This window comes from Nicotiana tabacum, chromosome 18, assembly GCF_000715075.1.
Source record: "Nicotiana tabacum cultivar K326 chromosome 18, ASM71507v2, whole genome shotgun sequence".
Classification (NCBI taxonomy): Eukaryota; Viridiplantae; Streptophyta; class Magnoliopsida; order Solanales; family Solanaceae; genus Nicotiana; species Nicotiana tabacum.
Window position 1 is genome coordinate 120,358,634 of NC_134097.1, and position 144,179 is coordinate 120,502,812.

Sequence of the window (144,179 nt, forward strand, 5' to 3'; positions counted from 1 at the left end):
ATTGAATTTGGACTCTCATGCGTTGTCAAATTCATTTCCTTGATTCTTCTTGATCTTTGAGCTTTAAATGACTTAAATAGGTACGGGCCGCCGAACTATTTGAATAACTGCCCGTGCCTATTTTATCACCTTCTCTCGTATCTGTTGTTGCTCGTGCCTCTTGGCTAATTATAACTCTTTGACCATTTGACTAATCCACGTGTCATGACACGTCACGTTCAATATTCAAACTCAATTTTACCCAATACAATCTTGTCAAACTCAGCAAGATGTGGAACTCTGTAAAGAAGAAAGACAACATGGAAATAAAAAACAGAAGTGTAAATTAACCTAAATTCATTTGAAAAACGAAAACTAACATAACTCACTTACCTCTGTTGGAATAAAATAAGACAAGCAGCACATCATCCTAAGCAATTGGTATGAAATTAGACAGCTTTTGTTAAGCAACAGAATTTACCTTGTGAAAGAGCCACATGAATGCTTAATGAAGACCCAAAAAGATGCCAAATATTCATATGCAAACGAACTTTATTTGAAATCTTAAATATCACATACCTAGAAGCTAGTGCATTACTGGAATGATGAGAAAGCCACTGGCTTTTTAACTCAGCTCTTTTACGTTGCAGTTGCAATAAAAATAATTGTATTATCTCCGACGATCTCCAATGACATTTGTGCATATCTAATACGACGTTTCATAATTTTATCAGCGAGTTACTGCTCCTCAGTATACTGTGATCTATGTAATCCACTGTCTTTGCTTGTTGATATTCCAGTTCCAAGCAATTTTTTTTTTAATTTTGTTAAAGTAATTTTTACAAATTGATTTAATTCTAAGAAACTTTACATTAGCTAAATACACATCTTTATTTGTAGAAACTACTGGAGTTGGAGAATTTCTTCATTACATCTACCTGGTGTTGATCCTGGCAATGGAATAATAAATGTATAGACAAGTATAACCAAAATGAGTAATCCAATTAGTATATCGGAATTTTGAAGTTTTTGTGGACTCGCCTACTTCAAAGATAAAAAAGAAATCATTTCTATTTATGGCTGTAGAACCTATTAAATAAAAGTAAAAGTAACTTAAAGGCAGAATACATAACTGGGCCCTTAAACTTGGCTTTTTTTGTCGCCTGGACACCTAAATATAAAATTGTTCCTATTAGGCCCTTCAACTAAACCACATCTGTGTCAATTAGACACTTTGCAGGGACATGATTGAGTGCGTGAGGAAGGGCGCGTGAACATGAGAAAAAGGTTGTTGATTATTATTATATTATTATTATATTCTTATATATTATTCCAATTAAAGCTAACTTTTACCCTACATTCTATTACTCTTCTTCCTCCCATGAACTCGCCTACTTATGAGTAATCCAATTAGTATATCGGAATTTTGAAGTTTTTGTGGACTCGCCTACTTCAAAGATAAAAAAGAAATCATTTCTATTTATGGCTGTAGAACCTATTAAATAAAAGTAAAAGTAACTTAAAGGCAGAATACATAACTGGGCCCTTAAACTTGGCTTTTTTTGTCGCCTGGACACCTAAATATAAAATTGTTCCTATTAGGCCCTTCAACTAAACCACATCTGTGTCAATTAGACACTTTGCAGGGACATGATTGAGTGCGTGAGGAAGGGCGCGTGAACATGAGAAAAAGGTTGTTGATTATTATTATATTATTATTATATTCTTATATATTATTCCAATTAAAGCTAACTTTTACCCTACATTCTATTACTCTTCTTCCTCCCATGAACCCATCATTTTTCTTCTTAATTTTGTTTTTTAAAAGAAAGTTTAATGTACATGGATTTGACTATTCTCATTTGGCATGCTTGTTCTCTTTACACGGCACTTGTAAGCTACACCAACTTAGACGAGGAATAGAGAGAATAACGTGATATTTCAGTGAAATCGAAACAAGAAGAAATGAGATGAAGTTGAACGGAGGAAATTTTCAGTGAGCTTTTTAGGGCACTATACCAGAGCCGATGGTCAGGTTTTTCATTTTCTGAAAATGAGTTTCAATTTGTTTTGGGGGTTAATTCTATAAGTTGGAATATTTTAAGGTGTTAGAGGCAACTGTAATACATGCGTTTAATTTTTATAATAGTTTTTCTCATATGGTCTACAAAGTGTCTAATTGGCGCAAATGTGGTTTAGTTGAAGGGCCTGATAGGAACAACTCTATGTTTAAGTGTTGAAGTGACAAAAAAGGTCAAGTTTAAGGGTCAAGTTATGTATTCCGCCTAACGTAAATGATAGTAGATCAATATATGCATCAAAGCACACCGATATATACACATACGACATAATGCGCATATGTATGTTTAACCAAAAATCTGAGTCTTTGGTCAAAGCTTAGAAATATAGAGAAATTCGGGTTACTGATAATCTGGAGACGAAAATAATAAAAGACTTTTGAGAATAATAAAGTAATAAGTAATTTTGTATTTCGGTGTAATCACAATAATATTTCTTGTCCTTACAGATGTTGTGCCTTTGTCTTAATGAGGCAATTATGAGCAATAAATGACATTAAAAGAAACGTTACACAATCATTTCTATTTAATTCAGATTCTCTAACGTATTTGATATTTAATGTTGTATTTAGACTCTTTTACGTCATCAGATTCGTATCTTCAACTTCTTCCGATCTTCGGTCTTTAAATGACTCGAATAGGTACGAGACTCGTACCTATTTGAGTAACGGTCCACACCTATGTTGTTTTCTTCTCCTCATATCTGTTGTCTCCCGTGCCTCTTGGCTATTTATTGCGTTTTGACCTTTTGATCAGTTCATGTGTCATGACACGTCATCTTCAATATTTAGATTCAGTTTTTTTCCAATACAATGTAGTAGTAATGTCTTTGAGAAGGATGAAAAGATTATACTTTCCTAACCTTCCCCGGAAGCTAATGGAGGATTAGTAATTGTAAAGAGTTTGATGGTTAATTTGTGTTTGCTTTTTCTTCATTATTGGATGGTGGGAGTGAAAAAGGTTGACTTTTTTCATATGGTGTTGGTTTTTGTTTTTTTTGTTTAAATTTCTATATTTCTCGTAAGCTTGCTTCATGTAGGATTTTGGTTTTGTATTTGTTTGATGGTTAATATTTGTTGGGAATAAACCCCGTAAAAATAATATTCACGGTATTAGTGATAAACGCAGAATACTAAGTTATGGTTAAATCAGCAAGAATAGAAATGCAACAATAATGACACCAAGATTTTACGTGGAAACCCTTCTGAATAAGGGAAAAAACACGGCCAAGAAGAGCAACTGATATCACTATAGCGACGAATTTTACACTATGTAGTAACGAGTAAAAATACTCCTAAGACCACTACACCCTCAAAAGAAATAAACACTCTTTTGCTTTTTCCACCTCACTACAATATCTCTCGCACTCTATTTTTCTTCACAAACTATTTTCTTATAGTTTATGGAATACCTTGCTCTCTATCTTTCACTCTTTGTTGGTGTGTTGAAATGAGAGTTAAAGCTCTCCTTTTATAGCCAAAACCTCACTCTCTAAAGCCTATAATATTTGATAATTTGCACACCCTTTTCACAATTTTAATAAGGTTGGCTACCAAACCAAACCAAGTCAACAAAATTGGCTACCAAATCATACCTAGTCAACAAGGTTGGCTATCAAACCAAACCAAGTCAACAAAATTGGCTACCAAATCATTTGAATGAGATGGACACCATATCAATATTGTGTTTGTGTTTTGAAGTTAATGAAAAAATGGTACTTTGCATTTCTGAATTATGATTATCTGAAGTACTCATGGGTTTGCATTTTAGTATATCTATTTTGTGTTGGTTTCTTTTAAGTCAGTGGAAAAAAAGGTTCTTTTCATCTTGTTATTTCCTTTCTGACGTAGGATTGCATGTTAGTATATCTATTGATGGGTAATTCTGATTTATGAGAATTTGAAGTATTGTTTGGGCTTTATACAGCCAAGGACTGAACTATATGTTAGTGAATTTATACAGTATTCTTATTTGCCCTGTCGTAGTTTTTGATAGTTAGAGAACATGAATGAAGAAAGTCAAACTTTTTTCTTCATACTTTTTAGGTTCCAATATTTCTTGAATTATCCAGCTTAACATGTGTGTACCCAAGAATTTATAAGGGGAGCATTTTCTTAATTGTTTCTTATTCTTTTTTTAGATTTTTACGGGGTCTTGAATTACTATCTAAGAAGGGTGAATTATCCTGTCTTTAAGAAAGTCTTAAACTAGTTGGGATCGTCTATATGAATCGTCTACATTGGAATCGTCTGTACCCATTTTTATTAGTACTAAAATATATTGCTTCTTCAAGGAAAATAGAAATTCTCAATAATTAGTTATTTGAACATCAAGTCTCTAACCAGTATTAAAGAATTCTGAAAGAGAATATGAAGTATATTTTGTTTGACAAACTAAAATAAGGCTCGGTTGCATTTAGTTTGTGTATATGAGTTCTAAATATGAGTAGTAGCTACTGCTTCTTAGTTTCAAAAGTTTTTCATGTGTATAAAAAATTTATTGAAATTATTTGAGGGTAAAATTTAGTACATATTGTTTTGTGTTTTTGTAATATAGTGGTTGTACATTTCAGATCTTTGGCTCTATTCTGTATTCCATCTTGATATTTGTAGTCAATAGTTGCATTTTAGTTCTTAGGCAGAAAGCAAGATGTGAAGACAATAAACATTTCTGTTTTCTAAAAGGTGATGATCTTGTCTCAACACAAGAGAAATCTTAAGCTAAACTCAAACAACGGTAAAAAAAGACTTCAGTAAAGATGCAGAACTAAAACCAATGAAAGTTGTGTCCATATATAGATATATATAGGGTCAAATATTTGCAGATATCACTCTCTTATTAAAAAGAAACAAAGATGTACTTATATTTTTATACAAGATCTTGAGAATCACAAATTTTCCCTTGTTAGCATTGTTGCGGAAGCCAAATGTATATAATGTGAATAAGTCACAACTACTATACCAAAAATTATGACAGCCACCAAATAATAAATAAGACAATAAAGCAACAATAAAGGGAATACCAGAATTTACGAGGTTCGGCTAATTTTGTCTACTCCTCGAACACAACCAATATTTTATTCCACTCCAAAAATGCAAGTGAAATAATACTAAAGAGAGAAGATACAAATGCATTAAGAAGATAAGAAGGCAAATGAGAGGTGTGTTTAAATCCTAAACATTAAGCCTTCTTTTATAGGGAGAAAAATCCCCCCCAACTCTTCTCCCAACCGATGTGGGACTTTAGCATTTTGCCAAACTTCAACAAATCTCCACCTTGGCAAAATTCCACATCTTCAATTCTCTCTCAATAACAAATTTTGGTTGTGTCTTCATCTTCAATCTTCAGTGTTCAACAATGTTGATCAAATCCAAACAATGTTGAAACTTGATCGTAGTCACCACTTTTGTCAGCATATCAGCAGGATTCTCTGTAGTATGAATTTTCTTTATCGTGACTCCACCTTCTTCTATGATTTCTCGTACAAAATGATACCGAACATCAATGTGTTTCGTCCTTGCATGATAAACTTGGTTCTTCGCTAATTGAATAGCACTTTGACTATCACAAAAAATTGTGATACCTTTTTGTTCAACACCAAGCTCCTTTAGCAATCCTTGAAGCCAAATTGCCTCTTTCACAGCCTCTGTAATAGTCATGTACTCTGCCTCTGTTGTAGACAAAGCAACTGTTGACTGCAAAGTAGACTTCCAACTAACTGGTGCCTTTGCAAAAGTAAACACATAACCAGTAGTTGATCGTCGTTTGTCCAGATCACCCGCAAAATCTGAGTCACAATATCCAACTACAGACTGATTGTCTTCCTGCTCAAAAACTAACCTGACATCTACAGTATTATGAATATACCGTAGAATCCACTTCACAGCTTGCAAATGCTCCTTCCCTGGATTGTGCATATATCTGTTAATAACTCCAACAGCTTGTGAAATGTCAGGCCTTGTGCAAACCATTGCATACATCAAGCTACCAACAACATTTGCGTATGGTACCTTTGACATATACTCTCGTTCAGCTTCATCCATTGGCGACATATTAGTACTTAGCTTAAAATGGGGAGCAAGTGGAGTACTAACTGGCTTAGTCTTGTCATCTATGCCAAAACGTTGTAGTACTCTTTTCAAATATTCTTTCTGAGATAAACAGAGTTTCTTTGAACGTCTACCTCTTATTATCTCCATGCCAAGAATTTTCTTTGCCTCACCCAAATCCTTCATCTCGAACTCCTTCTTCAGTTGAATTTTCAACTTATCAATTTCTTCCGAATTCTTGGAAGCTATCAACATATAGGAGAAGATATACAGAGGAACCATCTTTAAGCTTGTGCAAATACACACAATGATCGTATTTGCTTCTCTTGTACCCTTGTCGCAACATAAACTCATCAAATCGCTTGTACCATTGTCTAGAAGATTGTTTCAATTCGTACAACGATTTTTCAAGTTTGCACACCATATTTTCTTTTCCAGCAACTTTGAATCCTTCTGGCTGAGTCATGTAGATTTCCTCCTCCAAGTTTCAATGTAAAAACGCAGTTTTTACATCCATCTGAACTAGTTCCAAATCCAATTGTGCTACCAAAGCCAACATAATTCTAATGGAGGAATGTTTTACAACTGAAGAAAACACTTCATTGTAATCAATTCCCTCCTTTTGAGCATATCCTTTGGCCACCAATCTTGCTTTGTAGCGAACATCTACTTGGTTAGGAAATCCTTCCTTCTTTGCAAATACCCATTTGCACCCAATTGCTTTCTTTCCCTTCGGGAGATTGGCCAATCTCCATGTATGATTCTGATGAAGGGACTGTATTTCATCATTCATGTCAATCCTCCACTTATTTTCTTCTGAACTTTGGACAGTGTCTTTATAAGTGATAGGAACATCATCAGCTACAATTGAGGTTGCACAAGCAACTGTCTCTATGAGACGAACAGGTTTCGTTATTGTTCTTTTTGGCCTGCTGGTTGCTATTGATTCAAGTTGTTGTTGAGGTTCCTGAGTTGGAATCTCCTCTACTAGCTCTCCTTCCAGAGGGTAATCTTCATTTGTTTCCTCCTCTGCTTCTTGTGTAGGAAAAATAAATTTTCCCTCAAACTCCACTTGCTTAGAAACACCTTCATTTTGTTTGGTATCTTCTGTTACCTTATTTACCATAGCAGATTCATCAAAGGTAACATCCCAGCTGAATATTACTTTCTTTGTCATAGGACACCATAAGAGATATCATTTGACTCCAGAAGTAATTCCCATAAAAATAGTCTTCTTTGCCCTTGGATCCAATTTTGACTATGTCACATGATAATATACAGTTGAGCCAAATACGTGCAAAGAGTCATAATCTACAGCAGGCTTTCCATACCATTTTTCAAATGGTGTCTTGCCATCAATAGCAGCAGATGGTAGACGATTAATGAGGTGGCATGCATATGTAATTGCCTCAGCCCAAAATTCTTTGCCCAAGCCAGCATTGGACAACATACACCGTACCTTCTCCAGCAAGGTCTGATTCATACATTCTGCCACTCCATTCTGTTGTGGTGTATGTCTGACAGTGAAGTGTCGGACGATGCCATCATTTTGACAGACCTTATTGAAATGATCATTTTTGTATTCACATCCATTACCTGTGCGAATACACTTGATCCTCTTGCCTGTTTGATTCTCCACCATCGTCTTCCATTTGAGAAAAATTCCCAACACATCATCTTTGCTCTTCATTGTATACACCCATACTCTTCGGGAAAAATCATCAACAAAGGTTACAAAATAGTGTTTCCCACCCAATGAAGGTGTTTTGGAAGGACCCCAAACATCAGAGTGTACATACTCCAAAATGCCTTTAGTATTATGGATCGCTGTACCAAATTTAACCCTTGTCTATTTCCCTTTAACGCAATGCTCACAAAACTCCAAGTTGCAAGCCTTTACTCCTTTTAACAATCCTTGATCTGATAGAGTTTTCAAGGATTTTCCTCCAGCATGTCCCAAGCGCATGTGCCATAGCTTGGTTGCTTCTGCTTCTTTGTCATCACTGGATGTCACTGTCGTTGTCCCAATAACTGTACTGCCACGATAGCGGTACATATTATTATTCTTCCGATTAGCCTTCATTACCACTAGTGCACCGGAGCATACTCTCATCACTCCATTTTCTGCAATGATTTTGACCCTTTTGATTCTAGGGCTCCCACAGAGATGAGATTCTTCTTCAAATCCGGTACAAATCGAACATCTGTTAATATTCTGATCATTCCATCATGGTTCCTTAATCGTATTGAACCAATGCCATATGAGGTAAGAGTGCTATTATCCGCTGTGTGGATGACTCCATATTCTCCTTCTTGAAATTCCACAAATCAGTCCCTGTTGGGATACATATGATAGCTACAAGCCGAGTCCATCAATCATATGTCTGATGATGTTGATGACTCTGTTGTAACTAATGAGAAGTTTGAATCATCACAATCAGCTACATTTGAATCCATAATGGCTTTTCCATTGTTATGTTTGGCCTTATTCTTCAACTTCGGACAGTCTTTCTTCCAGTGCCCTTTTTCTCGACAAAAGGCACATTCATCTTTGCTGGGTCTGGATCTTGACTTGGATCTTCCCTTCTTTGTCCTCGTTTGATTTTGAGGACCACCCCTCACAAACAGTGCTTCTCCTTCTCCCCCTTCTGTTTTTCTTGCTTTCTTTGTTCATAGCTGTACAAAGCCGAACAAACTTCTCTGAGAGAAACTTCGTCATTTCCATGAAGTAGAGTAGTTTCAAGGTGCTCGTACTCATCAGGAAGTGACGCCAACAACATCAAGGCCAAGTCACCATCATTATAAATTGTATCCATATTTTGCAAATCTGTGACCAACTTATTGAAACTGGTGATATGTTCATTCATCGTGGTATCAGGAACATAGGTGAAGTGAAACAGTCTCTTCTTCATGTACAATTTATTTTGACTGTTTTTCTTCAAAAATTTATCCTCCAGTGCTTTCCATAATTTACTTGCAGAAGTTTCCTTTGTGTATGGATATTTCTGCTCTCTAGCAAGGTAGGATCGAATGGTACCGCAAGCAACACGGTTGATAATTCTCCAATCTTCTTTTCCAATAACATCTGGTCTTTTTTCTTCAATGGCAAGATCTAGCCCTTGTTGAAAAAGGACATCTAGAACCTCGCCTTGCCACATCCCAAAATGTCCAGACCCGTCAAAAATTTCTACCGCAAATTTCGCATTTGACACAATTCTTGTCATAAGCGAAGATGTCAATGATGACGTATTGTTGACACTTGATGTAGATTCTTCTTGTTTATTGTCTCCCATATTTGACACAAATATTATTTAATAGCTGACGACACAAATCAAGATTATTTCCTTTCTGATGTAGAAGATCAGACTAAGCTGCAACCACAGAGCATACTCAGACAGAACCTTGACTCAGTTACCAAGATAAATCTTTTTTGATGTGGAAGATCAGACTATGCTGCAACCACATAGCATACTTAGACAGTACCTTGGCTCTGATACCAATTGTTGCGGAAGCCAAATGTATATAGTGTGAATAAGTCACAACTACTATACCAAAAATTATGACAGCCACCAAATAATAAATAAGACAATAAAGCAACAATAAAGGGAACACCAGAATTTACAAGGTTCGGCTAATTTTGCCTACTCCTCGGACACAACTAATATTTTATTCCACTCCAAAAATACAAGTGAAATAATACTAAAGAGAGAAGATACAAATGCCTTAAGAAGATAAGAAGGCAAATGAGAGGTGTATTTAAATCATAAACATTAAGCCTTCTTTTATAGGGGGGAAAATCTCCCCCAACTCTTCTCTCAACCGATGTGGGACTTTGGCATTTTGCCAAACTTCAACAAACATGACCAGTTATTAAAATAATGTATTCCTAAGGAGTTTATTATTTTCTTATTGTTTATTAATTATATTTGAAGTTCGTTGGAGCCCCTACATCAATTTTCAAATCTGTATAAACTATTTAAGATGCTAAAGTTGGAATCGAGCAGAAACTTGTATTTTTTTTCCAAATGAAGACTTAGGATATCACAAAAGATGCCTCTTTAATCTAGAAATTTAGTTTTTTATTTTGCAGATCTACCTTAACAAGCTTAAGAAATACTAGAAATACCTATATATCTTATTCCTCTTTTTCCTTTTTCTTTGGGAAAAAGGTATACAAGAATCATCTTTCACAAGTTACAACAATAGATCAATAAGAAGCAATAAAAGATTATCCTGTTTGTTAGAGTGATTTTCTGTTAATTGATAGAGGGCATTTTGGAATGCTATTTAGTCTAAATAGAGGTACATGTATTGTATTGTTGCATTCTGATTTTAGTTCACGCTTTAGTGTAACATGGATAAGGTAGTTAGTGTTAAGATTTTTTATGAAGCTAAATATTTGAAAATTAGTTCAGTTTTTTTTTAAAGTTTTGATCATCAAAAGTGTTCTGGAAATGTTTTTTTTTTTCCAATCAAACACCAAGGAAAAATGTGTTCGAGATGGTTGAGACTCTTCTTTAAAATTATGAATCATTCAGCACCTTAAAGTTTCGTAACTACTGCATATTAATTGATTTTCTAATATAATCACCAAATACTTGTGTATAATGTACTTATTTGGTGAAGTAATGTGATCCCAAATATGTTAGCATTACGTCTTGTATTTTTTGCTGAACAATCAGTCTCTCGTTTTTCTTCTGAACTGATTGGGAAGTGGAGAAAGTGACATATGTCTCTCTCGATTTTCTTCTACTGGTTCTGTGACTTTTTACACAATGATTGACAGCATTATTGAAACTGTTTGGTATTAGATTAGCTTTTTAAAATCTCAAAATGTTCAGAGAAGACTATCTCTGTAGAAACCTCTGCTATATAGAGTTGGAGACCAAGATTTCAAGAAGATTCTGACCTTTTGAATCATTTAAAAGCTATAGCAAAGGAAAAAGGAATCAACTAATTACTTGTACTACCTCTGTTTTAGCGAGAGCTATCACGTAACAGTTTGAAGTTTTGTTTGTATATGCAGAAAGGATGGTGCTAAAGGTAGGATAGAATGAATTAACTGATCTCTCTAATGGATTAGACTTTCATACGCAAACTGAAGTATACCTACCATATTGCTGTAGTCTGTGTCGTCTCGAGATGATCAATATAGAAAACTAAATGTACCATTTGGAATGATAGTACTGCTTTGGGACAAGTAGCTGATGAGTTCAGTTAAAGCTATTTGTGGCAATGCACCTATGCTTTATTTGTTAGAATCCATACTGTGGCATGTTGAGCCAAAAAAAATTTGCAAGGTTAAGGATGAGTAATTCAGAATAAGAGAGTTTATTTTATAAATAACTAATGTTTTAATTAACCAAAGTTTTGTTCAATATATATGCTAAATTTATACTACTGGTTCTTTTATTCTAATCCATATTTTGTAAGAAATTGGGAACCTTCCTCCATCTTTGCAAGTCTTTAAACTATTGAGTATGTTCTCAAAAATGATGAGCAGGTCAACATTATTTGTTTATGGGGGGGGGGGGAGGGTGTGAAGATACTGCAGAATGCTCCCACTATGGTATTTGAATCAAGATCATGTACTTGTTCAAATTGGCCTGGACAGTGCCTCCTAAACATGTGCTTCTCTGTAGAAATCCTTGTCTGGGCATGGCATTTTCTGGTTTAAGTTGCTCCATGAGTGGTGTTCTTTTTGGCAGAAAATCTATGTAGTTTAGATTAGGAATATGTATGGAACATTTAGGACAGGGCTGCTGAGTTTTTATGGCTATGCCATCAAGGAGGAATGTTTAGCTAACTAGAAACCAATGAGTTAAGTGAGACTTTTTCTGAAAAAATTAAGCTACTAGATACACTAAATTGGTAAGTTGAATTGATACTACTTTGTTTGAAGCGTCTAAATTTTCAATGCCTCCTAACTGAAATACCAACTTTGTTACATCTATCTGCAATTTGCAGGAAAAATATCTGTGATTTAGCCCATGGGATCAGTAAAAACAGAAGCAAATCTAGGGACTAGTTGGATTACTTGAATATATTTGAAATTTTAAGGTTTTATAAAAAGTTCATTAAGCGTGCCTCCTATGTGCACAAAGCTCCTGGATATATTAGCTAAATCCAAGTAATGCACGTCATAACTATATTCTGAATTGAGAGTAGAAATAGAAGATACAAAACACTACATATTGAATATTTGATTGAAAAAGGAGGGATGAGCCCTCATAAGCTCCATCTTTCATCCTTGAGTGAATATGACTGATATCAAAATTTTTGTCAACCTTTATTAGTCATATTTTTCAGATAGCACATATGATCGGAACATCCATTAGACACAGCTTTTGTTCCATTTTGAGATACAAATTATGATGGCAGAGAACAGTTGTTCCCATTTTCACAACACTTTCTATATTCCTAAAGAAACAAGCAACTAGCTATCAAAATAATTTTTCTTCAATTGCTTTTAGTGGTTCTGGCTGAATGCGACCATTTAGAAGTTTGGTTTATTTGATTTTGATTTTCTATTTACTTTGGCTTCTTCATCTGCTCCTTATAATGGTGTCAATGCTAACTTAACAAGCGCTTAAAAGGTAATGATTTTCTTAATCTTTTTTTTTTTTTTTGTAGGTGGAAAAAATGAAGAAAAGGAAGATGAAAGCAGTGAAGAATTAGACCTCACTTGAAAAGATTTTCAGATTTATACTGAAACTCTTGATTTAGTAGGAATCTTTTGGTATTAGACATTTTGAAATTTATGCCAACTATTGAATTGTAATATCTATGCACTTGAGCAAAAACACCTTTTGTTTTTATGGATATTAATTACTAGCTTTCTGGATGATTTGGATTATTAATGTTATGAATAATTTTATTTTGTGATTTATATAAATTGTAATGTATTGCTATTTATTATATACCTAAATATTAATTTACAATCAGGGCTAACAATTGTTTTAATAGCATACCGTTGCAATAGCTGTCGCAAACCGGCGCGATAGATTATGTATACTGTCACAATAGGTATTGTAAACCGTTGCAATGGTTATCACTACTCCATAAGAAGCTATAGCAATAGTAATAAAACCGTTACAATAGCGTTAAAAAACCGTTGTAATATGTTAAAAAATCGTTGCAATAGCTTATATAACCGTTGCATAATATCATATGGTAACAGTTTTGAACCGTTGCAGTTGATTGAAATACTCGTTGCTTCAGAAAGGGGAATAACCGTTGCCATATCTAAATGTGTAGCAATGGTTTTGGAAACCGTTGCTATAGAGCTACTGCCACGCGACCAAATGTGACGGAGCTAGTTTCGTTGCCATACATCAAGGGCAACAGTTTATATGTCTATGGCAACGGTTATACAAGCGTTGCCATAAGCCCATTTTCCAGTAGTGTTTGTGACTATTATTGGTTCCCTCTAAGCAATTTCTTTGAGCGTACAGAGAGGTGTGTTCTTTATATTTCCTTGATCTCATGAAGTTTAATCTCTATTTCATAAATTAATCTTTAAAAAGTAAAAAATTAGAGCTGTTCGTATTTTCATTTTAGTTTTATCAGGTTCTTGTTTTTTTGGAATAAATAAACTTGGAGTCCTACCCCATTATATATATGTTTTGATTATGTCCAGTCGTGTTGAGTCTCTGCCATAGTTGTTTGTGTGGGCCTTTACATACTGTGTATTTGCTCTATACGTAGGCTCAATCAATAGTAGAGACTTTGGATATATTACCATTTTGCATTTTACATACTGTGTGTTTGCATAACTGCACTCTGCACATCCTTACCCCTACTGCTGGTCTCTGTTTTTGGTCTCTTAAAGGAGATTCAACTGATTGAATAGCTGCATAATATAAAAGCTGAAAGTTGAAAGTTTAGGAGAACTTGGAGTTGGATCTGCAGTGTTTTAGCTTCTAGCTCTTTGTACCTTCATTTTTGGTGTAAGCTTGCATTTGGTCATCTTGTGGAGTGACCGCTGATATACATGTCGGTTAACCTTCAACAAAGTTCTCATGTCCTTGAGTTTCTAATCTTAGCATGACATGTGGACAAGTAAATTGTACATATATAAATTCAAGGCCCTTCTTTGATTCAAATATCGACCACCACCTCGAATATGCTCTGCTCATCTAGTGTAGAACTATAGTTCAGAATTAAAGTTTTCAAAGATGCTATTTGATTAAAAATATTGCTGCTCATGTGATTTTCTCAAAGCTTAAATATTAAGTTTTTGCATGATTTTTTGTCTAATGTTAGCTCGTGCACTTAAGCACTTTTATAGGTTCTTGTATTTCTTTTCTATCCTTTTTTAACTGTCGGGTACTGATTTTTTTTCATGGATTTTATTTTATACTTGTTTGATAGATGACAGAGCCAGAGGCAGAGAAGGGAAATGAGCTTTGTTTTAGTATGGCAGGGATATGGAAGTTGGAGCTCGTTTTAGTATTATTTTTTTGCCTTCTTGAGTTCATCCTTGAAGTAGTGGAAGACCTATCTATTTTGTTGATATGTTGCTTTGTTAGTGCTGCGGTTAATTCAGTTCTGTTGCTATAATTATCCGCTACTATTATTCAATTTAACCTTTTGGATTTATTTAGTTCTGTTGCTACAATTATTCAATTTGTTGCGGAAGCCAAATGTATATAGTGTGAATAAGTCATAACTACTATACCAAAAATTATGACAGCCACCAAATAATAAATAAGACAATAAAACAACAATAAAGGGAACACCAGAATTTACGAGGTTCGGCTAATTTTGCCTACTCCTCGGACACAACCAATATTTTATTTCACTCCAAAAATACAAGTGAAATAATACTAAAGAGAGAAGATACAAATGCCTTAAACAGATGAGAAGGCAAATGAGAGGTGTATTTAAATCCTAAACATTAAGCCTTCTTTTATAGGGGGAAAATCCCCCCAACTTTTGTTTTCCCACCGATGTGGGACAAACATTTTGCCAATTTCAACAAATCTCCACCTTGGCAAAATTCCACATCTTCAATTTTCTCTCAATAACAAATTTTGGTTGTATCTTCATCTTCAATCTTCAGTGTTCAACAATGTTGATCAAATCCAAACAATGTTGAAACTTGATCGCAGTCACCACCTTTGTCAGCATATCAGCAGGATTCTCCGTAGTATGAATTTTCTTCACTGTGACTCCACCTTCTTCTATGATTTCTCGTACGAAATGATACCGAACATCAATGTGCTTCGTCCTTGCATGATACACTTGGTTTTTCGCTAATTGAATAGCACTTTGACTATCACAAAAAATTGTGATACATTTTTGTTCAACACCAAGCTCCTTTAGCAATCCTTGAAGCCAAATTGCCTCTTTCACAGCCTCTGTAATAGTCATGTACTCTGCCTCTGTTGTAGACAAAGCAACTGTTGACTGCAAAGTAGACTTCCAACTAACTGGTGCCTTTGCAAAAGTAAACACATAACCAGTAGTTGATCGTCGTTTGTCCAGATCACCCGCAAAATCTGAGTCACAATATCCAACTACAGACTGATTGTCTTCCTGCTCAAAAACTAACCTGACATCTACAGTATTATGAATATACCGTAGAATCCACTTCACAGCTTGCCAATGCTCCTTCCCTGGATTGTGCATATATCTGCTAATAACTCCAACAGCTTGTGAAATGTCAGGCCTTGTGCAAACCATTGCATACATCAAGCTACCAACAACATTTGCGTATGGTACCTTTGACATATACTCTCGTTCAGCTTCATCCATTGGCGACATATTAGTACTTAGCTTAAAATGGGGAGCAAGTGGAGTACTAACTGGCTTAGTCTTGTCATCTATGCCAAAACGTTGTAGTACTCTTTTCAAATATTCTTTCTGAGATAAACAGAGTTTCTTTGAACGTCTACCTCTTATTATCTCCATGCCAAGAATTTTCTTTGCCTCACCCAAATCCTTCATCTCGAACTCCTTCTTCAGTTGAATTTTCAACTTATCAATTTCTTCCGAATTCTTGGAAGCTATCAACATATAGGAGAAGATATACAAAGGAACCATCTTTAAGCTTGTGCAAATACACACAATGATCGTATTTGCTTCTCTTGTACCCTTGTCGCAACATAAACTCATCAAATCGCTTGTACCATTGTCTAGAAGATTGTTTCAATTCGTACAACGATTTTTCAAGTTTGCACACCATATTTTCTTTTCCAGCAACTTTGAATCCTTCTGGCTGAGTCATGTAGATTTCCTCCTCCAAGTTTCAATGTAAAAACGCAGTTTTTACATCCATCTGAACTAGTTCCAAATCCAATTGTGCTACCAAAGCCAACATAATTCTAATGGAGGAATGTTTTACAACCGGAGAAAATACTTCATTGTAATCAATTCCCTCCTTTGGAGCATATCCTTTGGCCACCAATTTTGCTTTGTAGCGAATATCTACTTGGTTAGGAAATCCTTCCTTCTTTGCAAATACCCATTTGCACCCAATTGCTTTCTTTCCCTTCGGGAGATTGGCCAATCTCCATGTATGATTCTGATGAAGGGACTGTATTTCATCATTCATGGCAATCCTCCACTTATCTTCTTCTGAACTTTGGACTGCGTCTTTATAAGTGGTAGGAACATCATCAGCTACAATTGAGGTTGCACAAGCAACTGTCTCTATGAGACGAACAAGTTTCGTTATTGTTCTTTTTGGCCTGCTGGTTGCTATTGATTCAAGTTGTTGTTGAGGTTCCTGAGTTGGAATCTCCTCTACTGGCTCTCCTTCGAGAGGGTAATCTTCATTTGTTTCCTCCTCTGTTTCTTGTGTAGGAAAAATAAATTTTCCCTCAAACTCCACCTGCTTAGAAGCACCTTTATTTTGTTTGGTATCTTCTGTTACCTTATTTACCATAGCAGATTCATCAAAGGTAACATCCCTACTGAATATTGCTTTCTTTGTCATAGGACACCATAAGCGATATCCTTTGACTCCAGAAGTAATTCCCATAAAAATAGCCTTCTTTGCCCTTGGATCCAATTTTGACTCCGTCACATGATAATATGCACTTGAGCCAAACACGTGCAAAGAGTTATAATCTACAGCAGGTTTTCCATACCATTTTTCAAATGGTGTCTTGCCATCAATAGCAGCAGATGGTAGACGATTAATGAGGTGGCATGCATATGTAATTGCCTCAGCCCAAAATTCTTTGCCCAAGCCAGCATTGGACAACATACACCGTACCTTCTCCAGCAAGGTCCGGTTCATACGTTCTGCCACTCCATTCTGTTGTGGTGTATGTCTAATAGTGAAGTGTCGGACGATGCCATCATTTTCACAGACCTTATTGAAATGATCATTTTTGTATTCACCTCCATTGTCTGTGCGAATACACTTGATCCTCCTGCCTGTTTGATTTTCCACCATCGTCTTCCATTTGAGAAAAATTCCTAGCACTTCATCTTTGTTTTTCATTGTATACACCCACACTCTTCGAGAAAAATCATCAACAAAGGTTACAAAATAGTGCTTCCCACCCAATGAAGGTGTTTTGGAAGGACCCCAAACATCAGAGTGTACATAATCCAAAATACCTTTAGTATTATGGATCGCTGTACCAAATTTAACCCTTGTCTGTTTCCCTTTGACACAATGCTCACAAAACTCCAAGTTGCAAGCCTTGAATCCTTTTAACAATCCTTGATCTGATAGAGTTTTCAAGGATTTTCCTCCAGCATGTCCCAAGCGCATGTGTCATAGCTTGGTTGCTTCTGCCTCTTTGTCGTCACTGGATGTCACTGTCACTGTCCCAATAACTGTACTGCCATGATAGCGGTACATATTATTATTCTTCCGATTATCCTTTATTACCACTAGTGTACCGGAGCATACTCTCATCACTCCATTTTCTGCAATGATTTTGAACCCTTTTGATTCTAGGGCTCCCACAGAGATGAGATTCTTCTTCAAATCCGGTACATATCGAACATCTGTTAATGTTTTGATCATTCCATCATGGTTCCTTAATGTTTTGATCATTCCATCATGGTTCCTTAAGAGGGCTGTTATCCGCTGTGTGGACGACTCCATATTCTCCTTCTTGAAATTCCACTAACCAATCCCTGTTGGGACACATATGATAGCTACAAGCCGAGTCCATCAACCATATGTCTGATGATGTTGATGACTTTATTGTAACTAATGAGAAGTCTGAATCATCACAATCAGCTACATTTGAATCCATAATGGCCTTTCCATTGTTATGTTTGGCCTTATTCTTCAACTTCGGACAGTCTTTCTTCCAGTGCCCTTTTTCTCGACAAAAAGCACATTCATCTTTGCTGGGTCAGGATCTTGACTTGGATCTTCCCTTCTTTGTCCTCATTTGATTTTGAGGACGACCCCTCACAAATAGTGCTTCTCCTTCTCTGCCCTTCTGTTTTTCTCGCTTTCTTTGTTCATAGCTGTACAAAGCCGAACAAACTTCTCTGAGAGAAACTTCGTCATTTCCATGGAGTAGAGTAGTTTCAAGGTGCTCGTATTCATCAGGAAGTGATGCCAACAACATTAAGGCCAAGTCACCATCATCATAAGTTGTATCCATATTTTGCAAATCTGTGACCAACTTATTGAAACTGGTGATATGTTCATTCATCGTGGTACCAGGAACATAGGTGAAGTGAAACAGTCTCTTCTTCATGTACAATTTATTTTAACTGTTTTTCTTCAAAAATTTATCCTCCAGTGCTTTCCATAATTTACTTGCAGAAGTTTCCTTTGTGTATGGATATTTCTGCTCTCTAGCAAGGTAGGATCGAATGGTACCGCAAGCAACACGGTTGATAATTCTCCAATCTTCTTCTGATGTGGAAGATCAGACTATGCTGCAACCACAGAGCATACTTAGACAGTACCTTGGCTCTGATACCAATATAAATCTTTTCTGATGTGGAAGATCAGACTATGCTGCAACCAAATAATAAATAAGACAATAAAACAACAATAAAGGAAACACCAGAATTTACGAGGTTCGGCTAATTTTGCCTACTCCTCGGACACAACCAATATTTTATTTCACTCCAAAAATACAAGTGAAATAATACTAAAGAGAGAAGATACAAATGCCTTAAACAGATGAGAAGACAAATGAGAGGTGTATTTAAATCATAAACATTAAGCCTTCTTTTATAGGGGGAAAATCCTCCCAACTTTTGTTTTCCCACCAATGTGGGACAAACATTTTGCCAATTTCAACACAATTTAACCTTTTGGGTTTGTTTAGTTCTGTTGCTACAATTATCAAATATTCAGTTTAACCTTTTGATTTCATATTGATTGTTGATGTTGTATAGACTATAGAGTATGTATTTCCTTTTCGTTCTAGCTGGGTAAATGTTTATGGTTATAATACACCGATCAGTAAGAGATGAACTCATGGAATAAACATCTTAATATATAAGGCTTATCATTTGAACTGTAATCCGAAATATTTATCCTATCCAAATATCAAAATCCAATCCGAACTGAATTTAATCTGTTTCGGATTCGGATTACAATGTGCCAAATCCAAAATTTGAAATTATAATCCAAAATGTGTCAAATCCGATTCAATCCGATCCATGAACAAGCCTACCCCCGATGTCTACCTTGTGGGGAACTCCCTTGTGGGGAACTAAGCTGGAAAACGTAAATTAGAGAAGAGAAACTAGGTGGATCTAGCCTTTTTCTCAAAATACATGATCTTTTATTTTTTATTTTCATTCAAATTATTAGCATTATTATTTCAAGAGCTCTCTACTTGCCCATTCCTTTTTTATTTATTTATTAGAATCTCACGGAAAATACTCCAAAATTCTTTGGAGTATTAACCACCTACTGTCTGTCTAGACATAAATAATTTAGAGTATTTTGTATATAATATTATATTTCTTTCTTTGAGGTATTTTGCGTGAGATTATGACAAAAAAAAAACAATGTAGATAATCAAAGAGCTCTTGAAATTATAATGTTCTCAATTTGAATGAAAATCTTAAAAAGAAAAATAAAAGATATAAATATCATATAGTTTAGGGGAATGATTCACTTTTACTACTCCTGTGTGTGTAAGTTGATAGGATCGGGTCGGATCATTTATTGTAAAAATTGCACGGGGCGTTCTATTTGGTCGCACCCATTTAACCTATACCCATTTTTTTTTAAAGTTTTAACTTGTACCCACTTTTTAAACAACTTCAGCCCCATTTCTCCTCTTTCTCCTCCTCAAAGTTATATCCGCCCTCAATCTGACAGGCACTCCTTTCTGAAGTTGTTGATTGTGAAAATGTTCCAATAATTGACATGGACTGTGGAGATAGAAACCTTTTAGGGCATTTCATCCACTTAGATGTTTACAACCATCAGCCTTGACTATTGAAATTATGCACATAAGCACGAACCCAAAATCTCAAAAATCGAAATACAAAGATAATCCTTGGTTATTCACAGAAGCTAGAACATAAGAACTATACCTAGATGCCAGAAATCAATATCTTGGAAAATATACCAATAATTGTTGGCTTATTTTAGTTCTTCGGGTAAAGAATTGGAGTATAAAGGTTTTTTTTTTGAATGGTAGTATGACAGCCTATTGTCCATGCAAGTTTGATAAAAAAAGGTTATATGTTTATAACCATCAGCTTTCTGCACAACGTGTTTACAACATGTTTATACTTAGATTTCTTAGCAAGTTCCTCAACTTCAGCTCTTCGCCAGTTACAAACAAAAATTTCAGCTCTTTGTCAGTTACAAAACAAAAACTTTACTTCTAGAGCTGAAGTTCGCCAGTTACAAAATAAAAACTTCAGCTCTAGAGCTAAAGTTCACCAGTTACAATTTCGCCAGTTACAAACAAAAACTTCAGCTCTAGAGCTGAAGTTCGCCAGTTACAAAAATAAAAACTTTTCGCCAGTTACAAACAAAAACTCGCCAGTTACAAAATAAATACTTCAGCTCTAGAGCTGTAGTTCGCCAGTTACAAAAACAAAAACTTGCTACTTCAGTCTCGTCTACTAGAATGTTGAAGTTTTGCGTGATTGCATTTGCTACTTCAGCCCCGTATGCTGAAGTTATGCGAAAAAGTGGGTACGTTTGCAATTTTTTTTTGCAAAGCGGACACAAGTTAAAACGTGGCTCAAAAAGCGGGTATAGATGCAAATGCCCCTAATTTATAGTTTGATTGGGTTATTATTTGTTAAGCTGAAAATAAATAATAAAAAAGCGTGAAATAAGAAATACTATCGAAAAGTTGTATTTTTTTGTTATTATAATTTTTGTATGAGTTAGTGAAAGTTTTATGATTTTTGTGAGAAAACATAGTTATATGACTTTGATGAGAAAAAGTAATAGTTACATGACCATTTGTGAAATTTACTCTAATAATAATTCCTTCATTATTAATTAATACATAATAATTTTATAATTATTAATTATCACATAATAGCCCTATATTTTTAATATAAATTACTAGAAGCATGATTTTTAAGTCAAAATAGTTTTTATGTCATAAGTTAGGAATTCTAGCTTTTGACTTTTGGTTTATTTTTGTCATTTTAGCTTAAAACACAAGTGCTTAAAAATCATTTTGGCTTAAAAGCACTTAAAATAAGTCAATCCAACAACAACAACAACAACAACAACAACAACCCAGTAAAATCCCACTAGTGGGGCCTAGGGAGGGTAGTGTGTACGCAGACCTTACCCCTACCCCGAAGGAGTAAAGAGGCTGTTCCCGAAAGACCCTCGGCTCAAGAAGAGAAAAGGACAAAAGAAAACAACATTGAAAATCCAAATGGATACCAATTCCTATATTGCTAATCCTTGAGTTTCTTATTTTGCCAACCAAAAAATCCTTTATGTTGGCCTGTCTTATCCTTTTGCTAATTGTGTGAAAAATAAAAATAAAAATCCTTTACGTAGCGGTAGGTTGAAAAATGTGATTGCATGCTAATTCATGCATGAAAACACACACTTCTCCAATGGATAACAGAATTAACGAACTGATCATCAATATTATTCCGATAGCCAAAACTACCCATCGATCCGTTTTATCTTTCTATTTCCTCACCATTTCCAACAATTTCCCTCTTTTAATTTCTCCTCAATTTCTTCCAAATCCCTAAGATATCATTTTCATTTGCCAGCTTCGATATTTGAGACATCTGTTGTTCAATTCTTAAATTTTCAGACCGATTTTTGGTACGCTTTTTGTGCAATCGAGTGATTTAACATATGAGTAGTTCGGTTGATTTTGATTTTAGTGGAGTATTTATTTTTGGGACAAAAAAATTAGGGCTTCATGAAGGGTTCTGTTGAAATTTGCTTAAATCAGCAATGAAATGCTCAAACGGTATTGGAATTTTGGGAAAAGTTGAGATTTTGATTTGAGCTAGTAGTATTTGTTTTGGTATTTTTATTTTGGATGGGGAATAATTGTGTAGGACCCAAATTGGCTAACAATGGGTTCTTAAAATCTGTTACTGCAGCCGTGTGGAAACCTAATCAATCAGAAAATTTACCACTCCCAAATGAAGGGGAAAAAAGCAAAGAGAATTCAGTTGATTCATCAAATACAAATGATGCAAAAAGTTCTGATGATAACAAATCTTGTATTCAAAGTAATCCACCCCCACACCTTATGATAAATGGAGATACTACACAAATAAGTGTTAAAGAGGAGGTTAGGAATAACAACAAGAATACAGATGCTAATGATACTGTCAATAAGCAGGTGGAGGGCGTGAAACAGAACAAGCCTTGTCATGTTAAGAGAGTGTCGAGTCTGGGGCTTCAGATTGAATCTGTTTTAGGACGAAAAACGGGTAATTGAAGGAAATTTATAGTTTAGGGAGGAAGTTAGGACAAGGGCAATTTGGGACGACGTTTTTATGTGTAGAGAAGTCGAGTGGGAAGGAATTTGCATGTAAGTCTATTGCTAAAAGAAGGTTGAACACTGAGGAAGATGTGGAGGATGTAAGGAGGGAGATTCGGATAATGCATCACTTGGCAGGACAACCTAGTGTTGTTCAAATTGTGGGGGCATACGAGGATGCTGTTGCGGTTCATGTTGTAATGGAGCTTTGTGTAGGTGGAGAGCTTTTCGATAGGATTATACAGAGGGGGCATTATTCAGAGAAGAAAGCAGCTGAACTTGCAAGGGTGATAGTAGGTGTTGTAGAAGCATGCCATTCCTTGGGTGTTATGCATAGGGACCTCAAACCTGAAAACTTTCTTTTTGTCGATCAGCAAGAGGAGTCGCCGCTGAAGACGATTGACTTCGGGTTATCAGTATTCCTCAGGCCAGGTATTCTCTTGAAAACACAATTTCCTTAAAACTGGCATTAATATCGCCCCCCAAGTCAGTCAATTATCTGTAACTCACTGGACAGTCTATAATCTAATTAAATGCTTAAAGATACTCTGCAAGGCAAAAGTGTTTTCTTATTAAATTCTTGCTTTCAGTGAACTTTCTGCCGCCAGTACTGCTTATGCCTTGGCTCTTTCTCCAATGTATGAACCTATGATTGCTTTGTAATACCAGAAGGCGATTGAATTGTTACGCAAGAGTGGGTTACATTTATGTTTAAGGCTTTCTAATATTAAACTCTTATTACAACACCTGATAGGTGATCCATCCATGGTGTCCCTAATAGCTGCAGGAGTTGTTTTTGAAAGAATTTACAAATCAATCTTAGAAACCTCTATACTTTGTTCATTGAGGGAAAGTAACTCCCCCATGGATCTTGTGAAAAGGAAAAGAATTCTGAAAAGACTTTTATTGAAATTGGTTATTAACAACGTACAAGAGAGGTTTTTATTGGAGCTTTGAGTCACAATAAGTGTTGCCGAAAATCTTTCTTGCCAGAAAGCCACTTGTAATTGCACAGCAGAAAAAGTGATTCTCACTGCACACAGGAAAAAATCTATCCTCAATCAATGGAAAGAGAAATTGTGACTCGAATCTCCAGGATATAGTTCGAATTGGTGGCTGAAAAGTTTCACTGGAAAAGTTGTTTGATGATGCCAAGACGCTGGCTAAAGACACGATACCACCGAAAAGAGGCACGGTTCGGTTATCCAGAACAGTTAGTGTTGAGAGGATGACTAGATTGTGGGTGGAATGCTGGTCAAAATAGGAGTTGTGTCGCCAGAGTATTAGCGAAAATAGGCATGGTGTTGTTGGAATAATTGCTAGAAAGTGGTACGTGCTACAGGAAGGATTATCGGAAAAAGGTATAGTGGTGCAAGAAGGATTATCAGGAAGAGAAGTAGTACCACTAGAGCCGTCATCACAAAAAGATAATAATAGTATAACTATGACAAGAAAATAAAACCTTATGGCATAATTCTGGTCATTAGTAGGAAGGCAATCCGCAATATGAGTTTTGAGATGGAGGTGTAGTTGTTGTAGGCAGACACTACTTAAGTCTCTACAAAAATTGTAAAGACTCTAATACCATGCGACAAAAGAAAAGAAGAGAGCAAAAAACTCTTTTTGAAGCCTATCTCAGGAGTTTTGAGCTCCACAATATGAGGAAAATTCTCAAATTCTTGGGATTAGTAATTATTATGAGATACTCATTAGAAATATTCTAAAAAGAATCATTATACTTAAACAATATTGTTAATGATTTTCTAGACTTTCCACCATAACATAAACATTAAACATGTTCTATACACTGTTCTTAATGATTATTTTAAGTTTCAACTAGTCTAATCCTGATTTAATAGTAGCAAAGAGCATGAATGTACTTATAAAGACATCTTTGAAAGTAGTGAAAATGTCTAAAATGGAAAAAATGGTATTGCTCTTTGTTAGAATTTACTTGCTTGATTTTCGGTATGTTAGTATGGGATGTTCTATCTTGTTTCGTAACTTAAGAATCGTAGGGTGTCTGTTGACATTGCCTTTTCTTAGAGCAGAAGTCACACAATAATATGACCTGCTATTTTCATACCTATTTTCACATTAAGCTTATTAAGGCAGAGTGTTTACTGCTCATATAATAGGCGACTACTATTACTTTCATTTTAATCTTTATCTTTTTAGTTTTACTTTAGTTATTTCAGATAAAATGAAATTATAAGAATCAGTTGCTGTTCTTCTGGTTTCCTCTAGCTGTTTTATGAGCTGTATTCCTTCACCTAATCAAGAATACAAATATGGTGCACTCAGGTGAAACCTTTGGTGATGTCGTTGGAAGTCCTTACTATGTGGAGCCAGAAGTGTTGCGGAAGCATTATGGTCAAGAGTGTGATATTTGGAGTGCAGGAGTCATTATTTATATACTACTTAGTGGTGTTCCTCCATTTTGGGACGGTAAGTTTTTTTTGACCTTTCTCCTTTGCAATTTGATTTTATAATCCTTGAAGCAACATGAAGTCCATGTGGCTTATGAATTTTGATGTTTTGCACCAGAGACGGAGCAAGGAATATTTGAACAGGTTTTAAAAGGGGAACTCGACTTTGTATCAGAACCTTGGCCTACTATATCAGAATGTGCAAAAGATCTATGTAACAGCCCAGCCCGCTAGTGATATTGTCCGCTCTGGGCCTAGGCCCGCACAGCTCAGACTTTAGACAGAATCCCACATCAGCACAACACAAGGGAGATGCTGGGTATATAAGTTAACAAGCCTTAGATCCCAGTGACGCGTTTTAAAGCCGTGCGGGCCTAGGCCTAGAGGGGACAATATCACTAGTGGGTTGGGCTGTTACAGATGGTATCAGAGCCACTCTTGTGTCAGCCATGCCAATGGTAGGTAAGAGTTCAACTGAGTTTAGGCAAATCCCGGTTAGGCGGGGCAAACCTCAGTGCTGAGTCTAGGCAAATCCCATGCGGTGGGGCAAACCTCAGCGAGGACGCTGAGTCCATAAGAAGGGGTACATGTAATACCTCAGACTTTAGACAGAATCCCACATCGGCAAAACACAAGAAGGATGCTGGGTATATAAGTTAACAAGTCTTAAACCCTAGTGACGCGTTTTAAAGCCGTGCGGGCCTAGGCCCAGAGTGAATAATATTACTAGCGGGTGGGGCTGTTACAACCAAAATATATAGGAAGTAAATGGAAGAATTTGGAGAAAGTGGAAAAATACCTAGCTTGAAAAACTTTGATATCCCGAAATCTATAATCTTTAGAGGTGAATCCTCTTCCTCGTTGACAAAGAGAAAATTCTCAGGCTTAAGGTCCAAGTGCAACACTCCTAGAGAATGGCAGGCTTCTATTACACTAACTATTGTCCTTGCAAGCTCAGCCACTTTTCTCTCCGAGTAATGTCCCTGCTTAACAATTCTATCGAAGAGCTCACCCCCTGTACATAATTCCATCACAACATGAACTGCAACAGCATCCTCATACGCTGCTTTTATTGAAATGACGTTAGGATGTCCAGATAAGTGATGCAATATCTGAATTTCTCTCCTTACATCTTCCACATCTTCAGGTGTCAATAATTTCCTCTTCGCAATAGACTTACAAGCATACTTTTCCCCTGTTGCTTTTTCAACACAGAGGAATGTGGTCCCGAATTGTCCATGTCCAAGTTTCTCCCCCAAATCATAATGCTCCTTCAGAAGATCGGTTTTTGTTTTCAACACCGACTCAACCTGGAGTCCTGCACTAAGCATTCTCTTGACGTGATGTAGCTTCTTCGGTTTTGCCGGCTCTTTTGGTTTTGCCTTTTCATGGACTGTGTTGCCAAAATTTTCAGGTCCCGTTGCTTCTGCAGGTTTCGAATGATCTGATATCTTCTCAGGCTTAACTACCTGAGAGTCTGTCTTCTGTTCCTTCACTATAATAGCCTGCTTGGACCCTTTTGTATCTGATAGCTTACTCTCTTCTCTGTCTATCTTCACCAATTCTGGGGGTTTATTCTGAAAAGAATTAGGATGTTCGGGCTGTTTGTCAGTAGAAGGTTCTTCAATAGCCTTTTCTTTTTTCTTATTTGTGATCATATTCGGTGATCGAGACCGCCAAAAGAATAAGTTGAAGAACCCATCCTTTGAAAACTTTGCATGAACACAGTTATTTCCCATCTATCACTATGCTCCTCTCCACCAATATCTGTTACTACTATACACATCTGAATTCAAATATCAAGCCAAAATTTAACCCCTCAAAATGGATTGAAATTTGAAGCATTTGAAGCAGTAAACTATTCTGAAACCCTCTTCCGAAGTTGTTATTGTAAAAATCAGCATATTCTTCAAACTAATCTAAAGACAAAACCTTTGACCAGTAAATTTCCAACTCATACAAGTAAACTAATCAATGTACACCTCTAAACAATTTCTAAAAGAAAGAAAAAGAAAAAAGGACCCCGTTTAAATAGACATGACTCTCCAACAGTTTTACCGCTTCCCACATAATCAAAAATCAGCAGAGACAGTTAAGCAAAAAATCATATAAAAACAACAACTACTACGCCTCAATCAAAAACTAGTTAAACAAAAATTGGTACTCCTTCCATTTCAGTTTATGTGAACCTTTTCGGAGTACGATGGTCAAGCTGACTAATTTTCGGTATGAATTCGAACATAGAATAAAATGTACATATTTAGAAACTACATAAAAGTACACAATATTTAACGATTCAAAATATTTAAGAAGAATGAGCAAAATGTGGTAAAAGAAAACCTTGTTTGACTCCCCAAATAGTAATAGGCTCGCATGAATAGAAATCGAGTAAATGAAAAGCACCCAAGGCTGTCATCTAGTGGTCAAAGGAGAAACATAAGGTTCAAGTTCAAATCCCATTAGAGGCAAAATACACCTCTGCTTAGCCTTGGTAGACAGAGTTACCGGTACCTGTGCTGGTGGGACCTCTGCTGGAGTTCTCCAAAGAAGATATGTATAAGGTTTGTTTTTTCATTTTGCCTTTTTGGAGGATTTTCATAGTAGTCTTTGAACTCTGAATGGCTTTTTCTGAATCTGTAAGTAGAGTTTTTCAGGTTAATGTTTCATGAGGATCTTAAAATGATTAAACTGCATCTGCTGCATTTTGCTGAAAAGATTGAGGGGAATATTCCTTTTCCTAGTTCATTGGAAGCTTCTAAAGTTGCATTACCTTGTATTGCAGATATGTCTAGGTGCCAATCAAGAATGGATTGAAGATCCCACAAACAGAAGCGCATTATTTACTCGTGATAGAATTCGTATGACATTGACTGACCTGGCATCACGTGAGTTGTTTTTCGTGCATTTGACTTGATTTATGCACCCGGTATCTTAGAGAATCCTTGTTAACTGACCTATATTTACTGTATTTTGATCTTCTTATTTTTTTCCTGCAGCTATCTTCAGGTCCGAATTGCAAGCACTTATTTCTGCTTGTCGGAGAACAAGGTCGCATGTTGACAAAATGTGTTCCAACCTGTTGCATCAAGCTGTGACTATCATGCCTGTGAGTTTTAGAGTTTAGTTGGGAATGCATTATAACCAATATGCCATTGTCCCTCTATTGGTACTTGATAGCCTTCGGAGGTGTACTACCTGTTTGAGAAATGACATCTATCTGCATTTGCTCTCACTTCGTGCCCTTTTCCTGGGTATATTGGTTGTCAGTTTGCAGTTCAGCACCATTTTCCTTACATACACATTTCACAGTCTCCAAAACAGAATCACTAACATTTTATTCAACCTTATTTTCTTATTTTCAATGCAAAATGAATATTGTGGTTAGTGTGTCAAATGCTCTCTTGTAGGTAGTCAAGAGGGAAGCAGTAAAGAATTACAGTTTTCTACTTGGACTGGGGGAGGTTGGTAATTTCCTGTTTTCTTTCTTTGGACTTAGTTCGTCATATTGGCCAAGTAAAATGTTACTACTTTTTCCCTGGGGTTATTGAAAGCAAGTCCCAGAGCATTTTAGAAGTCATAGTTCTAGGCATGCTCCTTTCATTCTGTTATTAACTGTGTGCACTTCTTATTTTCAGAATGTGAATTATTAAAATCCATTAATTAAATAATAGACATTCAATGAAGTATTATGGAAAAGATTGATGGATCAATAGATAAACTAATCATTTAGAAGAGAAACTTGGAATGAAATCCTTCAATGGTTACTGGTACTGTAGGGAAAGGTATTTTGACTAGGACTTGTCTATAACCTGATGTTCCTCTCTCTTTCTCTCTCATTCTCTGCCTCTACTCCCCTAATTTTTATTTTCTGGAAAGCAGGAAGGGTATGCAGTGATTGCTTTAGGAATCCTCAGGCCTTCAGATTTAAAGGACATAGTTCTCTCCAAGTTTATTGCTTTGTTGTTGCAGGTATAGCCACTTTTAGCTTTTAATTTCTTTAATCATTTATTTTCAGACAAAATATTGTGTTGGAGAAAGATTTTCTCGCCCTGTATCTAATGATACATACCTACTTATGCCTCTTGTTTCTGGTATGATAGTTTGTTTCACAAAGGCAAAGACCTGTCAGAGGCAGTGCATCAAAATTATTGTTGAACTACATTCGGACTTCCCCATGCAAGGTGAATAAAATCCAATCTGACTCGGTTTTTGCGCACGCAAATGAGATATAACAATTGTGGACAAGAATTTCCTTTATCTTGAAGTTAGACTGATGATTTTCAATACCATATTGTTGAATATTATTACTTATGGCACCTTGCAGACTGCTGTTACTGCATCTGGTTGTTACCTTGCCCTGCTCCTGGCTCCAGAGGCACTAAAGTATTGGTTTGCCGCTCTACTGATGCTGATTTGACTCTAGAGTTCCTAAATCCGTACTTTACTGAATGAAAAAACTGCTCTATTTCAAATGAGGTAGAGCAAATGGTAGCAAATGGAAGGTCATACTCGGATCAGTTCCCTCAAAGTACACTAGCAATGCAATTTTTGGACCTAACATCTTCTGATTCCATTCTAGCTGAAGCCAAAAGGGAAGGCATTCTTAGTGAATCTACCTACAAGAGCATTATTTCTCTACAGAGAGAGGAAAGCAATAATTTCGTGTCTAAAACTAATATTGTGCTTGAAAATAAGGTGGAGCACAAAGTAGAATATACAGCTTCTGCTCCAAGCAAAGCACTCCGTCCTGAAAAAGTTGGTTACTTCATGAACAGATTTATAGTGAAGTGGAATCTGAGCAAGCAAAATGCTTGCACTTCATTTTCCATGAATAACTCCAATCAATTCCAAGATTTTGGAGAAGAAAGATGGAACTTTGCAATTCTTGTCTCGTTGGCCATGATCAGGTGGCCAGGGTCCGTTACATGGTTGATGCTAATTGGTTGTACCTTGCGACATTATCAAAGAGAGAGGATAGCAGCAGTGTTCATGAAGAAGAACTTTCCCTTTCAGTGGAGTCACAACAAGTAATGAGCAACATAAACTTGTGTTCTGCTTGTACAAAGAAATCAGCTGAAAGAGCTCTCCTCTTATTGAAGTCCATTCCAGTCGCAGCCAGAAGAGCTTTACCTGTCTTAGTCAATGTGGATGGGCTGTTGCTAAGCATACCAGTAAGTCGATGCCTGTTTTTATGTCTGCATTTGTGATACTAATCTGATAGTATTCTTCCTACAGCTAACAAGCCTTCCTGATAAGCTTTTCTTTATCATTTGTTCTGTTTAGCCTAAAGCTTGAGGCTTCAATTGCCATCATTATGTGAACCTGATACGAACCTGATAAACGAACAGGCTGGTTCAACCACAAACAAGTTACTCATTTGGTTTAGTTTATTACAGAGACTGGTGGAAAACAGTTTAGACCAAGATTTATGGTTGATCCAAAGGGAATAGATTAAAGTGGAGATATTCTTCTTTAAACCCTACAGAAATGTCTACGCTGTTCAGTTCTCGCAGCCTTGCCTCTCAGGCACTGATCCTCTGCTCTGTGCTTCTTCTACATACGACCCAACCATGTTCTATCGCTGTTTCATTTTGTTTTGTTTTGCTTTGTTTTATCCTTTAACTGCATCACGGAACAAGGAAAAAGAGCATGATAGCACAGAACTTTTTGATCCTTCTCCTCTTACGAGTCTGTGGCCCTTTGTCTTCCTTCCCTTTCCTTTTTCTGGATCTTTTCAAGATTGAGCGCACTTGATCAATTACCATGCTGTATTGTCAGACAAAGTCTCACCGAAATAGCGCCACATTCACTAATACAAATGTTTCAGATGAATGTGTGTATATGCATCGATATTTCACTAGTGGTTCACTAGACTGGTTAACATGCATTGCAACTGGTGCTGGAACGTGTGTGCTTACTACTGTTCTTGCTCATCAACCATATCTCTTGGATTACCTTGTATTGTGAATGTTATGCTTGCTACCGTTCTTGTGGTTCACTGCCAATCCAAAGTTAGGCTGTAGGTAACTAGTTGTGAGGGCATTAATAGTGTAAATTACAATCACAACCATCCCTGGAAAACTTGGTCTTCTTTTCCCACACTTTCCATGCTGTTTTTGAGATGTCAATTTCTTATTTCTCACGCAGTTTTTTATCTTCTCTACCAACTGATATTGAGGACTAATTATTTTCTTTTGCTTCAGAGTGTGGGTTTCCAGCACTGTCCTTGCTTGGTGGCATCAGCAACGTTTAAGCAAAAAATACCGCTGGGTGGAGGTTACAATTCATTCCTCTAGGAACAGCATCATTACAACATCCTTAATTCTTATCTCTCTAAAATCCTCCTCCTTCTCTCTAGGAAGAAGGTGAATAGTAATTCCATCACTATTCACCGGGCCATAACTCCGGCATCCGGCAAGGTAATATCACAAGATTGGTCTTAAAAGAACCCCCTTCTCTTAGAGAACAATCCCCAACTGGTTTCATCCTCAAATTCATAACCTATTTTTCTAGATCTTAAATTCTATTTCGCGATTTACTGTAGCAAGCAGAATTTTCCAGATTTTGTTGTTATTTTCAGTTCTTCACGTCAATGATATTGTGACGTTTTGAGTAGCCATGGATGCTGTCGTCTCTCCCCAGCCTTTGGCTGTGGGAGAGCCACCAATAAAACCCACATATGCTCAGCAAATCGCAACAAAAATAGACCCCATACCTCGCACAACTCCAAAACTCAAACCAGTCCAGTTCATCCATGGAGAGCCAACTGTAATGTTTTCCTTAGAAGAACGACAACAGTTTGCTGTGAAGGAAGGCTTGCATCAATCAGTAGTGATGAAAGTATCTCCAGGAGCACCAGAACTCAATGAGCAACGAGATTTACTGCCCAAACACTTAGGTGTTAAAGGTCGATGTATCATCGGTTTACTCGCACCAAGACAATTACTGCTAAGGTTTGATCGTTATGATGATTATGTAAGTGCTTTAGCTCGCTCTGTTAATTATCTGCTGTATAAGGGTGTTCAGCTTCAATATCGTGTATTTCCATGGACGATTGGTTATAACCCAAAGGAGGAAACAACAAAAGCAGTGGTTTGGATATCGTTGCCGAATCTGTCACCAGATTTGTTTGTGATGCCTTCATTGTTGTCTATAGCATCTGCTGTAGGAAAACCAATTGCCATTGATAAGGCAACACAAACTAAGTCCAGACCTAGCACTGCTAGGGTGAAGGTGATCTTAGACTTGCTTAACAAACATCCTAATCGCGTAAGGTTGCAAAGTGTGGATGCAATTTCTGGAAAAGTACTGGAGGTTTTTCAAGAAATCGTTTACGATAATTTACCACTGTATTGTAATTGTTGTAAGCATCAAGGCCATGATGAAACTACGTGTCGAAGACTTCAGAAAAAAAAATCGTGATGAGGATGCTCAGATTGATGAAGAGCAACCTCGTCAAGAACAAATTGGTGGTGCGAAATACAAGGGAGATTTGCGTCAGTTTTTGAATGAGAGGAGGGCCTTAAATGATGGTGATCGAACTGCTGGAGATCACATTAACCATACAGATGCTACAAAGGTGTTAAGAGCTCCTCAAAGGGCTCATGAACACGCTGAAAATTTGATCAAGACAGCACATGTAACAGCTGTATCTACAAGGCATATGGGGCGTAATCCTGTTTCTAGTGCAATTGTCCCAGTTGCTGAAGCCCTTGCTAGAGTTGCTCAGGACTTGAAGGCTGCAAAAAATACTGTGGTTGATCAAGCTTTACCTGGAACTTCTAAAGGTTCAGCGTTTGTACCTGGGATGATGAATGACAGTGCTTTAGCTGCAGCTGTTCGAACAATGTTTGCCAAGAATAATGCAGCAATAACATTGATAGGACAAGTTGACAAAGTTGAAAGACGATCAGCTACTGTAGGTTCACAATTGGAGGCTAATGTTGCATTGAATGCAACTGGTAATCGTCCTACTGCTGGGGTTATTAAAGCTACTGTTGCACATGTTAATCTAACTAAAAAAACAGCTCAGTTAATAGATACTGCAGTGCAAGATGAGGAGCAGGAACTTGAAGATGTTGATGTTGTGAGAAGTGCAGATGCTACAAGTTTGAAGGCAGGTGTTGGGCTCTTTAGTGAAGGGGTTATGACTTCTGTTGCTGGGGTTATTGACAATTCAAATACAACACATGCTTCAGCTCCTATCGTGCCACTAGATGAGGTGTTAAAATTGGACAAGGGGCTGCCTAAACAATCCAAACATGTTCACGCCTCCACTATCTCTACAAGAATGCACCTAGTCACTGCTGGTGCAATGCATGCCGATGTTGATCGAGGAAAAAATGTTTTGGCACATGGTCATCAAATTTCTGCGGGGCAAGATAAAATAGGTGTAGGGGCAGTAAGTACTACAAAGAGTAACAACTGGAAAGTGGTGAACAAATCACCTAGCAAGAAGCAAACTCCAATGCTTCAAAATCAGATTGTACCATCAAAGGCTATTGGAGTTTCGAACTCTTTCGATGCTTTGGTGAATGAGGGTGAGCATGTTAATGAGGAACAACATATGGGGTACGAGATACGACCAGATGCTGAAAAAACTAATTTTACAGGTAGTGAAAAGGAGCAGAAAAATGAAGCGGACAGTGTTCGCCTTGAGATCGCATCTGGTGGTAATCACAATGGTGAGACAAGTCAAATTCATGCTGCAGATACGCCAACGCTACATATTTCCAATTCGGAGCTTGATAAAATGGTAAACGATGTCGTGGCAGCTATGATGATGAACACAACCCCAAAAATTTGCCAACTACAATATTCAGGTAGTAGCAAACAACAACTTGCCAAGAACACAGGTGGTCGACTTATTGTGTCGAAGGACATTGTTCCTGTTGATGCGCAAAAGGCGATGGCAATTAAATCCAAGCTCTGGGATGACCAGCGTGAGTATGATGATGAAGAAGATTGTGGTGTTGATTTTGCTGGATACTCATCTGAAGAGGCAGATCATGAGGTTGATTAGGAGAGTGCAGGTGAAGAACTTGATTCAATAACACTACCTAAACCAGATGGTATACCAAACGCGAGCCATAAAAGCATGTTGAATCTCAACGCTCCAGCTTTCATTCCCAAGTACTCTCCAGTTGCTGCTCTAAAAGTCAAGGATGCAGTAGCTGGAAACATAGTTCAAAATGCAGCCACACCTAGTAACCAGATTGATCCAGCTGGTCGAAAGTATGGGCAGCAGCAGCTGAATGCAAACACCTCAGGAGCTATAGTCACACTTCCAACTGGTGGACAGCAGCAGCAGGATACAACGCCACCAGCTATCACTTTGCAGGATGGAAAGTTGCTTGATGCATTGCAGCAGCAGAATGAAAACAATGCAGGAGCAGCAGTAACTTCTTCAACTGCTGGACAAGCAACAGTTATCTATAAGGGCACCTGTTATCACGATGGAGGACAAAAAGCTACTTGATGCAATGGTAAGTTCTAAGCCCCTAAATTCTCTAAATACAAATCAAGTTGGTAGCACTGGGCGTGGGGATTGGACCAGCAACCAGGTGAAAGGCACAAAACAAAGTCAAAACAAGGCAACTATGGTTAACAGACAAGATGGAAATGGTTTGATGGCACAAGAATTTTTACAAGACATGCCAGATCCAGTATTTGTGGGTAGAGATATGTATGAGGAAGGAGAAGAAGATGCAGTTTTGAAAGAATGTCGCGCACATGCAGCAAGAAAAGATGATTTATCACCTATGCATAGCGGAAAAAATAGGAAATCTCATACAAGGAAAAATAGTTGGGACGACAAGGTTAGTGATTTTTTAAATGTTAGGCGACCTCCAATGAGAGTTGCCAAACAAAAGCAGGCTGCCCCAACTACATCAACGAGGTCCAACCGTTCAAAAAAGAAAGGATGATTTTTGAATACATTTTGAACACGGTTGAGGAAAACAACAAAGAATTACAAATTGAAGATTTTACAAGTTTGCAAAAGAAGGGACATGAACCAAATTGGTACTTCATTCTATTATACCACTTTATTAGTATTCTCATTTGTAATATCATCACAGAGTATGTTATAAACTCTGTGATGATCATTCAATATTTGGTACTCTCCAGTTCTTATTTTTTACATGCGTGCTAGTAGGTGAGGCCTTTTCTCTGCCTCAATAGGATTAGTAGGGTAAGGTTTAACCCGGTTTGAGTTGCCTTGGTACTATGCCTTTGGAAAAATATCCACACGGCTATGAGATTATATGCCCTCGTGAGACTTTGCCGGCAGCTACACCATGAATCCTCTACATGAGGCTGCCATCATAAGGCAATGTGAGGCGCAGAGGAGTGATTATATAGCCAAGGCATATGGGTAACAATATTGGTGCTATTGTCCCCCTTATTTGTACTGTTCCTAATTGTTGTATATTTCTTTTCTTTCATTAATAAAAAATTAGCCCTAGACGCTTGCCTAGCGGATTGCCAAAAAAAAAAATTAAATGATAAATATATATTTTGAATCATTATCTTGTTCGGGAGTCATGATTAGTGTAGCTGGTCCTCTGCAGTACCAGAGGGGAAACATCTCTACTAGAGAGAGGTAATCTGAATTGTGGACATTGTTCGATTAGGGTGCATGGTACATGTCTAATATGGATAGATTCTCTTGCATTGGTAGGATCTGAATATTGACATAAGATTTAGGGTTTAGGGCTTAGGGTTTAGTTTCAATAGAGCACATTATATCCAAGAAGCAGCTGACAATTATTTTCTTGTATAACCACTGCTCAACAGAAATATGAAAAGCTGCAGATCCTTTTAGGTGGCAATTGTGTCAACGAGAAAGCTACATTTGGATGTAAAGTGATTAACATCTTTGGAATTCTCCCTCTTTTTTTTTCTTTTGGGTAATTGTAAGAACAAATATGAAAAAATCAGGGTTCGGGTAAAGCTACCACTAGGCACCAATGGCAACGTGGATTATTTCAAAGTCCCTACGTTAGGTGTCGCTTGAAATCTATAGCATTGCAATAACGTAACTGCGAATAAACCAACTTTGAATTTTGTGCAAAGTCGAGCCTAATAAGACAATAGATTTCCATTCATAACTTCAAATCTTTGGATCATGAATCCTCTAATAAGCGGTAGACTGAAATAAAGATATGATTAAACTGTAGGCAGCAAATCACTTCTCATGTCTAATCAGACTGCGAAATACGTATCCTGAAACAAACTATAATGCTTTAAGTAGCTAATAAAAGTACTGCATATTCACAACTTACCATGCCCATAACACCGTTTACTTGTTCAAGACAGCCTCTAAAATGGAGATAAAAGCATATACCTCCATTGACAATCTAAACCCAATAAAGACTATAGCTGCAACGATACAATTAAAATCCTATCACATCCAGTATATTTTACGTGAGGGGGAATTTAAATGCAGGAACAACATGAGGCAATAAACTAGAGTTCTGTATTGCCTTTTCTATAATAGACAAAAGAATGGACACATAGACGAACCTAACTACATCATACTCTAGTATTTAAGCATCATCCATGTGGTTATCATTGTCATGGTCGCCTTCATAATATTCATCGTCACGCTGGATATGCTTATCTTGGGTGTGCTCTGTGAATACAAGGCAGGGTCAAGTGTTAGATCATTATAGTTCCGAATTTGAGCATGTAATGTGCTTAAAGTCACATTTCTACTTACGATCCACACGCTCGTCTGGATTTTGGTCATCTTCATCAAAATCAGGAATATAGAAGTCGGGTGGTACCTATAAAAAAAATATGAAAGTTTTCAGACTCATGCAAGTCACTATCTTTCCCCAGATGCCTTCAGGCATCCATTACAATCATGGTTAGATCCATTCCACGCGCTTTTGATGAGAGTTACAGCACATAGCAAATGCAGGTTGCTCTTTTTTTATGCATTGGAGAAGCATTCTCACAATGATTGTATGAATGATTGTAGAACCACAGTAGAAGCTGAAACTTCCCTTTTACATGATTGTGTATTTTCAAAGGAAGGATGATCAACATAAGTCGTCAAGAGGCAATCACTTTCAAGGGCGAAATGTATCTCAAATGCAATGCCACGGCAATTCGAACAAAAACCGACAATAAACAACCTTTTAACTATGCAAGGCAAATTAAAATTTCAAGTTGCTCAAGTCATATAAACACAAAATCTAGCATGCAACTATGTAAAACAAACACATGTAATTATGCGTTCTTGATTAGTTGGCAACCCAGAAATTATAAAAGATGCACTTGACTTACTTCTTTCATTTGTACATCAGGAGCATGCTGGATGCAACGAAGATCTTCCATTACTTGCATTTTTATGGTGCCAATGTATGATTTGCTATTCAAGTTCTCCTGTTCAATCAATGAAACAAGAAGTTGAGCAAGATTACGATGCTAATTTGTTATCCTTTTCTACTATTTTCTTTTTATGACTGAGAAGTCCATCCGGAGATGATGGGCCAACCACAGCCCTCAAAACTCGAGATGATGGGCCCGCCCCTCTACCCTTCTCCACTTAAATACTGGACTTAGTTTGCCTAAAAGACACAAGGCCCTGAACCTTTGCCAGTTGAGCTAACCCTAAGGGCTTATCCTTTTTACTACTTGAAAACGCTCAATGAGACATGGCACAACGGATCAAGCGATCTGGTCATCTTATGGTTAATACAACTATGGTGTGCCAAATGAATCTAACTGGAAAAAAGACTGCAAGCCTTGAGTAAGATGAGGACGTGTTGTGTAAGGGAAAAAACAACAAAAATATTTCAACTTACTATGTGCCCGCCAGGAAGCTTCAATGAATAATCAGGGCCAAAATATTTGATGTAATCATTATCTCTCTATCGTGAAGAAGTCTTGTAGCAAGGCGATGCATTATCACATGCCAATTCTGCTTCAGATCTTTGGTCAAGAGAATTTTCTTCTTTTGTGCATGCTATTTTGTTCTAAGGACATGCTGTAAAACTACTGCATCAAAATTGAAAGAGCAAATGTATCAGCTTGACTGTAGCAGAGTAAACAAGCTAAATACCAAAATCATGTGCTTTTTTATCAAGTCCCAACTTCCATGAAGTGCTGGTGTTAATTCAGTGCGTACATTTCACTTCCAATATGAAACTTTTTATCTGGTCCAGAGAGATAACTTTGTCAAGTTGGCAACTTTGACACAATGCTTCCTTTTCTTTAATGATCACAATTCCTTGACCATGGATTTTTATGGTAAAGGCGTTCTTAATGACACTTGTTTAGGTTGAACTTGAGCTCCCTAGCATTCTTGCTAGTTGTGAGGTCCTTATTTCACTTGAAATACTCTCCGAACAAGTTTTTCAATTTCAAATCCTTTATTTCAAGTTAAAGTTGGAAAAATGGACAGAATTGTAGAACATACATTGACTTGCAAATAATATTTCAATATCAGATAATACATGTGCAAGTGCCTACTTAACAATCCCTGTAATCTGCCATTGATAAACGTTACCGACTACTGTCGTGGAAAAAAAAACAGGTTCCTGGTTGCTATTGTGGAGATAACTGCTCCAGCAGGAACAGGGAAGTGAAAAATGGAAAAGAAAATCAGATACAATGTACTGGGATTATGATGAATTTACAGAGGGAAAGTTGATACAGGACAGCACCTTCATATGCCATGTTCCCACAAATTTTCCATCACCGGTATATCGTGCAGATATAGTAACTATACAAACGCTTTAAGTAACAACTACAACTATGTCTCAGTCCCAAGCTGAGTTGGGATCGGATATATATATATATATATATATATATATATATATATATATATATATGAATCTTCACTAACCATATCGTTACATTTAAGCACATCTCAGACCAATATTACACAAAAGCTTCAGTAACAAAAAGAAAATTTTCATATGATGAAAGACTGTTTGACTCCTTTTCGTGAACGTTTCCGCCTTGGGTTTGAATTCAGTATGCTTGAAAAGGCACTTAGAAGTTCTGTATCCTCCACCTTGATTAAAATTTTTGCAGCTTCTGGATTGGCAATAAGTTGCTTTGCTACTAGATATCCTGCAGTAGTCCAAGTCTGAAAGAGACGTGCCTGTTTCCCGAAGAACCCTCCTCGCCTTGTATCATAGTATTCAGGCGACTTGTCCCTCGCTAAGCGTCTCTCTGCAATCTTAATTGCCTTTTCAGCTATTTCTGGCCTCTTCATTTTTATGCATGCCACAGTCAACTGAAATGGTTTACATTTAAAATCATTACGCACAGACTAAATGAACAAGATATTATTCTAGCTTCAGTTAGATACTTCTGAATGCCTTAGTTCTTATATTACATCTAACACACGTATAACTCATCTATTGCACAAGGTGCCAAAAATACATTACAACAGTAATAAGGGAGTTTGAATTCTGAATCTTTCTACAATTCTCTTAATATTTGATGTTTATTCAATTTTGCCAATAATAGATAAACTACAATGACCAAATCATGAACATTTTACCTTCCAACCTACAGTTTGATTGCTTACAAGCATGAGATGGAATAAATCAGCACCTAGTGTTGTCCAGTGTCCTTTATTTCCCATGTATTAAGGTAAAGGCATCCTATAAGTCATAATAGTAGTAGATGCAGAACACATATGGAGACTCAGTTTCAATTTTAATATCTATGGATGTCTCTTCTTATGCATTTAAGGTAAAGGCATCTTTAAAGTTAAAATTGTAACGACCCGGCCGGTCGTTTTGAGAGTTAGAGCCCCGATCCCCTATTAACTGCTTCCCCCCCTATCTTTTTCCGCTATTGTGACTTGCCGGACGGGTTCGTTTTGAGTTTTGGAGTGTTTTGGGACACTTAGTTCCTAAATGGGAGCTTAGACCGTTGTCGGAACTGTGTGAAGACGGTTCCGGAATGGAATTCCGTCGGTTTCGTTAGCTCTGTTGGGTATTTTGGGCTTAGGAGCGTGTCCGGATTGTGTTTTGGAGGTTTGTAGCTCATTTAGGCTTGAAATAGCAACAACAACAACAACGACCCAGTATAATCCCACAAGTGGGGTCTGGGGAGGGTAATATGTACGCAGACCTTACCCCTACCCCGAAGGGTAGAGAGGCTGTTTCCAGGAGACCCTCGGCTCAAAAAAGCAACAGGAGCCGATATATTAGTACCATAAAAATGCATAATAAAATAACAGTAATATAAGAGATATGAAATACAGAATACAAAATACGAAATAGATGGCTGGTATAGTAAAACTAGCAGGTAAAGCCCTGCATCAATAGACGGCCAATGACGTTCTTAGTCTAACTCCTAACTGGCTAGTCTCACTCTATTGTGCTGTAGAAATATTCACAAGTTTCCCCTAACCTACAACCTTAATGCTCGACCTCCATAATTCCCTGTCAAGAGCCATGTCCTCAGTAATCCTAAGTCGCGCCATGTCCTGTCTGATCACCTCTCCCCAATACTTCTTAGGTCGCCCTCTACCTCTTCGCGTGCCCACTACAGCCAGTCGCTCACACCTCCTCACCGGTGCATCAGTGCTCCTCCTCTGAATGTGCCCGAACCATCTGAGTCTTACTTCCCGCATCTTGTCCTCCATGGGGGCCACGCCCACCTTCTCTCGAATATCTTCATTCCTAATCTTATCTATCCTTGTATGCCCGCCATCCACCTCAACATCCTCGTCTCTGCTACTTTCATCTTCTGGATGTGTGAGTTCTTTACCGGCCAACATTCAGTTCCATATAACATGGCAGGCCTAACCACTGCTCTATAAAACTTACCTTTTAGTAACGGTGGCACTTTCTTGTCACACAAGACTCCCGACGCTAACCTCCACTTCATCCACCCCACCCCTATACGGTGTGTGACATCTTCGTCAATCTCCCCGATCCCCTGAATAACCGATCCAAGGTACTTGAAACTACCCCTCTTGGGAATGACTTGAGAGTCAAGCCTCACTTCAACTCCCGCTTCCGTCGGCTCAACTCCAAATTTGCACTCAAGGTATTCCGTCTTCGTCCTGCTCAACTTGAAACCTTTAGACTCAAGAGCATGTCTCCAAATCTCTAGCCTCTCGTTGACGCCGCCTCGTGTCTCGTCAATTAGAATAATGTCAATCAGCAAATAGCATGCACCATGGCACCTCCCCTTGAATATGATGAGTCAGTGCATCCATCACCAGGGCAAATAGGAATGGGCTGAGCGCAGACCCTTGGTGCAACCCCGTAGTAACTGGAAAGTGTTCAGAGTCGCCTCCTACTGTCCTAACCCGAGTCTTAGCTCCAGCATACATGTCTTTAATCACTCGGTTTAGGACAGTAGTGGAATTTTTGGAGTTTTGGACCGGTAGTGGAATTTTTGATAACGGGGTCAGATTCCGATTCCGTAAGTTGGAGCAGGTCCGTAGTGTTGATTATGACTTGTGTGCAAAATTTGGGGTCAATCGGATGTGGATTGGTTGGTTTCGGCATCGGTTGTAGAATTTTGAAGTTTCAAGTTTTTAAAGTTTGGATTGGAGGATGATTCATGATTTTAGCGTTGTTTGATGTGATTTGAAGGCTCGACTAAGTTCTTATGGTGTTTTAGGATTGGTTAGTATGTTTAGTTGAGGTCCCGGGGGCCTCGGGTTTGTTTCGGATGCTCAACGGGTCATTTTTGGACTTAGAAGCATAGGAGATTTTTGCTGGTTTTTGTTGTAGAGATTTGTTCTTCGAGTTCGCGAAGAGAAGCCCGCGTTCGCGAAGAAGATTTTGGGCAGAAGAAGAAAATGCTCTTCGCGTTCGCGAAGGTTTGGACTTCAGTGTATCACTAACGCGTGAATGGCATCGCGTTCGCATAGAGAAAATGGAACAGCCGGGACCTCAGGAATTTTCTCTTCGCGTTCGCGAAGGTCCTAGCAGCTCAAACTACGCGTTCGCGAGAGGGAACTCGCGTTCGCGGAAGAGGAAAAAATTAAGTTGTGGACTTTTGTTCTACGAGAACGCGAGGTGGTGGTCGCGTTCGCGAAGAAGGGCGTACCTGGGCAGATTTAAAGTTCAAAAAAAAACAAGGGTTTGAACACAAAATTTGATTGAGAGCTCGGTAGAAGGCGAAATTTGGAGAGATTTTTGGAGGAAATTATTGGGTAATCATTCCTAACTCCTTTATGATTATATCTCATTAATCTATGCTTGATTTCATCATTTAATTTCGGATTTGGGGTGAAAAATTGGGAAAATTTGAGAAAAGTTCTTAGGCCGAATTTTGGGGTTTTGATCGAGATTTTGGTATCGGATTGGAGTGAAATTGGTATGGTTAGACTCGTGAGTGAATCGATGTTCATAATTTGTGTCTTTTACCCTATTCCGAGACGTGGGCCCGGGGAGGCTTCTTGGGCATTTTCTATTTTTTTGCCTTAGCTTTGATTTCATTAGCTAAATTAGTTTTTTGTAGTTATATTTATGTTATGTAATTAATTTGATTATATTTGGGCTGCTCGAAGTTGGATACTCGTGGCAAGAGCATGATTTCGGATTGATTTGAGCTTGGTTCGAGGTAAGTGGCTTGCCTAACCTTGCATGGGGGAACTTCCCTTAGGATTTTGGTACTGTTTGATATATGAGCGCCGTGTACGTGAGGTGACGAGTACGTACACGGGCTATTTATTGTAAAACTCCGTTTATCACTAAGTCTTGACCTGCTTTTCCTTGTTTGAACTACACTAGCATATGTAATTACCTTGTTTAGATTAGAAAAGCATGCCTACGTGTTTTAACTGTCTATTTGAACTTTGTGCAGCATGTTTAGTGAAATTACCTGTTTTACTTTGATGTGAACTCAGTCTAAACTGCAGATTTACTTGCTATAACTATTGTTTGTATTGGTTGAGCTGCATACTTACTCTGGGACTACGGAACGGTATTCTAGGAGATCCCCTGTACTGCATATTTACTTTAGGGCTACAAAACGTTATTTCGGGAGATCCCCCAGCAGCGCATATTTACTTTGGGACTACGGAATGATATTTCGGGAGATCCCCCTGCACATTTAAGTTTGGGACTACGGGACGGTATCCCGGGAGATCCCCAATTTCTATTACTGTGTTTTGACCTGTTTGTTTTCATTGAGTTCTATTCCTGTTAGATTTCCGTATCTATTTTATTGTAAAAATATTTCTTTCTGCCTTATTTCATTATAATTATACTAGTAGGTCCCTGGCCTGATCTCGTCATTACTCGACCGAGGTTAGGCTTGACACTTACTGGGTACCGTTGTGGTGTACTCATGCCCTTTCCTGCACATATTTTTCGTGTGCAGATCCAGGCTCATCGTACCAGCCTCATCACTAGTTGGAGTCGTCGCTGCTTATTGGAGACTTCAAGGTACATCTGCCCGCACACGCAGATCCTCGTAGTCCCACTGTATCCCCCTATGTTCATTTTTCCTTCTGTAGAAATGATGTATAGAACAATTAAGACTTCTTAGTAGCTTGTGACTTGCGGGATTCCGGGCTTTGGGAATTGTTTTCGTACATTTCAGAAGTGATTATTGTATATGTCGTGTGGCATTCAGTTGCTTATTAGATAATTGTTACGGTTAGTAGTTAATGTTCATGTTTTGTTCATTTCCGCAAAGTTTTAGGCTTACCTAGTCGTAGAGACTAGGTGCCGTTACGACGGTTCACGGAGGGAGAAAATGGGTCGTGACAAAAATAGTAAACAAATAAAACAGATACTTTTTCTTAACAACTGCATTATATCTCACACCAACTTTTAAGATTCAACTAATGCAGTACATCAAGCTTGTGAACATCACTCTCATGCACATATTGGTGAAACCCATAGTGGTCGATCTGAAACTTGGAATAAATTGATGAAACACACACTAAATAGGTGTTTGGATGTGAACGAGAAGTGCTGCTATTGCTCCTCTTTATAGTAGAGATCATCTCCAATATTTTAAAAGGTGAAGCTAAGACTCATCTCCAGACTCACCATAGCATGAACCATGCTCCAAATGCCACTAGGCAATCATGGGGCAAAAACTCTACTGAATATGCAGTACAGGGGGGGGGGAGGGGGGGGTGTTTCGCCATTTAAACGTTTTATGCATTGAGGCATCTGCCCCTTTTCCAGGATAAAGTTTCCATCTTAAATCTTTTCCTATTAACCATAACTTTTATACGTATGTATGTCATTAAATTCAGATATTTAACTTCAACTTTTTCTTTTTTTTTGAATTTTGTACAATATTTAATGTACGTTTAGAATAATCATATTTGTTCTTAATTACTTTTGATTTGATATTAAAAAAAAAATCGGAATCAAGCCCCGTGTCTTAGGACTAGCACTGCACCATGATACATAAGGTACTCCCCACGTAATCCTTTAAAACAATGATTACCTCTGCTATGACACTACAAACATCTGCATTTGGTCAATCACAACCATTTTTGAAGGGAACTTCTCAAGATTTAGTCCCCTTCTTGGTCTTCAAAACAGATAGGACAAGATGGCAGCTAAAGTGATGAAAGCATGAAATCAGATATGTGCATACTGAAGAATGGTAAACTTACCTGCCAGAGCAAAGTTGGCCAGGATCCTCCGTTATGGTAAGACCAAGGCCTGCACCAAGAAGGAAAAAATAAAAGTATACACATTAGAGAAAATAGAAAATAAGGCATTGCGTGTTTTTCGGATCACTGCCAGTAATAATGCGCCATTCCTGGCCCTCAAGAGCAGGATAACATATCTTCAGTGGCATATCAGCTACTAAGTCTTCCCATTTGGCTTCAATAAGATCTAAAATAGCATGTGCTGATATATGGTAGCAAGACTGCTTACAATGGACCATAAGTTCCCAAGTGCAAAGAACCGGAAGTCCATGTGAGCTGGCTGCAAGTTTCCAATAAGATAGCCCCCTTTACTAGGCATCCATTCCACCAGCCAAGGAGGAATTTGATCTGGATATATATTAAACTTATTGATTGCATCATATGAATATTCCTCTGTTTTGTATCTATAAATCTCGTTCAATTATTTCACATCGATCCAGTAGTATTCCCTGATATGAATTGACAATGCTAGCAGCCGATTGTTAAGTGCTCTAACAAGGTCTGTTGATGCCTCCTCTGGAGCAAGCATCTCTCGTGCACAAAGTAAGGCTGAATAATATAATGCCTGCAAACCATGAAACATCACGCATATAATTATGCAGAACCTTCTTGGAATAGAAGAATAGACACAAACACGTAGCCGGAAGAAGTGATGAAATTTGAAAATAGAGTTTGTAAGATGTACCCAGCATATGTACAACCAATAGTCATATCCGTAGTTGCATCAAGAAAAAAACTGTCACGGAATATTGACCATGTAATATAATTAGCTTAGAACCTGTAATGAGTATATAAACATGAATAATTTGACATTTCCTTACATCTCCTTCTGCCTTATTTGTCAATAAAGGTAATTGTGTCTGGATATTAATTCTGGTGATAAATTTCCACTTTTCACTGAGATCATTCAAATGATGGTGCTACTAATTGAGAATAAAGGGACCTCAATGGCTTATGTAATAATGGGAACATACACCTTTCCTTTTTGAAACTAAGAGTTCTCCAAAATTCAATCAACATGCAGTCAATTTGATACATTAGTTTCATAACTATTACCTACAGCCACAGGTTGTCGGGGTGACTATCACCCTCATGTCATAATAAAAAATTAGCTGCTAGGTCTTTGACATGATAAATCAGAGAGGTTAGTCAGGAGTCAGGACGAAGAGGTAAAATATCAATGACAATGTTTCCAGTCCCAAAAAGAAAGAGGAAAACAGATAAAACGAGATAGCAGCATACAGCTGATGGAGGAAGAAAGGAGGTGCATAGCACTTTAGAGTCCAATACATCAAATAGAACTGATGGCTTCTGTGTGAGCTAGAAGAAAATCATGATAGGAGATTCCTACATCTACTAATTTGAGCTCAAAAGAATGGCATCAGATAAGTATGGAAAGCAATTTCAGATGACAAAAGTAAGATTTACCCGGACAAAGAGAGGATAAGGAGAAGAAAACAGGCTTCCTCAACGAGATAAGAGAAGAAAGTAAAACTCAAGCATCCTTCCATGGGAAAGTATAAAGTTTTTCTTTTTGAGAAAAAAAAAGGATGAAGAAAGAACGCATCTGAGGTAAAAATTTCACAAATGACAAACTTGCTTGAAGACAGGAGAAAAAGAAAAGACCTGAATTTCTAGAGGGTGGCCATGGATTCCCAAGCGGCGATCTATCATGCAAGAACCATCAGTCACCAACAAAGTCGGAAACATATCAAAACCATCTGCAAGACATAACCTAAGGATCATCTTCATTCCAGTTTGGACATCAACTCTCTCCTGAAGAGAAAGATCTCCAGAGCATTTCCCATATGCTCGTAGCAGTATAATCCACCATAATCCTGGAGTAAACTAATAGAGTCAAAATCTTCATGTAACCCTAAATTTTCTATACAAAAGACATGCATCAAAAGTTACAAAAGATCACCTGAATCAACAGGCGCAACTCGACCAATTGCTGCCTCACCAAAGTCTGGATCCAATACATCTTCTGTTGCAGATTCGTCATTATCAAGTGGAACAGTACGCACTTTGAAGCTAGCAGGCATCAGCCCTTGACCTGGACTATAGCAATCCATTGTTTTCTCCCAACTCAACGAAGAGATGCTTAGGGCAAAAAAACTAATGAAAGCTAAACTTTTTCAACATCACCAAGTTAAGAAAAGTGAATCTCCTTAATGAGTCTCACACATGTCAAATTGCATTTTTCTTATACATCATACGGGACTTCTCACCTCTCACAGGAATCACCAAATTTCATTGCAGCTAATCATACAACATGCAATGCCAAATGAAGTTATAGATTATGCATGCTAAAGAAGTAAGTGGTGTATACGAGAACAAGAAAAATTGCAAAAACTCAGTAAGTAGGGAAAGCATAAGTAATGATTTCACAAAGTTAAGTTGGGCATAAAATGGCCAGCAGACCGGCAGATATTAAATATAATTGCTTAAATCGAATGAAATTTGCCTCTCTACCTTCTTGAAGGTAGGGGTAAGGTCTGCGTACATACTACCATCCCCAGACCCCACTTGTGGGATTACACTGTTGTGATTGTTGTTGTTGTTGTAATTCGAAATAAATTTTTGAATTAAGAATGACAATGTAGAGACACTATCTTTTATAGTAAGGGGACTAGTTTGGATCAAAACGAGCCAAAATTGTTTTAATGTAACAGGCAACACATAATGCTAATGAAAGGAGTCAAATTACATCCTGAATCATCAAAAACAAGTAAATATGACAAAAGCCACATGTTCCAATATGAAAGCAGGTAAAGCTGAACCTCAAAACAACACTTTACCTGCAACTGAAGCGTGTGAAGTATGAAATTCCTCATGATATCATATTCTCCTTTTAGTAGGAAAGCTATCCCAGATGGAATAAAATCACGTATAAAATACTTGATCGTAGTTTAGCATAGTTGCTTCACTTGGATCATTAGCAGCTATAGTTCCAACTGGATAGCCATAGTAATAAATCATGGCAGCTCGCAAGAAATGCCATGCTTCATCTTCAAAAGAGTCCGTGTTGGTCCTAGGCAAAGCACTATTAACCGTGGCAGCGGTTTTCAAACCTTTACTGAAAGTCTGAGCTCCATTTTCCTGCTTAATCATCTGTTCATCTTGAGCATGATTTGGAATTTTTGAACTGACTGTGTGATTTGACCTCCCATTTCCATCCTTAATGATTGTCTCATTGAATCTTTCAGGTTGTTGGCAATTGCAGATCAATGATTTAGAGCAACTATGAAGCTTTTCTCCGCGAAAAACACTATGTATGCCGCGAAAAGCATTTAACCTTGAGCAATATTTCCACTTACTTAAACCCTTGATCTGCTGATACCTCGTGTCCCCAATATTTCTACTTTTTAAACAATGCTCATAGCAAAGTAAAGAGCTCGACTTCGTCAAGATTGAACTTGTTCGGAATTGACATGAAAACTCCCCGGATAAAAAGTGTAGGGCTGCTTCTGAAGCCCCCATTTTTAGTAAGAATCTGAAATTTGTGATGCCTTCAGCTTTGCAACTATAGTAACAACTTCTGGATTTAATCAATGCATTTGCATAAAATAACATAGTTTAATTCAGAAAAAGGACAACTTTAACATGAACCAGTAAATTGCCTAAAATTGGTGACAGAGTTACCCGGTACCTATGTTGGTGAGAGGTAGCTAATAGTAGGCGATATAGTTGATGTTTACACCTTAATATGACCATACTTTGTTGTTGTTTTATAGATAAATTGCCAACAAAATGCTCTCTAAATAGTGTTCTTTTGTTTATCAGGGAATATTATATGAGAGGAAGCAACATGGAGTGTTTTGGGAGGCGATAATGTGAAGAAAAACACCCACTCGAGAAATACCCGAACACAAAGAAGCATAAATGGCCTGGGCAAGAAGGCCACCGCGACCGTGGTGACACCGCGGTGAACCGCGGCAGGTTACTAAAGTGAGGCAGAAAGGTCAGCTTTCACCGCGGTCGACCGCGGTGCACTGTTCACGCAGCTGGAAGCTTGAGGACCAAAGTGTAATTTCAGGGAAACTTTTGTAAAACCCTTATAAGCTTTAGAAACACGCCCAACTGAGGGGGGAAGCTAATTTTAGACTACTTTTGGAGGAAGAACAAGTGTGAGAAGATCAACCAAACATTAGAGTTTTTCTATCCCCTTTTAATTCTTGCAATTTTACATTATGAACAATTTAGTAGTTTTCTCTTATTTTGTTATGAGTAGCTAAACACTTATCTGGGGTTGATGGAACCAATTGTTGGTTGAAGTTTTGACTCAAGTTGTTATAATCGAGCCGGAAGTATGATATGATTGTTCAACTACGTTGTGTATGGTGATTAATTGAATGGGTCCTTGATTAGTCGTGTCTAATTACCTTATATTGCTTGAGAAAGAATATTAGGTTAGATAGCTGTTGAACAACACCACTTTTGGGTAATTGAAGAGATTCATTACTTGAACTTAAAAGTGGGTTTAGAGATAACAAAACTTTGGTGGGATAATTTAGAATTGCATAATTATTGTCAGCTAGAGTAGTTCGAGAGAATGCTCTAGTAACTTATCGTAGTTGATCGAGAGATAATTACGATAACCCATAACTCTTAATCTTCATAGAGTATTACGGCGAGATTATAGCGGAAGAGTCAAGATGTAAACTAGCAATTGGGGAAATCGCTGCCCTAGACCCTTTTTACCATTGAATTACCTTGGTTTAGCTTACTGTTGTTTTTAATAGTAGTTGAAGTAGTTAAACAAAAACCCAATCTTTATTGATCAAAAATCTTGCATCTAGAGATTGATTGAGTTGATAATAACATTGCCGAAGAGGGTAATAGATAGGTTAGTTCCCTGAGGATTCGATTCCGGACTTAAAACCCGGAACTTTGTCCTTTAAAAGGCATAGTTGGGCGTTATCAGTAGCCGATAGTCGGTGGAATAGTCGAGGTACACGCAAGCTGTCCGGACACCACTTAAAAAAGACATGAACCTATGTATTCAAATTGGCAAGTTCAAGAATTAAACAAGCTAAACAGACATAAACCAATTCTTGCAGTCACAGTTGTTGCTTTTTCTAAATAAAATCAGAGTGACAACTGCAAAGGGTCAATACCCCTAAACACAAAGACCCCTTTTAATGGACATTTCAGCAAAATAATGGATAAAAGTGGAACCGTCATATCAGTTTAAAGGCCAAGAAAACTTCATCAATAAGCATAAGAAAAGATCTCATTTTTCTCAAAGATCTAAACTTTAGGAAACTAAAGAGATATTATGGAACATGCTCAATGAAGTAATCAGATAAACGGTGTGATTTTTCAGAAGGGAAAGGTGGAGGAGAAAAGAAGAGAGCAGTAATACAAAGATATATATGTGGTGACAAGAAAAAGGGGTTGAATTTGCTTACCAAGTTTACAAGATTGGAATATGATTATAAAGATGTTTGCTTTATTGGTTAAAGGTAAAATATATCTTGGGGTTTTATGAATTTTCTGTGGAAATCTTGAGGCTTTGTTCTGCTTTTCAGTGAAACAAGTAGCTGGGGAGTTTATAGTTTACTATTTGTTTGTTTAACCGTGAAGCCCACGCCAAGCAAGAGGACACGTATAACCATTTATTACTTTCCATATACTACTTCTGTAGATAAAAATAGAAATTGGAAGTATGAATTAAGGAGATTTTTGCCAATTGGCAAATTCTTTTTATGGACCATACAATTGTTTCCATTATTTTCTTGACAAGCTATAATTTTTTTCGCTTACATGGTTTCATCAAGTTAGAAGGGAAACAAAAAAGGAGAATTATGAAAAGAAGAATACAATTCTTGTTATAACTTAAATTTTGATATGCAATTGGCCATTTTATTATGTCTTGGCAAGTGGTAGGGTTGCAATTGGTCATTTGAAGGAGGGAGGGGGAGGTGCTAGCTAGTAGGATCTGTTTATTTTATTATTTGTATCCTTCAATCCAATTTATACGATACTTCTTGCATTTAAGAACTTCATGAATTTTATATTTCATTAATAGTACAACTAATCAGTAGTTTCCCACAAGTGCGAAAATTTCATTAGTAGTATGAAACAAATTTAATAATTTCAAAGATTTTACCTAAATTTTGTTTAGTAAGACTAACCCTTTTTTATGCACTTATCTCTATTATTTTAATTATTCTTGTAAGAATTATTCTAACTTATTTATTATTAATATAAAAAGATTGTAATTTAACTAACTACCCTTAATAATGTAACAATTCTTGGTTAGTTTTTTTTTTGCCACAATTTCTATTAAATCTAACCATCAGATTTTGTTAAGTAGTATTTGACAGTGATCAAAAGTAATCACTTTTGGCAAAATTAAAGTACCAAAATTATTTAGTAGTATATTTCAGGGGCTATTTTAAACTATACTCAATAAGGACTATTTTTATCATTTTACTCCTTAATTCCATTTTTATCAAATGTGCCTCTCGGTCTCGGGCTCTCTAGTCTCAACCTCAAAGCATAGCTCATGCCAATGGCGCGAGGCTTCTTGGTTTCTCCACAGACCATAACCTCTTCACAATTACTCTTAACTTTCATTTCTGAAGCAAAATTCCTAAATTACCCTTCTTCATCTTCCACCACTCACTTCCGTTTCTTTCTTTCCACTCCCTCTTCTTCTCGCTTTCTGTGTAGTTGTTGCAGTCGCCACCAAGAAAATGTACCAATCGACATGTCAGCATATTCAGAGACATTTTCAAAGCGTATGGCTATGGCTGGTCTTAGACCCCATCATCGTATTGGTCAGTTTTCCCCCCTCCATTCCTTCCCTTTTTACTTTGTAGGTATAAAGAAAGAAGAGGCTAAAGTTGGAAAAGATTGCAGCTTTATACATTTTTCTTTTTAGTCTGTAATGTCATCTTTCTACATCTAGAAATAATTTAACTTTAAAATTTTCATTTTATCCTTAATCATATAGCCCGCAGGAGCGGCATGCTGAAGCTATAATTGAGAAAATAAATATGTATCCTCCCTAACAGCTTAAACTTTTAAATAAGATGGTAAAGATGTTCAACATGGAATTAGAGCAGGCTACAATCATGGGTTCAAGTCTTAGCACTATCCATTATCAAAAAGAATTTTCATGTGCATGGCTAATGAAAAAGAACCAGGGCCTCCTAATTAATTCAGTAAATGTTCGCTTTGACTAACTATTTAAGATTTTATATGAGACAGTGGCATAATTCAACAATGGTATAGTTTGTTGTTTCCTTATATGCTTGGACAATCCTCACCTCTTCATTTTCTTTACATGGTCCTGACTTATCCCTATTCTTGGTTTATTAAACGTTGGACCCTCATGTATGTTATCTAAGCTCCAAAATATCCAGCATTGGGTGTGCAGGAGTTTCACATTGATTGAGGGTATAGTTTGTTGTTTCCTTATATGCTTGGACAATCCTTACCGCATGAGCTAGCTTCTTTTTTTTTGATGAAGGAGAATTCATTAAAAGCATCCAGCGGATGCAGGCAAAAGATTACAATTAAGAGAGATGGTGTCTGCTCATATACACAAAAAAACTATTCTATCACTAAGGAGCAGACACAATCAAAAGATTGAACAGAACTAGTTACAGGTGCCTTATTTAGCCAACTAAACAAATTCAATAAGCATTTTGCTTTGACTACATGGATCGGAGTTGAGATCCCATCAAAACATCTACGGTTCCTTTCCTTCCAGATGCACCAAAAGATAGCAGCAGGTACCATTACCCAAATATTTTTGATGGATTTACCAACTCTCCATGAACACCAACATTCATATGCTTCCTTGATGTTGTTAGGCTTGACCCAGGCTAGTCCAAAAATAGAGAGGAACATGTTCCAAATATCACATGCTAAAGGACAATGCAAAAAGAGATGTCTAACACTTTCAGAATCCAAATTGCACATTAAGCACCTATTCACCTTGGTATACTCCTTCTGCTGAGGTTGTCTTGAGTGAGACATGCTTCATTTAAGGCAACCCAATTGAAACAAATCACTTTAGAAGGTAGTTTTGTTCTCCAAATTAGTTTCCATGGCCAATTGTTTATCAGATCATTGTTGGAGCATAGGTGTGCATATGCTTTCTTCACTGTAAATTTCCCGTCCCCCCATTCCAGTTTGTCCTTCAGCTGGGGTTTGACAGCAATCTGTGCTAGTTTGGCCAGCAATTCCATTAGGTCATTTATCTCCCAATCTTGTTAATGTCTCCTGAATTGAGGGTCCCAAGAGCTGTTCTGCCAACATTGTTCTACAGTGGATTCTTGATCTACTGCCAGTAGGTACAAATTTGGAAATTCATCTTTTAGTGCCATTGTCCCAACCACTTGTCTTTCCAAAACTTGATGAGTGTTCCACTTCCTAACTTGAGTTTTGAGTTAAGTTGGAACTCATCCCATAAACTGGATATGTGTTTCCATAGGCCTGTACCGCATGAGCTAGCTTTTGGAATTGAGTTAGGCCCAAAGTTCATTTTCTTAACACTCCTTGAAGAGGACTTTGAATACATGCCCCTCAACAATTTCCAACTAACTAAGAATAATCTATTATTTCTTGGATGGTCTTTATCATGACCATGTAGCTGAGTTTTCTTCTCAATCTTTTCTGTAGTTTTGGGAGTTTCTGGTGGCCCTGATAGCATGGCCCTCTGTGTGTTAACTGCTGCATGGAAAACCAATAGCCTTGGTATTGCTGCTCAAAAGAATGAGTTCATTGACGGGCTTTTGGCAGTGGTAGTTGATCATGGACTGCGTGCTGAGAGTAAAGATGAGGCCAACCTTGTTCATCATCGAGTCACTAGCATGGGTATATATTCCTTCAACTTCTTTTTCTTGTCTTGAATTTAATAGCATAGCTTAACACCTTTTAATAGAGATATAATATAGGCCTTGTATAGGGATCAAATGTGAGATTGCTTCCTGTGAATGGTCAGAAGGCAAGCCGAAGCAGGGTCACTTGCAAGAAGCAGCTCGCGAGAAGAGGTGATTTCCTCAGTTTCAATTTCTCTTCAGCTAAATGCTATTTCTGAGCCTTGTAATATCTCTGTGTGCTGGTCTTTTATTGACTATGTGTTATCTATATTCATCCTGATGTTAACAATTTTGTCATTATTGTGAGTAAATAATTTTGTCATTATTGTGAGTAAATAATTTTGTCATTATTGTGAGTAAGTAATTTGTCCCTTGTCATTTGTTCAGGTATGAAATTCTCCAAAGTGCTAGTATCCGGCATCAGATTGGTGTGTTGATGACTGCACACCATGCAGATGACCAGGTATTGTCGTTACAGCTTCTACTCTGGATTATTGCATGTTTATGTTTCTAAGTTAACACTTTATCAGATGCATTCTGTTTAAGTCAATACATCGAAAAAGAGTTACACTAATATTATTTGGATAATTTGATGTTGCCTCATCCAAATGTGAGTTGAACGTTATAGGCTTTAATACAATAGACTTGGCAATCGCTAATAGGAGTACTTTACAGGCGGAACTATTCATTCTCAGGTTATCTCGTAATAGTGGTGTGCTTGGACTTGCCGGAATGGCATTTGTTTCACAGCTGTTCTGTACATGTCCAGATTTAAGTGCTGAAGCAAGTGGCAATGGAATTTTATTGGTGAGACCTCTGCTGGAGTTCTTTAAAGAAGATATGTATAAGGTTGGTTTTTCCAGTTTGCCTTTTTGGAGGATTTTCATAGTAGTCTTTGAACTCTGAATGACTTGTTCTAAATCTGTAAGTAGAGTTTTTCAGGTTAATGTTTCATCAGGATCTTCCCCACTTGTGGGATTATGCTGGGCTCTTGTTGTTGTTGTTGTTGTTTTATCAGGATCTTAAAATGATTGAACTACATCTGCTGCATTTCGCTTAAAAGATTGAGGGGTTTATTCCTTTTGCTAGTTCATTGGAAGCTTCTAAAGTTGCATTACCTTGTATTGCAGATATGTCTTGGTGCCAATCAAGAATGGGTTGAAGATCCCACGAACAGAAGCACATTATTTACTCGTAATAGAATTCGTATGACATTGACTGACCTGTCATCACGTGGGTTGTTTTTCATGCATTTGACTTGATTTATGCACCCAGTGTCTTGGAGAATCCTTGTTAAGAGACCTATATTTACTGTATCTGATCCTTTTTCCCCTGCAGCTATCTTCAGATCTGAGTTGCAAGCACTTATTGCTGCTTGTCGGAGAACAAGGTTGCATGTAGACAGAATGTGTTCCAACCTGATGCATCAAGCTGTGACTATCATGCCTGTGAGTTTTAGAGTTTAGTTGGGAATGCATTATAACCAACGTGCCATTGTCCCTCTATTGATACTTGATAGCCTTCGGAACAGGTGTACTACCTTTTTGAGAAATGACATCTATCTGCATTTGCTATCACTTCGTGCCCTTTTTTTGGGGTATATTGGTTGTCAGTTGGCGGTTTAGCGCCATTTTCCTTGCACATTTCACAGTCCATTACCTGTCCAAAATAGAAGCACTAGCATTTTATTCAACCTTATTTTCTTGTCTATAACCTGATGGTCCCCTCTCTTTCTTTCTCATTCTCTGCCTCTACTCCCCTAATTTTTATTTTCTGGGAAGCAGGAAGGTTATGTGGTGATTGACTTAGGAATCCTCAGGCCTTCAGAATTAAAGGACATAGTTCTCTCGAAGTTTATTGCTTTGTTGTTGCAGGTACTGCTACCTTTATCTTTTTTTACTTTCTTTAATCAATTTTTCTCGGACAAGATATTTTGTTGTAGACAGTTTTTCTCACCTATATCTAATGATAGATACCTACTCATGCCTCTTGTTTCTGGTATCACAGTTTGTTTCACAAAGGCAAAGACCTGTCAGAGGCAGTGCATCAAAATTGTTGTTAGACTACATTCGGACTTCCCCATGCAAGGTGAATATAATCCAATCTAACTCCGTCTTTGCACACAAATGAGATATAACATTTGTGGGCAAGAAATTCCTTTGTTGCGAAGTTAAGACTGACAATTTTCAATAACACATTGTCAAATGTAATCACTTATGGCACCTTACAGACTGCTGTTACTGCATCTGGTTGTTATCTTTGTCCTGCTCCTGGCTCCAAAGGCACTAAAGTACTGGTTTGCTGCTCTACTGATGCTGATTTAGCTCTAGAGTTGCTAAATCCATACTTGACTGAAGGAAAAAACTGCTCTATTTCAAATGAGGTAGAGCAAATTGTAGCAAATGGGAGGTCATACTCAGATCAGTTCCCTCAAAGTACACTAGGAATGCAACTTTTGGACCTGACATCTTCTGATTCCATACTAGTTGAAGCCAAAAGGGAAGGGATTATTGGTCAATCTACCTACAAGAGCATTATTTCTCTACAGAGAGAGGAAAGCAATAATTTCGTGTCTAAAACTAACATTATGCTTGAAAACAAGGTGGAGCACAAAGTAGAATATGCAGCTTCTGCTCCAAGCAAAGTACTCCATCCTGAAAAATTTGGCTACTTCATGAACAGATTTATAGTGAAGTGGAATCTGAGAAAGCAAAATGCCTGCACTTCGTTTTCCATGAATAACTCCAATCAATTCCAAGATTTTGGAGAAGAAAGATGGAACTTTTGCAATTCTTGTCTCGTTGGCCATGATCAGGTGGCCAGGGTCCGTTGCATGGTTGATGCTGATTGGTTGTACCTTGCGACATTATCAAAGAGAGAGGATAGCAGCAGTGTTCATGAAGAAGAACTTTCCCTTTCAGTGGAGTCACGAGCAATGAGCAACATAAACTTGTGTTCTGATCGTACAAAGAAATCAGCTGAAAGAGCTCTCCTCTTGTTGAAGTCCATTCCAGTCGCAGCAAGAAGAGCTTTACCTGTCTTAGTCAATGTGGATGGGGTGTTGCTAAGCATACCAGTAAGTTGATGCCTGTTTTTACATCTGCGTTTGTGATACTAATCTGATAGTATTCTTCCTACAGCTAACAAGCCTTCCTGATAAGCTTTACTTTATCATTTATTCTGTTCAGCCTAAAGCTTGAGGCTTCAAACAACCACAAACAAGTTACTCATTTGATTTAGTTTCCTACAGAGACTGGTGAAAAACAGTTTAGACCAATATTTATGGTTGATCCAAGTGGAGTAGATTAAAGTGGAGATATTCTCTCTTTGAACCCTACTGAAATATCTAGGCTGTTCAGTTTTCGCAGCTTGCCTTGCCTCTTAGGCAATGATCCTCTACTTTGTGCTTCTTCTAATAACCACTTACGACCCAACCCATGTTCTATCGCGGTTTCATTTTGTTTATTTTTCTTAGTTTTTTCCCTTTGCTGGATCACTGAACAAGGACACAGATCATGATAATAGCGCAGAACTTTTTGGTTATATAATAACTAGCCACCACTGACCAGATCCTTCTCCTCTTACACTCTGTGGCCCTTTGTCTTCCCTCCCTTTCCTTTTTCTGGATCTTTTCAAGATTTGAGTGCACTCGATCAACCACCATGCTGTGTAGACAAAAGGTCACCCAAAATAGCCCCGCATTCGCTAATACAAATGTCTCGGGCGTGTGTATATATTGATAGTTAACTTCATGGTTGACTAGATTGGCTGACATGCAACTGGAGCTGGAACGTGTGTGCTTGATAACAGTAAATTTTTCCTTCTACATTTCCTGTCATTTTGCTCATCAACCATATCTCACAGATTACCTTATATCAGTGAATATTATGCTTACTACATAGCCAATCCGAAGTCAGGCTGTAGGTAACTAGTTGTGAGGGCATTAATAGTGTAAAATACAATCACAACCATCCCTGAAAAGCTTGGGTTATTTTTCCGCACCTTCCATGTTGTTTTGATGTCATTTCTTATTTCTCTCGCAGTTCTTCATCTTCTCTATCAACAGATAATAAGGAGTAATTATGTTCTTTTGCTTCTATTTTATCAGAGTGTGGGCTTCCAGCACTGTCCTTGCGTGGTGGCATCAGCAACGTTTAAGCCAAAAATACCGTTGGGTGGAGGTTACAATTCATTCCTCTAGTTGTTTTATAATGGAACCAATGCGATCTTGTTCGTCATGATTAGTGTAGCTGGTCCTCTGCAGTACCAGAGAGAAAACGTCTCTACTAGCGAGAGGTAATCTGAATTTTGGATATTGTTCGATTAGGATGCATGGTACATGTCTAAGATACACAGATTCTCTTGCATTGGTAGGATCTGAATATTGACATAGGACTTAGGGTTTAGGGCCTAGGATTTAGTCCCTATAGAGCACATTATATCCAAGAGGCAGCAGGCAACTATTTTCTTGTATAACAACCGCTTAACAGAAATATGAAAAGCTGCAGATCCTTTTAGGTGGCAATTGTGTCAATGACAGAGCTACATTTGGATGTAAAGTGATTAACATCTGTTGCAAATCTCGTTGCTGACATCTTATGTTATCTCTTTTTTCCTTTCTTTTCGGTAAATATTAAGAACAAATATAAAAAGTTGGGGTTCGGGTAAAGCTACCACTAGGCACCAATGACAACATAGATTATATCAAAGTCGCTATGTTGTGTGTCATATGAAATCTATAGCACTGCAATAACGTAACTGAGAATAAGCCGATTTTGAATCTTGTGCAAAGCCAAGCTTAATAAGACATTAGATTTCCATTCATAGCTTCAAATCTTTGGATCATGAATCCTCTAATAAGTGGTAGACTGAAATAAAGATATTATTAAACTGTAAGCAGCAAATCACTGGTGTATCATTTTTAATCAGATTGTGAAAACCATAATCCTTTAAGGAGCTAATAAAAGTACTGCATATTCACAACTTACCATGCCATAACACCGTTTACTTATTCAAGACAGCCTCTCAAACGGAGTTAAGAGCATATACCTCCATTGACAATCTAAACCCAACAAAGACTATAGCTGCAACGATACAATTAAAATCCTATCACATCCAGTATATTTTACGTGAGGGGGAACTTAAATGCAGAATCAACATGAGGCAATAAACTAAAGTTCTGTATTGCCTTTTCTATAATAGACAAAAGAATGGACACATAGGGGAAACTAACTACATCATACTCTAGTATTTAAGCATCATCCATGTGGTTATCATTGTCATGGTCGCCCTCATAATATTCATCGTCACGCTGGATATGCTTATCTTGGGTGTGCTCTGTGAATACAAGGCAGGGTAAAGTGTTAGATCACAATAGTTCCGAATTTGAGCATGTTATGTGCTTAAAGTCACATTTCTACTTACGATCCACACGCTCGTCTGGATTTTGCTCATCTTCATCAAAATCAGGAATATAGAAGTCGGGTGGTACCTACAAAAATATGAAGGTTTTCAGACTCCATGCAAGTCACTATTTTTTCCCCAGATTCCTTCAGGCATCCATCACAATCATGGTTAGATCTATTCCACGCGCTTTTGATGAGAGTTACAGCACATAGCAAATGCAGGTTGCTCTTTTTTTATGCATTGGAGAAGCATTCTCACAATGATTGTATGAATGATTGTAGAACCACAGTAGAAGCTGAAACTTCCCTTTTACATGATTGTGTATTTTCAAAGGAAGGATGATCAACATAAGTCGTCAAGAGGCAATCACTTTCAAGGGCAAAATGTATCTCAAGTGCAATGCCACGGCAATCCAAACAAAAACCGACAATAAACAACCCTTTAACTGTGCAAATTGCTCAAGTCATATAAACACAAAATATAGCATGCAACTACGTAAAAACAAACACATGTAATTATGCGTTCTTGATTAGTGGCAACCGAAATTATAAAAGATGCACTTGACTTACTTCTTGCATTTGTACACCAGGAGCATGCTGGATGCAACGAAGATTTTCCATAACTTGCATCTTTATGGTGCCAATGTATGATTTGCTATTCAAGTTCTCCTGTTCAATCAATGAAACAACAAGTTGAGCAAGATTACGATGCTAATTTGTTATCCTTTTTTACCATTTTCTTTTTATGACCGAGAAGTCCATCCGGAGATGATGGGCCAACCACATCTCCAACCACAGCCTTCAAAACTCGAGATGATGGGCCCGCCCCTCTACCCTTCTCCACTTAAATACTGGACTTAGTTTGCCTAAAAGACACAAGGCCCTGAACCTTTGCCAGTTGAGCTAACCCTAAGGGCTTATCCTTTTTACTACTTGAAAACGCTCAATGAGACATGGCACAACGGATCAAGCGATCTGGTCATCTTATGGTTAATACAACTATGGTGTGCCAATCTAACTGGAAAAAATACTGCAAACCTTGAGTAAGATGAGGACGTGTTGTTTAAGGAAAAAAACAACAAAATACTTCAACTTACTATGTGCCCGCCAGGAAGCTTCAATGAATAATCAGGGCCAAAATATTTGATGTAATCATTATCTGGAATTTCTGCAAGATGAAGTATACAATTAATTAGTCAAACAAGCCTCTCTATAATAAAGAATATAAAACATTCAGCTCATCCCCAATAACATCGTATAAGCTGATATTTTACCAATCTCATTCAAAGTTGAATTCAATGTTAAACATCACAAACCCAAAGCAAGGAGTCAAATTTCAGAAACTCCAGAGTCCACATAAACCTCGCGGGACTTTTCTTTTTTTTTTTTAAGATGGTACCATTTGTGTGTATTAATATATAATATATGTACTGAAACCATATTTACAAGTGAACAAAAGGAAAGAATTACTGATCTACGATCCTAGCAGTATTCTAAAACTTCTAGGATTGACATAGCATCTTCTGGGCACTTCTGTTTACACCAAAAATAAAAAAGAACACAATTCAATTTGATCTTCTACACTAAATTGCTACTGTCTTCAAAGATTGTCCATCATATACATGGAGGCACAGTCCTCCATCTATCTCTGTTTCCAGCTTCATCCCAACTGGTAAGCACTTCAGTAATTTTAGAGGGCATTGTCCATGAGATACCTCTGAAATTAATAAATATCTTCCATAGTTGATTTGTAATCCTAGAGTGTAAAAATAGATGGCTAACTGATCTCAACTGTTTCCCCACATAGAAAGCACCTAGAGCACAGTGGGATCCCTCTTTTTATGAATCCTGGGTCAGAACTGCCTCTTTTGCTAGTAACCAAGTGAAACAAGATACCTTGTAGGGTATCTTGACTTTCCAAATATGCTACCTTGGCCAATTAGTAATCTGTAGATTAGTGTGATTAAGAAACTTGTATGCAACATTCACCTTATAGATGCCTTTGATGTGGCCCTTCCACCAGAGTGAATCCATTCCATTCTGAAGGCCTTTGAAGACTTCTAGTTGCTAGTACAACTCAGTCAATCTAGTCAGTTCCCAATCATTCAGCATTCTTCTAAGTATCAGATCCCAACCTTGAGGAGCCCACATTTCAGCTATTGTCTTTTGTTGGTGTTGAGCTAAGCCATACATATAAGGAAGAGTTCCATCAAACTTCCAGATCCCAACCAGTTAGTTCCCAACCAGTTATCCTTCCAGAAGGAGGTTTTGGTACCATTTTCCTAAGTTGCTCGGACACGGCAATTTGGGCGCCGTACCCGTGTCGACATTACACTGATACGGGCAAGGGTGTGGGATTTGTGTCGGATCCGGTCAGACAAGATCGGGTGCGTTGACCAAAATTTTGGGGAAAATTTTGAGAATGATTTCCCCAAGTAAAGATTTGAAGAGATGGGAAATGAGGTACCATCAATTTCGCTGCTATATAGTAATTTATACCAATCCTTTTGTCTCCTTTGAAGCTTTTTGTCTTGGTCAATCTTCTTGTTCATGCTGCAGGTTTCTGAAATCAAGAGCTCAAGCATTTTTTTAGTGCAGAGAAGCTGAAGATGGGTGGTGGACTACTGGACTGAGGCTTATTGGGAAGGGCTCAAATGGGTCGTCTTGTACTAGGAAAAAATAGAGACATGGAAAAGGTTTTGTTGGGGAAGAAGATTCAGGGAAGGAAAGAAGAAGAGGCGACTGCAGAGAGAACGGATGAAGAAGACTTAGAGACTAATTAGGAATTGACCACTTTGTTAATGTCAATCTTTGCTAATATTCTGCCACGTTAGTTTATGAGATAAGCATTACATATACTATGTTCAAGAGTTTTAAGTTTTAAAAAAATAGAGTTTTAATTATGCCAAAAACAATTAGAGTTTTAATCAAAATAATAAACAATTATTTAATTGTAAACTAAACTTTCTTTTTTTATGCTTTAAAGGCACACATTTTTAATTTGAGTAAACTTCATAGATATTACAAATAAGTATATACTCTAAATAAACAAATTTGATTAATTAACCTAATTATACTACTTATAAATGTTTTTTCCTCATAGAAAAGAGGGAAAATATCTAAATTAATTATTAGCATATTAATTTTTGACAAATTATGATCGCGCGAAGCCCAGGCAAATTTATAAATTGTACATAATAAAATTGACCCTTTTGTTCTCCATTATATGCTATGTTGTGACACATATTTTAAGGCTAGTTATAAATCACATGATTTGACAATGAACTAAAATAATTTAGAAAAATGACAAAGAAGAATAATCGCGAATTTAGAAACTAAATCAAGAATTAGAGCATTTAAGAACACTTAATTTATATTAGTTAAAGTAAATTAGAATTATTTGTATTGTTATAGTATATTTGATTAGGACCACCAATTAATATTGAGCTATCGAAATACTTGAAATATAATTAATTATTAATGGTTAAGCTTATATAGCTTTCCAACAAATTAATCGACTAGAGTAGGAAACTCTTCTTGTTAGATTGTTTGATTCTAATTATTAGCATATTAATTTTTGACAAATTATGATCGCGTGAAGCCCAGGCAAATTTATAAATTGTACATAATAAAATTGACCCTTTTGTTCTCCATTATATGCTATGTTGTGACACATATTTTAAGGCTAGTTATAAATCACATGATTTGACAATGAACTAAAATAATTTAGAAAAATGACAAAGAAGAATAATCGCGAATTTAGAAACTAAATCAAGAATTAGAGCATTTAAGAACACTTAATTTATATTAGTTAAAGTAAATTAGAATTATTTGTATTGTTATAGTATATTTGATTAGGACCACCAATTAATATTGAGCTATCGAAATACTTGAAATATAATTAATTATTAATGGTTAAGCTTATATAGCTTTCCAACAAATTAATCGACTAGAGTAGGAAACTTTTCTTGTTAGATTGTTTGATTCTAATTATTAGCATATTAATTTTTGACAAATTATGATCGCGCGAAGCCCAGGCAAATTTATAAATTGTACATAATAAAATTGACCCTTTTGTTCTCCATTATATGCTATGTTGTGACACATATTTTAAGGCTAGTTATAAATCACATGATTTGACAATGAACTAAAATAATTTAGAAAAATGACAAAGAAGAATAATCGCGGATTTAGAAACTAAATCAAGAATTAGAGTTATCGAAATACTTGAAATCTAATTATATGTTTGATTGGAAATATCAATTGACTTTATCTGACTAATTTGACCGATAACAAGATATATACACTATTATATTAGGGATTTTTGTCAGATCATTTGATTCTACCTATGAATACAAGTGTTGAACTTTTGATATCCTTGAAATGTAACTATATATTTAATCGAAAATAACAGGTGACATTATCTGACTAATTTAACCGATAATAAGATATATCCACTATCATATTAGGGATCTCATCTTGTTAGATCATTTAATTCTTTCTATCAATACAAGTTCTAAACTATCGAAATACTTGCAATGTAATTATATATTTAACTAAAACTAACGATTGACTTTATTTGACTAGTTTACCCGATAATAAAATATAAACACTATCATATGTAATTAAAACAATGTATAAGGTTATATGATTTTGGGGTTTGAGGTTTTAGTTTAGGGGTTTGAGTTTTGAGGTTTAAGGTTTGGAGTTTGATTAATAATTATATTTCTATTAAAACTAAAAAATATTTTCAAATTAAAATGATAAAAGCAAGTGGGTAAAAATCTCATTTAATAGTATAAGTTTTGATATAACGAATTGCACAAAGTATAATCACATATTTCTTTAGGGCTACAACTTAACTTTATCTAGTTAACCATTAATAAGACATTACGATATATTTAGTTCTCAAACAAATCACATTAATCAATCAAACGTGTTAGACATTTATTTCGTATATATATATATACACGATGAAGATGCAGCACAATGGCAGACGGCAGTAGCGTTTGGAGGGAGTTTGTTTGGTGAGGAAAAGACTTTTGAAAGGAAATTAAGTAGCATTATGGCTATAATGTTGCTTTTGTACTTTTTAGGGAAATCCAACCGAGGGGATGAACTTCAAGTCAGAAGCATTTAATGCTAAATATGTTACCAGTTCATTTTAATTCTTATTTATAATAGACTAATAGATATGTTAGCTGTTAGTACCTATTTAAACATTATTGTATATGTTAGACTACTAAAGCATCTATTAGTCTATTATAAATAAGAATTAAAATGAACTGGTAACATATTTAGCATGAAATGCTTCTGACTAGAAGTTCATCCCATTGTTGGATTTCCCTCAAAAAGTACAAAAGCAGCATTATAGCCACAAGAAAACTTAATTTCCTTTCAAGAGTCTTTTCCTCACCAAACAAACTCCCTCCAAACGCTACTGCCGTCTGCCATTGTGTTGCATCTTCATCTTCTTCTTTACCATTTTCTTTACCTCTCAAAAATGTCTTCTTCTACCTCCTCAACAGCAAATCAAAAGGGGAAAGGTTTGTTAAAGCCAATAAAAAGTGTAGGCTCCGCCTTTAATGATAAAATACTTTAGAACCATGTCAAAGTTCTTTCACTTAAATGGTGGTGGAAATAGAATATGGTCATATAACTATTGTAACAAAAGAGTTCCGGGATCATATTCTAAAGTCAAAGCTCATTTGTTAAAAATCCATGGTCAAGGTGTTCAAATATGTAAAGCGATAAGTAGAGAAGTTTGTGAAGCTTTGAAGCAAAAACACGAAGAAGCTGAAAATAAAAAAGCATTTGTACAACTTGATGCGAGGAAAAAATCATATTACATATCTCTTCCTGAAGGGTCAGATTTATCGCATTTTAAAAAGAGAAAAGGTTCAAATGTTGGAGCTCTAGAGAAATCGTTTAACATTGAGAATAGAAACATTGCCGAGAAAATGGCAACTCGTACGTTCTACGCTTCAGGTTTATCTTTTAACTTTGCGAAGTCTCCTTATTTTAGAAAGTATTCAGAGTTTTTTGGCAAAGTCTTCTATGCCCGATTATGTTCCGCCAACGTACAATAGGTTAAGAACTACTCTTTTAGCTCAAGAAAAAGCTCATATTGATAGAAAATTGCAACCTATTAAGGATGCATGGAAAAGAAAAGGGTTGTCTATTTGTTCTGATGGATGGTCCAATATTAAGAGGCGACCATTGATAAACATAATGGCGGCTTCTAGTGGTGGTCCAATATTTTTAAAATCAATCAATTCAAGTGGCATTGTGAAGGGGGGCGAATATATAGCTAATTTGTTCATTAAATCAATTGAAGAGGTTGGTGCAAGTAATGTTGTTCAAGTTATCACCAATAATGCAAGTAATATGAAGCTTGCCGGTTCTACGATTGAGCAAACTTTGCCACATATATTTTGGACACCATGTGTTGTTCATTGTTTGAACCTTGCACTAAAAAGTATGTGCCAACCTTCCAGAAAATCAACTCAATTTATAAATTGCAAATGGATTTTAGATTTGATTGGTGAAGTTAGTAACTTGAAAATTTTTGTGTTGAATCATGATATGGCTCATGCTCTTTTTCAAAAGCATTTGGCATGGTATTTGTTGAAAGTTGCCGAAACGAGATTTGATTCTCATGTTGTAATGACTAGTCGTGTTCATCAAGCGAAAGCATCTTTGGAAAGAATGGTAGTGGATGATGATTGGAGAAATTATAAGGGAGATGAAGTGATTGAAGCTAAAACGCGTGAAATTAAATCCCTTGTAATGAATGACGAATGGTGGGATAAGATTGAGTACTTTTTAAAGTTTACAAAACCAATTGTGTCTATGCTTAGAAGTGCTGATCTTGATGCTTCAAAGTTGCATCTTGTTTATAATATGTGGGATACAATGATCGAAAAGGTGAAAGATCTTTGAACAAGAGGGAAAGGATCTTATTATCGGGCAATCGAACTTTTTTGATACAATTCAAGAAATTTTTGTTGCTAGGTGGAATAAGAGTAACACCCCTTTACATTGTATGGCACATTCTTTGGTACCAAAATACTACCATGAATCATGGCTTAAAGGGGAAGGCAATGGGGTTCGAAAGCTTGCTCCCAATGAGGATAGAGATATTTCCTTAAATAGAGTTAAATACTTTCAAAGATACTTTAAAGATTCAAATGATCTAAAACAAGCGTCTTTGGAGTATGGAGCATTTGCAAGTGGGAATGGTTTCTTGAGTGAGCCTCATGTGGTTGAGGCTATGATCTATGAGGAGCCTCTAACTTGGTGGGCTAACCATGGTGTAAAGGCTCCATTTTTGCAAAGATTGGCTTACAAATTGCTTTCACAACCGGCTTCTTCTTGTTACGAAAGGAATTAGAGCACCTATTCGTTGATATATAGCATCAAAAGAAACAAGTTAGAGGCTTCAAGAGCCTAAGATCTAGTTTTTGTGCACTACAATCTTCGCTTGCTCTCTCGTTAAAAAAAAACGAGATATACAAGTGGCTCAAGCAAGTATTGGGATGTGAGAATGTCTATAATCTATGTTTTCTTGAATTTATATTTCCTTTAGTATTTTTTTTAATTTTTAAATCATCTTTATTTAATTTTGCTTTAGGTGGAGATTGTTTTGATGTTGATGATGCCACCAATGATCTACTTGACTTATCAATAGATGAACCTCAACTAGGAGTCATCTTTGAAGAAAAGATTGAAGATGTGCAAGAACTTGATCTTGAATATATTGAGGAAGAATGCTAAATGTTATTGTTCAAATACTAAAACTTAATAGTTATCTTCTCCTACTTTTTATTAGTTTATATAGTTCAATGTTAGTGTAATTTTGTATGGGAAATGCTCGGATAGTGATTGCAATTGTAGTTTATTTTTGCCTTTTTAGTGTTCATGCTTATTTTGATTGACTTTAACTCTTCATAATTTGTGACTTGTGAGAGAAAAGCTAATTGTTAAATGATACTTACATCTTTTATCCTCTATGTTCATGTCAAGGTCAAGTTCTTTGACAAAAGCAGTAAAAGCCTAAAAGGTATATTTTATTTATCTTTATATATCTAACTCTTTTACTTATGTATTTATATGATATCTATTATGTTTTAATATACTTTATGTAACTTGTAGGAGAATCTGAGAATGGAAGAAAATCAAAAAATCGCGCCTACAACTTGAGAATAAAAAAGAAATCCACACTTTACAAGCTATAGGTAAGTATTCCACATAAATTCTCATAATTTAGAGATATTTTTATTTTTATTTTTGAATTATTTTTAGCCGAATCCCCGCCCCCGTGTCGGTTCTAGGATCCATATCCCCAAATCTTAATATTTACATCTCAAAGGATCCGACCTCTAGATCCGCACCCATTTCGGACACCCGCACTCGTGTCAGAACAACTTAGCCATTTTTCACTTTGATGTGGGATTGGCTCTTCATTGTAGGCCAAAGTGTTCTAATAGATCTCTATAAACTGACCCAACATGTTGTGCCGACTTCGTTTGATACCCAATTGTTTTCTTCTCCATATTTAGCTTTAATGACATTACTCCATAAAGTTTGAGGTTCTTGAGAGAATCTTCATAACCACTTCATCTTAAGGGCCTTGCTTTGATTCTTCAAATTTTTGATGCCTAACCCACCTTTATCTTTGCCAATAATGAGAGATTTCCATTTCACTAAATGAAACACCCTTTTTTCTTTGTTTCCTTGACAAAAAAAAAATCTTGTTTATCCAGTCTCTGAATGACACTTTCAGGTATAGGAAAAAGTGATATCATATACGTAGGACGTTAGTCAAGTGCTGAATTGATCAAAATCAGCCTTCCTCCCATACATAGATATTGTAATTCCATCTGGATAACTTATTCTCACATTTTTCAATGATTGTGTTCCATATCTCCTTGGACTTAGACTTGGCACCTAGAGGCATGCCAAGATAGATAGCAGGAAGGGATCATACCTCCCAATAACAGTGGCAGTTGCTCCATCTTAGGTACTACATTAATTGGAAAAAGGTGGCTCTTTTTCCAATTGATGTGCAATCCTGAGATACCTTCGAACAAAACCAAGATAATTCTAAAATATCTCAACTGCTCCTCTTTTGCATCACAAAAATTAAGGTGTCATCAGCATATTGAAGATGTGTAATCTCCAAGTTGTTGTTTCCAATTCTTGCTACCTCAAAGCCTTTAATCCATCCATTGATTTTTACAGTTTTGACCATATTGATCAAACCTTCCATGACTATTATGAAAAGAAAAGGAGATAAAGGGATCTCCTTGTCTTAAACCTCTGTGTGCAACACAGGGAAGAAGCCTTCAGGGGACCCATTAATGAGAATAGAGAATTTTACTGAAGAAATACAAAAACTCACTCAGTTGATCTATTTCTTCCCAAAACCCATTAGTTCCAACATTTTCAGCAAGAATCTCCAATTGACATGATCGTATGCCTTACATAATTCCTGGCTTTTCTTGTTTAGTTCTTGAATCTACTGCTTCATTAGCTATTAGAAGTTTAGAACAACATCCATTATTTGTCTTCCTTTGATAAAAACCATCTGTTGTGCATCCACCAGTTTATCTATCACCCTTTTGAGTCTCTCTGTTAGAACCTTTGAAAGCTGCTTATAAAAGCTGCCTATCAAACTTGTAGGCCTAAAATCCCTTAATTCCTTAGCTCCAGTCTTCTTAAGGCAATGTAACCTCGCGAGATTTTATCTAGTCATAATGTGACAACTTTGACCAAACAGTAACGTGAATGGTTGAAAGTAATAAAAGGTTTTATAATTCGCACACACAAGATCGATTCAGTGTTAGAAGACCAATCCACCCTTTCTTTCTGTTTTCGATGAACAATTGCCAAAGACAAAGCTACCAAGTGGCTGATGAATCCATCCGGAAGTGCTAAATGATTGGTGTCAAAGCAGTTTACTTAATATTCGTGTCCATGATAGTTAACCAGTTAAATTTTCTTAATAACTCAAAAAAAAGGAAAAAAAAAAGGATTTGTTACGTACTACGGAAAGGAAGAGTAAGCCTACAAAACAGTTCAGCACTTTGGGAAACTGGGTAAGTTAAACCAATAACTCAAATACATCAGGCAACAGATCTGTTCTTAGAACCATGTTCAATCAATTAATATATCAATCAACTACCCCTCACATCCAAAAAAAGTTGGGGTTGGCTATATGACTTGCATCTACAATTGGGATGGAATTCACGGTACGACAGATTTACCTTCACGGTCAGATAGTGCTATAGTGAACATCAGTCAACTATCTAGCTCAAACCTGGACTAAAAATTTCCTCTCTTCTGTCTGCTCGGTAAAGCGATTCCAATGCTCACAGCCAGTTAGAGCTATAAACATTCTGCTCCATTCAAGTCCAAATCATTCCAGTACTACTTTGCTTATAGATAATTGGTCTTTTAATTATGAGTTCTCAGTTTTCTAAAACCAGAGGTACTAAATCTCATACTTATTCCTATACCTGCATACAAGTCTCTAGCCTGGTTAGAAGAATTTTCGGATAATTGACATAATGCAAGTGGAACAATAATAACTAAAACTTAATGCCAAGGAGACCTGTAAACCAGTATTCCCTGTTGCATAAGCACAAAAAGGAGTAAAACATTTTTGCATTTTGCATCCTAACTAAGCTGTTGACAGTCACGAGAAATTACTGAAACAAGAATAAGAAGCAGTGTGAATGCATCACACAAAATAGAAGTCTGCTCAACATACCATTAGGAAGTTCTGTGTCTAAAAGAACTCCAGTTTCCAGTGCCCAACATCGGGCAACATTCTCTTTTGTGTATCCCCCACCTCCAGTTACCTGCAAAAGGTCCCGTGCAGTTAAACAGAGACCAGTAACATGTTATGAACCAGAAATGAAATTTTGATTTTAGAAACACCCACCAGCAATGGCAAATTAAATTTCTTCACAAACCTTACGCATTCAGCATGCCCTGTAAGAAGCATCCATTGACCAATATAGATTTAAAATCAACAGAGCAAATCCCACCAAGAGCTGAATAGTGAGATTGAACTACAATGCTGAAAAGTGTTTAAAATAAGATTTTCCAATTACAAGTAGAATAGCACCATCAATGGAGAGGTTGAAGCAGCCCAGACGGTCACCAGCTAGTGAATCTGCCCCACATTGCAGAACTATCGCACCAGGTGAATATGTTTCCACAACCTTTGCAATAATCTATCAAATGGCATGTTCCAAAAGCTTTAATAAATCAACAGAACACAGTAAAACTAATATTGCAGAAAACTTTCTTCACGACTTACTGTTTTGAAGAGTCGAGTGAAGATGCCATCATCTATTCCATCCTTGAGAGGCACATTTATGGAATAGAATCTTCCATCTCTTTCCCCTGTATCCTTCAGAATGAAACCACAATTAGCATAGCTAATGGTGTTCATAAGAGGGGTCTTCTCTGAATGCAAGGGGTAGAAGTTTCATCCTGAATGATGAATTTACATCATCAAGAGCAAACATAAACTTTAGACGCACATGTAATACAAAAATGATTCCATATTATCAAACTCTTCCCATTACTGAAAGGCAGCACATGTGCTTTCTCAAGAAAAAGTCATGTTAGTTATTGGTTTAAGAATTTGACATTTGCAGACAAACTCTGCTGGTCAAACCTAAGTAAAACAAATGTTCCATTTTTCTAATCTTCCCTTCTTTAGCACTTTATGATAGCACAAAGGGGTGGAACTTCACTCAAACAGCAGTACACAACAAGGCATAACCGAGCAACTTATAATAATGGGAAGTTTGGCATGAACGATGACATAAAAGCTACATAACTTCAGAATTTTTGAATGAACTGATAGTTTTATTAATGCGGAGGCAAAATAATCCTGCATACAAGGTGTACACAGAGCTACACACCTTGACAGGATTCAACCTTTTCTCTGCTTTCAAACCTTAGATTAGCTCTAAGCTTCTAATGATATCAACGATTGATTTTTCATTCCAAGAGGTCAACCATAATGTACACCACCTCCCCTTCCTCCTTTTTATTTGATCTAATTTCCTTATCAATTATTCTCATTTTCTTTACTCATTTCTCTAAATGGCTGAGTTTCCCAAAAATCGGAATAGCTACTTTGAAACTTTTTACCTTTAACACTCTAATGACAAGCTACCTAATGTTTTTTAGCAACTCTTCCTTCACCATAAAACATTTGACCTACTTTACTTCTCTTGCCCACCACAAATAATGTCACCTTTTTTTCTGGAAGGAAAACCCAAGCTATCAAACTAATACATGCTAACTACGATATTTCTTGAATTTGAAACGACATCCTTTTTAATAATGTAGTTGTCTGAACCAGTTTTCACACACCTCGACATCCACAGGGTACAAGATACCTCCAATCAGTACAACCATCAAGGCTAAGGCACACATAGATAATTCGTCTTGTCTCATCTTTAGTGTCCCCTTTTATTAGGATCCAAACCTGCATCCCCGAGGTTGTTACTCAAGTTCTTTTGACTGTGCTAGGCACACCTTTGAGATATAAATCCCCCTTTTTCTCTATAAGTATTGAGATATAAATCCGTTTAACTATTTCACTTTTTGACAGTTCAAAGATTCTTCTCCTAAGTTATCCTAAGTACTGATATCTAAACTAGGTAATCTCTTTGAAATGGAGGAAGTAATTTTTTTTATAAATAGTGGTGTTTGGATCATTTTTCTCTTGCCTCTACTTATCACAGGGCCTGCTTGCTCCCACCAAGACAAGTACTTGGAGTAACGGAAGTAACAAAATAGCACGAAAAAGTCAACAAAATTCAAATGAACCCGCATAATATTAGCTCACGTTCGACTGTCAAAGTTCAAAGAAAATCTAGACAACAAAAAGAAGAATAAACTGTGAAGATAAGAGTACCTTCATATCACCAGTTCCAGGAAAGAACTTATCTCCATACTTGTGGAAACTAACTGTCATAACCCTGCAAAGAGCCCTAACATTAGAAACTTAAAGATTCCCGCAGATGTGTAACATCTTAGATTGCAGTAAACTTTGCAAATATTTATCTCTAGTAGAAACACCTCATGAGAAAGAGTGCACTTTCTACACCAAAAAGATTATATAAGGCTGTCCTTTAATGAGCACCTACCAAAGCATTAATGCACTTACAAATATATGAATCTAGAAAGTTTAACACTAACATTTTGAGTAAAAATGTCAAAGCAAAAGAACATATTAGCAAGCAGAAATCATTTCAAACAAAAATGTTCAAACTGTGCATTAACAATCAAAAAGAAATGTTCAAACTGTGCATTAAGTGAACAAATCAAACAGTTGGAAACCACAATCTGTCAATACTCAAAGTATTCAACTGATGCCTAGGTGGAAAGCGCATATTCCCAGCTACTGAATAAACAAGCAATTCAACAATCAAGTGAAATATTGCAACGACAATCTTTCAATGCTAAAGTATTTAACTGGTGTCTAGGTGGAAGTTGCATACTCACAGCTACTGAGTAAATAAGCAATTTAATAATCAAGTGAAATGTGAAGTTGAAGTTCTAATTTATTTGTAGGTGTGACACAAGATAAGTAATATGAAGGTAAGTTTAAAATACTTCTGAGGCCCCATCTACGGTATAGTAATATAGTTAAGAAAAAAAAACTTCTCTACAGATTTCACTCCGGAGAAGTTCGTCGACATTTGGCTACTTGGAGTCACAGGTAGATTCATAGCTACTACTTTACAGTTTCATCTGGGTTTATCATTTATCCTCAAGTTTGACACTAGCTCCAAACGACAAAGAAAGCGACCGCAGAAGTTGAAAACAAAAATGTTTCGACAAAAACTACAGAAAGTAATGTCACCTGACAGTACTTATATAAAAAAGTAATCCCACCTGTCAGTGAAATAAAAGGCCTCTTCTACACCATCACCGTGATGCACATCAATATCAATATATAGCACCCTCGCATGATACTTCAGTAGCTCCAATATTCCCAGAACTAGGTCATTTATATAGCAAAATCCTGAAGCAGCACATTTCTTAGCATGATGCAATCCACCAGCCCAATTTATAGCAATGTCACAAAGCTGATTATTCAACCTGCGTGCAGCATCTGCCAGCAAATGTTTGTTAGAGAGTGAATATGAGACTTCAAGGGAAATACCACGCTATCAATGTCAAGTTTACCTATTGTTCCACCAGCATAAATTTGGCAAAACTCGAATAAGTTGTCAAATACAGGGCAATCTTCTCCAAGATTATCTGATAAGTAACAAACATTAGGAATAGTTCAACATCACATTACTCAAAATAAATTGGCTAAAATGACATATGCTAAAAAGCATAGTAGTTCTTAGAAAAGATAAAGAAATGTTTCTAGTTTGAAATCTGATCTTATAGTGAGTTGCTAGGGGAATCTTAATAGTCCAGTTGGTTTTGGCTATCTGCACTTTCACCTTATTAGTGAGAGTACGATTCCGCACCTTGTAACCCACTAATCCCCTACCCCCCCCCCCAATTTCCCCTTACCTTATGTATAATAATATTTAAAAAAAATAGTTAGCTGGTAATTGCACCTGTATTAAATGTAGAAAACAACTTTGTTAGAGAACCTAAGTTTTTTAATGTTCAAACCAGACAGGTCTAAGTGGAGTGACATGGACGCTGGATTGGGTTTTTGAGGCCTATTTGCTGTTGTTGTTGAGTTGGGTTTGTTTCATGGAAAATGACTAGTAATGTAGTACTACAGCAGCAAAACAAATAAGCATGCAGCTCAAAGATAATATTTTAACGGAGAAGAGATGAAATAAGTCAAAGTTCAAAACTTACATCTAGCCATTTCACTAGGGAACAAGTGCTGGGTATCAGGGGTAATTCGGTTCAAGAACTCAACATAATCAGCTGAATGAAACTGCGCTAGCTCCACTGGATATGCTTTATGAGGCCTCTACACATTGCCATCAAAAAAAAGGTAAACCAAAAAAGATATATACGAAAAACTTCAACAAACACAAAAGAAATGAAAAGTCAAAAGAGTTACGAACATAAACTTCCATCTTGTTGTGAAGACCATAAGCTAGAACCAGATGATGAGTCATACACAATCTGTGCGGCTTCATTGGATGATTCGGACCGAAGTACACGCTTCCGACATCGCCTGTAACAAAATTTCAGCTTACGTAAATGATCATCGACGCTTGCATATAAAATGAGCAAAGGACCTAGGGTTTGGGAAGAAGAGAAAACTGTACCGTCGTAGAAGTAGGAGATTTTGTCCTTGGACCGCATTTTGTAGAGGAATGATTTCTATGTAGAGAGGAGAGTGAGACTTACGGGAACTTTCAACTTTGCCGGCGGGAAAGGTCTGCCGGCTTGCCGTCGGCGATTGCTGTGAAATGAACAACGGGCGATTCGTGGGCGTTTTTATAAGAGCAGTTTTTAGCTTGACAAATAATTTTACTATTATATCCCTAAATAACCATTTTTAAATGTCCTAACCCACTCCATTTCCACCCTTTTCTTTCCAAGACTAGCTTTTCTTCGTAATGTTTTGGATGGGAAATCTCTCCGTTAGCTTATATTGTTGTGTAATAAAAGACCTTATATGCATTTAATTCTTTAACTATTAAAACAAATATTGTTGGCGGTGATTGTCCTTAATAAAATGACGAATTATTCTAACCTAGTGGAGAAAGGCTACATGTTAGTGTATTTTGCTTATTGTTCTTAAACCTTTAATCTTCTTTTTTTTTCTTCTTCTCGATGGAATTTTTTTTTTTTATTGTTTTTGCTTCTTCTTAATTTTTCTAGAAAAAAAAAAGAACACAAACTTGTTAAATCATCGTAATTATTGGGTTCTAACTTTAGGACCTCAAACTTATCGTAATTAAATGTCTATTTTTCATTAAGAAAGAAAAAAAATTTGATATATGTATTTCTTATTCAAATATTACTTGCACTATTTAAGTATGTATTTACCAAAAACCTACAAATTATTAAAAATGTATATTAGGTTATTATAAAATAATTTATATTTAACTTAAAACAATGTTATTGATAAATTTAGAACTAAAAAGTAAACTAAAACATAAAATAATTCTCATTTGAAATAACTTAAAATTGAAATTCTTGCAATAATCATCTCTCTATTAATGGGAATAGTCATAAGGGTATTTGAGTTAATTTAACATAAAAAGTTGATTATCCGTTCTTTTTTGCCAAACACATTAACTGTTTATTATCAGTTTCACCTCTTCTATCCAAACATGTAAATGTTTATTTATAAAATCAGTTTCAACACTTAAAAGTGATTTTCAGCACCTATTGCTTATCAGCTATTTTAAATCAGCTAAGTCAAACGAGCTCTATATTTCTTTAAATGCAAAACTAAAAGAGACTCCGCCTACTAGTTATATTGTTAATTCAGAATTAAGAGGTTTTTAGCTCATTATTACTTCAACGAATTAATTTTTTGTTTAATCAACAATTGACTAATCAAACACTACATGATTTTTTATTTTTATTTTTTCCATTTGCATAGTCATTAGTGAGTACTTGTACTTAGCAAGTGCGACCTCAATACTATTTTTGCTGCTGTACTATTAAAGAAAGGTAGAAACTCAAAAGTAATTTTTACATTCCTATGTCATATAAGGAAACTTTATTACCATCAATATTTAAGGTTTGATATAATTATATTTAGTATACCTAATTACCAATTCTATATTATAATGTGTTTTAACGGTACATTAATTGTACTGTATATCAATCCTAAATTAATGGTACCGTATATTCCTCTAAATCATCCCCACGATTTCCTCTTCAATCACTCACGATTTCCTCTTCTAAAACCAGCGAAAATCTGTAACCCCTCCACCATTGACAACCATTAAAAAGCTTTGATGCTTTGAATTCGAATTTGGGTTTTCAAACGACATTATTTGTGAGGATTGGATGTTATTGCAAAGAATTGAGAATTCTCTCTACGTCTCTCTCTATCTCTGAATCCCAAATTTCAGTAATATAAGATGAAAGGAAAATAGAGCAGCAATTCCACCATTGACAGCCATTAAAAAGCTTTGAAGCTTTGAATTCGAATTTGGGTTTTCAAAAATCATTATTTGTTTGGATTGGGTGTTGTTGCAAATAATTGGGAATATGGTTTGGAGTTTATATCTCAATTTTGAGGGTTTTGGTGAAGATTAGACTTGGTTTTGGCTGAATTTCAGATTGAAACTCGAAGAAAAAGACATGACATACATTATATTGCCAAAATTGTAGAAAAATTGTAGAAAAAATGTATTCTATTGTTTATTTATTTTTGAGCTTTGTGCTTTTGCCTTAAAAGTTTTGATGGGAGCTTGTTATTCCACTTCGTCTGTCTTGGAGCTAACTTGTGCAACGGAGAAGACTTTTTAAGTTATATATATTGTTATACCTTTAAATTCAAGAAAGTATGGTTTTATTGTATTTAAAGAGGCGTGAATTTGTAGAATAGGTTGAATGTGAGGAATGAGTCAAATAAGACTCACAATGGCTTATTTTCTACATTTATTCTACCATAAAACTACATATCATTTGAAAAATTAATATGAAAATACAGAATTTCAATATTTCTACAAATTATCTACAAAATTTCTACAAACTGTTCATAACAGAATTTATCTTTATTTTCATGCATGTTCGTCTGGAACACTAAAGTTACTTGATACCAACATCTCCCGTTATAGAGGAATACAACTTATCTACAATTTTCTACAACTTTCACATATTATTTCCACCAAGTTAAATACAACTACAATAACATGAAACTTACATACAAATTTTATATAAAATTTATACAATATGTCTTTTGTATATTTTGTATCTGATTTATACATAGTAAAAATAATTTTCATACAACTAATTATATATTATACAACTTATCTACAATTTTCGTACATTATTTCTACTAAGTTATATATAACTACAATATAATACCACTTAAATATAATTTTTATACAATGTTGTTCAACTTTCATACAATAGGTAAATGAATAAAAGAAAAATAAATAAACAACAGTCTATAATTTTTCTACAATTTCTGCAATATAATGTATGTCATGTCTTCTTCTTCTTCGAGTTTCAATCTAAAATTCAGTCAAAACCAAGTCTAATCTTCACCAAAACCCCTCAAAATTGAGATATAAACTCTAAACCATATTCCCAACTATTTGCAACAACACCCAACCCAAATAAATAATAATTTTTGAAAACCCAAATTCGAATTTAAAGCTTCAAAGCTTTTTAATAGTTGTCAATGGTAGAATTGCTGCTCCCTTTTCCTTTCGTCTTATATTATTGAAATTTGGGATTCAGAGATAGAGAGAGACGTAGAGAGAATTCTGGAAACAGAGTGTATCGCAAAAACAGAGTATGAAAAATTTGAAACGAAGCCGATGATAATTATGAATGTGCTTTAGTTGCGTTGTGGAAGATCTAGAAGAATATTTAACTCCCCAATTTTAGCGCGCCTAAATAAAGAATCCTACAGCTACAATGATTCTTTATTTAATGCATCGTCTGTATTTTGTAGAAATACTATTTGCATGAAGGGTAATATGCAAACTATGAACATATTTGGTAATATAGTTTCCTATATGGTATAGGAACGAAAATTATAGCTAGATTTACAAGTGCTCATTCAAAAATAGTCACCGTTTCAAAAGTAAGCCACCTTTTATGTAAAGATAAAACTGAACGAAAACACTGTTCAAAATTCGGAAAATTACTCCAGTATAATATACTGGAGTTCGAGTAAATTATACTGGAACTCCAATATATTATATTGGAGTTCCAGTATAATATACATGTCCAGCATAATATATTGGAGATTAGACTCCAATCTCCAATATATTATACTGGAACTTTCTGCGTGTTGGAGTTCCAGCATAATATGCTGGAAGTTCATACACAGGTGCACCAATCTCTAGTATATTATGCTGGAACTTTTCGTGTTGCAGCAAAATAGTGGCTATTTTTTAATAACTTTGCAAACGCTGGCTATTTTTGAATGGTCAGTCCGAAAATTGGCTAGCCGATGCTATTTTTACATAAAGTCGACCCAAACAAGCAATATTTTGAAATCCTCATTTTGTATTATTTCCTCACCACCTTTTCTTACTCTTTATGCTGCTATTTTTAAAAAAAAAAAACATTTCAGTAACAATAACAAAATATATTTGTGTAGTATTCAGAAATAACTACTTTTCAACCTCTAGAATTCAAAATAGTTATTGTCATGAAATTTCAAGAAATATTATTATATAATTTAAAATTCTAATGGCTATTTTTAAGAACTTGACCGAAAAGTCACGTTTTAGTGAAACGTTTGTATTCCCTTTTTAGGTGAAATCTAAGAAATGAGGTATTGCATGGAACCTTCCCTATGAGTTTGTATTTTTGTACGTTTGATGTTAGATAGGTAGGTCATCAATTCATATAACAATAACACAATTCGTTAAGAGGGAAATTCAGTATCATAGGCTTTGATGATAGGCTATAATAGTGTATTTTAATCGCTTATTACGCTCTAATTTACTGCACTTTAATTGAATTTGAGCTTTATTGCTAGCGTTTTGCACTAAATATGTGTTTTATGCTTTGTAGGAGTGATTCCGATCTATGTAGGCGTTACAGAATGAATTCAAGTGATTTGAAGCTTTGAAGTCTGAGTAAAAGCCCAAGGAATTAAGTCGGGATCGTGTTCGAGGATCAACGGATGATAGTTAAAAACGAAACGAAGAATCGAGCGGGCATACAGTGCATTGTCTAGTAAAATACACATAACTTTTTGCTCAGAACTCCATTTGAGCTCCACAATATACCCTTGGAAAGCTATTTGAAAGGGCTACAACTTTTATGTTTTGCATTTTCGCAAATTCTCACTACCGCGCCGCAGGGTGTAGCGCAGCAATGTAAAAGCCGGGCTGACAAGAAAATGCAAGGCTGCTGATAATCTCCACTAGCGCGCCGCAAGGTGCGGCGCGCCTGTACAAATTTTATAGATCCAGAGTCCTATTTCGCGCAAGAAAGGGTGTTTCGTCTAGGCCCGACCCTACTTGGTATAAATACATATCAAAACGATATTTTTGGAACTTTTGACACATCTTAGGCCTAGTGAGACCTGAGATTAGATCAAGGGAAAGCACAGAGCCACCGTGGAGGCAGAAATTCATCAGATTCCATATTTCTTCCATCAAACTTAGTAATCTTTACTTTGTCTTGATGATTTGTTGTTTTGCTACCATGTTTATGTGGAACTAAACTTCAAGTTCTAGGGTTGTGGTTGACATAATTATTAACGTTTATTAATTACATCTTCGTTATTTCGGATTATCATCTTGTGGTTGTTTTTCTAATTCTGTGCATAATTATTTAATTGTCTGGCCAGCAGTTGAGTTCTATTTACTATCTATGCTATGCTTAGGAAAGTCGTGTTTAGATTAGAGTAGAATTAGAGAGAGCTTGTTTCTGAACCCGTGGCTCGTGGGAAGATTTCGCGGTTAGGATAGGAATATACCTAACAGTCTTGCTTAATTAAATACCGTATTATATTCGTTCACAATAGACTCAATACCATAGGAATATATGGTTGATATATTGTGGGCATGCGAGTAGTATTGTGGGAACATGCTATTCATATAAAGGATCTGGTTAATTAGCAACCATAGATAATCTGGATTAACGAATGTAATTATTGAACTTAATAGGATTGATAAACCAACCACAACCCTGGAACTTTCATCTCCTCTAAAGTAAAATTTCGTCATACAAAATCGCATTCTTGATAATTTAGTTGTTACTTGCTTATTTTCCGCAATAGTAGATTAATAGAAAAATATTACTCTTAAATAATTGATTTTAGTTTGCTTAGTTAACGATCAATCTAAGTCTCTGTGAGTTCGACATCCGACTTTCGAGTCACTTTATTACTTGACAATCATGTATACTTGCGTGTGTGTTTGGTCCCAACATGCTTCTCGTGTAGTTTATCTATAACCTTGGATAATATTACCTTTAATTTCCACCATGCTCTTTTTGACTTGTCCGTTAGATTGGACTTGCAATCTTATATAATCTCTGATTTTATCAAGTAGAAAGTAAGCAACACGATTCAAAAATTACTTTTCTCCTCTTTGTAGGAACTATATCAGATCTTATTTCAAAATACTATCAATTTTTGCACGTAGACTTTGAAGAGGAAGAGGCCCTGATTTTTCTATAAGTTTATTTTGTTGTCTCAAGTTTTAGCTAGTGTTTGGACATAGATTTGATTGAAACTTGAAAAAGTGTTTTTGAAGTTGTGCTGAAAAATAATTTTGGAATTAAAGTTGTGTGGGGCCATGCATTTTATTTAAAGAAAGTTAAAACTTTTGCGAGGGAATAATATTTTTACCCAAAAACCTTCCCAAACCAACTTTTGGGAACTTGAAGAAAAATTCATTTTTTTTCAAAAACTGATCATATTCCACAAACAAACAATGTTCTCAATTTTTTTTTTTAACAAAAGGTAGCCAAAATCTAAGACCAACGGAACTTAGTACTGGAGGTCAGTTCAAATTGTCCTATGAGCTTGATCTTTGATGTTGGTTCCTTGTCTCTATGATTGAAGTGAAAATAGCTCAGAGCAACTGCAACTTTCAAATACTTAAACATGACCAATATTGCTAATAAATTTCTTCATCAACTGTTGACACTAATACATCATAGACCTATAATTATTTATAATTATTTGAGATGCATATCTTATAATATTAGGATTTGGAAATTGCACTTTCCTCATCGACTGTCATCTCAAGTTGAACATACTAGTGCAATGTTTCGACTGGTGGCAGTTAATTGATGAAAAAGAAGTCATTTCTTATAACAATAAAGAAAATTCCCCAAACAGAAAAATCAATGTGTTAAGCAAGTGATCGGATAGGCCATATGTCTGCAGGCTGTGTTTTCTGCATCTAACCAATTATTAGCTTCAGAACATAAGAAATTTCAAAGTGAAAAAACACAAAATGTTCCAAAAAATCTCTTTTATGCTTCAGCTTCCACAGGAATGGCACAGCAGCCACCATTTATTCCTTCTTGCCAATGCCATGGGACATATTGTAGATTCCCCTGCCCTGAAACGTCATCCAAAAACTAATTACAGTTGATTCTTGAAAACAAAGAGAAGACTCTACCATTTAACCTGACAGAAACTCACGATCATGAAGGATGCTGTAGCTGCTAAAGCAAGTGGAATGACAACTGAGGTAATCTTGTCTACTGGACCTTTCAGGTGTGTATACTTGTGAACACTCTGGAAATACTTTTGCTTCTCAAGAAGCTTTTCCCGGGGATAGAAGGGTGTTTCTGACATCCTGCGTCATTCAGTAATTTTAAATGTAAAATCGCATGACAAATAAAATACCATGGGTCTTTAATTAGGGTGGTTATAAGCATAGAAGACGTTTTTCAGCATGCGGCCTTTCTCTTTGTAACAGGCACAACTTGTCACTTCTTGTTCTTATTTTACCATTCAAAGACAATTGTTTGACCTTTCATCATGTTTTATGGCACATAAAGAGAGAGGGGAGTGAAAAAGATAGGTTTCCTCTAATGCAAGAAAGATATCAATCAGACAAATAGTTCTGAAAGAAAGTCAAGACTCAAGACTATGACAAATCAATCAGAAAGTAGAAAATGAACCATCCAATTGTTTAGAAAGTACTAGTAAAGGACCTTTCATTTTAAATGTGCTAATAGGCATATCAACCAAATAAATTTAAACAGTATAACTGAGAAGCAATGATAATCTGACTCTTCCTTATTCCCCCTTTTTCTTTTATGGGTAAAAGATCTTGTATACAAACATCAGAAAGGGGATGTTTGACGTGTACAACATGTCACATAAAGAGACCATGCAAAAGACAGAAGAGAAAAAAAAAGCATACACAGAAGAGAGGATATCCATGAGTTCATACAAAGATACACTGACTTGAGTGCAATATGCACATATATTTAGGCTCTATATACTTCCACAACTACGAGCTCAAGATTTTTACATCCTTTCATCAAATAGGTTCATGCACCCACAAAGCAAGCAAGATATAATAGCAAAAATGCATACATCCTACATTTTGAAACATGTCTCAAGATCCAGTATACCAACATTATTTACGAAGCTTGCTGATCACAATCAGTCCTACAATTAGTTTAAGCCGACTAAATATCTGACAGGAATAGACCAATCGAAAAGAAGTCTGACAGGCACGGAACTACAAGCATTGTGAGCACACTACCTGCCAAACTATCATCTCTAGTTGCAAGTCTCACACTACCATCATATTTGTATTAATTCAACAGAGAAGTTCAACTTATGACCATTTAAAGGAAAAATTTCTTGAGTAAATAACACCCAAAGCTATGTCTTCGGAATCTCTAATCACAAGCTAGCTTACACCTTCTCAAACAATGGACTCCAATTGACTCAGTCATTATTAACGAAAAGTATTGCAGCAATGACATCCCCCAACATGTATCGATTGCATGGAATAGTTGAACCAGAAAAACAAATCCAAAGGTCATGGGGAGCTGCTATCGACAGCCAAGCATATATCAGAATCATACTTAATAGCGGTGAGATTTGAACTCAGGACCTCTTATTTGATCTAATACCATGTTGAATTCTGGACATTTTATTAATAGCTTAAGTCGTTGGAAAAAAAATATTAAGTCATTAGAGCGAGCAAAACATTTTAATTCCTTGACTATATACATCTTCAACACAAAGCACTTGACTAACTGAAAAAGACATGTCCCATTTATTGGTCTAATTAATCAGTTAGGATTCCCTTGTTTGAGTAGCTCAGCTAGCCAATGTGACATTCCAATATGATCGATTCCCCCCAAAAAATAATCATGGAATCTTTTTTTCTCATCCTCGTTTTTTTGGGATATGCATTTTTCTTATCCTCATTGTTTAACAAAGAAATCAAGACAGTCCGCAGCATGCCAGCATATCACACCAATTATAACTAAACTCCCAATCTGAAAGTAGCAAACTCTGTAAGCATCAAAACTCAAATAGCTTCAAATCCCATCAGAGACGAAAAAACACTAGATGATTTATTTCCATCTGCCTAAGCTCTGGCAACCAGAGTTATCTGGTACTTGTATTGGTGGACGGTAGTAGGTACCGGTGGAATAGTGGAGGTGATAAAAAAAAATAAACATCAAATGGTCCGGACACTACCATTATCAAATAAATAAATAAACATAAAAATCGAAATAGAAAACCATAGATCAAAATCATACACATACATCAATCAAAACAGCTACACAGATAAATCAATTCAAATAGATCAAATCATGCACGCACATAAATCAAAACAGCTACACACAGATCTAGTCAATTAACCACAAATTCAAACATCGGAAAATAATATAGTTACTCATAAATCAAAGAACAATAAACGATCAAATGTATATCAGAAGAAAAATTAGTCAAATAGGTGAAAGGAGATTCAGAAACCCTAGGATATTACGACATGAACTTACTTGGGAAGCGAGAGCGAAAGCGATGAAAGGCAACGAGCAGGGAAGAGGGAAGGCGTACTTTGAAAAAATAACCAAAAGCGAGATCAATTTGTTGCGTCGAGGATTACGGTGAAAATGTTAGGGTACGCTGCGGTTACTTCCTATTTTACTGCCACTCATTTCGACTTTGTTTGACGGTAACTTTTTGTTGTGATTTATTTATCTCTTGGGATTGAGAAATAACTTCTTCTTTTTTTACAAGAATAAAAGGTCGAATATTTGCATTAAACCTTATCTACTTACCATGGTTAAATGATTTGATGAAGTGAGAAAACATATGAATTAACCATGATTAAGTGGAAGAAGTTTATGTGCACACACATATTATGCTTTTATTGTTTGGTATAAATACTCAAAGTGTTCTTTTACTGATAAAAATGAGTTGGGTCATTATATGTACTTTTAAATGTCATAAATGACCTCAATTAGTATAAATTACGTTTTTTCCTTTACTTTTTTCTTTTGATTATCATAAATACATAACAGAGGTGTAAGCCTCGAGGTGTAGGGCGTAAAGCCGCATGAATATTTAGTTTTAAATATTTTATAAATTAATAAAAATAAAGCATATGAATAATAAAAACAAAAATCATATTAAAATTGTAGAAGTTCAATCACTTATAAAATTAGTAGAAAAATGTATCTATCTATATTATATTATTATATTAAAAGCACTAAGGCCCTTAGCGAAATGTCATTCGCTTTTTTTACCTTTTAAAACTAAATTTTATATTGGACAAAATTGTAATTGTAATTTAATTATGATAAAATTTCACATAAGAACAACTGGGATCTCTACTTTTTACTTTTATAGCCCATATTTTAATTTACAACCAACTAGCCCCAAAATAATAGGCTAAGATTCAACATCCAACTCCAATAGGTTCTCAAACTTACTATTTAATTTTTAAAAAAGATTTCTCATGCTTTTAAGTTAATTTTCGAATTAGTAACTGTAACCCAAATATTAGTTCAACAAACCAAATCCATTTGGATGGTAAAAATTAAATTTTTAACAAGCTTAAATATATGGTGTTTACCGTGAAAATGGTAACGACCATTAAATTTGTAAAATGAGATTCTAAAAATACGTGATTTATTTTTATGCTAGTTATTTAGAGCAGTTGATGCTAAGAGTATGAAATTTAACGAAGTAATACGGCTAAAGCGGAGCAGTAATCAAACCGAGGGGCTTGCTGCCCTGGTTTCGGACCGGTCGATGGAGGACCTCGAGGTCGATATCTTGGCTCGATCTCGAGCTATCGAGGGTGGTTGAAAATGGGATAATAGTTAGGATATGATCGAACAAGGCTCTTTATGACCAATACCAAGCAAGAAACAAAGAACAAGTAAGAAACTAATAAATACTGCGAGTGGCCTCGAGCTAGCAAGAACGAGCAAGTTAGAGAGAATAAAGAGAGAGAGAGAGATATTATTGATCTTGTGGAGATAGTTGGAGCTCTGCTCTACAGGGTGTTTAACGACTTCCCTTTTATAAGAGGGGGAGCCCAAACTTAGTACAAGATACATTGTGTGATAAAGGAAATGGGATGAGACAACCAACTTGTTTTATGACGTATGCGTGGGCCGATGTTAAGCTGCTCAAATAGACTTAATCGACCCCGAATGCATTCTTTCGGGAGCTTCCTGCGTTTGTCGAGGTTTCGGCCGATGTTATCCTTGGCTGGATGTTGACAGATCTTGAGGGAAGTGACTGACTCGAGGCCCCGGGCCTCCGGGGTGACCTTCTCAAGCATTTTGTCAATGAGAAATCGGTCTTCTAATTTCACCATGCACAGATAGTCTTCGCGTTTCTTAGAGGGAAGCGATAAGAAATGATTTTGACACCCTACTTCTCGGGTTTCCGTAGTGACGTCGCGCTAATGGTGCAACCTCTTTTAAAAGTGTTGAGGCGTTTCACCCTTTTGCTTTTCCAGGATCATCCAAAATGTCGCGACTCCTCGTTTTTCGGGGTCGTATTATTGCTATTGATTCAGCTTTCATGAACGCATTGATTGCGCCTGCTGTTACGCTTTTCGAGGATGGTAATGGCGACGTCGGTTACTTTGCCCTTCCCCTACAAATAGGGCTTCTTGTGATCAGTTTTTCATTCAAACTTCTTTTGATAGCCATCCTTTCCTCCTTTCTTGCCATTTTTAGTTTTTGCTGTCTCGTTATGTTTGAGGCCAAGACCTCAGGATCTTATGTCATATATGTCATGGCGCAACTCTTGATCCTTCTTCAGTTGGACGAAGTTGTGCCGTTGTGATGTTGTTGTTGTTGTTATTGTTGCTGTTGTTGTTTTTGTTGGCTCGGGGTGATGAAGTAGGGGCGGATTTCCTCCGACCCGGGGAAATACTCGGATTATGCACCGCTGCTCAAGAGGGGGCTCAGATTATACACCGTTGCTCACCCCCTTCCTCGGCTTGGCGTGTTACACCCCTTTTGGATTCTAGGGGGTATGTCGACAGTCTCTACTGGCTGTTGCCCCCGGGCCGAGGCAACGTCTCAAGAAGTGGCTTTATAATGGCAGTACTGGCGGAGTTCGTACTAGCCAAAATTTTCAGTCAGCCACTTCTTGTCTTCTTCCGGCCTCTCCTTCGTCATTTTGCTTTTCTCCCTCGCCCTCCTCTTCTACACCTTTCCTTTTGAAGATGCCATTCCGGGAGGATTGGGGTGAGGTCTCCGAGGGGATTAGACTTGGAAGATATTGTCTTTGAGGTCATACACCCGGGGAGATACAAAGATATTTCCTTGATTTTTGCCTTTGATACTTGTTGTATTTCTTTATGTTTGTGGTAGCTCTGAATGCACGATCCTGTTTTGTCGTCTGTAATACTAACCTCGGATGCGAGTATTTCTTTCGGCCTCCGGTAGATGGAAACGGCTTCACGCGGGGCCTTTCGTGGTTCCTCGGGCTGAACCCGAATAAGGCCAATAACCTTTGTCCGCCAGAACCTGGACTTCGTGTGGAAGCGTGGATAATATTTTTGGGCCTCATAATATCCCTCGAGAAGAAATTTTCTCGGGGACTCGCGGACAGGGGACACCGGTGATTTCTTGAAGGCAGCCTTTGGACGGAGGCTCACTCATGCTCGGACCATCTTGGACAGCACCCGGAGCCTGTTTTGTACGAGCGTTGTTCAAAAACGCGTATTCCTTCACAGACTGGTTTTCGTTGGCCACCTTCGAAGTTGCGTGCCAGTCTTGTGATGGTGAAGGCGTTGTTGGCCCTCTGGAGCGCCGTCTTACTATGACGGAGGTCTTCGGGGTTGAGTATTGCCTCGAGGCCGGAGGTGGTGCTATTAGTTGGCGTCTTCGGTCAGTTTTGAATCGTTGCAGTTCTTACAATGTATGTCATAAGGATTTTTCCACCCTCTTAGGGGTTACTCTGTCTTATGTAGTTGCCATTTTGTATCTGCTATTCGCAGAACATGTTTGTGGATGAGGCCGCACTTTTTATGCTTGCAAAAAGGAAAGAAACTTGAAGCTTTATCTTCGTTGTATCTTTTTTTGCATTGCTTTCGACCAGGCGGGCTGGTTTTGGTGGCCGACGGGAGCCTGGTGGATCCGGAGCTCACTTAGATAGGCACGGAGGCTTTTAAGTGCAATTTTTATGCGAGTAGGCGTCAGGGCCTTTGTGCTTTGCCCAACTGTTTAGGCCTAGTCTCCGAGTTGGGCCCTGATCCGAGCTTACCTGACCTCCGATCTCTCACGCCTGCATGGGCGGACGGCGATTGTCCTTATTCCTCACCCTTGGGCATTTGTGTTTCAACTATCTCGGGTCTAGTCTCCGAGTCGCGTTGTGACTCGAGCTTTAATTGACCCTCAAGTTTTTTCATGCTTGTATGGGCAGGTGACGATGGCCCTTGTGCTTCAGGTTCAAGCGACCTTTTAAGTGCGTGGCTCGGAGGCTTGTTCGGCTGACAACAATGGCTCTTACGCTTTTGCCCGTGGGCATTTTGAAGTTAACTACTTTGGATCTGGTCTCCGAATCGGGTTACGACTCGAGCTCATATTAATCCTCAAGTTTTCAATTTTCAAGCTGGCGATAGTGGCTCTTACGTTATTAGTCGTTGAGACATTTTAGTGTGCGGCCCAGATGCTCGTTTGGCTGGCGATAATGGCTCTTACGCTTTTGCCTGTGGGCATTTTGTAGGCTTTGTTTTCCTCTAGTTAAGGTCTTTTTGAAATAATTTTGCCTGACCCGCCGTCGGTTTTGGAAGAACCTCGATTTCAAGTCATTAGCGGCGATGTACGAGCACCTCGGAAGGTTCTTAACTTGTAGGCTAAGTAGCTCGAAGCCTTGTGTTTTTGGAGCTGACATGGTCGAAGCTCGTTTGCCTATTGAGGGAAGCCTATTTTAACCAGTTCTTTTCGAAGTATATTCGAAGTAATGGCCTGCAATTTTGTTAGCGACAGTCGGGCATCCCCGAGTTGCGTTAATTTTGTTGGAGCAGCCGTTTTGACCGTAGTCATATGTGTTTGGCCGGATCCATTTTTGATCCCGAGTGATAGTTTAGGCGTCTACACCTAAGGTATGCCCTTTTGGGATTCTTACAAATCCGACGTTTAGCCTAAACTTCGGGATTGAGTTTTACGCTTGTAGTAAGGTCTTACAAAATTTTCATGCCTGTTGAGGTCTTACAGTTTGTCATGCTTGTTGAGGTCTTACAGTTTGTCATGCCTGTTGAGATCTTACAGTTTGTCATACCTGTTGAGGTCTTACAGTTTTTGTTGCTATATAGAATATATCTGGTTATACCGAGTCTTCCCGCTCGGGGTCTTACGGCCTCTAGTTTCCCAGCGTATGGCGAATGATGACAGTCTCCGAGTCATCGAGTTTACTTAGGCTTGAAGGTCGTTATTCGTGAGTTCGGAGTTGCCTTGTTGAATATATCTTTGATAGACCGAGTTTGCTCGCTTGGGGTCTTATGGCCTCGGATTTTCAAGTACGTGGCAATTGGCGACAATCTCCGAATACTCAAGGTACCCTCCGATGTTCGTGATGCTAGGCGATTTCTGTGTTGCCTTAGGTTTTGTGATTTTGGAATTTTGACTCGGAGGCCGTCTGAGCGGCAAATTGCTTTCGTCAGTCCAGAGTGTTCGGGACATTTTTGGCAAAATAATTGTTATCTTACTTTGTGAAGGTGTATTTGACAAAAGGTATTCTTTGATTACTTGGTACAATAACACACGTATTTGCCGACGGGAGCCTGACTATATGGACACGTTATTTTTCGATCGTTTGGCCCGGTACATTGCTTCCCTACAGGAACCTCGTTTGGTGTTTCAAAAGAAACCATTTCGAGCGGGTAGCTTTTTGGGGAATGCCCCTCGTTGTTCAAAAGTTATCTGCTAGAAACGTCTTGAGTATTTGCGGGATTTTCCTTAGGCAGCTCGCAGACGTTGCCACGTTAAAAACCTTGCCGGTAAAACCCTTATTTTGGGAGAAAAACTCGGTCGAAGGAAAAGAGTGCAACATGTGCATTTTAGAGCCTTGAGGTCTTCAGGTAGTGCCAGCACTATGACAGCTCCGGTCAGGTTCCTGTACAACGGTTAGTCCTGAATTTGAAACAAAAAAGGGAGACGGTCGTACCTTGAAGTGAGATGCGCTGGTGATGCCTCGGGATTGACTTGTTATAGCCTTAGGCGAAGGCGCAGTGTGGACTTCTGCTTTGTTTTGTTAAGTTCGATCGAGGTGAGACCCGATTTGCCCTTTGGCTTGTTAGGGGGTGGAGGTATGAACGTTGGTGCCACGTCGTGTATTGCGAACATTTCCCTTGCCACGTGTTGTTCCCCATAGACGGTTTTGATCCCGTCCTTTATTAGGAATTTTATCATCTGGTGAAGGGTGGATGGCACTACTCTCATGCAGTGTATCCATGGCTACCCGAATAAGGCGTTATACCTCATGTCTCCCTCGATGACATGGAATTTGGTGTCTTGAGTCGTGCCGGCCACGGTGATCGAGAGGATGATTTCTCCTTTCGTTGTTTTGCTTGCCATGTTGAATCCGTTGAGGACCCGAGTGGCTGGCACGATTTGGTCGAGCAGTCCGAGTTGCTCTATTACCCTCGACCTGATAATATTGGCCGAGCTACCTGGATCCACGAGTATACGTTTTATTTGAAAAGAATTTACAAAGAAGGATATTACCAGGGCGTCATTGTGGGGTTGAGACAGGGTTTCGGTGTCTTCTTCGCTGAATGTGAGGGCGTCTTCGGGGATATATCCCCGAGTCCTATTTTCTGTGGTGATGTATATTTTTGTTCTTCTCATTACGGGTTCCTGTGGGGCATCGACGCCCCCATGATAATGTGGATAACGTGTTGCGGCTCGTTCTTCTTAGTTGCCTCCCTTTCTCGGAATTGATTTTTGGCTCGATCGCTAAGAAATTCTCGGAGATGTCCTTTGTTAAGCAGCCGAGCTACCTCATCTCGTAGTTGATGACAATCCTCGGTCTTGTGGCCGTGCGTGTTGTGAAACTCACATACTAAGTTGTAGTTCCTCTGCAAAGGATTTGACTGTATCGGTTTGGGCCATTTGGTGTCCCTAATCTTACTGATAGCGAACACGATGTCTGACACATCGACGTTGAAGTTGTATTCTGACAGGTGGGGTGCACCTATTAGTACTATGTTTCGACCGATCCTGGTTCTGTTGATGAGCCCTCGAGGGTCCTGTCCTCAACCTACCTTCCGATCATTGCGGGGTAGGTTGCGCCTCGGGGCGTTCCTCTTATCCTCGAGGTATGGCTGATACTTTTCTTTGTTTGGCTTTAGTTCCTTTGCCAGGAGCCTGTTTGGGTATACTGAGCCCGAAGGGGCTCCCAACTGGTCATCCTAGGATCTGATCTTTGACTGATATCGGTTGTGGACGTCCGACTAGGTCACGGTTGGATACTCAATCAGGTTCTGCTTTAGCTATTTTGAAGCCACCGAGCTTCGTTCGTTCAGGCCTTGGGTGAAGTCCTGTATTGCCCAATCGTCGGAGACCGGCGGTAGCTCTATCCGTTCCATCTAAAAGCGGGACACGAATTCCTGCAACATCTCGTTCTCTCTTTGCTTGATTTTGAAAACGTCAGACTTCCTTGTTGCTACCTTGATGGCTCCAGCGTGTGCCTTTACGAAGGAATCTGCTAGCATGGCGAATGAACCTATGGAATTATGAGCCAATTTGTGATACCACATCCTGGCCCTCTTCGAGAGTGTTTCCCCAAATTTTTTTAGCAATACGAACTCGATCTCATCATTTTTTATATCGTTGCCTTTTACTGCGCAAGTGTAGACAGTAACGTGTTCATTAGGGTCAGTGGTACCGTTGTACTTAGGGAGTTCCTGTATTCTGAACTTCTTTGGAATGGGCTTCGGGGCCGCTTCCTCGGGGAGTGGCCTTTGTATGAACTTCTTCGAATCCATGCCCTTAAGGACCGGAGGTGCACCCGGGATCTGATCGACCCTAGAGTTGTAGGTCTCGACCTTTTTATCGTTGGTTGTTGTCATTTTCTCGCCTGACTCGATCCTTTTGGTGAGGTCCTCAAACATCTTTATTATGACAGGGTCGGCTACCGATCTATTATTGCTTGATCTCTCGGGTACTTGTTCGGCGGGGGGAGCTGTTTCCGGCACTGCTGTGCTGGGAGTCTTCGAATGACTTTGTAACTGAGCGATGGCCAACTACTGTGCCTGCAACATTTCAAAAATAACATGAAGGCTAACTTCTTATTCTTCCTGGGCTAGGGTTTTTTGGCTTCCTGTCGGTCGCTATACCGTATGCTTCTATCGGTGTGCGAGGTTTCATCGACCTGTTGTGCGTCCTGTGAGTCCGCGTCTGCTAGAATCGGCCTGGGCGCGTTATCGGGGTTTTGTTGTTGCGTTCCGGCAGTCGGAACAACCACGCCGTTTTCCCCGTGGTTTTCGAGGTTGTCGTTCTCGATTCTGTTTATCGATCCAGACATTTTGACCTGAAATCAAGATATCTTGGACAAGAAAAAGTGTGAAAGATGACTTGCGCTTTTGTAATGAAACTAGCAAGAAAATAATCACTATTATTTTTAGCCCCACGGTGGGCGCCAAACTGTTTACCGTGAAAATGGTAACAACAATTAAATTTGTAAAATGGGATTCTAAAAATATGTCATCTATTTTTATGCTAGTTGCTTGGAGCAGTTGATGCTAAAGTATGAAATGTAACGAAGTAATACGAGCTAAAGCGGGGCAGTAATCAAACCGAGGGGCTTGCTGCCCTGGCTTCGAATCGGTAGATGGAGGACCTCGAGGTCGATATCTTGGCTCGATCTTGAGCTATCGGGGATAGTCGGGAATGAGATAACAATTAAGATATGATCGAACAAGGCTCTTTATGACCAATACCAAGCAAGAAATGAAGAACAAGTAAGAAACTAATAAATACTGAGAGTGGCCTCGAGCTAGCAAGAACGAGCAAGTTAGAGAGAATAAAGAGAGAGAGAGAGAGAGATATTATTGATCTTGTGGAGATAGTTGGAGCTCTGCTCCACATGGTGTTTAACGACTCCCCTTTTATAGGGGGGAGCCCAAACTTAGTACACAATACGTTGTGTGATAAAAGAAATAGGATGGGACATCCATCTAGCTTTATGACATATGCGTGAGCCGATGTTGAGCTGCTCAAATAGACTTAATCGACCCCAGATGCATTCTTCGGGAGCTTCCTGCGTTCGTCGAGGTTTCGGCCGATGTTATCCTTGGCTGGATGTCGACACATCTTGAGGGAAATGACCGGCTCGAGGTCCCGGGCCTCCGGGGTGACCTTCTGAAGCATTTTATCAATGAGAAATCGGCCCTCCGATTTCACCGTGCACATATGGGTTTAGATTCCGAATTTAATTTTATGAGAAATTTGAAGTGGGTATTATCTAGAATTGTTAGAAATAATAGAAGGAGGTTGTATATAAAATTTGAAGTCATTTAATGGAGATTTGGACTGATTTTGAACAAGAATTGCAACTGAAAATCGTGAAAGAAGTTCGTCCACAGACGCTTGTAGAAAGCTGTATAAAAGTGTATAAGATGTGTTTATACACTCATATACACTATTATACAAGATTATACATAATTATACAAAAAACTGACTTCGCTTCTTCCTTGCGTTTTTTCTGAAATTTAACTCAAATCACTTCAAATTTAAATTTTGAACTCCTTTGATATTTTCAATTAATTGGAACAACACCCAATCCAAACAACTGACCAACTCAAAAAATCTTATTTTTGAAAGCCAAACTTTGAATGGCCTTCAATGATGGAATGTTGAATCTTCAATTTTCTTACGTTACAACCAGGTGATACATGGGAGAAGCAGTAATGGCGGACTACCCTTGAAGCATATATAGAAGATGTGAGAAGAAAAGAGAGTGAAAGCAATGTTTGTGAGAACATAGATTTAACTCCATAGTTTTTAGAAGCAATGGTTATAAGAAAACATATTTTAAATTTGCTAGTGCTTTCAAAATATGTACAATATGTGCTAGATCGGGTAAAACTTAAAAATATGGATCACTTTTTGTTATGGTGTGAAGCCAAGTGTATTTTTTGTAATTCTTTCTTTAATTATTTACCTAATATTTAGGATTTTTTTTTTAAAAATTGTTTATTAAATATTTCTTAATTTTAGCTATCTAGAAAAGCCTAATATTTAGGAATCTAAATTGAGTCAAATTTTACTTATAAATATTTTTCCTTATTTAAATCTTGCGGCTACCGTCCTCAAATTCGATCCTTTCATGTTTACATGTTTTAAACACGTTTGGAATTGTAACGAATTTTGTAAATTTTTGTCTTCATTTTGATTTTGTAGGATCGAACACGTACGAATCATTAATATATTTTCAAAATCTTTTTTTATTATTTTTGGATCATGTGAGTACTGCTAATCCAATTTTTTTATATGTGCACAAAGAATTTAATCTGACTTATAAATTTGCTATTTTTTAATATAAATCATTTAATCATTCATGATGGATAACACGCAAATTATATTTTACGTTAGATGATAGTTATTATCATTTAATTCTATTTCTAATATTACTTCAAAATTAACTAAAATTTTGCTATTAGTCTTTAATTATTTGAATTATTAACATAAAATATAATTTTGCTAGCTCCCTGAGAAATTCGATCCCGACCTTCATATCGGGTAAAAGTTATTGCGACCCGCTCTACCTATCTTAGTGTAGCGTCGAGTTGGCAGTGATCACCTTTTTGGCGCCGTTGTCAGGGTCCTTACGGTGTTGACTATCTGTTTATTTAGTTTTGTGTTTTGCTTCTCTTTCCTTCTTCTTTACTAATTTTGTTTGTGTCGATCAATCAGGTACAAATGGCTCTTAATGCAAATGACCCTCTCGGCAACGTGATAACGGGGGAGGAGGTAGAGGATCTAGAACAAGATGAGGTCTTACCTCAAGTTCTACGGAGGGGCCGAAATGCCAATATAAATGCAAATGAGAACAACAATATTCCAGACCCTCCTCCGCAACCGCTGAGAGTGGCTCCCAGAGTTTTACCAAATCAAGGATACGCCACTGCTATTGTGCCTCCCCGAGTCCGGGCGGAGAACTTTCAAATCACAAATGTTATGTTGACCTTGCTCGAGCAAAGAGGGTATTTCACGGGCGCCTCCGATCAAAATGCCTACAAGCACTTGAAGGGGTTCGTGGATACATGCTGGGGTAGTAAGCAGACAAACGTGTCCGAGGATGCATTGAGATTGAGGCTTTTCCCGTTCTCTCTTCGGGGTAAAGCATTGGATTGGTTAGAAAAGCTCCCTAATCATTCTATTACAACATGGGATGAATTGGTGGACAAATTTATTGCCAAGTTCTTTTCTCCAAGTCATATGGCGGCTCTCTAGGATGAAATTCTAGCCTTCAAGCAAGAGCCAACGGAACCTTTGCACGAGATATGGGAAAGATATAGAACAATGGTGAAAGAGTGCCCTAATAACGACATGACCGATGCTATGATTCAACAAATTTTTTATCGGGACATCAACACCACGAATCAATGCATTGTGAACTAGTTGGCCGGAGGAAACTTTATGAAACTTTCTTACCAAGAGGCATGTGATGTACTTGATGAAATGACCGACACCTCTTCGGCATGGCAAAGCCGAGCAAATGTGCCCCAAGGTGACCCTACGGTCATCCATTTGCACAAGGAATTGCACAATCATGGCCAAGCTATTGCCGAGCTTACAACAACTATGAATCAATTGGCAAAGGCGCAATTGCAACAAGTCCAAAACCCGCGCCAAGTCAATGCAATGGAAGGTGTTTCTATGTTGAAAAGGAGGAAAAGAGGGCAACATCCTCAAGGTAATTGTGAACAATATGACAACAACAATGATGGTGGTGGTTATTCAAATGAGTGCTATGATGACCAAAGCGAAGAGGTCCAATATGGCAATAACTACCAAGGGAATAGAGGCAAGTCTTCGAATCAGCAATGGCGTCCTCAAGGAAATTGCGGCAATCAACAACAAGGCGGAGGTAATTGGAATAACAATAATCAACAACAAGGTGGTGGCAACTGGAATAATAACAACCAAAACAACCATTGGGATAATCAAAGCAACCAAGGGAATTGGAATGGTAATAACAATAATTAAGGCAACAACAACAATCAAGGAGGGTGGAACAATAGCGGGAACCAAGGCAACCGGGGGCAAGGCTTTCAAAGGCCCCCCATATACCAACAACCGAACAATCCACCCCCCTTTCCTTCTCAAGGTCCTAGTTCTTCCGGGAGTGATATAGGGAGAATTGAAAGCATGTTCGAGCAAATGATGAATAAAAACCAAGATTCCAATGCCCAATTAGCTTCTCATAATACATCTATCCAGAACTTGGAGGTGCAATTAGGACAAATCTCTCAAGCGTTGAATGCTCGTCCCAAGGGTGCGCTACCGAGTGATACGGTAGTGAACCCGAAGGGTGGGAATAATAATCATGTGATGGCAGTTACAACAAGAAGTGGGAGAGGCGGTGAGGTGAATGCCTCAAAGCAAAGGCAAATTATGGAAGAAGATGTTGAATTACGGGATGATGATGTACCTTTGATTGTTGATGATGTGGTTAATCAAAATGTGAACAATGATGTGCGGATTGATATTGATGATGAAGCCAAGGTAGAGACTCAAGATGTCATGAACCCATCTAGGGAACACGTGATTGACATGCCCGAGCCGGCTGTACAAAAGGCCAAGGCACCTTTTCCTAGGCCACATCTACCTTATCCTCAACGGTTAGCAAAGCAAAAGAGTGACAATCAATTCAAAAAGTTCATTGACATGATGAAGAGCCTCACAATCAATGTGCCTTTGGTGAAGGCGCTTGAGCAAATGTCGGGGTATGCTAAGTTCATGAAAGATTTGGTAACAAAGAAGAGGTCGATGGAGTGTGAAACAATTAAAATGACTCATCAAATGAGTGCCATAGTGCATTCAATGGCACCCAAGCTTGAGGACCCCGGAGCTTTTACTATCCCTTGTACTATCGGAAATGCGGATTTTGCCAAGGCCCTTTGTGACTTGGGGGTTAGCATAAATTTGATGCCATACTCGATCTTCAATACTTTGGGAATTGGACAACCTCGACCCACCTCAATGAGACTTCAAATGGCGGATCAATCAATGAAGCGACCTTTGGGCATAATCAATGATGTACTTGTCCGGGTGGATAAGTTTATACTGCCGGTTGTCATATTGGATAGTGAGGTGGACTTTGAAGTGCCGATTATTCTTGGTAGGCCTTTCCTTGCTACAGGGAAGGCATTGGTTGATGTTGAAGCGGGTGAGTTGACTTTCCGAGTAGGGGATGAGAAGGTGGTATTCCATATTTATAAATCAATGAGACAACCCAATAGCACGGAGGTGTGTTCATTTGTGGACATTGTCACGGCTGTGATAGTGGATGACACAAGTTCCATGATCCATGTTGAAGATCCCTTTGAGGTCGTGCTTCTTAATATGGATGTCAATGATGATGCTAGTAGAGTGGAGTGCGTGAATGCATTGCATGGTATGGGTTCATATTCATATGAGCCTAGGAGGCTATCCTTGGATCTTGAAAACCGCAAAACTCCACCAATAAAGCCATCGATTGAGGAGCCACCGGTGTTGGAGTTGAAGTCACTTCCTCCACACCTCAGGTATGAATTCTTGTGTTCAAATTCTACTTTACCTGTTATTCTTTCTTCTTGCCTTACTAACATGCAGGTTGAGGCCACCTTGGCGGTTCTTCAAAAGCGGAAAAGGGCAATCGGATGGACTCTAGCTAATATTCGGAGAATAAGCCCCGCATTTTGCATGCACAAAATCATCTTGGAGGAGGATGCAAAGCCTTCCTTAGAGTATCAAAGAAGACTAAATGAGGTGATGCAAGAGGTGGTGAATAAAGAGGTTATCAAGTGGTTAGATGTTGGGGTGGTTTATCCTATTTCTGACAGTTCGTGGACTTCTCCGGTGCAATGTGTGCCGAAAAAGGGTGGTATGACCGTGGTGACCAATGACAACAATGAGCTCATTCCCACTAGAACGGTCATCGGGTGGAGAGTTTGTATGGATTACCGGAAGCTGAACAAGGTGACTAGAAAAGTTATTTCCCATTGCCATTCCTTGACCAAATGCTTGATCGTCTTGCGGGCCAGGCTTTCTATTGTTTTTTGGATGATTACTCGGGGTACAATCAAATTCTAATTGCCCGGAGGACCAAGAAAAGACCACCTTTACATGTCCTTATGGCACATTCGCTTTCTCTAGAATGTTATTTGGATTGTGTAATGCTCCGACGACCTTCAAACGTTGCATGATGGCTATTTTCACCGACATGGTGGAGGATATCTTGGAGGTCTTCATGGATGATTTCAGGGTGGTTGGGGATTCTTTTGAGGAGTGCTTGGTAAAATTGGATAGAGTGTTGGCCTGATGTGAAGACACCAACCTTGTTCTCAATTGGGAAAAATGTCATTTTATGGTAGAAGAAGGTATAGTGTTGGGTCACAAAATCTCGAAGCGAGGAATTGACGTTGATAAGGCCAAAATTGAGGTTATTTCGAGGCTCCCTCCCCTTACTTCTATCAAAGGGGTGAGGAGTTTCCTTGGGCACACAGGTTTCTACCGGAGGTTCATAAAAGATTTTCTAAAGTGGTACATCCGTTGTGCAAGTTGCTAGAGAAAGATGCAAAGTTCTTGTTCGATGAGAGTTGTATGCACGCATTTGAGCTTCTTAAGCTCAAGTTGACTTCTACCCCCATCATTACTACACCAAATTGGAGCTTACCTTTTGAGCTCATGTGTGATGCTAGTGACATTGCAGTTGGGGCTGTTTTGGGCCAAAGAATCAACAAGGTGTTTCATCTGGTGTACTATGCAAGCAAGACCATGAATGAAGATCAAAGAAACTATACAGTCACCGAGAAAGAATTGTTGGCTATTGTGTTTGCTATGGAAAAATTTCGACCTTACCTTATGGGGGCCAAAGTTATAGTGCACACCGATCACGCCGCCCTTAGGTATTTGATGACCAAGAAGGACTCCAAGGCAAGATTGATGAGATGGGTGCTACTTCTTCAAGAGTTTGATCTAGAAATTATTGACCGGAAGGGTAGTGAAAATCAAGTAGCGGACCACTTGTCCCGTTTGAAAAAGGAGGGGAGGCCTTCGGCCTTGAGATCAATGATTCATTTCCCGACGAACAACTCCTTGCGGTGTCAATGAAGGATATGCCATGGTTTGCCGATGTCGCCAATTATCTTGTGACCGGAATAATCCCGTATGAGCTCTCTTCTAACCAAAGGAAGAAGCTCAAGCGGGATAGTTTGGATTTCTATTGGGATGAGCCATACTTGTTCAAGATTTGCATGGATGGTGTGATTCGACGATGTATCCCGGAGGAGGAACAATTGGGTATTTTGGAGGCTTGTTAGTCCTCTCCCTATGGTGGCCATCATGGCGGGGCGAGAACGAGTTCTAAAGTGCTTAGTTGCGGATTTTACTGGCCTACCCTGTTTAAAGATGCGAGCGATTTGGTGAAGAGATGTGATTAGTGACAAAGAGCCGGCGGAATTTCTAAAAGGGATGAGATGCCCCTCAATACAATTATCGAAGTAGATATTTTTTTATGTTTGGGGCATCAATTTCATGGGTCCTTTTGTGAGCTCTTGTGGGAACACTTACATTGTCGTAGTGGTGGTATATGTCTCAAAATGGGTTGAAGTCGTGGCTTTGCCCAACAATGAAGCCTGGAGTGTTATGGCATTTTTGAAAAAGAGTATCTTCACAAGGTTTGGCACTCTTCGTGCTATCATTAGTGATGGGGGGTCTCACTTTTGCAACAAGGCTTTCGACACATTACTTTCTAAGTATGGTGTCAATCATAAGGTTTCGACCCCCTATCATCCTCAAGCTAGTGGCCAAGTGGAAGTCTCCAACAGAGAGATTAAGAGTATCTTGTCTCAAACTGTCAATGCTAATAGGACCGATTGGTCGAAAAAGTTGGATGATGCTCTTTGGGCTTATCGGACAACCTACAAAACTCTGATTAGTATGTCATTGTACCGGTTAGTGTTTGGGAAAGCTTGTCATCTTCCGGTGGAATTAGAGCACAAGGCCATGTGGGCTTTGAGGAAGTTGAACTTAGAATGGGATGTTGCGGCAAATCTGCGAGTTGAGCAACTTAATGAGCTTGATGAGTTTAGATTCCATACCTACTCCAACTCGTCCTTGTACAAGGACAAAATGAAGTACCTTCATGACAAATATGCTCGGGGCAAGGAGTTCAAGGTTGGTGATATGGTTCTCTTATTCAATTCCCGGTTACGTCTGTTTCTGGGTAAGCTCAAGTCAAATTGGAGTGGGCCATTCGAAGTTGTGTTCGTGACCCCATTTGGTGCTCTTGATCTAAGGAACAAGAATGGTGAAGTATTCAGATTCAATGGACATCGGGTCAAGCATTATCTTGGGAAATTTGATGATAGCCACATGGTGGGACTTCTCCATCTAAAGTGATGTGCTGGTAACATTCGTCGTGCCGCGACGTTAAATCAGGCGCTGCTTGGGAGGCAACCCATGTCTTTTTTCGTTTTTGTTGCTTTCTGTGTTTTCTTGGTAGTGTAGGTTTGATTTATGAGCTAACTGATTGTGAGATGTTGCAGGGATTGAGTTGATGTAGTGCAAAATAGTTTGAAAAAAGAGTTGAACAGTCTCTAAAGATTTCCAGTGCGACCGCGGTTGCTTTTGTGCGGTCTGCACTGGTGATGGTCAAAAGTGGTGCTCTCTGAAGTTTGCCACCGCGGCCGCATTCCATTTAGTGCGGTCCGCGGTGGACCTCCGCGGCCGCGGTCTGTTTTGTGCGGACCGCGGATGTTGCCTACTCAAGCTTCATTTTGAACAAACCCAGCGCGGTCGGTTTTGTGCGGTCGCGCTGGTAGGTAAGGTTGGGTCCCACTACTTTCTATAAATAGAACTCATGGGTCACTATTTACCTTTTTCGAACTTTTTACACTCAGAGAAATAAAAGTACTGTTCATAACCTCTCTTGACCATGATTCTTGCTTAAGATTGACTAATTACATTTCTTTTTCTCATTTGGTAATGTTTCACTCAGTCCTTGTACATTTACTTGATTAATTTTGTTTTATTTTATTATCATTAGCTCATAACTTCTTTTTCTTCTCGTTAGTTTCTTCTTCTTTATTTTAGTTGTTAGCTTAGGGTAGTTTTAAATGCTGGATTTGTGTGCTAAATATACATAATGGTTGGGCAAGTGAGTAGGGACAAAGTAGGTGAACAAATTTGAACAATTGTGCAAAAAAATGAAACCCTAACTTAGTGCCTGTGCAAATTACTTCCACAACCCGCGGTCGCCTTTGTGCGGTCAGCGGTGCCCTGACGCGGTCCGCATTACCATTTTGCGCGGACCGCAGTGCCCAAGTGACTGAAATCGAACCTATGCCTAGTGTGGCCGCATTGCACTTTATGCGGTCCGCGCTGGCCCACCGCGGCCGCAGTGCTTCTTTGTGCGAGCCGCGGTGGCTGGATTCAGAGAGGCAGTGTTACAGACCTCACCTTAGTGTAGACCGCAGTTGCTTTTATGCGGTCCGCAGTGCCCCCAATGCGGCCGTAGTACTTTTTATGCGGACCGCGGTTGGGAGATTCAGAGAGATGTTTTCCAGGGCCTTGTCCCAATGTGGACCGCAATTGCCTTTGCGCGGTCCGCGGTGCCCCCAGTGCGGCTGCACTCCTGTTTGTGCGAGCCGTAGTGTTCTGTTCTGTACTATTTCTTCAACCTGTAATCTGCTATCTGTAATTCATTTTTAACCCTTGTTTCATTGCCTATGCTGATACTAACCATGTTAGATGTGTATGCTTGCAGATAATGGTCAAACAACGAGATGGAGGTGCCAAACAACCCGGGCGAGGTAGTTCCTCCCGGAGAGGGAAGCAAAGGATGGTAAAACTCACTCCCCAGGCTAGAAAAAACATAAAAGAAATGAGGAAAGAAATCAAAGCGGCTGATAGAGCCACTGACAACTCGGGGAGTGAGTACGAGCCCTCCCGGGATATCTCTTCAGATTCAGTCCTTCTTTACATCCCGTATCCGGAGAACGCCATACATAGAGACACTCCTTCATCTTCCCCCGATGCTCGAGCTTCAATTAACATTTCTTCTGGGCCGTCTGAGGGCTCAGCGGCAGGTAATGGGGATGAATACTCTTCCTCTCCTACAGCATCTCCATCAGGAGAGGGTGTTAGGGGTAATGAGGGAGATAGGGAGTTACCTAGTGGTGGTGTGCCTCAGGTTGGGGGTGTTGACCGGACTAGGAATCCCTCTGTGTGGGAAGATAGATTCGTCAGCCAAGTGGCGTTCCACAAGTTTAGGGAATGGTGGCTGGCACGAAAGTTGATTCTTGAGAGGAGCTTCATTGACAAAGACCTCCTACCCTTACACCCCAATGTACATAGACAGTTTCAGGCTCGGATGGGTTGAGAGTTCTTTAAAGATAATTGTGTGAAGGCGAATGAGCATATGGTCAAGTAGTTCTATAGCAATGTAGCCCACATCTTGAAGGTCACTAAGGTGACCAAAGTGAGAAACAAAAATGTGGTATTTACCGGAAAGGCACTAAATGAATACCTGGGATTCAATGATGAAGATGAGTCCCTTTACAATGAAAAGTTGGCAATGAGCAAGGAGGTTCGTCCGTGGTTAGCTTCATACCTGGCAATTCCGGGTACGGTTCTAGAGTGATTGCAAGTAGGGGCCAAAATACTTCGGAGAACTTTCAACTTTGAGGGTGGAGGGTGGTTGACTTTTGTGTGCAGTCGGCTCGACCCCACTACCCATGATCAGACTATTCCACTTGCCCGGGCTGTTCTTGTTGCTTCTATTATGGCAGGATATCCTATCAACGTGGGCAATGTGATGTCCCGCGTCATTTCTGCAGTGGGGGTTGAGCATGATCGGAACTACCCTTTTCCCAGCACCCTCACTATGTATTTCTGGGACCTGGAGGTGGAGAAGAGACCTTTTGACGTAAAGGTCAAACCTGTGGCTCCACTTTCATGGTACAGTTTGAAGGGGTCAGACAACCCCAAGGACAAAAATTGCAAGCCGCCTGCTTCTGCCCCAACTGGCCAGTCTAAAGAGCCGGTTGCGCTAGATCCCTCCACTGAGCCTACTTCTACAGTTGGTGACATGCCTCCTAGACCTTCCACTTCTGTTGGTCCCTCAACTTCAGTTGGCCCGGGGATTCCATCTTCTCGGGCCCATCCTATTACCCCCCACCAGCTGAGCCAGACACTTCATAGCTTGAACAACTGGATGACGACTGCTTCATCCAAGTTGTCCACCTTGACTTCTACCATTGAGGCTCAGTCGGCACCATAGCCAGTGCAGGTGCCCCAGTCTATCGAGGATTCACTTAAGAAGATTCTTGCCAACCAGCAAAAGATCCTCGATTCTCAGGCTGCCTTGGCTAAGGCAGTGGATTCAGATGGCAAGGCCCTGAAGGAGCTTGCCAGGGAGCACAAGAAGCTGCGCAAAACACGGGCTTCCAAGGAGTCTGTGAAGGCGCTGAGGGAGGATGTTGACAAACTAAAGGCAGACCAGCTGCCTTTAGACTTGCTATTTGAGGATCCAGCCCCAACAGCAGCACCAGTAGCAGAGCCACAGCAGGAGCAGACACAGAGGCTTCCAAAAAATAAGAGGAAGCTCCCTAGTGCAGATGAGGCGATCATCCAGTTGGCGAACCCACCGGAGGCTTCCTCTAGTCAACCACAGGATGTTCCTGATATTCAGCCCGTACAGGTCCAGGCCCCAGTTCTTGCAGCTGAGCAGCAGGAGACCGGGAACCAGTCTGAGGTTCCCGTACATACAAAGGACCAGGGGACCACTCATGTTCCCATGCAGACAAACGAGGCTTAGGGAGCTCCTATATCCTTTCATTTTGATTTCTTAATGCTTATTTGTTTAGTTGGCATTGGGGACAATGCCAACTTTTATTTGTGGGGGTGCGCCCTACTTTTTATCTAGATGATTGTATATATTAGTTGACTTAGTTTATGTTTCTGTTGATTTTTTTATTTGGTCTGTATATAACTTTACATTTAGTTACTTTTATCACACTTTTTATCTTCTCTTTGGTCTGTATATAAAATTACATTTTTGTATATATATTCATCCCCCGTTGTATATTCTAATACCCTATTGTAAATATTCATTCTATTTTCTATTTTCGTACAAATTTTTCATTCTTAGCTTAGTAGATAGGCTCGCAGCCTTTTTGTTTCGGTTTTGGCGCTTTCAATAAACCCTTGGTTTTCTTAATGTCACGGTTCTTTCCAATGGTGGAGTATTGTGCGAACCGGATGGCTCTTCCCGATGATGGATGGAGTGACAACCTTCTTAAGGGTTTGAGTCCGCTTTTGATTTTTCTCTTGTTTTTAGTAGTTTATAGTTAAGGGTACCTCAAGCAAAGCTTCACTTGGGCCTAACACATTTGCCTTTAACCTTGAGACTCTTGTTTTGACCAAACAAACATCATGTTGTCTTTCAGGACTATTGTGTACTCAATCGTGTCTAAGGTTGTTGTGGGCCCCCGATTCTATGTCTTTATCAATCCTTGAGTGTGTGGTGAGAAATCGAATTGTGAGTCCAAGTCCCAAGCCAATGGTCTAGAACTTGCCCTGAATGTTTGTTGAGGCGAAATTTTGAGTGAAATTTGATTTGAGAAGTGATTATAGGCTCTCCTTGATCCAAACAATAGTCGAACAATTCCATAGCCTACCAATGATATAATCCTTAGCTAACCCTTTTGAGCCTTAACCCTTTTTCTTTCAAGAACCAATGCTACAAGTCTATACCCGTTCTAAATTATACCCTCTCTTGGCACCCAAATCGTCCCTTAAGTAGTGGAAAAAGTCTAAGTTTGGGAGGGAGAGACAAGAAAGGAAACAAAGTGATAAAAGGAACAAAAGCAAAAGGAAAGGAAGGCGATGAAAAAGAAAGAAAAGAAAAAGACAAAAAGAAAGCCCAATGTGCAAAGAATAAAACGGGATTCAAGAAAAACAAAAGTGAAAAAGGTGTGGAAAAAACTAGAAAAAGGAGAAATGCTTTGAATTGCATAAGAAAGAGTGATAATGTGTCTCTCTAACCCCTTGAAAAGAAGTGAAATACTCAAAGAGTCAAAGATAATTGTGCCAGAATGAATCAAAAGAAGTGTTTAAGGGAAGATGGAAAAAACTTTTCCTACCCTGAACCAAAAGCCTTCATATTGACTCCACAAAAGCCCTATATGATCTTGAGTTGGATGACGCTTGCATTAGTGGATACTTATATGAGGATAAAGCATACGGTACTTAGAACCGGACTTGTGACCTTTCCTTGAGAGAGAGACGAGTGACTTCCCATTAACCTTGGTTTGCGTGCTTATACTCTAAAAGGTGAGGTTTGCTTAAGGAGATTTGAGGATGTCTGAGTTTGGGGTCCACAACGACCAAAGTAATTGAGAGAGTTCTTTGATGTAATGAGTCAATTCTTGATGCTCTTGTGTCACACTTGATCCATAGTTTTTCAAAGTTTAAATTTTTGTAAATGATCCATTTATATTGAGGGAAATTGTTAGTCGCAATTGATGTTTGTTGAGGTTACTTTAGGACAGCTGGAATTACTTGGATTTTCCTTTAAGGGGTGAGTCTTATTTTGTTTGCTTGAGGACAAGCAAAGGTTTAAGTTTGGGGGAGTTGATAAGTTAGAATTTTAACATTATTTATGCCCCTACTTGCCTATGCTTTAATCATATATTGTTACAAAATAGTCCTAAAAGGCTCACAAGTTGTGCTTGATCACAGGTTTGATCGATAAAGTGACGAAATGTCAAAGATCGGCTCAAAAAGGAGTGAAACCTGCTCAAGTATCAAAGACCAAGAAATTTAAGAAAAGAAGGCCTAGTGCGGACCGCGCAAAGTGAAATGCGGCCGCATTAGGTGGTTCAGAGAGTTGGTGAATCAGGCTAGAAGAAGCGCAGGCACGGTACACATTTCGCGGTCCGCGGTGAAGGCTCCGCGGCCGCACTACTCTTTTGTGTGGTCTGCGGTCATGAGGTTCAGAGAGATGAAGTTTGCAAATCCAGTGCCATGCGGTCCGCGGTCGTGGTTGCGCGGACCACGCCAGCTCCCTCCGCAGCCGCGGTCCGTTCCACGCGGTCCGCGGAGTCCAAGTTCAGAGAAGCAGAAGTCAGCCCAGTGCGGCCGCGGTCCATTTAATGCGGCCCGCACTGACCCAGCAAGGGTATTTTTGTCCAGTTTTTATAGCCTAGTATAAATAGAATATTTTACCATTTTTTAGGTCATCAGATACATCAGTGGAGAGCTGCGCTCGTGAGAACATATTTTGTAGCCATTTTTGGAACTTTTGCTTTACATTTACGATAGATTCTTGTAATTTAATTTTAACAATTAATTAATACGTTTAGTTCTTCATCTATTTCTTCAATTTCTTTATCTAGCATAAGTAGCTAAACTCATTAGCTAGAGTTGTGGCTCAACCCTAGTGTGAGTAATTAATGGGTGTTGCCATCTAGCGTTAGATTGACTATGGGTGTTTGCTATTTGGGTTGATTTTATGTCTTAATCTAGAATTGGTGGTTGCAAACACTGATTCAAGCTCTGTGGGTTTAACTCTTCTTGAGAAAGAGAGCCTATGACCCCAAAAATTGACCCAACAAGGAATTGGGATGGACTCATGAGAAATGATAGTCTCAATTAACGAGTTAAACCTCGAGAGAGTAATTACCCTACTTGAACCCTAGTTGCTTGGTCTAATTTGCCTACCCTTTTGGTCTCGAGATAGTCAATTGGGCAAAATCACTCTCTCTATCGAGAGGTGTGAGAGTGGGTAAAATTGTGCAATGGTTGTAGCATAAGCCCCAATTATGTCAGTCGAACCTTAGTAACATCTACCCATCAATTAGCCACCTAGGTAGTGTCACGACCCTAGTGTCCGTCTTCCCATTAGATACAACTTAGCAATATTCTCGTAGCATAATTTAGTGTTAATCAATAGTTTTATAAAAATAGTTATAATTCGAAAATCCAAAAATGTTTGAAGTGACATTAGGAGTACAAACACATCTCTAGGCTAGACAGACAATCCAACTCCACTACTAGCTCCCTGAGGAAATCAATCCCGACCTTCATATCGGGTAAAAGCTATTGCGACCCGCTCTTCCTACCTTAGTGTAGCGTCGAGTTGGCAGCGATCAGCGCGCAACCTGTTCCAAATATACAGTCAACAATAGTCATAATAACTGTCCCGGCAGGGGATCAACAATAAGCTATACTATCCCGGCAAGGGAACTCAACGGCACAAGTACATACGTCCCGGAAAGGGAGAATAAGCTATAACCAATCTCAGCTCAACTCCTAATTACTTCAGTTATCACCATTACTCAGTCACAAGTAGATTCCACGAAAATAAACTAAGTCATTGCTCAATATCAAGGATTTTACCTACTATTGCAACCATAGTATCATTCAAGAATACAACAAGTATCAATTAAAGACTCACGGTCATGTTCGACGCCAACATATAGATACTCGTCACCATGCCTATACGTCGTACTCAACAAGAAACAAATAGCAAATATGACTCAACTCCTAATCCCTCAAGCTAAGGTTAGACCGAACACTTACCTCAAACTTCCACGACCAACTCAATCATCAATTACCGCCTTTCCTCTCGGATTTGGCTTCCAATCAATTGTATCTATACATAATCGACTTCATAACATCAATAAATGCTAAACAATTCAAATCCAATACCTAATTATAGTTTTCCAAATATTCTTCCCCAAAATTCAAAAATCGACCCCGGGCCCGCTTGGTCAAAACATGAGGTTCAGACCAAAATCCGATCACCCATTTACCTATGAGCCCGAATATATAATTTATTTTCAAATCTGACCCCAAAACGAGGTCTAAATCATAAATAATCAAAAAGCCCTAATTCTACCCAAATCCCTAATTTTCTACCATTAATCTCATGTTTTAGGCCTAGAAATCTAGTGGGTGTTGATAAAAATGGAAGAAAACAAGTTAAAGATTACTTACCCAAGAGATTATGGTGAAGAATTGCTTCAAGAATCGCCTAAGAGCTTTGGAGAAGAAGGGGTTTATGAACTTTTATGAAAATCCCGTAATGCTACTGTTTTGGGTCTTTTAAAATAACTGGGCAAAAATACTCATCGCGTTCGTGACAGGCCCATCGCGTTCGCGATAAGTCAGGCCTGTTAGACCTTCGCGTTCGCAGCATAGGGCTCGCGTTCGCGGAGCTTTGGCTCCTCAAGCCTACGCGTTCGCGGGCCAGTGGCCGCGTTCGCGATGAACAAAAAGGTAACCCTTCCCCAAAACCTTACGCGTTCGCGAGTGGAGGGACGCGTTCGCGGAGGGTCTCCCCCCTGAACTTCGCGTTCGCATCTCAACCTTCGCGTTCGCGAAGAAGAAATTGGGCACCTGAGATTTTTGCCTTACGCGTTCGCGAGAGGGACCACGCGAATGCGACGGGTAAAATCCCTGGGCACTAAACAGCCAAAAACCTGCAACTTTTTGAGTTCCAAAAACCTCCCAAAACACATCCGAGCCCCCAGGGATCCTAACCAAACATACGTACTAACTTAACAACATCATACAAACTTATCAGTGCGATTAAATCGCTAAAATAACCTCAATAACAATAAATTAATCCTCAAAATCAAGAACTTTTCTCAAACTTCATCAAGTATCAACTTTAGCAATTTAGGTCCGAATCACGTCAAATGATATCCGTTTTAACCAAATTTTACAGGAATGTCTTAAATCATATATAAGACCTGTATCGGGCACCGGAACCAAAATACGGGCCCGATACCATCACATTCTCATCGATTTTCATTTCAAATTTCCTTAAATAATTTTCTTTAAAAATTCATTTCTCGGGCTTGGGACATCGGAATTCGATTTCGGGCATACGCCCAAGTCCCATATTTTCCTACGGACCCTCTGGGACCATCAAATCACAGGTCCGAGTCCATTTACCCAAAACGTTGACCGAAGTCAAATTAACTCTTTTTATAACCAAATTTTATCATTTTTCATAGAATTTCATATTTAAGCTTTCCGGCTACGCGCCCGAACTGCACACGCAAATCGAGGTGACTCTAAATGAGGTTTTCAAGGCCTCGGAGACACAAAATTCAATTAAAAGCAAGTGATGACCCAAAAGGTCATCACATAACTCAACAGTGGCAATCGAGAAAGCAATAATAATAAAGCATTCGAGGACTTATATGAGGTAGATTACTTTTTTAAAATTTTTATTTACAACTCAAACATATTATATAGATATGTAAGATAAATAGAGAGAGAGAGATTTTTTTCAAAATTGTATATTCATGAATATTGGATACACGCGCAAGCACGTACCATAAGACTAGTATATCTATATGAACATGCTAATATGCATCTGAACATTACAAAATATTTATTTCCTTACTTGGAAAATAAAGACGTAAAGATGCATTACACATGTAACATAGTTGTAAAAATAATACTCCAATTCCTAATAATTCAAAAAATTTATAATAACATAAGTTTTTGAAAACATAAAACTAAAGAGTAAATCGTAAATATTCATTATAATATAAGAAGTAATTTTTTTTAAATATAGTCTTCAGAACAATATCTAAACTAGAGAAATACCAAAAAAAAATTGTAAAACCAAAAACTAACTTGACCAAAAAAAAAATGAAGCATAAAAAAGGAAGCTCCAACTTTTAGCGTGGAAAAAGAGCCAGTGTTGGAGTACAAAGCTCTTAACTTTACTTCCAAAATAAAAGGCCAAAGAGTACAAAGATAAAAGATCATGAAAGTAGCGTAAACAATTAGAAAAGACCTTTGACTTTTGAAGTGTTTTAGTTAGAAAGTGTTAATTAACTTTTGAGTATTTATGTAATAAAAATGATTACGTATTAAGTAACTTTGCTCCAATTTTAAAAAGTTTTTTGGGCAGATACCCATTTTTTTTAAACTTTTAACTTGTACCCAATTCTTAAATAACTTCAGGCCCCTTTCTCCTTCTTCTCCTCCTTCTTCGTTTTCTTATTCTTCTGAAATAAATAGCTGAAATATGCAAACAACCAAATTGAAAGAAAGGAACTCCATCTCATCACAGCTAGATGCCAACAAAGAGTTCTCTCTGATCAGATACCATATTACTCTATAAAACTTCAGTAAAGTTATCTAAACAAAATCAAAGTACAGAATATTGTGGAAAAGGATTGGGTAGGCAGCACGATCATTATACAATTTCTGTGTAAAACATAACGCTTGTTTTCTGGTTAATATTGTTTAGTCGTTGACATGAAAACAACGAAACAGAGAAATAATGCACTTGATTTACAAATAGTTAATTGCATTGTCAATACAGCAATTGAAAGAAATGGTTGAATGCTAATAGCTGGTGACAACTTCATCAATTGGATCAATGGAGAGGAGCAAATCCAACGGCTTTATATAAGAGTTAATTTTATCCAAGCTCCAGCTCTAGAGCTGGAGTTTCCTAGTCACAACATAGAAACTTTAGCTCTAGAGATGAAGTTTCTCAGTCACAACACAGAAACTTCAGCTCTAAAGCTGAAATTCACCAGTCACAAAACAAAAACTTCAGCTCTAGAGCTGAACTTCAGGCCCGGCTACTAGAATGCTGAAGTTTTGCGTGATTGCCTTTGCTACTTCAGCTCTGTTGTCACACCTCCTTTTTACTACACTCGGAAGGGTATAAGGGAGTTTTTTCAATTAAAGGACAATCGAAACGGGATTTATTTCAATTAAAATTCAGAGTCGCCACTTGGGATAGTTTAATGGTGTCCCAAGTGACCGGTTCAATTCCCGAATCGAGGAAAAGATTGACTCTATATTATAGTCCGCGAGCCAGAAATCCAGGTAAGGAATTCTGTTAACCCGGGAGAAGGTGTTAGGCATTCCCGAGTTTCGTGGTTCTAGCACGGTCGCTCAACTGTTATTATTGGCCTATTTATCTGATTTAAAACATTTTGAACCTATGTGCAATTTTAACTTTAAACCGCTTTCATTTGATTTTAAGAAAAATTCAACGTCACATAAAACGCGTTTTGAACCGCGTCACATAAATGCACTCGTAGTTCTCAACACATTTTATATAACATTGTCGAGATTTGGATTTGGGTCACATAAATGCGCACCCGAGTTTAGGAAGGTAAATTATTAAAATAGCGCGCCTAAGCAACTACGCGTTTGCAACTTTGCGAGGGCCATGGAAATTCAACTAGATGGCACGCCTTGAATTCTAAGGATCAAAACAAAATTAATTAAACGAGGGCCATGCGATTGTCATTTTTGTTTGGCATTGCGCATCTCAATTCTAATTTCAAAGGATTGTACTCAACTAAAGCAAACTACGGATGTTCATGATTTATAAAATTTGTGGTAGAATTCAAATAACTATACAACAATTCAACGAAATCCATTTGAACATTTTCAGCTTTATGAAACTTCTCAGATTCAAACATATTTCTGCTTGCATTGATTTGAAAATGAGTCGAGCAATAAATGAACTCGATCAACCCAGAGACTAATATAAAGCTTATGAAGCATAGTTCATTATTTCAAGAAACATTTGGATGAAAAGCAATTTAAATGGTAACCTCCAAGCCAAGTAGTTCCAAGAAATCTCAATCTTTATTGTTACTCAATCTGTTCATCCAAACAAATAAAAAAGAAGTCATGCCAACAATTGAAGTCCCTTTGAAATGTCCACCTAATATTGCCAATCTTCGACTGTGTGGCTATTAGGAATTTATTAACCAAATACACACAATTCATGGAGGAAAAATCTGTCAACTTTACTTTTCATAGACCAAAAAATAGTACTAATTACAAGAAATAATAGTAATCATGGTCAATTTAATCTTAACTCAAAAATCCATCGGGACTTATTTAGAATTTAGGGATAACATTAAATAAAGTGATATCAAATGCAAGAAACTGTCCAACTGAGATGAAACCAAAGATGAAAAGTAAACAAAAGAACGTCGCCAAAAATTTACAAATTACATAGAAAGAAGAAAGAACCTTTATGCAGCGAACTTCGCCGGAATCAACAGACCTTCGGACTCGCCGGAAAATCTTTTATTGATGAACAAAGCTGAAAATTGCAAATCAATCGAGCTAAACAAAAATACAATCCTTGGACTGAAATACCGAAATTATAAAACCGGAACTTCGAATCAACACTGTTCCAACTCCTAACACCCAATCGATTCTGAAGCTGTACACAAACTCCACCGGCACGCAGCTCCAACGAGTTGAACACACTCAACTCCACTGTATCCTCCAGACGCCGAGGAATATTAACACCAACACTTTCAATGTAATCACCGAAAAAAGGAAGTGAAGGGTCGAAAGAAGTGAAGGATTGGAACTTGCACTGTTCGACAAATTGGGTCAATTGAATCAATTTTGTTGCGTCCACGGTGTTTCGCTACCCCATATTTGTTCTTTGAGTTCATACAAATCGAGAAAGATTATAGCTTTTAAATTGGATTCAAAAAAAAAAACTAGAAACTTGAGATTGAAATTAAAAATCAATCCTTTGCTACTAGCGGCCGCTTTTTTTATGCCCCTATTTCAGTGTATTTCCTTTTGTTTGAATAGGTAGCAGAAATGAATTACCTATTCAAAAATACCCTTCCCCAATTTTTTATTTGACTCCACTCAAATTCTTTTCTTTACTCTATTTTGTAATGCACTCCCAACCCCTACCACTCTAGAAGCTTCCTAATTAGTTAGGTAACACTTCCCAATTTAAACAATCCCTAGGCTACCCTTAAAACCTCATGTTAATTACTTCAAAAATCAAATGGGTCAAATTGACCCAAGATTCAGCCTACCAAATTAGATTAATTACTCAAAATAATAATTATCCCAACTAATTAAATACCAAATTAAAAGAAAATTGCCAAAATTCGAAGATTAAAGAGTAAAATGCAATATGACTATTTTTTATGATTTTTTTCTATTTTGTCAAACAACAACTTACTTAATTAATCTAAAAATATAAAATAAAATCCTAAATGCAGATGCAATATTTTTTTTTATATTTTTATGATTTGAAATAAATGCCAAAGCTAATCCTAATTAATTAAACTAAACATGAAACTATTTTTGTGTTTTCGAAATTATATAAAGATAAAAATAAGGTACTATTTTTTGTATTATTCTTTTTTAAAAATTTATGAAAAATGCATAAACTAAAATATTTTTTGTAATTTTCATTTTTCTTGTAATAAAATAAAGTAAAAAGAGTCAAAAATGAGTTGAAATAGCTATATTAGGCCTAAATTAAATATTTACATGCTAAAATATAAAAATATTGGGGAGAGTCAAAAATCACATGTCTACACACGTGTGCTGAAGTTATGCGAAAAAACGGGTACGCTTGCAATTGTTTTTGCAAAATGGGCACAAGTTACAATGTGACACAAAAAACGGGTATAAATGCAAATGTCCCTGTGAACGCCCAAAATATTACTATACTTACGCTTCATCATACTTATACCATGCTACAATATGTTTCAGCGCGCTTCGTCCATGTGGTCGCTCAGAAAACTACTTTGGAAACATTACTCGGAACCTAATTTTTCTTCATTGAATTTTTTTAGTATAACTTCCGATTCTAAATATATTTTGATCCATTTTATTATTTCTAGTATTTAAATTTTACCTTAACTAGTTAATTTTGTGTGCATCATTTTATCTATTTTCATGTCATTCTTACATATAAAGGTCTAATTATCTTTATTATATTTTGTAATAATTATTTAATAGCAATGAAGTTATAATTTATAATATTAATGTAATTTATAAGCGATATGATAATTCCAGGATTTTAAAAACCACATAAAAAATGTTAATTCAACATTCTTTAAGCTCAGCATAATAAAAATGAAAGCTTGGGGAAATGAAAAAAAAGAATTAAAATGTTGAAGAAAGAAGTGGGTAGTTTTGAGTTACCATCCATAGCATAAGGGCGGAGTAGACAGAGGCCGTTAAAATTTTAAATGAGCCAAAACGATTTAGGGGTCGTTTGGTAGGATGCATTAGATAAAATAATACTTACATTAGCTTTGTCTATTAATAATACCTTGTTCGGTAGATATTTTGAACTTATGCATTAGTTATGCAAGCATTAGTTATACATCCTATTTGGTATTATCCTATGCATAACTAATGCATAGAAAACCATGGTATTAGTAATGCAATAGGTTTTAATGCATGCATTAGCTTAGTTAAAGACAAAATTGTCCTTCAAAATTTATGCTTGATTAAAATATGCTAGTTATTATTGTAGACAATAAATTTGGGTCGAGAAAATAAAATCAAGACCGAAAAATATCGCAACAATCGTAGTATTTTATTTCAAATATTTGAGTGTTACAATCTCTATGATTCCTCTGATTCTACTTTTCTAGTATAAATTCAAGGACCTTTGAGCTTGATCTTGAATTGTAATTTGATTTATCCGTCACGAACACTTTGATTGTTGCCACGAATTTTATCACAAACAAGTAGCCTTGATCTTGAACGCCTTGTATTTGATTTGACTTCGTTCTTGATCTTGAATACTTGAATTGTTCTTCGTTCTTGAGCTTGAACTTGATTTCTTGAACTTGAACTTGATTGCTTGAAGCTTGAAACTTGTAGAGAAATTTGCGGCGTTTGATCCACGAGCTTTCTCTTGCTTCTTGTTATAACTTCTGGTGTCTTTTCTGAGTTATGAAGACCCCTATTTATAGTTGTGGAAAGGAGAAGTTGTGATAAGAACAAACTCTTTCCGACCAATCAAATTGAAATGTGACATGGCCGCATTTGATTGGCCAGAACATGTCACTTGCACACGTGGCGTGATTTCATTGGCCTTTTAGTGTGACTGGGCGTGCTTTGTCATTTTGACACATGACACGATCCTATTGGCTCTTTCGTTTGACTTGGCGTGCCACGTCATTTGACGCGTGACATTAGGCCTCTAGAAAGATGACTTCTTGGGCCTAATGAGATGGGCTCATCATTTGTAGCCCAATTAAATGGGCTAGCCCAGTCAATATTTATTGGACTTAAATAATTAATTCAATTATATTAGCCCATAATATTTATTTGGACCAATATATCTTGAATTTAAAATATAGTCCAAATTATTTAATGAATTTAATTTTAACAAAATTTATATGCCCACAAATGCCCCATACTTCAAGACTTATCAAGGTATAAACTTTAAACACTAGACTTGAAGTATTTACAAGAACAATTTGTATCATCCTTCTTACAAGCGCTTTGCCGGGTTAATTCATGTATATCCCTTTCAATTTGTAGCTTAAAACGACTCATTGTCAAATTAAGAAAAAGAGTAATAGCTTTATTTGCTATTATTTTGGAAGTAGTACGTCATACCACAATTTACATGAAATGGCCCGCTGTGCTTATTGATTTCAAAAGATTTGCACATGACTCTCTTTCTTTGCAATTCAAAATTCTGGTGTAAGAAATAATTTTCTTTCTTCATTCACATGCATTAATAAGGCAATTATATATTCACTTTAAGTTTTGGACAAAGATGATATTCCTTTCCACGTAGACTTGATAAGATACGTTTCCTTACTTCATTGGGAATGCCTTTTTGAACTTGCATGTGGGTACACGCCGACACACATTAACCATCTTCGATTAGGAGACTAATTCGTGCAATTTAATTCCTTGATGGAATTGATCATGGCAGTCATCCCACATCGGCAAAGCCACTTAATGTGTTGCCTCGAGAAATCTATAAATAGCCACATTCTCATGTATTTGAGCATCAATCAGCTTTCGGCATCTTCAAGCTGCCCTTGAATTCGTTTCTTTGACGATTGGAGGTATTAACGCGAAGGTAATTTCTTCTTCTTTTCTCGTGCTTTTCTTGTTTTGTTGTCCCCTTTTTTTTCTTTGTAGGTCAAGCGAGAAAGATATGTTCTTGTTTAACAAGATGATCCCCGCATGAAGAAGATAATCTTGGGGTGTGAGGGGATGAGTATTCATTCTTGCCCGATTCTTGGAGAGATTACTCTCAGTGTGGCCCAATTCTTGGAGAGATTACTCTCAAAATGGCCCGATTCTTGGAGAGATTACTCTCAATGTGGCCCAATTCTTGGAGAGATTACTCTCAAAATGGCCCGATTCTTGGAGAGATTACTGTCAACGTGGCCCGATTCTTGGAGAGATTACTCTCAAAATGGCCCGATTCTTGGAGAGATTACTCTCAATGTGGCCCGATTCTTGGAGAGATTACTCTCAAACTGGCCCAATTCTTGGAGAGATTACTCTCAATGTGGCCCGATTCTTGGAGAGATTACTCTCAAAATGGGCCGATTCTTGGAGAGATTACTCTCAAAATGGCCCGATTCTTGGAGAGATTACTCTCAATGTGGCCTAATTCTTGGAGAGATTACTCTCAATGTGGCCAAATTCTTGGAGAAATTACTCTCAAAATGGCCCGATTCTTAGAGAGCATTTCATCTATTTAGACCTTTGTACCCATTCTAATATTCTTGATTCGGACTTTGATGACCCCTCTTTTCTTTTTCTTTTTTTAGCACGAAGAGATGGCAAATTTCAGGGACTATACCTCACCTTCCTCAAAACTTAGAATCTCATCATCGAGACTGAAGATGGCATAGAACAAACCAAGTTTTTGGTTCACACCTCACAAGTCGGTCGATATGCAGCCCCATGGCCTCCTCTAAGGAACTCCCTTCATGTAGAGAACTGGACCTTGGAACACAAATCGATTTCTAATCCATTATCCAAGATGTGGTCTCTCCAAGCGCCAATCCATCGTCATGTAAATATTGCTAGCACCCTTCCAAACTTAGGAAGTCACGTAATTCAAGGCGAAGTACATTGGGAAAACACAACAACAATCGAGGGCGAGTATCATCATATCCCAGGATATTGGGAATGGGCTGAAGACGTACTTGGTGGAAGCCAACAAACTCTGAGTACAACAAAGATTTACGATGTTGTTTATGCCTCACTTTTCACTTATGATCGAAACTCGAACATTTTGCAAGCATTTTGTGAGGCTTTGTGCCACAAGACGAACACACTTCTTACATCAACTAGGGAGCTATCTATATCTCTTTGGGACTTACATATCCTTGGGGTTTTGCCCATTGCGGGTTCTTCATACGAAAAAGCGGTACCTGAGATAAGGGAACTCATCGTTTTGAATGAAAAACAAGTCATATTTATTCCTCGATCTTGCGAGTATTTATTTGCCGCATTTCATCATCTTAAGGAGGGTACGGGTGCTACCCAAAAGGTCTCCTTCATCAAGTGGACAATTTTTTGGTGTAAAAAAACTTTAATATATAGGCATGCCCCGTTGCGAAAGGAAAAGAAATCTGCACGCCTAAAGTTAACACATAATCATAACGGAGTTATTCCCGAGACGACGAGGTGGTCGAGTGATCAAGAAACTATATTCTCTAAGCTTAGGGTGAGGTCTGACAAGAAAGATGAGACATATGTAGTGGCATTCTTATCAATTTGGCTATGTGCCTTTGTGTTCCCCAAGGTAGAAAACTCCATTCGTCCTGAGACTTTTAAGATGGCAAGCATGATGGCAGGCGAGCGACATATTAGCCTTGCAGTCCCAGTTTTAGCAAGTATTTATCATGGTTTGAATAAGATTTCGCGTTCTTCCCAACTCGATCAGGTCAAAGTTTCTTTTCCCATTCATTATGTTTATGGCTGGCTTGCACATTACTTCAAAACCCACTATCCACTTGCTAAGGGTCCGTCTGTCCCTTTGATGGTGGCATACTCAGGAGAAGGGGCTGCAAGGTACTTTGACGAGAAGGATGGAAGAAAACGCATCCATAATGAGGAGGATATAGTTTGGGCACCAACAATGTTAACCAATTCCCCTCCTTATTATTACGTGGATAACGATGCCCCTCAAGAATTGGAATCAAATTACTTCATGAGCTTACGTTTTAATTACCTTCCTTTGAGGTATGGTAACTCATTCATCATCGAGCCATATAGCCCGCATCGGTTTGGTCGTCAATTTGGATTTTACCAGAACGTCCCCGGCTTTTTGGAGAACGATATCCGAAACACCTCTCTAGATGAAGGAATTAGATTTTGGAGGATTTGACTGTATCGATCTATGTCACGTGCGGTTTTCCCCCAGTGGGAGATCCTATGGAGAAACCTTTCTCCACTAATTATATGTCTTGGTGGGAAAAAGCGCATGGAAAGTTTCTCGAGAATAACTTACAAGCTTTGGTAGACAATGTTGGGCTAAAGTCTACAACTCCTTTAGGAGGTGAAGATCAAGGTGTTGGAAAGACACTCGCAAAAGTTAAAAAAATATCAACTCCAATCCCAAAAGTAGTTACGCAACCTAAAAAAAGGAAGCTTAAATCCTCAAAGGCAGCTTTGAAAGAAGTGGTGTGCACTTCAATAGCTATAGAGACACACCCTCTAGTTCTTCCATTTAACACGCATGTTCCTCAAGACACAAGCCAGAGTACCAATGAAGATCAAAATTGGAAAAGGAAACGGCCTAACCCAGTAGAGATCGTAGAGGTTCAAAGTGTTGATAGTCCCTCAAGAACGCATACAGCTTGTAACAAAGAGGTAAAATACAATCGCTTCGCTCATTCCTTTTTTTAGGAGTAGCTTCACTATAAGTTACTTACTTTCTTTGCCTTTTCTTTATGCAGTTAAACACCATTGGGCATCCGATGGTATCCCCATGCGACAAACCGCAAGTGAGTGATGAATCTATTGGAGGGCCTACATGTAAAGTGAAGTCATCGTCAAAGGCGTCACCTCTTCCTCATGACGAATCCCTAAAAAGACAAACTCCAAATGAGATAACTCGCATTTCACCAATGACAAATACGATGGTATCTATATTTGAAGGAAAAGGCATTGTTTTCAATCGCAAGAAGGAATTCATTTTGGGACTTTGGGAGGATATTTGCAATAGGCTCTCCAAAACTCGTCCGAAATTGCTCTCATCTTATAGGGAGAAAATCATTGAGATTTTCGAGGATATGAAGAAGACGAATATTCTGGATTTTTCTCCATTAGAAGATTTACTGAATTCTCTTTTTGAACTTGCCGCATCATATGACCAAGAGCGATCCAATATGGCTGATAAGACGATTGAAAATGAGAAGCTAGAGTTGATTTCTAAAGCTAAAGATCGTCTCGAATAGTTCAAACTTGAAGCAAGTGAGAAAGTCAAGAAAGTTTCCTCTAGTGAAAAGAAATTGAAGAGAGTCGTGAAGAAGTTGCAGACATTACAACAAGAGAGGGAGAACCTCGAAGGTGTTATAGAAGCGACTCAAAAGGAGGTTGAAGAGATTCAGAAAAAAAAAATCAACTACCGAGACTGAGGTCTCTTCATATGACAACATAAATTTGTTGAATGTTAATGATTCGGCCAATTTGGAGGAGAAGAAGAAGAAGAACTTGGAGACTAGCTGTCAAGAACTGATCAACTACAAATTTTGTTTAGATTAGGCTGTTAGCATTATCTCCCCTTTTATTTTTTTATATTAGGTTGACCTAGTGGATATTTATTTCATCTTAGATAAGATTTTGTTTTCGTTTGCTTTACATTACCCGACATTTATCTTAGTTGCATAATTTTTTACTTTACGCACTTGTAACGAAAGATTCATATCTTGTTGTGGGTGAGTCCAAATAATGAACTATTTGATTTTTCAAAAATTAGATTTCAATATCTAAAATATATCCAAAATTCAGAATCAAGCACCTTCAGAATCTCCCCAGATAATATTTTGGGACCAACTTTAGATCCCACCACGTTAAAAATTTCAGATTTGCGCAGTCTCACCAAAAAATTCATATCATCAGTGTAAAAATATCGAAATTGCAAACCGTTTGCTTTCAAAAAAACTAGAATTCAAGATCTATAGAATATCCAAAATTCTAAATCAAACAATTTCAGAATCGTCCCAAATAATATTTTGAAACCAACTTTATATTGCACCTCGCTATCAATTCTAGATTTGCCTAGTCTCACTAAAAAAATCGTATCTTGGTGTAGGAACGTTGAAATTATGAACCGTTTCATTTATTGAAAACTAGACTACAAAGTATAGAACATATCCAAAATTCTCAATCAAATAACTTCAGAATAGTCCCAGATAATATTTTGAAATCAACTTTTGGTTCCACCATGTTGAAAATTTCAGATTTGCGCGACTTTTGCCAAAGGTTTTCTATCTTGAAGTAGGAATGTCTAAATCATGAACCGTTTGATCTACTGGAAACTTAACTTCCAAATATATAACATATCCAAAATTGAAGATTTAATGCCTTACAGATACATTCAGATGATATTTTGAAGTCAAGACTAAATTCTGATACACCGACAATTTCAGATTTGCGCGACTTCACCAAATATTTTGTATCTTGATATGGAATCCTCGAGATCGGAAGACATCTTACTTGCCATAAATCGAAATTTAAGATCCATATTCTCACAAATATCTTGGGGTTCAAATCACACTGAATTTGAAACGTTGCGCCAAGCAATCATTTCCTTATACTTGTGTTTCCTTTTGACGCCTCGCTTCTCTTCCCCTTTTTTTTAGGCAGAGGGCGGACTTGGAGACCAACAAACTTGAAGGTTTGGCGAACCTGAAGACATCAAGAATCCCTGGACTTCAATGCAAATACTTGACATCCTTCTAAAATCGGCTCATTGAAGATATCAATTTACCAAGGAGGGTTTCCCCCTTTAAATCAAATGAGATCAAAGTTCAACAGGAGAATGGCATTTCAGCTTGATTTTGCATTCCTCCATACTTCACTCGAACAACAATTGGGGAAATATGTATCTTTTAAACTTATGAGACTGAACTTAGAAAGAAACTCTAAGTTGACTACGTACCTCGGTGAAGAGGATCAAGTCATACCGTAGTTCAGACTGGGTAGATTTGCCTAGGCCGCCTCTTTCGAGATTTTCAACCTAGCGGACTTTTTTTTTTACATCCTAACTTTTGCCTAGGCCGCCTCTTTCGAGATTTTCAACCTAGCGGACTATTTTAATTTTTTGGCCGTACACAGTTTATACTCTTCCGGGCTAGGAGTGTAGCAACATGCAGTTTAGGCTCGTGCGTCAAGGAGCGTGGCGACTTCAAGGATAATACTTCTTCAAAAACTTTCCATTGATAGGGCCGATCCCCATACCATCTGCATCAACCAGCTTGTAAGCCCCACATGAATAAGCTTCTTGTACGACATATGGCCCATCCTATTTTGAAGTGAACTTCCCTACAGGTTTATGGGAAGTAATTATGGGTCTTCGTACGGCAAGGACTTGATCTCCTACTTGAAAGGATCTCGGATGAACTCTTTTATTGAAGTCGCGAGACAATTGAGCTTGATAACATTCAAGACTCTGTTGAGCTTCCAATCTCTTTTCATCAAGAGCTTCCAACTCTGCTAATCGAAGTCGAGCATTTTCTTCATCAGTGATCCCTTCTTGAATAGCCAGTCGTAATGAAGGTATTTAACGCTCAAGTGGCAAGACGGCTTAGACTCTATAAATGAGTGAATAAGGAGTTGCCTGTGTTGGCGTGTGATGAGTCGTTCTATATGCCCATAGAGCTTCTTCCATACGGTCATTCCAATCTCGTTTGGATTTGGAGACAACTTTCTTTAACAAGTTGCATAGAGTCTTGTTGAATGCCTCAGCTAGACCATTGGCGGCAGCATTGTACATCGAAGAGTTACGTTGCTTGAAGCCAAAGAGATCACAAATCATGTTCATCAACCTATTATCGAATGGCTTTCCATTATCCGTTATTATGTAACGAGGAATGCCAAAGCGATAAATAATGTTTACTCAGATGAAACTTGCAACATTTTCCTTTTTTACTTCCTTAAGAGCAACAACTTCAGCCCATTTTGAGAAGTAGTCAGTTGCAGCCAAGATGTATAGGTGCCCACCAGAGGACTTTGGCAGTGGTCCAACAACATCCAATCCCCAAGCATCAAATGGCCAGGATGCAACAGTCGGGTGCAATATTTCAGGAGGTTGATGAATAAAATTTGCATGGAATTGACAAGCCTTGCATCTTCGAGCGTAGTCCAAGCAATATTTTACCATCGTTGGCCAATAATATCCCATCCTTTTTATATAGAAGTGGAGCTTTGGTCCGGACTGGTGTGACCCACATACCCCAGAATGTGCCTCTTGCAAAGCTTGGGGAGCTTCTTCTTCTCCTAGGCATCGCAAGAGTACTCCCTCGAACGACCTTCTGTATAGAGTATCCTTATAGTAAAGGAAGCGAGTTGCACGACGACGGATTTCAGTCCTTCTCCTCAGATTTTCTAGAAGTCTCCCATAGCATAAGTAGTCGATAATGGGTTGTTGCCATTCTTCTTTCTCAACTTCAGAAACAACAACAAGCTGCTTGAGTTCGTTTTCTTCACCTTCGACCTCATTTGGCGGCGGTACTACCTATTTTTGGCAGACGGTAACTTGCGCTTGGTCAGGTAGGGCTAATGATGAAGCTAGAGCAGCTAAAGCATCAGCCTTCTTATTTTCTTTCCTTGGTACATACTGAATAGTCACATCGCTGAGCCACCCCATCAACTTTTTGCGTAATCATGATATGGGCGTAGTTCAGGCTTCTTGACCTCGTAACTACCCAAAAGCTGATTGACCACTAACTGGGAGTCACCAAAGACTTGCAATTGCAATTGCTTCATATCAACAGCTATTTCAAGCCCAAGTATTAATGCTTGATATTCAGCAACATTGTTGGAACAGAGTTGTGCCAAGGTGAAGGAGTAGGGCAAGACTTCACCTTGAGGAGTGGCAAATACTACGCCAGCCCCGGCTCCCCCACGATGCGCAGCACCATAAAAGTACATCTTCCATGGAGGTTGAACTTCAATGACCATTGCGTCCTCATCAGGTAGTTCATCAGTTAGCTCCCAGTCATCAGGTATCGGATGATCTGCCAAGAAGTCTGCCAATGCTTGTCCTTTTACAGCCTTTTGAGGGATTTACAAAATCTCGAATTGTTGAAATTGGAGGTACCATCTCGCTAGTCGATCACTAAGAGCAGGTTTTGACATCACGAACTTGATGGGATTTGCTTTAGAAACAAGACGGACAACATGAGCTTGAAAGTAGTGCTTCAACTTTTGAATTGAGAAGACTAGCGCCAAACACAACTTTTCAATTGGCGAATAGTTCAACTCGTTAGGTGTCATCATCCTGCTCAAGTAGTAAAGAGAGTTTTCTTTCCCCTCACTATTTTCTTGGGCCAATAATGCTCAAACAGACCTTTCCTGCGCCGCAATGTATAGTATCAATGGCTTTCCTGGTATAGGAGCTGCTAAAACTGGAGGCTTCATCAAGTAGGTTTTGATACTTTCGAAGACATTGCTACAAGCTTGATCCCACTTGAAAGGAACGCCTTTCTTCATGAGGTGACTAAATGGTTGGCACCTCCCAGCCAGGTTTGATGTGAATCTTCTAAGGTATGCTAGCTTTTCTTGCAGACTCTTCAATTCATGGATATCTCGAAGCTCAGGCATTTTCAAAATGGCATCCACTTTGGCTCGATCAATTTCGATCCCTCGATGGCGGACAATGAAACCAAGGAACTTTCCAGAAGTAACTCCAAAGGCACATTTCAACGGATTCATCCTAAGTTGGTACCTCCGGAGCAATTCAAATACCATCCTCAAGTCTTTCATGTGGTCACCCTTCTCTCTTGATTTCACCACCAAATCGTCAACATAGCATTCGACATTCTTGTGGAGAAGATCGTCGAAAATATTCTGCATAGCCCTTTGGTAAGTAGCACCACCATTCTTCAAGCCAAAAGGCATTACCTTGTATCAATAAATACCCTTGGGGTGCAAAATACAGTAAGCTCTTCATCTTTTGGTGCCATGCAAATTTGGTTATAGCCCGACGAACCGTCCATGAAAGACATTGCCTTATAACCAGTAGTAGCATCGATCATCAGCCCTAGAATAGGAAGCGGGAATTCATCTTTGGGACATGCATTATTGAGGTCCCTGAAGTCAATGCATACTCGAATCTGGCTATTCTTCTTCCTTACAGGGACAATACTTGAAACCCATGTTGGGTATTTAACTTCCCGAATAATCCAGCTTGAATGAGTTTGTTAACTTCAGTTTCAATCAAGGGAACCAAGTCTGGCCTAAAACGCCTTTGAGCTTGTTTAACAGGGCGAGCACCATTTCTGACTGCAAGGTGATGGACTGCTACTTTCGGGTCCAAGCCAGGCATCTCTTTGTAACTCCAAGCAAAGACATCCCTGAATTCTTTGAGTAACTCAATATAAGTGCTCTCTTTATCAGCTTCTAGTAAAGCACTTAGGTAGGTGGGTCTTGGTTCCTCATCGGTGCCAAGGTTAACTTCTTTTAAGGCATCAACTGTCGTCTTCACTCCTTCTTCAAGTTCAGGTGGAGCATCTTTCACATCTTCATCTTCTTGAGGGTCCCCATCATTGAAGGATATGTGATAACACGGCGAAACATCCTCCAATTTCGCATTGTCTTCCATCGAAGACGAAACACCATTCTTGCCTTGTACAGTGATATGATACGAAGAACCTACACTTTCTTCATCTTCGTTACGTTCCTTAGTGTAGACCACAGTATATGGCTTTACCTTCAGTACTTCTTCACATAAAACTACCAGTTTTGTTTGTCGCCTCATTCTGGAAGGAACAAAACATTGGAAATCCTTAGAGATCTCCTGAATTTTGGGTGAAGCGGGTGTTCTTGTATTTCGATGATTTCTCTGGATTAATGGACCCAATCTCTCAAATACAGAAGTTCTCACAGTTGATTTTCCAAGTCTATCAAAGACAGAAGGCCTGTTAGAAGTGACAGATTCGTCTTCTATAGTGATATAATTGCTACTCGCCCTTCTTATTGAGATACGCACTTGTGACAGTTGCTTGTATCCCAGACATTCACGGGGTTGCCTCGTTGCAGCTTCTGATGGGAGCTTCCCTAACTTTGACGGCTCGTTGGGATTGTATCCAGCTTTTGCAAATAGCATGTAAGCGTTAAGATCAAAACCTTCATCTGTTCGCTTTGTAGGGAGTGCCACATTCTGCAAATGATTTTGGGCTACAAACCCTGCAAGCGGCTTTAAGGACAACTTTACTGCCTCAATTCGTTTTACCGGAAGAGTTAACTCCCTTAGCGTCTTGGTATGGATATTATGTGATTCGCCCTCGTCTTTCTTCCTTTTAGGGACATATTGGAGCGCAAGACTTACTTTCTTTCCATAAGACGCAATACCCCCTTTATGAGATTTACTCACGTTGGCGGGTACCTCATCAGTAACAGTTTTGGCTTTACCAATAGTAACATCAGCTCTTTTAGTTATGGGTTCATTATTCTTGCTTTTCGTACCATCATCAACTTTCAGCTCCTTCACAATGCAGTTTTTCAATAGAACTTTGCATCGGCAAAGTGTGACTCAGCCTCGGTGAATGGCTCATCATCAGCAACTACCGTCTTCTCGACTTCACCCTCGTAGTATTTTAAACATTGATGGTAGGTAGATGGAACAACTTTATTATCATGTATTCAAGGCCTCCCAAGCAAAACATTGCATGAAGTCTTCGCATCACACATGCAGCCATGCACTTGATTGCATATCTTCAATAGTGATTCCCATCCTGATCGCACCTATGGCTCTTTGCCCCCCTTGGTTAAATCTTTGGATCATCACACGACTTTCTGAGAGTTCGTTCATGGGAATACCAAGTTCTTTCATAGTATGGATTGGCAAAATGTTCACTGAGGATCCTCCATCAACCAAAATCTGATTTACCCTTTCATCGCGCATATAGCCAACCAGGTACAATGTGCAGTTATAAGGAGTGTCACCTAGCAAAAGATCGTCATTTGTGAACGTGATCTTTTCCTCACAAGCATTAACTTCTTGAGGAGTGGACTCGATAGGCTTTTCTGAAGATGATGCCAATGGTAGGTCATCACTCTTTTCTTCCCCTTTGTCAGCATGACAACAAGAGGCATCAATGCCCTCACGGGAAATCTTCGTGCGAAACCAACTTGGTAAAAACTCCTCCAAGGTCACTGGATTTCGTGGCTTTTGAGGGTGGTGCATCTCCACTTTTGCTTTCTTCAAATGCCTAACTGGATTCTTTTTTATTGGTCTTTTTACCATCATCTTCCTTGTTGGTTGTTCCACTGATTCTTTTTGTGGGCTCCTTTTGTGGCGCCTACGACGAGTCACCAACGTCCAACCTTCATCATCATCAGGTTGGTTGACTTCAGCTTTGTGGCTCTCCAGTAATTCTTCATTTTTACTTTCTTTAAAATTACATAATTCATCCGGACTGAATGTGCCAAAGGTGATAGAGACTTGGTTTGCACTTGCTTTCTCATCTTCAAGCACGATCTTCTTTTCGCGAGCCAAGTCCATGACTTTATCCTTGAAGACAAAGCCCTTCTCTAGAGGGTGGCTTACAAGTCGGTGATATTTGCAGTAGTTTGGGTCATTTATTTTCCCAGCTTCATTTGGTCGCTTTATCTCCGGAAGCTCGATGAGATTTAACTCGATGAGTTCTTTGAAAATGGCTGGCACATCAGAATCCAGGAATGGGTACTCTTTCTCTTGCATTTCTTTTAGAGTCAGCTTCCCACTTGGCTTATCTTGAAACGAAGTGGATTTCATACTCTGCTTCTTGCTCTTCTTCGTCGTGAACTTCACAAGTGACGTATTGACATTCATAGCTTCTTTGCTTTCAAACTTGGGTGCGAACTTGCCCCACTTCCTGACTTCTTGCTTGTCATTCACTTTGTGAGGTTCATAGATGGGTGGCCTTTCATTTCCAGCGGAAGCCATGCTCAATTCCATGTCATGGGCACGAGTTGCAAGTTCTTCAAATGTGCTAGGCTTGATACCTTGCAAGATGTAGCGCAATCCCCAATGCATGCCTTGGATGCACATCTCTATGCCTGAAGCTTCACTAAGCCTGTCTTTGCAGTTGAGGCTTGCATTCCTCCAACGATTGATAAAGTCGATAACTGGTTCCCCCTTTCGTTGACGAGTATTTGTAAGCTCTATCATACTCACCGTGCGTCTTGTGCTATAAAAGCGATTGAGGAACTCTTGCTCTAGTTGATCCTAGATGTCGATAGATCCAGCCTCGAGGTCCGTGTACCAGTCAAAAGCATTTCCTTTTAGCGAGCGAACAAACTGCTTGATGAGGTAATCTCCATAAGTCCCAGCATTGTTGCACGTCTCAATGAAGTGCGCAATATGTTGCTTTGGGTTACCTTTACCATCAAACTGTTGAAACTTCAGAGGTTGATAGACAGCAGGCATCTTCAACATATCGAACCTTGCAATGTACGACTTTGCATATGTAAGAGAGGATTTGGTAGCAACTTCATATTTGTTCTTAATGGTTCCTTCGATGAACTCCTTCAGTTGATCGATTGGAATCATCCCTTCAGATGAGACAGGGATAGCCTTAGTGGATGTTGCTTGTCTTGGGGGAGAGTCACTCTCTAGAACTTCTGGGAGTTTGCCGGATGCATGGGTAGATTCTTCTTCCATCAAGATTCTCACCTTGTCTGTTAGCTTGTCAATTCTAGCTTCTTGATTTTGCATGCATTTGGCCAAGCCAGCGATTGCTTCCGTCAAGTTTGCCAACTGCTCCTCCATAGATGAAATGTTTGTCACCATGGCTTGCATGATTGTCGTGGATGACGGAGAGTAGCATGGATTTTTACATAGATTGATCCTTGACTGGCTCACACTATGTGGTGTAAGTGGGGAGGATCCATCGCTTGAAGCATCATCATCTTCCTTCACAGCAGAGTGCTTGGAGCCGGAGAGGTCAAGTAGAGCAAAAGTTTTCTTGATCTTTTCAGCAACATCGCTTCCTCCTTCAGATGCGTTTGTGGAAGATCTTGCTCCTTTTGAGGATGAAGATCCAAAAACAAGGGTTGATGCGGACGACACTTGGGGTGCTTGTTGTCCTAAAGAGCTTGCTTTGCTCCTCGTAACTGGTCCGAAGCTTCCAAAGGTGACATCGAGGATGCTTTCCACGTCAGCATAGAACCTGGAGTTAGCAGCCTTGGTGGATGTTGATCTGGAGTTGATTTTCTTCGAAGCCATTTCAATGTTCTTGAACTTTGGTGATTGAAAAGTTGAGATGAGGGGTAGAGATTGTCCCGCTGGGCGTGCCAGAATTTGTAGACAATAAATTTGGGTCAAGAAAATAAAATCAAGACCGAAAAATATCGCAACAATCGTAGTATTTGATTTCAAGTAATATGAGTGTTACAATCTCTATGATTCCTCTGATTCTACTTTTCTAGTATAAGTTCAAGGGCGTTTGAGATTGATCTTGAATTGTAATTTAATTTATCCGTCACAAACACTTTGATTGTTGCCACGAATTTTATCACAAACAAGTAGCCTTGATCTTGAACGCCTTGTATTTGATTTGACTTGGTTCTTGATCTTGAATACTTGAATTGTTCTTCGTTCTTGAGCTTGAACTTGATTTCTTGAACTTGAACTTGATTGCTTGAAGCTTGAAACTTGTAGAAAAATTTGCGGTGTTTGATCCACGAACTCTCTCTTACTTCTTGTTATAACTTCTGGTATCTTTTTTGAGTTATGAAGACCCCTATTTATAGTTGTGGAAAGGAGGAGTTGTGATAAGAACAAACTCTTTCCGACCAATCAAATTGAAATGTGACATGGCCACATTTGATTGGCCAGAACATGTCACTTGCGCACGTGGCGTGATTTCATTGGCCTTTTAGTGTGACTGGGCATGCTTTGTCATTTTGACACATGGCATGATCCTATTGGCTCTTTCGTTTGACTTGGCGTGCCACGTCATTTGACGCGTGACATTGGGCCTCTAGAAAGATGACTTCTTGGGCCTAATGAGATGGGCTCATCATTTGTAGCCCAATTAAATGGGCTAGCCCAGTCAATATTTATTGGACTTAAATAATTAATTCAATTATATTAGCCCATAATATTTATTTGGACCAATATATCTTGAATTTAAAATATAGTCCAAATTATTTAATGAATTTAATTTTAACAAAATTTATATGCCCACAATTATATTAATGCAAGTTTAAAATAATTCAAATAGTGAGAAATAAAATTATATCTCTAGTAAATAAATAAATACTTAGCATATTTCCTTTTTTATAAATAAATATTTAGTTCTATATTACAATATAGGTAGACAAATCAAATAATTTTTTTAAACTTTTTCATATAAAAATATTTCTCAGCATATGCTTCTTTTAAAAAGTTTTAGAGTTATGGACTGGTTTTGAAGGTATTTTTGTAAACAAGCAATTCTTTAAGAAATTGTGTATGCTTTAATACATCAAACCAAACAATGGATAAGAAATATGTTAGCATAACCAATGACAACACAACTAATGCAAGCATAACTAATACCAACATTATTAATACACAATATTCAGCATTATTCTTATGCACCCTACCAAACGACCCCTTAAGCATATAGTACTAGTACTAGCATAATGGAGAAGTAGACAGAGTCCATTAAAATTTTAACTAACATAATCGCAGATTCTTAATGCGACTTGCTAGATTATAAATATCAAACGTTTTCCCCTAAACCTCATTGGCCATTTGCCCCTTTGTCCGCTATAAGAACCCATTCCGTCCCCTTTCGCCATTTTCGAAGCTTCAAAATCAAACACCGGTTCTGTGCTTCAGCGAAAGTAATTAATATATTCAACATCAAACACCAGTTCTAGACTGTCAATTCGCACTTCCTGGATTCCACTCCATCTCTTTCTGATTTAGGTAAGTCATTAACTAATATATTCATATTGTTTACTATATTGATTTTAAGACGATATTTCTGAAGGTTTGCCTCCTTTTTTGAATGCTCTTGATTTTGTGTGATATTTATGGAGTAATTTATTGTGGTGTAAATTGGTGGTGGCGACTTTGCTTTGTGGTTCAGATTTTATTGTTTTGAGTTAGTAATTAGAAAGGAAGGAGGATTGTTTTAGTACCAACATTGGATTTCTGTGCCTACAAAGAAACATTGAACTTTTCCCTTTCTGCTGCACGAATCTGCTGTTTTATTAGCTCTTATAGCCACCGTTTGGATTTAAACAGCCCCATCTATTCTTTGAAGACCGTCAACCCCTGATATCTTGTAGAATTATTTGTCCTAAAGAGAAGGTAGTTTTTAACTTTCTTCAATTCAAAGACCTCATTTGAAGTGAAAGATTTTCCCATGAATGACTTACTGATACCTTGACTAACCAACGACCTCAGCCCCAAAATTTAAAAGTGAAAAGAAATGGGAATGTAAACGCGAAAAATGAAGGCTGGAAATATAACTTAAGCAAGCACATACTGACCATAAAAAAGAAAGAGCTTGTTCGTTACTTGATATTTCCTGTTGTTTTCCTGTTAATCATGTAGCTATGAATCTTGAAGACATTTTGTAATATCGAAAAAACTGAATGTAAGGACTCCTATATATGCAATGTCCCATGTTCAAATTCTTACTGAAGTTGAGAAACAACTGGACTGCTTAAGATATGAAAGAAATTAGGTTTGTTTGATCAAATGCTCCACACTGACTAAAGCAAAAACCAGTGGAGGAGTAGGAGTGAAGAACCTACGGCTTTATAACAAGAGCCTTCTATTCAAATGGCTGTGGTAATTCTGCAAAAAGGAAGAGCTTGGAGAGGCTTCATAAAAAAGCTTCAAATGGCTGTGCTAGTTCTGCAAAAGGAAGAGCTTGGAATGGGTTAATCAAAGCCAAACATATGGTGGATGGACAATGGTGTACAAAAGCTCTACATGCTTGTTATGGTGGCTGTGTAGATAAGGAATCTAAGTTTGGAGTCCTCGGAAGTAATTAAACTAAAGGTGAGCTTTGGTAAAAGGATTAGGCTTTGATAGGATAAGTGGCTGGATAAACATAGACTGAGGGAGGTGTTCAATTCCTATTGTCTGGTAATTGACTTAGATCACACGTTGGCTAACTTCCTGAATGATGATGTCGGATCCTGCAGTTTAGAAGAGATCTACAGGACTGAAAGATGGAAAGTGTTAGAGGGCTGATTTTCAAACTAGATAATCTATAGGACCGAAAGATGGAAAATATTAGAGTGCTGATTTTCAAACTAGAGTGGATCTTACTGAGGGAAAACAATATGATTCCAATATCAGCATGAAGGTGTGAATTTCTCAGTTAAGGCATGTTATGAATGGTTTCCGAGAAAGTATGCTTGAATAGTGGTCCATTCGCCATGGAAAAAGGTTTGGAAAGCAAATGGTGCTGCCTGAAGTGGCTGGTTTCGGATAAATAGGTTTAAGTGAGGAATGTCTAACACATGGAAACTTGCAAGATTCATCTATGTACTAGATGCGTTTTACTGCAGAGAGTAGATTGGATCAATGAAGCCCCTATTTCTGTGAATAAAATACATCCTTGATTTGATAATAAAGCAGATATGGTAGGGGCTGTTACTACTCTCTTCACCTTGTCTTGATGAAATAAGTCTCTCTTCTTTTTTCTTTTTTTTAATTTGCAGCTGAAAAATGCCTAGAGTCAAGACAAATCATATAAAATACCCCGAGGGTTGGGAGCTGATTGAGCCTACCCTACATGAGCTGGATGCTAAAATGAGAGAAGGTTAGTAATTTGATGCAAGGTAGAATTACATATTCTTTTTTGTCTTATTTTGTTGATTGGAATTTTCAGACTATTAACTCTGTTTTCTGGGTTTTGAAAGCTGGCAATGACCCTAATGATGGTAAAAGAAAGTGTGAAGCACTCTGGCCCATATTCAAGGTTGCGCATCAGAGGAGCAGATATGTTTATGACCTTTACTATGGAAGAAATGAAATATCTAAAGATCTGTACGAGTTCTGTTTGGAACAAGGTTATGCGGATCGCAACCTGATTGCAAAGTGGAAGAAGGTGTGATTGAAGGCAACTTCCTTTAGAACTTAAAAAATCTGTCTCTTGTATTTAATTCTTTCCTGTTTCCTATGTTTTGACTTGCAGCCTGGATACGAGCGTCTCTGCTGCTTGCACTGCATACAACCTCGGGATCACAACTTTGCAACTACTTGTGCATGTCGTGTCCCCAAGCACCTTAGGGAAGTTGCTGTAATAGAGTGTGTACATTGTGGATGTCAAGGTTGTGCAAGTGGGGCCTGTAACTGTATGTGAAGAGGTCTGATTTTTCTATCTTGAAAGACTATGGCTTTGTCGTCTTTCTGACTTTTCAAGGCATTAGAAACCTTTGTCTGTAGCATTTTAGCTGATATACATGACTTGCTTTACTGGAAATGTTATCGTGTGTCCAGTAGATTGATTATTTATTGGACCAAGTGGCTGGTGATTGGTATGCACCATAAGAAGCTTACAACTACTTGCATGGTCAGCAAACATTATTGAGGCAATATGGGACTGCAAGAGGACCAATGCAAACTCGTGGTTGTGCAGGTCAAAAGAGGGTTTGATTTCTTATTGCCTGCATCAGTTTCGTGAAAGATACAGCACTATGTTCAAACTAACTGAAAATATAGAACATCTTTCATACCTTTGTATTAGTATCACTGTTTTCAGGTTGTGGGATAAGAGAGAATGGATTGGTCCTGGTTATGGTGTATGTGTATGTAATTGGAGAGACTTAATTTGGTTATCTGCTCTCTCTTGGCATCTGCTATCCTTCCATGATATTTTAGAACTAATCATTTACTCTTTTCATTTTGCAATGATGCCTGTAAGACGTATTACTGTGACATGCTAAGGGATATGGAGAAAGGGGTAGAAATGACACCAGGCAGCCACTCTAAAGGTCTGCTATTTAGAAATTAACCAGTACAAACCTCAGTGACGTACAGAAAAACCAATGTCAAGAGCAATTGAGAGAACAGAAATGAGAATTGAGAATGAAAGAAAGCTTGATTGCATTAATGAAAGTTATTACAGAAAAGCAACGCGGTGTCGAGGGGGAGAGACCACCAGTACAGAGAATTGTTTGCTTGCTAGAAAGTTTGATTGCTTGATCCACCCTAATAATGCTTAAAAAAGTAATCCAAAGCTACAAGACTAGACTTGACTAAGCTAGAGAGACATAATGGAAGTGCATGAAATAAAACTACTCTATATTTACAATGAAAAGGACTTAGTTTTCTACAAGGCAGAAACATGTCCGTTGTCAATAGCAGCGTCTGTGGCATCACGGTCGGTGCATATGGCGTTGTCTGCGCACGCGGCGTTGTTGGCATCTGCCTGCAGCTGGGTGCTGGCGAGGGATATCGGTGGGGCGACAGAGGCACATGCGCGCTTGTCACTTGGCGCGGCCAAGACCATAGGGCCGTCCGTGGCGCTAGGCATTGGGAGGTTTGCTAGGACTCCACGGTGCGCGCCCAAGGGGTCATAGGGCATAGATGGAAAGCCGCCCATGACATTCTCCCCCACCAGAGTTGGCGACGTCCTCGACGCCTTACTTGCAATATAATCTTCAATTAGGCTCTTGTAGGCTTTGAGGATTGTTCCCCTCTCCCAAGTGTTCTCCTCTGCATCACAGCCCTACCATTTCACCAAAAATTCTTGGTGATCTTTCCTTGAGGCATGAATCACTCTATCATCAAGGATAGTTTCAACACGCCTTTTCTCGGTTGAATTGGGACCTCGAATACTGGGTATTGTGAGCTAGCTCCTTGAAGGATCCTTCGTGTTTTCCCGAAAAGGTTTTAGGAGGCTGACATGGAAGACAAGATGAATTTTCCACCAAGCTGGGGTATCCACCCGGTATGCAACTTTCCCAATGCGCCTTTCAATGGACAAGGGTCCAATGTATTTTTGCAATAGGCGAGGGTCATGGACCCCTGCAAATAAGTACCGCTTTGGAATTTTGACCATCACTTTGTCTCCTATTTGGTATTCAACAAAGCGACGATTCTGATCAGCATGCCTCTTCATCCGCTTTTGAGCTTTGACAAGATAGCTCTGCACTATCTCCAAATTTCGCTTCCACTCTTTTGAGAAGCTAGCAACTCGAGGAGATTTAGACATATTTGGTGCATTCACAATGTGTGGGAGTAGCGGTTGCTGTCCGGTAACAATTTCAAAAGCATTTTTGTTTGTATTGGAGCTCTTTTGTGAATTGAAACACATTTGAGCAGCATCCAGAAGCTTCACCCAATTCTTCTGCGATCCGGTCACAAAGTAGCGGAGATATTCCTCCAACATACCATTGAACCGCTCCGTCTGGCCATCAGATTGCGGATGAAAACTTGAGCTGTGACTCAATTTTGACCCAAGGCACTTATTGAGCTGGGTCCAAAAGTTGCTAGTGAAGCGTGAGTCATGATCACTAACAATGTCTTTGGGCAGGCCCCAATATTTGACGACATGAGAGAAGAAGGGTCGAGTTGTATCTTCTGCTGATATATATTGTGGGGCTGCAGTAAAGGTAGCATACTTGGAAAATCGATCCACCACAACCAAGATAGTTGTGAGATCTCCGACCATGGGCAATCCGATGATGAAATCCACGAAAACGCTTTCCCAAGGTCTTTTTAGGACAGCTAGCGGTTCCAAGAGTCCTGCTTGTGTCAAGCGGTCCGACTTGTCCTTCTGTCATGCTAGACAAGTCTTCACATACTGAGCGACGTCGTCGGCCATTTGAGGCCAATAATATGCACGGCGAAGTAACGCCATGGTGTGTTCTTCATCGGGATGGCCGGCCCACAAAGTATCATGACATTCCGCCAGAAAAGTCCTTCGCAGATCTCCTCCTTTAGGAACATAAAGTCGGTTCCCTTTCACTTTCAGAAAACCATCTTCCATATAGAACTGGCAAGTCTTGCCCTGTCCTACTAAATCAATCAAATACAGTGCAGCAGGATCCTTAGTGAGTAGATCCTGTATCTGGTCCTTGATGGAGGTGGCTACTTCACTCCCCCTTAGGGTGGCGAGTAGGCACACCGATGCTAGATCAGCTCTCCCAATGAGTGCATCAGCAACATGATTGGTCTTCCCACTTCAGTACTCCAGGTTGAAGTGGAATTCAGCTAGGAGTTCCTGCCACCTGGCTTGTCGACCATTCAACTTCGGTTGGGTCATGAAATGGTTAACAGTTGTGTTGTCTGTCTTGACCACGAATGGGGTCCCTAGCAGATAGTGCCTCCAAAGGCGTAAGTAGTGGACGACAACCAATAATTCTTTCTCATGGGCGGCATAGTGTCGCCCTGCATCCTTTAGCTTCTGGCTCTCGTACGCTACAGGATGCCCTTCTTGTAGCAAGACTCCGCCGAGGACATAGTCGGATGCATCCGTTTGTACCTCGAATGGCTTGGCCAGATCAGGGAGGGCCAAGACGGGGCTACTAGATATAGCCGCTTTTAATGCATTAAAGGCCTCTGCTCTCCTGGGTCCCCAATCCCAGGGTGTGACCTTCTTGAGGAGTTTTGTTAATGGAACTGCGATGAGGGAGTAATTCTTCACAAATCGTCGGTAGAAGTTGCATAGGCCAAGGAACGCCCTCAAGGCGTGGACATCCTTAGGCGGCGGCCAATCTGTGATTACCTGAATCTTCTAATTGTCTGAATCTTCTATTGGTCCAGCTTGATCCTTCCTTCCTTGATGACATGTCCGAGGAAGTCAATTTGCTTCTGAGAAAAGGATCATTTGGATAGCTTTGCATATAGTTCATGCTCCCGCAATCGAGCTAGGACTTTTCGCAAGTGCACTAGGTGTTCTTCCAATGTTTGGCTATATACCACAATGTCATCCAAGTAGACCACTACGAATTCGTCAATGTACTCTCGGAAGACTTAGTTCATCAGAGTGCAAAATGTAGCTGGGGCATTAGTAAAGCCGAACGACATGACCAGGAAGTCGTACGACCCATATCTCGTCACACAGGTCGTCTTATGTTCATCACCCTCTGCAATCCGAACTTGCCAGTAACATGTCTTGAGGTCTATCTTGGTGAACACCGTCGCACTACCCAGTCTATCGAACAAGTCTACCATTAGAGGAATATGGTATTTGTTCTTCACGGTGATTTTGTTTAGAGCCCGATAATCCACACAGAGTCGCAGGCTGCCATCATGTTTCTTTTGGAATAGAACAGGGGAACCGTATGGGACTTGGAGGATACAATAATCCATGTATCTAGCATTTCCGTCAATTGTCTCCGAAGCTCGCTGAGTTCAGGTTGTGACATTCTGTAAGGCGCCCGGGCAGGTGGCTTCGCGCCCGGCACCAACTCAATTTCATGGTCCACAGTACACCTAGGCGGGAGCCGCTTTGGCATATCTTGTGGCATGACATCTTCAAACTCCAGTAGTAACTCCTTCACGGGTTCAAGAATGGGACCCGAGGAGCGTTCTATATCTTCAATGCAGAGGGTTGCCAGGAACGTAGGTTCATTCCTTTTGACTCCCTTCTTCAACTGCAAGGCCTAGATGTTCTCAACGGCCATCTTCATGGGCATGCATGGGATAATGCAGGGCTTGGCCCTATTGGTTCCCATCATCAGTAGCATGTCTGCAAATGGTGTAGGCATGGTGTTGGTTTGTCTTAGGAATTCCAATACAACTATCAACTCGAAGTCATCTATGATCACCACTCGCAGGTTGAATTTTCCTTCGTAAGGACCAAGCTTCACCGGTACCTCTTTGGTTATTCCACCCACTGGCTGGGGAGGTGAGTTAATAGCTTTGACACTACCTCTACCTTTCCCTACAACTAGACCAAGGCGCTCCACCTGAGTCGAAGCTAAGTAGTTGTGAGTGGCACCCGTGTCTATCATAGCTTGAATGGGTTTGCCATTCACCTTCATCTCAACGAACATTAAGGTCCTCTCTTGTTTAAGAGGAGTCTCCTCATCTGCTTTCTTTTTCCCTTTCTTGGTGACTGGACATGGGTCCTTCTTCTTACGGATACCAGAATTGGTTTCCGCTAATGCTTGAGAAATGGAGCCAACAATTGCATTAAAGGCACCTACCGGTTCAGTATGGTCCGCATCATCTGAGTCGTCATCAGTTCCATTATCACAAGCCTGATGGGTGTTCATCTGTGCATGTGGGCACTCATTGTTCCAATGTGGTCCACTGCAATGATGACATGCTGAAGGAGGCTTTCTCCACCGGTCATTGTTGTTTGACGCAACACTGTTGCTGCCTGAGGAGGGAGCCTTAGATTTGGTTGAGCTCCTCCCCCACTTTTGCTAGGGCCACCATTGCTAGGCTGGCCCCCTTTGAATCCCGCTCGGGCAAGCGACTGAGGCCTATCCTTCCGAGATTCCATTTTATAGTCCCCAAGGTATTCAACTGCTTGAATCGCCTTGGGCAGGGTATCTACCCTTTGTCGTTGTAGCTCCACACGGGCATAAGGTTTCAACCCTTCCAAGAAAGTGAAAAGCTTGTTTTTGTCCCCCATGTCGCGTATGCTTAGCATGAGCGCGGAGAATTCCCGCACGTAGTCCCGCACTGATTTGGTCTGGCAGAGCTCCCGTAGATTTCTCCTTGCATTGTATTCAATATTTTCAGGGAAGAACTGTAGGCGTATGGCTGCCTTCAGTTCTGCCCATGTCTTGAGAGCATCTTCACCGGCCCTGATGGCTTCGTACTTCACCCGCCACCAGAGTTTAGCATCACCCTGAAGATACATGGCAGCAGTTGCTACCTTCTTAGCTTCTTCTAGGCCCCCAACAACATCAAAATACTGTTTGACGTCAAAGATGAAGTTCTCCACTTCCTTGGCATTCCTAGCTCCACTGTATGGCTTTGGCTCAGGAATTTTCAGTTTTTGTATCGCAGAAGCAGGGTTCGCAGCGCCCTCAATTTGGTTTCCACCGCCTCGAAGCATGCCCTATAAAGCAGCATTGACAACATTGAGCTTGTCTGTCAAGTCGTCAATAGTTTGTTGCATGGCAGTCGCCCTGTAAGTTAAACCCTCGGCATGTTCATGTTGGAGTCCCTCGAATTTGCCAAAACTTTCGGCTGCCTCTGTGGTTGTCGTTTGCCGGTATCCCTCGGAGTCGCGACTGATGTTTTCTATGTCAACTTCGGCCTGGAGCACCCTGCGGTCCAGGTCGTCCAACCTTTGCCCTAGGCTGGTTCTTAGTTCAGGCACCGTATCCATGATGGGCAGTAATCCTTCAACCGTTTGTTCAAGGGCTGCAATGCGGTCCCCATGATTCACCATGGTCAGAAATGGTGGTAATGGCAATGTGTTACCTCATCCGATGTTGAGCCTAGGCTCTGATACCAACTGTTACGCGGCGCCTTCCTGAGATTCCTTGGAAGGGCGACGTAAGGCTAAGCAACTCATGTCAGTGCAGTTACTGTCCGCCATGCTAGACTAGATTGTCAGTGTCGTACGGGAAAACCAATGTCAAGAGAAATTGAGAGAACAAAAATGAGAATTGAGAATGAAAGAAAGCTTGATTGTATTAATGAAAGCTATTACAGAAAAGCAACGCGGTGTCGAGGGGGAGAGACACAAGTAAAGAGAATTGTTTGCTTGTTAGAAAGTTTGATTGCTTGATCCCCCCTAATAATGCTTAAAAAATAATAATCCAAAGCTACAAAACTAGACTTGACTAAGCTAGAGAAACATAATGGAAGTGCATGAAATAAAACTACTCTATATTTACAATGAAAATGACTTAGTTTTCTACAAGGCAGAAACATGTCTGTTATCAGCAGCAACGTCTTTGGCATCACGGTCGGCGCACGCGGCGCTGTTGGCATCTGCCTGTGGCTGGGCGCTGGCGAGGAATATCGGTGGGGCGACAGAGGCACATGCGCGCTTGTCACTTGGCGCGACCAAGGCCACGGGGCCGTCCGTAGCGCTAGGCATTGAGAGGCTTGCTAGGACGCCACGGGGCGCACCCAAGAGGTCATGGGGCATGGATGGAAAGCCGCCCATGACAAATCTTTTGAGACAAATTCAGTTTACCAAGATGACTAATATTTGGGACAAAGGAAGCATCATTTTTTCAACTTGATAAAAGCGGGCTATTGTATGTCTCTTAAATGCCCTTTTATACGGTGTTTTTCTCAATTATGGTTTGAGTGTTAGGCTTGATGACATTACAAGTGCTGACAGCTGGGTGGAATGCATCTGAATTGGTGAAAACAACGTTTTGTATTATTGTATAGGTTTATTTTCACTAAAACTCAGGAGAGATCTCTTTAATCTTTAGTTAACCTTTTTTCTTCTTTTTGGTACATAACCTTATTTGCATGGGACCCTAAACCTGCATCTTTACGTCCTTTACTTATATGGGATGGCGGTCATTTACATGATTGGTTAATAACGATTCCGACTAGCATCTATAAGACCTCAAGGCTTACTAAACGGAATTCAATCAAAAAATGAAAAAACTTAGATATTTTTCTTAGTATTCGTACGGTATATTGGGGTCCTCGGCCACACGTGCAAGTTTCTTGCCTGTGGCTCGTCCGTGCTTTCTAATACGTTGCTTGTGGCTCAGCACGGGAGAAGAGGGTGGAACATTTACATTCACATTCTTTTTGGAGAGGGAATGAGCCCCTAACCCTAAATCAATAAGAAAAAGGGAAAGAAGTTGATCTTTAACTTCTGCATATTTCCAATTTAATGGTTGTCCTTGTCCCCGAATGGACAAATAGCACAAGCTCTTCCAATGTAAAGACACACACTATTAGGAAACCAAAAAAAATACCATATAATTTCAAATTTTACGCCGTAAGAGTTAGATTACAATTTAGCCATTTAAGAAGAGAAGTAAATATAAATTATGACAAAATTACTGGTTATATAAACAACAAATCAGTTACAAACAATGAAATAATGTTACTCTGATTAGAACACAAAACAGTTAAATTGTGGCTCGTGTGTTTTCATTTGGCAAAGCAACAGTGATTTTGATGCAGGTTAAAAAACATTTGTAGAATAAAGTGGAAATAAGTCCCTAAATTCTTGTTAGGACAAATATATAAATCTAGGAGTTAAACTGATAAAAAAGGATATTGAGATTGGTAGTCTACAAATAAAAAGGACTCAAAGTTGGTGAAGGAGAGAAAAAATAGTACAAAAATATGTAGATCGATTCGGCTAATTAGCATTATATAAACAATTATCTATTGGTAACCTAACTTTGGTCCTCTGCTTTCAAAAGTGGAACATAACCTTCTCTCAAAAGTCCACAGTCAACTAAATTAGACGAATCTCCATTGTCACTCTCCCTATTTTAATCTCACGGATTTAAGTATTATACGTCAAAAGTATAAAATCAGTATCAATGCTTGTTATGTAGAATTAAGTTTTGCTATAATCTAGTTACTGTTAGTGTAAATTAAAAATCTATAGTGTAAGTTTTTACATAATTTAATACTCAGTAACAGCCTCTTGAAGAAATGCAGGATAAGATTTCATACAACAAATTCTTGTGATCTAGTCCTTCTCTGGACCCCGCGCATAGCGGCAGCTTAGTGCACCGGACTGTACAACTTTGACTCGAAACACACACACCTATATATATATATATATTAGTAAGTACATATAATTGAATTTGAACTCAATAAATTAAATGAGTTACAATGGAACTCGAAATTCGAACCTAAAATTAAAATATTGGATCTGCGTCTAATCTCAACCGCCAAGTGTTCTGCCTACTTTCCTCTCAAATGGCAAAGTAGCAGTTTTAAAGCGGAAAAAACTTAGTTCTTCCCATTTGACCAGAATTTCTAAGAATTTTTAGAGTTTTACTTTTTAGCTCATCTTCAACCCTATAACTCCACCACCCCACTATCCTCTATGGGTTTAGGTGAAGGAAGAGAGTAGTGTCTATTCCACCATGAAGAAAAATAAGTTTATAAATATGAAATTTCTCTCATTAAAGTATTTCAAGAAAAGTCAAAAATATTGGTGAAGAGAATTTCATTACATGCAACTCTACCAAAAAGTTGCAGTGATGAATTGAACATTTCTTGATAATCTTCTACTATATAACCTCCAAATATTGATCATTTCTTTTATCAACCCTCCAAAAATTTTGGACCAAGAGTTCATTTTATACAACTGTGACATGCATGCATGCAGTGTACTGAATATTCTTGTTCATTATCATTTGCTTATGAACAACTCACCAAAATCTTAATCATTCTTCACTGAACCTCAAAATATTGATCATTCTTTGGGGGCCATTCAAAAGTTTGATCTTTTCCACTAATCTTATACATAAATTCTCTGTTCTTGATGTGTTACCATTAGTATTAATAACAGTGTGGAGAAGAGAAAACAAAGGTTGAAAAAATGGAGGAGTCATTTTTGGGGGATGAGTTAACAAGATTGAGGAGTAATAGTAGGATGGGTAGTTGGAGGTCATCTCAGAGTATTAGGGAAGTGTTTGGAGGGCCAAGGGTTGTATTCATGAAGAATTACAGTACGCGGTGGCGGGAGATGGCGGAGGAGGAGGAGAAGGAGCTGAAATGGGCGGCGATAGATCGGTTGCCAACGTATAATAGACTAAGAAAAGGGATGATGAAGGAGGTGATGAGTAATGGGAGGGTGGTTCATCATGAAGTTGACATGACTAAGCTTGGTAATCAAGATAAAAAAGTTCTAATGGAGAGTATTCTTAAGGTTGTAGAAGATGATAATGAGCAATTCCTTACAAGACTCAGAAATAGGACTGATAGGTCATTTCTCTTTCCCGTTACGAATTTCGCTTATTATGAATAGCTACCTCTAGTTCTTGACCTGTTTTTACACTGTCAATGTACATAAGTTAAACTCAATGCACAATATTTGTATTTTTTTTTCTTCTTTCTGAGGAAGGGCAGCTTTGGTGTAACTAGTAAAGTTGTTGTCATCTGACCAAAAGGTCACGGGTTCGAGCCCTGGAAATAGCCTCTTGCAGAAATGCAAGGTAAGGCTGAGTACAATAGATCCTTGTGGTCCGGCCCTTCCCCGAACCCAGCGGGTGCTTAATGAAAGGCAGCCTTGATGTAACTGGTAAAGTTGTTGTGATGTGACCAGGACGTCACGGGTTCGAGCTCTGGAAACATCCTCTTGTAGAAAATGAACAATAAGGTTGAGTACAATAGATCCTTATGGTCCAGCCCTTCCCCGAACCCCGCACATAGCGGTTGCCTGATGAAGGGCAGCATTGACGTAACTAGTAAAGTTATTGCTATGTGACCAAGAGGTCATGGGTTCGAGCCCTGGAAACAGCCTCTTACAGAAATGCATGATAAGGCTGAGTACAATAGATCCTTGTGGTCCTGCCCTTCCCGGGACCCCGCGGATAGCGGGAGCTTAGTACACTCGGTTGCGATTTCTTCTTTTTGATCATGTTAGAATTTAGGTATGATTAAGGTGCTGCATGTTATACTGATGAGAAATTTCACAATGGAGCAGGGTGGGGATAGAAATTCCAAAGATTGAAGTGAGATTTCAGAACTTAAGTGTAGAAGGAGATGCATATGTAGGGACAAGAGCACTTCCTACTCTGCTGAATTCCACCTTGAATACCATAGAGGTAAATGTTTTCCTCCTTTTCACAAACTTGTATTTGTCATACTAATGATAAGAACAGTACAGAAACAAGGATGAAAAGATGTGGTTGTCCTTTTGATGAAAATATCTTGTTAGTTATGGAAAAATTAGAATGAAGTTGAAAGAGTAGAAAGGAACCTGCAGTAGAATTATAATTGACCTTTCATTTGTTTATGAATTTAACATTTTTTGAGCTGAGGGTCTATCGAAAACAATCTCTCTACCTTCATTCCTTCAAGTGGGGGGTAAGGCCATGTACACGATCATCCCCAGACCCCATTGGGTTTGTTATTATTATTGTTGTTCTTCTTCTGATTTTGCGATACGTTATTAAGTTGACCTGATTAAATGAACAGGATGTTCTTGGATTAGTTCATCTCTCTCCATCCAAGAAAAGGGTTGTTAAAATTCTCGAAGATGTGAGTGGAATTATACGGCCATCAAGGTATGCTGCTCACAACCTAAAGGCTTGACTTTGTTATTTCATGACTTAAATTACTATAGTTAGTAGACATAGCAGCATCCAATCAGACAGTTGTTTTCATTACTAATTTAGTTACTCCTCTAATTAACAATTTCTAACAGTCATAATTTGCTCTAATGTCCTAAAGCTTCTTATTTATTATGTATTGTATGTTGCTTTCAGAATGACATTGCTCTTAGGGCCTCCTGGTTCAGGAAAAACAACTTTTCTAAAAGCACTTGCTGGAAAAAGTGAAAAGGATTTGAGGGTAAGTTTATGCTTCTTGCTGTTCTCTTTGTTGGAATTGTTTACTCATATGCAAATGCATCCCCATTGACTTCCCCTAATCCCGCGTTATATTTGCAGGTGACTGGAAAAATTACATATTGCGGGCATGAGTTTCATGAATTTGTTCCTCAAAGAACAAGTGCTTATATTAGCCAACATGATCTGCACCATGGAGAGATGACAGTTCGCGAAACATTGGATTTTGCTGGTAGATGCTTGGGTGTTGGAACCAGGTATGACTTACTAGTGGAGTTGTCAAGAAGAGAAAAAGAAGCCGGTATAATGCCAGATCCTCAAATTGATGCATTTATGAAGGCCACAGCAATAGATGGCCAAGAGACCAGTTTAATTACAGATTATGTACTCAAGGTCTATAACTGCTGTTTCTTTTTTAGGTTTCAGCTTTCTTGCTTGTTTCAAATCACTTATATTAACAGAAATGGACATTTCCTAACAGATTCTTGGCTTAGATATTTGTGCTGATATCATGGTTGGAGATGATATGAGAAGAGGCATTTCAGGTGGACAAAAGAAGCGCGTCACTACTGGTAAATATCTCTGAGTCTTAGTGTTGATAAACTCATAATTGTTCATTATATTCACTAAATGTTCTTATCTATTTTGCTAAAATGAAGGGGAAATGTTGGTTGGACCAGCAAAAGCGTTTTTCATGGATGAAATATCAAAAGGGCTGGACAGCTCCACCACATACCAAATCGTCAAGTTTATGAGGCAGATGGTTCACATCAATGATATAACTATGGTTATCTCCCTCTTACAGCCTGCACCCGAGACATTTGATCTATTTGACGATGTTATTCTCATGTCGGATGGTCAAATTGTGTACCAGGGTCCGAGAGAAAACGTTCTTGAATTCTTCGAATACATGGGATTTAGATGTCCAGAAAGGAAAGGAATAGCAGATTTTCTTGTGGAAGTTACTTCCAAGAAGGACCAAGAACAGTATTGGTTTAGAAAAAGCAGGCCTTATGTATACATATCTGTTCCTGAGTTTTCCGAGTCCTTTAATTCTTTTCAGATTGGTGAACAAATTATTGATGAACTTACAATTCCATATGATAAGTACAGCGTTCATCGTGCAGCACTAGTGAAAAATAAATATGGTATCTCCAACCAGGAACTATTCAAGGCATGCTTCTCAAGGGAATGGCTGCTGATGAAACGCAGTTCGTTCTTGTACATATTTAAAACTACTCAA

General features: G+C 38.4%; 8 protein-coding genes and 2 pseudogenes across 10 annotated transcripts in view; 6 read left to right on the plus strand and 4 right to left on the minus strand.

The window, feature by feature from the left end:
- The first annotated feature begins 22,315 nt into the window (after positions 1-22,315).
- Positions 22,316-25,672, plus strand: LOC107779279 (calcium-dependent protein kinase 20-like; annotated as a pseudogene).
- Positions 25,673-26,107: 435 nt separating this feature from the next.
- LOC107779278 (calcium-dependent protein kinase 1) lies at positions 26,108-27,160 on the minus strand. Its single transcript, XM_016599671.2, has one exon. It carries the CDS (start codon positions 27,158-27,160, stop codon positions 26,108-26,110), a length of 1,053 nt encoding a protein of 350 aa, XP_016455157.2.
- A 2,684-nt stretch (positions 27,161-29,844) lies between these two features.
- LOC107779276 (uncharacterized) lies at positions 29,845-35,888 on the plus strand. The gene is made up of 2 exons (XM_016599670.2): positions 29,845-30,592; positions 31,625-35,888. The coding sequence occupies exon 2, from the start codon at positions 32,710-32,712 to the stop codon at positions 34,441-34,443; it is 1,734 nt and encodes a 577-aa protein (XP_016455156.2). The 5' UTR covers positions 29,845-30,592; positions 31,625-32,709; the 3' UTR covers positions 34,444-35,888.
- A 713-nt stretch (positions 35,889-36,601) lies between these two features.
- LOC107779280 (putative histone deacetylase 10) lies at positions 36,602-39,110 on the minus strand. The gene is made up of 6 exons (XM_016599672.2): positions 39,088-39,110; positions 38,909-38,993; positions 38,237-38,302; positions 37,716-37,814; positions 37,144-37,210; positions 36,602-37,056 (listed from the first exon to the last, which is right to left on the minus strand). Exons 1-6 carry the CDS (start codon positions 39,108-39,110, stop codon positions 36,971-36,973), a joined length of 426 nt encoding a protein of 141 aa, XP_016455158.1. The 3' UTR covers positions 36,602-36,970.
- Positions 39,040-50,632, minus strand: LOC107779275 (neutral/alkaline invertase 3, chloroplastic-like; annotated as a pseudogene).
- An 863-nt stretch (positions 50,633-51,495) lies between these two features.
- On the plus strand, positions 51,496-58,440 carry LOC107779273 (uncharacterized). Of its 2 annotated transcripts, none has more exons than XM_016599667.2 (11): positions 51,496-51,824; positions 53,677-53,871; positions 53,963-54,047; positions 54,264-54,339; positions 54,552-54,725; positions 55,007-55,109; positions 55,215-55,324; positions 55,661-55,750; positions 55,884-55,964; positions 56,107-56,952; positions 57,985-58,440. In XM_016599667.2, the coding sequence occupies exons 1-11, from the start codon at positions 51,551-51,553 to the stop codon at positions 58,075-58,077; spliced, it is 2,127 nt and encodes a 708-aa protein (XP_016455153.1). In that variant the 5' UTR covers positions 51,496-51,550; the 3' UTR covers positions 58,078-58,440. The 2 variants fall into 2 exon arrangements, with proteins under 2 accessions (XP_016455153.1, XP_016455154.1); XM_016599668.2 differs by having other exon boundaries at positions 55,007-55,082.
- A 384-nt stretch (positions 58,441-58,824) lies between these two features.
- LOC107779274 (histone deacetylase 9) lies at positions 58,825-74,783 on the minus strand. 2 transcript variants are annotated; one of them, XM_075237199.1, is made up of 14 exons: positions 74,651-74,783; positions 74,362-74,474; positions 74,147-74,264; positions 73,505-73,579; positions 73,211-73,430; positions 72,228-72,291; positions 70,611-70,703; positions 70,416-70,524; positions 70,230-70,279; positions 70,056-70,146; positions 60,379-60,449; positions 59,852-59,950; positions 59,301-59,367; positions 58,825-59,213 (listed from the first exon to the last, which is right to left on the minus strand). In XM_075237199.1, exons 2-14 carry the CDS (start codon positions 74,434-74,436, stop codon positions 59,128-59,130), a joined length of 1,218 nt encoding a protein of 405 aa, XP_075093300.1. In that variant the 5' UTR covers positions 74,437-74,474; positions 74,651-74,783; the 3' UTR covers positions 58,825-59,127. The 2 variants fall into 2 exon arrangements, with proteins under 2 accessions (XP_075093300.1, XP_016455155.1); XM_016599669.2 differs by having other exon boundaries at positions 74,569-74,745.
- A 41,598-nt stretch (positions 74,784-116,381) lies between these two features.
- LOC142172671 (uncharacterized) lies at positions 116,382-117,734 on the plus strand. The gene has a single exon (XM_075236339.1). The coding sequence runs from the start codon at positions 116,382-116,384 to the stop codon at positions 117,732-117,734; it is 1,353 nt and encodes a 450-aa protein (XP_075092440.1).
- A 13,492-nt stretch (positions 117,735-131,226) lies between these two features.
- Positions 131,227-132,338, plus strand: LOC107788968 (protein BUD31 homolog 1-like). Its single transcript, XM_016610717.2, has 4 exons — positions 131,227-131,328; positions 131,429-131,616; positions 131,704-131,863; positions 132,271-132,338. The coding sequence occupies exons 1-4, from the start codon at positions 131,235-131,237 to the stop codon at positions 132,336-132,338; spliced, it is 510 nt and encodes a 169-aa protein (XP_016466203.2). The 5' UTR covers positions 131,227-131,234.
- Positions 132,339-140,538: 8,200 nt separating this feature from the next.
- Positions 140,539-144,179, plus strand: part of LOC107788969 (pleiotropic drug resistance protein 2) — an 8,395-nt gene continuing 4,754 nt past the window's right edge. The window contains exons 1-7 of the mRNA XM_016610718.2: positions 140,539-141,350; positions 142,072-142,192; positions 142,566-142,654; positions 142,856-142,940; positions 143,039-143,329; positions 143,418-143,508; positions 143,596-144,179. The exon at positions 143,596-144,179 is cut by the window's right edge and continues 317 nt beyond it. Coding sequence (XP_016466204.1) covers positions 140,965-141,350; positions 142,072-142,192; positions 142,566-142,654; positions 142,856-142,940; positions 143,039-143,329; positions 143,418-143,508; positions 143,596-144,179 — 1,647 coding nt within the window. The 5' untranslated portion in view covers positions 140,539-140,964. The remainder of the gene's footprint in view (positions 141,351-142,071; positions 142,193-142,565; positions 142,655-142,855; positions 142,941-143,038; positions 143,330-143,417; positions 143,509-143,595) is intronic.

What these genes read in the sequence shown, in the direction of transcription:
- LOC107779280 (XM_016599672.2), bottom strand. Translation starts at nt 39,110, where the DNA reads ATGGCATATGAAGGTGCTGTCCT. An exon ending in GCATATGAAGGTGCTGTCCT is followed by an intron (nt 38,994 to 39,087) that starts GTATCAACTTTC and finishes CTGCTGGAGCAG; the next exon opens with TTATCTCCACAATAGCAACC. An exon ending in AATGGCAGATTACAGGGATT is followed by an intron (nt 38,303 to 38,908) that starts GTTAAGTAGGCA and finishes TCTTCACGATAG; the next exon opens with AGAGATAATGATTACATCAA.
- LOC142172671 (XM_075236339.1), top strand. Translation starts at nt 116,382, where the DNA reads ATGTGGTCTCTCCAAGCGCCAATCCATCGTCATGTAAATATTGCTAGC.
- LOC107779278 (XM_016599671.2), bottom strand. Translation starts at nt 27,160, where the DNA reads ATGGGAAATAACTGTGTTCATGCAAAGTTTTCAAAGGATGGGTTCTTC.
- LOC107779274 (XM_016599669.2), bottom strand. Translation starts at nt 74,605, where the DNA reads ATGCGGTCCAAGGACAAAATCTCCTACTTCTACGACG. An exon ending in TCACTCGACTCTTCAAAACA is followed by an intron (nt 70,525 to 70,610) that starts GTAAGTCGTGAA and finishes GCCATTTGATAG; the next exon opens with ATTATTGCAAAGGTTGTGGA. An exon ending in CTGGTGTACAAATGCAAGAA is followed by an intron (nt 59,368 to 59,851) that starts GTAAGTCAAGTG and finishes ATATTTTTGTAG; the next exon opens with GTACCACCCGACTTCTATAT.
- LOC107788968 (XM_016610717.2), top strand. Translation starts at nt 131,235, where the DNA reads ATGCCTAGAGTCAAGACAAATCATATAAAATACCCCGAGGGTTGGGAG. An exon ending in TGATTGCAAAGTGGAAGAAG is followed by an intron (nt 131,617 to 131,703) that starts GTGTGATTGAAG and finishes TTTGACTTGCAG; the next exon opens with CCTGGATACGAGCGTCTCTG. An exon ending in TGCAAGTGGGGCCTGTAACT is followed by an intron (nt 131,864 to 132,270) that starts GTATGTGAAGAG and finishes CACTGTTTTCAG; the next exon opens with GTTGTGGGATAAGAGAGAAT.
- LOC107779273 (XM_016599667.2), top strand. Translation starts at nt 51,551, where the DNA reads ATGCCAATGGCGCGAGGCTTCTTGGTTTCTCCACAGACCATAACCTCT. An exon ending in GAAGCAGCTCGCGAGAAGAG is followed by an intron (nt 54,048 to 54,263) that starts GTGATTTCCTCA and finishes TCATTTGTTCAG; the next exon opens with GTATGAAATTCTCCAAAGTG. An exon ending in TTCGGACTTCCCCATGCAAG is followed by an intron (nt 55,965 to 56,106) that starts GTGAATATAATC and finishes GGCACCTTACAG; the next exon opens with ACTGCTGTTACTGCATCTGG.
- LOC107779276 (XM_016599670.2), top strand. Translation starts at nt 32,710, where the DNA reads ATGCAATTTCTGGAAAAGTACTGGAGGTTTTTCAAGAAATCGTTTACG.